At 42.3% G+C, this 144,179-nt stretch overlaps 10 protein-coding genes and 1 pseudogene across 11 annotated transcripts; 7 read left to right on the top strand and 4 right to left on the bottom strand.

Moving 5' to 3' along the window:
• The first annotated feature begins 26,688 nt into the window (after positions 1–26,688).
• On the top strand, positions 26,689–27,688 carry LOC127782628 (germin-like protein 8-14). The gene has a single exon (XM_052309896.1). It carries the CDS (start codon positions 26,784–26,786, stop codon positions 27,423–27,425), a length of 642 nt encoding a protein of 213 aa, XP_052165856.1. The 5' UTR covers positions 26,689–26,783; the 3' UTR covers positions 27,426–27,688.
• A 4,048-nt stretch (positions 27,689–31,736) lies between these two features.
• Positions 31,737–32,567, top strand: LOC127782635 (germin-like protein 8-13). The gene has a single exon (XM_052309905.1). It carries the CDS (start codon positions 31,763–31,765, stop codon positions 32,420–32,422), a length of 660 nt encoding a protein of 219 aa, XP_052165865.1. The 5' UTR covers positions 31,737–31,762; the 3' UTR covers positions 32,423–32,567.
• Positions 32,568–35,064: 2,497 nt separating this feature from the next.
• LOC127782975 (12-oxophytodienoate reductase 7) lies at positions 35,065–38,549 on the bottom strand. Of its 2 annotated transcripts, XM_052310268.1 has the most exons (5): positions 38,327–38,548; positions 38,072–38,212; positions 37,239–37,369; positions 36,058–36,240; positions 35,065–35,963 (listed from the first exon to the last, which is right to left on the bottom strand). In XM_052310268.1, the coding sequence occupies exons 1-5, from the start codon at positions 38,413–38,415 to the stop codon at positions 35,323–35,325; spliced, it is 1,185 nt and encodes a 394-aa protein (XP_052166228.1). In that variant the 5' UTR covers positions 38,416–38,548; the 3' UTR covers positions 35,065–35,322. The 2 variants fall into 2 exon arrangements, with proteins under 2 accessions (XP_052166228.1, XP_052166229.1); XM_052310269.1 differs by lacking the exon at positions 38,072–38,212 and having other exon boundaries at positions 38,327–38,549.
• Positions 38,550–49,598: 11,049 nt separating this feature from the next.
• On the top strand, positions 49,599–51,957 carry LOC127781261 (uncharacterized). Its single transcript, XM_052308196.1, has 2 exons — positions 49,599–49,846; positions 51,097–51,957. Exons 1-2 carry the CDS (start codon positions 49,753–49,755, stop codon positions 51,681–51,683), a joined length of 681 nt encoding a protein of 226 aa, XP_052164156.1. The 5' UTR covers positions 49,599–49,752; the 3' UTR covers positions 51,684–51,957.
• Positions 51,958–53,239: 1,282 nt separating this feature from the next.
• On the top strand, positions 53,240–59,770 carry LOC127783340 (uncharacterized). The gene is made up of 6 exons (XM_052310594.1): positions 53,240–55,083; positions 55,546–55,979; positions 56,664–56,825; positions 58,188–58,263; positions 58,696–58,854; positions 59,429–59,770. The coding sequence occupies exons 1-6, from the start codon at positions 53,293–53,295 to the stop codon at positions 59,519–59,521; spliced, it is 2,715 nt and encodes a 904-aa protein (XP_052166554.1). The 5' UTR covers positions 53,240–53,292; the 3' UTR covers positions 59,522–59,770.
• A 3,182-nt stretch (positions 59,771–62,952) lies between these two features.
• On the top strand, positions 62,953–65,536 carry LOC127783109 (two-component response regulator ORR33-like; annotated as a pseudogene).
• Positions 65,537–74,407: 8,871 nt separating this feature from the next.
• Positions 74,408–79,260, top strand: LOC127781123 (two-component response regulator ORR33). The gene is made up of 5 exons (XM_052308029.1): positions 74,408–74,522; positions 75,346–75,507; positions 76,016–76,390; positions 76,965–77,011; positions 77,985–79,260. Exons 1-5 carry the CDS (start codon positions 74,408–74,410, stop codon positions 79,128–79,130), a joined length of 1,845 nt encoding a protein of 614 aa, XP_052163989.1. The 3' UTR covers positions 79,131–79,260.
• An 896-nt stretch (positions 79,261–80,156) lies between these two features.
• Positions 80,157–80,760, bottom strand: LOC127781124 (uncharacterized). The gene is made up of 2 exons (XM_052308030.1): positions 80,688–80,760; positions 80,157–80,644 (listed from the first exon to the last, which is right to left on the bottom strand). The coding sequence occupies exons 1-2, from the start codon at positions 80,758–80,760 to the stop codon at positions 80,157–80,159; spliced, it is 561 nt and encodes a 186-aa protein (XP_052163990.1).
• Positions 80,761–86,801: 6,041 nt separating this feature from the next.
• Positions 86,802–97,165, top strand: LOC127783108 (two-component response regulator ORR31-like). The gene is given in 8 exon segments (XM_052310367.1): positions 86,802–86,904; positions 94,094–94,255; positions 94,352–94,699; positions 95,178–95,257; positions 96,076–96,213; positions 96,215–96,562; positions 96,564–96,699; positions 96,702–97,165. Coding segments are annotated over 8 exon segments (1,779 nt in total).
• A 13,166-nt stretch (positions 97,166–110,331) lies between these two features.
• LOC127781463 (protein OXIDATIVE STRESS 3 LIKE 1-like) lies at positions 110,332–112,826 on the bottom strand. The gene is made up of 2 exons (XM_052308417.1): positions 112,514–112,826; positions 110,332–111,074 (listed from the first exon to the last, which is right to left on the bottom strand). The coding sequence occupies exons 1-2, from the start codon at positions 112,714–112,716 to the stop codon at positions 110,579–110,581; spliced, it is 699 nt and encodes a 232-aa protein (XP_052164377.1). The 5' UTR covers positions 112,717–112,826; the 3' UTR covers positions 110,332–110,578.
• An 11,298-nt stretch (positions 112,827–124,124) lies between these two features.
• Positions 124,125–128,156, bottom strand: LOC127782446 (probable GTP diphosphokinase RSH2, chloroplastic). The gene is made up of 6 exons (XM_052309635.1): positions 127,074–128,156; positions 126,761–126,946; positions 125,670–126,130; positions 125,413–125,571; positions 124,991–125,342; positions 124,125–124,877 (listed from the first exon to the last, which is right to left on the bottom strand). The coding sequence occupies exons 1-6, from the start codon at positions 127,776–127,778 to the stop codon at positions 124,584–124,586; spliced, it is 2,157 nt and encodes a 718-aa protein (XP_052165595.1). The 5' UTR covers positions 127,779–128,156; the 3' UTR covers positions 124,125–124,583.
• Between the last annotated feature and the right edge of the window lie 16,023 nt (positions 128,157–144,179).

Here is a 144,179-nt window from a genome sequence, read left to right as displayed (position 1 = left end):
GCTAGGAATTAGGTACGTGAAGGTGACTGCTGGATAAATTTAGCTCCATATCAGCTCGAGTTAAGCTAGTATATATATAGCTCTCATCTACACTCGCTGTCTGCGTGCGTTGCAACTGAGAGAGAAAGTTCAGAAGAACCATCAGCCAGTCCAAATGCTTTGTTTATGGAGAAGTTGCAACACGAATTGAGCTTTTTAGGTGACAAAGAAATTAAAGGAGCCGTCGAGATCGATAGCTGGTTGAGATCGGCAAAGAGGATCAAGGATCTGCCGGGAAGATGACACCGGCCGTTTTATATTAGTCCAAGTGGTGACTTTCTGACAACGCAATCTATCCATCCATCCATCCATGAGTAGTGTCGAAGCTAGCTACCATATCCATCCATCTTTTCGAGCAATTTTATTTTTTGTCTTTTGGCAAGCTAAGATAATGAAAAGAAGAGGCTGCCGGCGGCGAGATCTGATCGATCCTAGCTACCGGTGGTCCGGCCACTTGGCCCGGCTCGTACAAAGCTAGCGATGGAGAGCGATCAACGTTGAGCTCGATTGATCGATCGATTGCTCAATTGTTTAATCACTCTCTAAGAAGGAAAAAAACGGCGGCTAGCTAGGAGAAAGAAGGAAGCACGGAATTGTCAAAGAGATTTAACAAGGGGAATGCGTTACTGTCGTAGATATAATTTTTAGTAGAGATAGTGGCTTGACTCGAGAAAACATGTGTCAAGTTTGTTTTTTTGCTCTTTATTCGATTGACTTGAACAACTTTAATTTGTCTTTTCTCAGTGCTATGAAAATCAGCATAGTTAATATTTAGTATGAACCACATCGGGAGTATGGATATATGAATCTGAAAAATCTTAGGTGTACATCGGTATGTATAATTTAGGAGAGAGCCTGACGATGATGGTGAGTCCACGTGCCATCCTAACTCTTTTGAGTTGGCGGGTTCTGTATGAGTTCACAGCTCTGGAAGGTTATTGAAATGGTGTCCTTATCCATGTTTTCTAACTTTATAATTTTGCTCTTATTTTTTAAAACCAAAGCTTGTGTTTATCCCTAGAGAAACGTCCAGGAGTTTTTTTTAGCTAGCTTCATAAAAGAGAACTGAACTTTTATGGTACAATGTACTAGACAACCTGGGTTCGAAGTCTCACTTCTTTTAATTATCTGATATTATGTACTTCCCTAATATTCGTCTTTTTTTTATTTATCCCTATTCCACCAAGAGAGCTTAATGGCGTAAAAGATCATGTCAAAATATGAGCAAAATCAATGTCAAGCTTGTTTTGCCCACATTCTTCTTATTGATGTGCGAAAATTCAAGTAAAAATAGAGCGAAATTCATGGCAAAAATATTTTATGTCAAAAGATGCCCAATATCACAAAAGTATTCATATATGTATGAAAATTTAATCCTCAAGTGCATAAGTGTTTTTGACACCATCAAGTCATCTTGACGGAATATGGGGAACACACGCTTTATTTAAAAGAAGAGAGAAAAATCATGAAGTTGAAAAAGATAGGAATAGGATCGCAATTGGAGTTGCAAAGGTAATAATACAATTGCTCCATAGGTTATTGATGTTCGGTTATAAATTGTAAGCTTGTCTTGAAATTTTTATAATATTTATTTGAAATCCACTACAACGCAGATGTGTATTGATTTGTCTTGCCATATATTTGACATGGGGCGTTTAAGTTGTTGTATCTATCTCAACCATTCAATCATGACTAAACATTCAATTTAGTAAGAAAATATTTTCTTGTTCCGCTAACAAAAGTCATGTACGGTGTTATCTGTGTCACTAATTTTTGTGGACTCACTTATTAAACTACTGCATTCATGTCATTGTGTACTCAAAAAATGTCATTTTCCACTAGTCAACGAGATTGATTGACGTGGCATAAACAATAACATGACATTTATATGTTGAAGGCCAATATAAAAATTTTCCACATATATGTGTGTACCTCGAACTAAATCATGATTTCTCACTTTTCATAGTAATACATTCCAAAACAAACATATCGTGGATTATCAAAGCAATAGTCCATACTATACTGATATTCCCTCCATTCACTTATACAATGTTTGTTACCCCTCCCAGTGTCATTTTGTTTTTCTATGCGAAGTAAATGGATATGTGCTTGTATGCGCATGGGACCGTTTGCATGCAGAGGGCATCACTACATCCCTTCATGCAGGGGCGGAGCTAGAACGAAATTGAGGGGGTTCAACTCACATATTTTAGTCTATTTTGGATTGAGTTTAGCTTTATACGGGTGCCTAAGTTTGAATCGAGGAAGTGTATATATGGTGAAAATTGATAAACTATAGCTGAAAAAATTTTTGAACCGGGTTCCTGAGCACCCCCCTTGATACACCTAGCTCCACCCCTGCCTTCATGCAAGGGATGTAATAATAATACGAAGTGTGTAACATCATACATATACATATAATCATGCAACTTTCACTCATTGAAAAGAGTAAGTCATTCAATAACAGAGAGTATCTTGTTACTACGATTTGTTTGAACATGCTTTCACGATTTCCCCACAAAACCTGAGTCATCAGAAACACATCTGAAAACATACTCGATCACATTGAACACACATGCCTGCAAAAAATCCATCTTGGGAAGTTGCCATCCCAAGCAGGGACGGATCTACGTACCATGGGGGCATCTCGAGCCCCCACTACCGACGTTGCAACCATAAGAGCCCCCCATGAAACCCCACAAAAATTTTATAGCATGCATTCATTAGGAAAGGGGCTATAGTTTTATATGGTTTATTCAGCCCCCCTATTATTTTTTTTCTGGATCCACCCATGATCCCATGCGAAACTCTGCTAAATAAGGATCGAGTTGTTCTTCTTGTTAGAGTACGCAGCCCGGCCCACCTACCATAGACCACCCAGATCACATTGGGCCTGCTCCACCACAGGCCCAATCGGAGCCACAACTTTAGGTCTTGGGTCTTTTGGATTGTGTAGGTCCAGGACCTAAATTTGTGGCTCCGGTTAGGCCTGTGGTGGAGCAAACCCAATGTAATGATCTCGGTGGCCCATGATTGATGGGTCGGGCTACGCACTCTAACACTTCTTCTTGAATCCCCTTTTCGAAACCACCCCCTCCCACCCCCACCCCCACCCCCACCCCCACCCAAAAAAAAAAAAAAACTAAAAGCTCGCCGCGCCAAATGGCGAGCAGCTATTCACTCACACGTTGCAATTCTGAAGGGACCATTAACCCATTTTCGACGATCGATCATCAGCCCGTTCAGTCCCAGCAAGCGCCCACAACTTTGCGAAATTGATGAGAGAGATATCATCCCGGGGCCGGCGGGTAAACGTGTCACGCAGCCATTCATCGGAGAGTGGAGGCAACTGCGTGTCTGAACTCTGAATGAGCGAGCTAGATAGATAGCCTTCGACAGTGGCAGCGTAACGCTCCTAATAATGCATCCTGTCGCATGATGATGATGCTATGATTGTAGTCAATGCAGCCATCGATCGATCGCTGCATGCATCCGGCCTGATCGATCTACTGTCGTATACCTGTCGATGAAACCGATCGCTGGATCGCTGGGAGAAGGCCAGCTCGCGGAACAAACAGGAGGGGAGAGCGAAAGATCTTTTCTTGCTTTTAATTCCGTCCTCACATCCAGCGACTTCTCTTTCCCATATGTTTGCTGGATGGGGAAACTATTCTAATCCCTCGAGGGGATGTTCCTTCATTTACCTAAAAACCATCTAAACGGTTATGAAAAATTCTAGAAAAATTTAACAACATTCATACAACACATATATATAACTCCACAAAATCTTAAGTCCAAACTCAACTCATACGTCGAGATATAAAAAAGACAAATTCAGCATATGAATAGTAGCGTACTGTTTATATCTAAATTTGTCTTTTTTGTTTCTCGATGTGTAGATCGAATTTGAACTTGAATTTTGGTGGATCAGTAGGTATCATTATACTCTACATTGTCAATTTTTTTCAGATTTTTTCATAACTATTTATATCGAATTTGGAAGAAAAAGATATACGAGGGGATATCCCCTTGAGGGATTAGAATCTATTCCCTGGTGGATGACCTAATTGAAGCAACGAGTCCCAAGTCTTGCTTCTACTATTGCTCAGCTTCCTTCATTCGATCATGTCTTTGTTATGACCAGAATTGCGTACTTGCGTATCGTCAATTCCTGCAGTCATTGGATTGGCAATTTGGCATGACACTATTTCAGCGATTACTCTTACATGTCACATGACTTTTTTTTTCAAAAATTTCAATAATAAAGTTGCTTTTAAAAAAACATTAATCTGTTTTAAAATCTTTTAGCTAATGCTTATTAATTAATAATACGCCAACTCGTTGCTCCGTTTTGCGTACCATGATAAAGGGTTCCCAAATCCTAACTCTCAACACCGAACACAATCTACTTTATAACAATATATATTTTTAAGGAGATATGAGGACAAGCATATAATAGAAATGGTTTACATCCTCGACATCTGACGTGAGGCACACAGACAAACTAAACTAGTACTCCTAGCTAGCTAGTAAGAAAATTTTGTTTCTTAAATTTATCTGACATGCAACATATATATTATGTTGGCGATTTCTAAGATTTTTATTCCCTCTTGTAGCTAGCACAAAGATATGTCGACGAATTTCAACCTGGCAAAAAAAATGCAAGTAGTGGGAATATTAGGACCACATAGAGCGCAGGTACGCTTTCACTAGCAGCAGTTCTACCTGCATCAATCAATTATAGTGAACAGTAGTTTGATAATCATGGAAGCATTCAAGCATTGCTTTGGCCCCTACACATGCAGGTTGTCCTTCGACCTTGAGAGCTGGTGTTCAGGGACCTGAATACCTGATCATGCCTTACCCATTCAGTTATGTGCTTTTCTCACTCAATTGAAACATTCACTTCATTATGTGGATATTTAATTTGTTTCCTGAGTTTTTTAAACAGATAAAACTGCAAAATAAAATCCAACAATTTACATTTAAAAATAAATCTTTAGCTGGTAACATGCAACCTTGCATAGGGTGCAAGCCGCAAATATAGGGCCATATTAATATTGAAACTACATTAGCGCCCGCCTACAGGAGAACCACCTAGCATTCCAAAACATTACAACACCGCAGTTTCTTCTATGAGCAATAATATTGTCCTATAATGATAGTATGCACTGCATAGACAAAAATACATATTATGCATGACGTAGACAAAATTACTCATAGTTCAACTATCATATTTTTTAAAAGCATTTAATACTTAATGCCTGTGGATTGTTGCAGTATTTAGCAGAATAAAGTCCAATTGGCTCTTCATGATTTATCATTATCAAAGTGCTAGAGTTCAACACAATGTTTAACATAAAAAAACAAAATAAAGCATTATGCCATGTGCTTATGATTAATTAAGTGTACATAAAAAGTATCAAGATTTGTCATGTGAAAGTGACATTAGTAGATTTTTCATGCACAATGCATGTCATCGTACTCACAAAGGATCTCTTTCTTATGAATATAAATGAGACTAGAAAAATTAATGGTCCAAGGTGTGCATTAGAGACTTTTATTGATGTTCTAAACAGTAAATAAAAGAACCAGCACTACTTCACAAATACCACTAGCTTTTAGCAATGACAATGCAATCATGAATCGTATAGTATGATGACACAAACACACATACTCATCTGGTATATGCTGATCTGGGACTTGTGACAAGACTAAAGCTACCATCACTCACTTCTCATCTGGTAAATTGGCACCAAGTCCTACACTATGGGGCCAACTGCCTTTTGTGGAGTTGACCTCTGCTCTTGGCATCCAATTCTATCACTTGCTATGTGCTTATTACTAGTTACTACTAGTAAGCAGAAAGTGGGAGTTGTCAAGTAAAGAATAATTCCGACAGGAGCAATGTTCTTTGGGGAAATAATGTCATGATTTTTCACGAAAATAAAAACAGCTGATTCTTGCTCTGTGTGTGACAAGACATGGGCTGCTATGGGACTGGAGGCACATTGTCGTGTTTTTCATGTCTCACAAAAAGGGACGTTGAAAGCAAAGATGTGTGGATTTTCCAGACTTATTCTTGTGCCGTCATTCACATTTTATCTTCATCGTTTGGTCTTCAACTTATTCGCTGCAACCAAAATTTAAATTTTAAAAAATAATTTAGATTTGATTTTAACTTTCTTGTCGTAGTTTATATTTTTCAATGTTGCCTTTTAAGACACTCAAAACACATATATAATCGGATATCTACTTTACACAAAGTAAAAAAATACTACTTCAAATTGGATTTTGGTTGAGTAGTATTAGAATGGCTTATGACTATTTTTTTTTAAAAAAAATCCAATGAAAAAGTTATATGTTTGTTTGGACTTAGTTTTATTTTCTGATAACCCGGCACATAAACTCAAACAAGATGGGCCTAGGAGGTACACATGCTGCACGTGTGTAAGTGTGGTGTGTATGCACATTTCCCATGTAACAAGTACTGAAATTATATCATTTCAAATACTTTTTTAAAAGCAAAAATTTTAAAAACCACCCTAGTAGTCACGTGAAATTTGACATTTCACCACATAAATCATTTTGTTGTAAATGCCCACCCTCTACTTATTTTTATTTTTTGTAAAAACCACCCCAGTGCATACGTGCTTAACATAATCAGCCTGTTAACACTAATGTAGAGCCACAACAGGCTAAGCTAGCCGAGTCAATTTTGTTCAAGTGCTTACATTAGACTTATTCTTCATGTTTCATTGAATCTTTTATGCATATATAGTGAAATTGAGTGCAACAATGTTGATCAACTCTTATTAGCAATTCTATTTGTGGAATCTCTAAAAGAGTGCCAAGACTACACTACTATAAGTATTTAATTTGGTAATTAAAGACCACGTTGACGGCTTACAATTTATGAAGGGGCAATTGTACATCTGACCCTCTTGAAAGCTAACTACCAATTTGACCACCTTCTAATCAACTTTGCTCATTTGACGCTTCTTTTCAAAAATTGAAAATTCGGTCTGACCCTATTCTGTTAAGGGCATGTAACGATGTTAACTGGAGCACAAAATATCCCTTCTGCCCTTGCTCATTTGACCCTATTGCATGTGGGACCCATCCATCAGTTCTATCTTCTCCTCTCCTCCACTTGCGGAGAAAAGGCGAGGTGATGGCGGCGGGCCGAGGAAGTGCATGGGCGGGGACAAGGAGAGGTGACGGCGGCGAGCCGAGGCTGTGAGCGGGCGGAGAGAGGGCAAGGTGGCGCCAGCGAGCGGCAAGAGGGTACGCCGGCGCCAGCGAGAGGGCGAGAGGACGCTGGCAGCTAGCACGCTCATCCCCTGCCGGATCCACCTGCCACAGCCCGAGCACCGCCGCCACTCCTTGTCGTCTCCCCTCCCCAGTCGGATCCAGCCGTCCTAGCTCGAGCTCCACCACCACCGCTCCTCCTCGTCATCGCTGAGCCGTTGTCGCCCCTCCCCTGCTGGATCCAACCGTCCCAGCTCGATCTCCATTGCCGGGCCCATTGTAACCGCTCCTCCGCGTCATCGTCGAGCCGTCGTTGCCCCTCCCCCGTCGGATCCAGCCGTCCCAGCTCAATCTCCACCGCCGAGCCCACCGCCACTGATCCTCCTCGTCGTCGTTGAGATGTCGTCGCCCCTCATCCGCCGGATCCACCGGTCGGAGCTTGAGCTCTACCACCTAGGCCCGCTATCGCTACTCCTCCTCGTCGTCATTGAGCAGCCATCGACCCTTCCTTCCTTGCAGGATCCACCCGCCACAGCTCGCGCTCTGCCGCGTAGGCCCTGCCACTGCTCCCTTTCTCAGAGCGTCGTCGCCGCTCACTTCCCTCTGGCCTCTGCGCGCCGCTGCCTCACGACCCAGCACAAATTGAATGGATAGGGTTGTACTGCAACAAAGGGTATTTTGGTTACTTTGGTTAGTGTGTGTGTGTCTATATATATATATATATATATATATATATATATATATATATATATATATTATATATATATATATATATATATATATATATATATATATATATATATATATATATATATATATACACACACACACACATACATACATACATACATACATGGCAACATATCCTATGCACACATGCTCTCACGTGTACACACGTGCACACCAACTAAAAAATGTCACCAAAAAATCTAGAAAAAATCATACACATACTTTCAATTGTATTACACCTAGGGTTAAAATCTTAACGTCAAATTCATTATATTTTAGCCGTAACAAAAAAAACAAAAAATCTGACAGTTTTAAGGTTGCAATTTTGTCAGAATTTTATCTTTTTTGTTATTCTCTATGTAGAATGAATTTGAAGATGCGACTTTGCACGTAGATGTAATACTATTGAAAGTACATGTATGAATTTTCTTAGAATTTTTTGTGATAATTTTTAGTTGGTGTACATGGTGTGTACACGCGAGGGCCTGTGTGTATAGGATACGCTCCCTACATACATATATATATATATATATACATACATACATACATATACATACATATATATATATATATATATATATATATATATATATATATATATATATATATATATATATATATATATATATATATATATATATATATATATATATATCCCAAATGAAACTTAACGGTGTAGAACTAGAAAAATGGGGTCATATGAGCAAACTAGAAAAAGCATGGTCAGAGTAGTAGTTAGAATTCAAAACATGGTAAAATAAGCAATTGTCTTTTTATGGAAAACATATCGATTCGGTTAAGAACATACATGATAGTGTGTTTTTTGCAACAAAATTGAGTAGGGGGTGGGGCATTTGCAACAAAATAACTTATGGGGTCGAATGTCAAATTTCAAGTGACTTCTTGGGATGTTTTTTTAGATGTTTCCTTTTTTGAAAAAGAAAATTGCATCTCAAACGGTAGTTTACCTGCATCAAGAAAATCAGGGTGAGTCTTTAAATTTCAGCCCAACATCGTCATATCAAGCGGGCCAATCGCACGCGTCACTGTTTGCCTGCAAAAAGCCCAAAAAGGTGCAGTTTTCCTAACTTATATCAGGAAATTTATCGCGTCTGAAAAAAAAAATCTGAATATCTGATACGCGTCTTCCAGCATGCCTCCTTGTCTGAGGGCACAATTTTTCCTGGCTTGCCATCTCGCGCGCTGCAATACTGCAAGCTGCAAAACTGGGATCAGTCTGAGACATAATTTCACAGATTATTCACAGGTTTGACAGCTCGCAAAGAACAAGCAGACTTGCAGAGCAGAGCAGTGGCAGCTGATTGTGAATGTGTGCATGAGCAATCGATCGAGCAAGCATGAGCACCCAACTGAGCTCAAAGCCAAAGCTTTCTGCAGCTCTCCGCCGGAAAAAGGTTCAAGATCGAAGCAGCCAAGCTTTCCACCGTATCTCTCGTCCCAGCAAACGTTAGGTTACTCCTTCCAAGGAGATTCGCCATGCGCTCAACTTTGCCACAAACATGCAGCCATGCATGCACGGTGCCAGCCAGCAAAATCTCGCTTTATTCACGACGCCCTTTAAGATGACCAGTGTTCGTCGTCGTAGCAGTAGATTCTGTTCTACATTCAAATTCCTTTTTGTAAAAAAAAAAAAAGAGAACACAAACACACACAAGAGAGAGATTCTGCTGGGTCGCCGTGCAGACGACGCACATGCACGCAGGTTAAAATTTTTAGGTACACTCCTGCAGCATGGACGACAGGTCCTAGATATCAGCAGCAGTAAGCTGTTGGATTGATTTGATGCAGTGTTGGTCATAGTTAAATCGGCATGCAGATGCAGGCAATAAAATACGCGCCGAATCCATGTGCCACCGTACGTAGTACAGGGCGAGCCATTGCCAGTTTGCTACTGTCGTCGTCGCCATTGTTCATGCCAGCTTCGACAAGATTTCTCCATTTGCTTTGCATGTGATCGGGGAGATCAGAGCCAAGAAATGCATAGTATGCAAGGAAAAGCTAGCAAAGCAAAAGCTCGTCTGGTTCCTGCATGCCACGCCTGATGGATGCCACGGCCGCTTTGCTTGCTTTTGGGACTACTACTCTTCAGAACAAAACGCTTTTGGGTTTTGAGAGTGCAGAACAAAACCGAGCAGCGATGTCAATAAAGCAAAGATTCCGCGGCAGATCGAGTCCGATATGCAGCCCTGGCCCGGGCCATGCATTGCATTGATCCTACTGCAGTGACTGCTGCATCCTGCTGCTGCTGCTGCTGCTGCTGCAATGGAGTAATAGTAGTACAACTGTACAAGTGTATTGTGGTATGCTCTAGGAGAGGGCCTTTCCCTGGATAACATTGTTATTCCCTGCCACTTCTTCAAAGGCCCTCTGGTGATGGCAATATGGCATGGCATGGAATGCAGCGAATATGGTGCTGACAGTGCCTGCTTTGTGCTACTAGCTGCGAAGCCTAGACAGATTTCCTTTTGGGCGTTCAAAGTTGATGTGCTGCTGCATGCTGCATGCTGTGTCGTTGTGGGTGTAGATAGATAGATAGATAGATATATATGTGTGATTCTCAGAAAGATCAAAGCTTTTCCATATCAAAGATGTGCGCTTTTCCCGTCTCCCTATAGCACTCTCCCTCTATCTCTCTCCCCTTCTCGTGATACTGCAAGAGAAATTTAATTTGTCACAGTACACATTGAACTTTCTCTGTTCATTCAGATTCCAGAGTTCAGAATTTACTTTTATGGATTGTTTCTTGGCATGGTTGTGAAGTGATAGTATCAATGCATCGTTGTGAAGTATAGTACTTCACAAGTAGAACCTGATAAATTATCTTTTTCACATTAATAATACTAATGTTTAAGCCATATTTACCTGAACTTGTTTGTAACAACATGCAAGTTGAAGGTGAGGGCCGGGGTTGCTCAGTTGCTGTTTATATGCCACCTTAGTGCAATTTGACACAAAAGACGAGTTTAGTAGTAAAACACTACTACTAGTCCATTGTGTTTGTCTTCATGTGTACGTAGTACCTCAGAGCATCTATCCCTATTATACTTGTGCAAATCTAAGATAAACAAATATGCCTTTTTCTGGGCCAATAGCACATTCTTTTTTCTTTTTCTTCAGAACATCTGCTATGAACCTGGGTCAAATGGGTCAAAGTCAATTGTCAACTCAACACCCTATGCCTTCTTTCATCCACATGGAATATGCAAAAGAAAGGAAAAGATAGATTTGGCTAGAGTCTTTTCATGGCCAGAGCATCTGATTCTTCATGCATGCAACTCAATGCCACATAGTACTTGAATCTATGCGCGCCCACAGCTGCAAGCCCGGAAATGTGACTGGTTTCTCCAACCTAACCAAAAAAAATCTAATAAACAAAAGAATATTTTTTAGCAAGCAAAGGATCTCTTGGTGTGCATCAAAACCAGCATAATTAAGTTGCACATAATACTTTGACTGCTTAATTATGCTCTGAGGACAGATAAAGATTTTAGTTTCCATAAGGATATGGAGTATATATGAGATGCTGCAGGGGAGGCTCAGCTCCAGCCTTGCGCAGGAGTGGTTGAGATGCTGCACATAGACGCAGAAAGAGATACCCCTGCACTGCAAAAGTTGCAGGCAGGTTGCAAAAGAAGGGGAATGTAAACAAGTCCAAACAGAGGAGATCCTCTCCTTAAAAGGAGGGTAACCAGGATTGCTGCAAAAGGAAGAAACCCCTATTGGATTCTCTCCCTCCCTCTGTGTGTGAGTTTGTCTGACGAGGTTCCCCATGCAATTATAGCCCCATGATTTCACTTCCCAACAACACAGCAACAGTATCCTACTAGTGCTTATTCTTCGCTTTTGTTTGTTTAGAGTGTGTGTGTGTGGTTTGTTTCATTGTTTGTGTCCAAAAGGTTAGGCTGTTGTTGCTCAAATAACACTTGTCCTGCTCTTGCCACGAGGCGGATCTCAGTCTGGTTTCTTTTCTTTCCTTCTGAACTGTGTACTGCTCGGCTGCGTACATGCACCCCATGCAACGCACACAAGCTTTAGTTCCCTATCAATAGAAAATGATATCCTACTCCATCTACCATTTGTGTGATTCTTCTTTTCCTATTTTAAATAAAATTTAAATGCTGAGGGTCAGTTTGCTAAGGGCAAGTGTTATGGTAGATGTGACTACCACGTCTAAATTTATCCACATCATTCACTCATAGATTAAGAGGCAACCTATACAATATGTCACCTCTAGTACACAAATACCAATGTCTCTTATACTCTCACACCCCTCTTGAAATTCGTGTGGAGGTTGCCTTTTCATTTAGGGGTGGTTCATCATCTCTCTCCTCACTTCTCTCTTCCACCTCATCACTCAATCCAATGTGGCACATTTAGGGGCAGCATATGGAGTATTATAGTACTTGCCCTAAAGTACTAGCTCCTAAATTTATTTTCAGGAGTTGGGTCTAGAGTGGAGTAGTAGAGCAGCCTAAATCAGCTAATCAGCTCCAACTCTCTAGTTCATTTTATGAGAGAGCTTCACCCAGCTCTGCTCTAGCTAGGGGTGAAAACGGTACGTAAACGGACGGAAACCATCTTTATCATTTTCGTTTTCATTTTTTTTTTCGAAATCGGAATCGGAAACCCCGAATACGAAAACGGAATCGAATATTATCGAAACCGAAAACGGAGTGAAAACGAACCGGCGCGAATACAGTAACGAAAATTTATCGGAATAAAAAACCCCTCAAACTGATAAATCCAATTGAATAAATTATTTATGTTTAAAAGAGTAATGTTGTTAATAAATCCTAATGTAGGACAAAAAATATTCTTATGCAATTTTAGATTTGTATAACAAATATTTTTTAAAAAAAATAATAGCAAAACACCATGGTATTCACTATTTAGTGCTTAAAAAAGAATTCAGGGTATTTTAGTCACAAAATTTTTGGTAATTCCGAGTTAATTTCCGGAAAGTTTCCGACCGATTCTAAGTTCCGACGGAAACTGCCCTTATCATTTCCGATTCCGTTTCCGAGAAAATATTTTCGAATTCGTTTCTATTTCCGAAAAATTCCGACCGACAGATTCCGTTTTAGAAAATAGGTCCGGAATCCGGAAAGTTTCCATACCGTTTTCAACCCTAGCTACAGCTCCAAGAGAGACGGAGCTAGAGCTAGAGCTGTGCCAAACAGGCTAAATATAGCTATATATTATGAGACAGAGAGAGACAAGGAGTGCCTATCTCTTTTCCTCAAAAACATTTTTGATGCAAATATTTTAAATAACTTTTATCAAGAAAATATGTTCTAAAAACGTTTAACTCTTAAGATATTTGAGAACATTGCCACCAAGAACCGATCTCCATCATTGTGCGATTTTTCATTTTCTAGATTATCCTTCAGTTTTCAACCTCTCATCTGAATCGGGTGACCTATCACTAATTCTCTTTTGGCCCATGGCATAAACTATTTTCATTTTTCTAAAAAAATATAATTTTCTTATATATGTACATGACTCAAACAATTCTTATCTCCACTATGCATATTTTTTAATGGAATTCAAAGCAAAATTGACTCTAGGGCCCCCCTAGATTCCTTAAAACAAAATGGAAAAAAAGGGATTGAGAGATAGTGCATGTCATAGTGCCGTTGGGCAACGTAGATTAATAAGATAACCCCCTCTCCCCCATGCATCCTTTGCTAAGATAACCAGGAAAACCCTCCATTGGCTTAGGCAGAATCTTGCAAAGAAGCCTTTGCACAGTCCCCGGGGCACCCTCGCCGGAAGATAGCGGGTCGACTTTATCCGGGGGCAAAGGCGAGATCGTATCGTCGCTATAGCTTTTTCTCATCTGCCCGGATTGCATTTCTGCATCAGATTAGCAGGAACGAGATGCCCCTCCGCCGCGCGAGTCCCCGAGTTGATCGGTTTTTTTAGGCGGAAAACGAAAGGGTGGGCGCTGTGTTGATCTGCTCAATTCGCCCGGTTTGGCTTTAGGATTTCATTCTTTCCACAGTGGCACGACAACCCATGGAAATCCTGCGCTTTTTTTCTGTAGAATATTTGGCAGTTGTTTATACTAATTGCAGGCTTTCCGTTTCCTAAGCTTATGTTTCAAACCAGACGTGTAGCTACTAGTAGTAGTAATGTATTTTTGGTAGGAGGAACTGGCCGCCGGCCCATGGACTTATCATACATGGGCTGTCAGTAGCCAGTTAGTTAGTTGGCCCAGTATGTGTACTGTAGCACATGAGTGTAAATTGGGAGGAATAAGTATATTTTGCCTCCGTCGTCCTCTTGCTCCATATTCACTGGTGGAGAAACCATCTTTACTCCCGGTTGGGAACCCCTTTAATCCCGGTTTTCTAACCGGGAGTAAGGATCCGGGACTAAAGATGGACATCTTTAGTCCCGGTTAAAATAATCGGGACTAAAGATGTATCTTTAGTGGGGATCTTTAACCGGGACTAAAGAGACAATAGTAGGCAGTACAGTTGGTCCCTTTTTCTTTTTCCTTTTTCCTTTTTATTTTCTCCCGAATCAAGTAGGCAAATCCCCAAATCCCCAAATCAAACTAACATCCAAATTCACATCACCAAATCCACATCACAAATCATAAAGTTACTTATACACACAAATCAAAAACATCACAATATCCTAAGAAATTACTCAAATACATCACAGATCCAAACACGAATCACAAAATTACTCAAATACATCACAGATCCAATCAATGAATCACAAATTTGTAACTTCTCAGTCAAATACATCTTAGTGAATCATCACAAATTAAAAAAAAATGTTGCTGCCGCCCCCGCCCGCCACGACCATCGGGCGCCGCCCCGCCGCCCACCACGGCCGCCGCCGCTCGCCGCCGCGAGCGGCCCTGCCGCCGGCTGGCCCGCCGGATGGGAAGGGGAGGAGGAAGGGGATAAGGGGGAGGAGAGGAGGAAGGGGAGGAGTTGGAGAAGAGGGGATGAGGAAGAGAGTTAGAGAGGATAGATCTGAGGAGAGGGGGTGAGATTCGATCTGTAACTGTGGATGAGAGGATAAGTGATAGGGATTATATACTACGTGTTTAATTTTAGTCCCGGTTCGTATTACCAACTGGGACTAAAGATCATCTTGATCTTTAGTCCCGGTTGGTAATACCAACCGGGACTAAAGTGGTCATTTTTAGTCCCGGTTATTAACACCAACCGGGACTAAAGATCCTCAGCCCCCTGACATACATCTGACAAGGGATGAACCGGGACTAAAAATCATCTTTAGTCCCGGTTGGTGTTACCAACCGGGACTAAAGATCAAAATTTTTATAACCAGGACTAAAAACAATCTTTAGTCCCGGTTCTTTTTCAATCCGGGACTATTGTGGATTTTGCCTGACCGACCAAAGATGGTTTCTCCACCAGTGATTGGACCACCTTCACAAAACCGGGTATAATGCCATCCCCTCATTAAGACGGAGGCAAAATCGACTCCTTTAATGGTTTGGAGAGTGGTTTCTACTGTCTTGGCAGGTTGATTGCAGTGGACTCACTGAGTTCGAAGATAGGATCCACATGTCAGCAACTTTCCATTATTACCCTATTATTCCTCACCTCTCACTTATGACCTCCCCTCTCTCTCTCTCTTCCCTCACACACGCTGGTAGCCTTGCCGGGTGTCGTGCTCTCGCACCCGGCTAGCCTCGTGCAGTCGCTTCAACACTTCGGTGTTGCCCATGAACTCACCATCCACAAAAGGCTCAGCAAGATTGGCGGCGAGGACAGCCTGGCCAAGGCCAAGCAGGCTATTGAGTAAATCCCCAATGACGATGGAAGGAGGCCAAGAAGGCACGAGGGCACTCATGACCAGCCTCAAGGAGCACTTGTCGGCTGCCGACGCATGCAAGGGAAGAGGGAAGCATGATGAGCAATCGAGCATGGCGAGTCCGTGCTGGCCGTGCATGCCTACGCGCCCAAGCTCGGCCTTAACCGTCACCACACCATCCGCACTCGTTGAGCTCTACCTTGTGCCCAACATGTCCATGGTGGATGACTGCAGTGTGTCCATCAACATTCTTAGTGTGTGCACAGATCGGGGACCATGCGATGGGTCGGTTGTCCTCAAATCTAGGCAGAGAGCGACCTCGCTGACGGCGAGGAATTGGTGCCGCCGACCATGGCTGAGGGAGAAAGGAGGATATTTTTGGCGTGGTGAAGGGAAACGATTGAAAGGCGAGCGCATGAAAGGGAAGAGGTGGTCTACAGGGCATGGATGGTTGGTGGTGGTACAGATGACAGGGCGACAACGGAGGTTATGGACTTGTGGTTGTGCTGTCGGCTTTAGGGGAGATATGTTCGATGGCTACCACACCATCCGTGATGGGCTCGTTGAGCTCTACTTTGCAAGCGATGTGTCCATTGGTGTTCTCGGCATGCACGCAGATCAGCAACCCCATGGTAGGCATGAGGTTGTGGACTTGCGGTTGTGCCGTTGGCCTTAGGGTACAATGTTTGACCGCCTCCACACCATCCGTGACAGGCTCGTTGAGCACTACCTCGCGCGCAACGTGTCCATGGTGGATGACCGTGTGTGCCCATTAACATTCTCGACATGCACGCAGATCTGGGACCTCGCGGTGGGTTGGTTGTCCTCGGATCTAGGCGGAAAGCAACCTCACTGGCAACGAGGAACTGGCGCCGCCTGTGGCAGTTGAGAGGGGAGAAAGCAGGAGATTTCGGGCGCAACGAGAAGGGTGTCTGGGGTGAAGGGAAATGGTAGAAGGATCACGAGCATGTAAGGGAGGAGGTGGTCTACAAGGCGTGGACAGCCGACAGTGGTGCGTGGCACGGAGGACTAGTGGTGGTGCAGCGAGGGAGGTTGTGGACTTGTGGAGTTGTGGTTGTACCGCCTGCCTCTGGGGAAAGATGGAAAAGAGAGGAGAGAGGAGGGAAAGATAGTAGAGTCGCTGACATGGGAGTTGTAATTGCTAACTATACAAGTCAATCGCGGTCAAAACTGTCATGTCAGCAAAAACCGCTTACCAAACCATAGAAGGAATCTAATTGCACCGGTTTCAAAGATGATGGAGACGTTATACCCGGTTTTGCGGTTGAGGGAGACGATTCAATCAAAAGCAAGACATGAAGAAGGTAGAATAGACTTATTCCAAATTTGGAAGCCCATCGGAGGTTTCCAGCTGATTGGGCCATGAGCAGCAATAAAGCATCTCTTCTTGGACTTCTGGTCTTCCAGATTTGTTATATGGTTGCCAAGGCCCTGGGAGGTTCGTCAGAAGTTTGCTTGTACAGTTTTATTCAGTGTGTACAGCTGAGGACACACGGGACCACTCACGTGTACACCCTGCAAAATACTAGAATTTTGAACACAAAATCTAAATCAAGAGCGCTCTCGATTTAGTTATAACGAGCGACGCTAGCCATTGTCTAGATACGATCAGTCATTGTCCAGATATGTGTCTTAAAGAATCTTACTTTACTATATTACTAATTGATCAAACAAGTAGAAAAAAATATTCCTATGCTTCAAATACAATTTTCTCTTAAACTACTCATCCGATCTACGATCCGATTACATCGTTGTGTTCATAACAATTAAATCTTTACAACAAGATCTCACATGATTATATTTTAATAAAAAATCATAAATTACTTTTATAATGTATCCAAATTACATTTAGATTTTACTAAGTTACTTCTTAAACATACAAAAGTAAATTCAATAAAGTTTTAAAGTAATTAACATATATTATAGAACTTACTTTCTTTTTGTTATAAATTACTTCTATAGTATATGTAAATTACTTTTAGACTTTATTGAATTACATTTATATGTCTAAGAAGTAACTCAGTGAAATCTAAAAGTAATTTAGATATATTAAAAAGCAGTTTATATTTTTTCATCAAAATATAATCATGTGAGATCTTGTTATAAAGATTTAATTGTTACGAACACAACGGTGTAATCGGATCGTAGATCGGATGTGCAGTTTTAGAGAAAATTGTATTTGAAGTATATGTAGATAGTGTCTGTCATATATGAAGTGGTAGTTGGTTTAGATAAACCAGCTACTACTAGCTGTGTAGTCACGTCCAATTTTGAAGGTTCATTAGAAGCTTGCTTGTACAGCTAAGAGTTACAGGAAGGAAATTAATGGAATTATGTTCTTTCCGACAGTTTCACCACTAGAGAAGGACTGGAAATGACTTCGGCAATCCAACCAAGTCTGGCACCTCTCTTCACGCAATGTCAACTATGCATCGTGTACTGACTACTGAGATTTTCCTTTTGTCTTAGGACAAAAACAAGTCTACTCCGAATCATCATCAACTCAGCAAATGCAACGCCACTATCATCAAGCACCGATTATCCGGACGATTAAACAGAGAAACGGCCAATTAATACCCAATACCGTGTTAATTAACATGGTGGTTTGCTCGCCGAATCTGCATAAACGGCCGATTAAGCGCAACTTTATCAACCGTTCTCCACAACAAAAGAGTTCTGGTGAAGCTGGCGCCATCATCAAACTAAATACTCCTGCGCGCGGCTGGCGTACGTGCCGCGTCCGGTGGCATTGGCCATCGGATACCCGGCCGCCAGGGCCGCCACCCTGATGCGCGCGTATCCAATCTCGTTGCCGTGGGCGATCGGCAACTACGCCTGGACGCTAGCGCCCCGCGCTACGGAAACCGCGGAGAGACCTGAAGCGCGCGTGGGGCTCAGTGCGCGCGCGCGCACGGGACGCCAACGTACGCCACGGGCGCGTCGCGTCTGGTTTTTAGCTGTCACGGCTAGCGATCGTGTGTCGCGCTGCGGTTCGGTTTCTCGCGCGCCTGCACGCATATGCGTCCGAGGGGGTTTCTCACTCCGGCCCATGCAATGCAACGCGTGCATGTGATGGGGGCGCCGCGCGCGACCGCTGGGCTGGACCAGACGCCGATGCGTGCCCTTGTCACTACGCCGGATGGAGAGGGAGAGGCTAGCTTGGCTCCAAGCTGCGTATGTGGATTAGTGGATATTCTGCATATGTGGATTAATTAGTGGATATTCCTTCCACGACTTGATGATCGATTCCGGCGGCCGATGCATATTGATTGGTATGGCATTGGCGGCAAGACAGTAATATTACTTTTTGTATAATAGACACGTTGTTAACTTTTAAAATAATGTTTTATTATTTCTCTTGCTTAAAAAGTTAGTATATAAATACTATATAAGTATACTTAGTTTCTTTAATAGTACAACATGTCTCAATAAAATAAATTATATTTGTATATTATTTTTAATAGCACGAATGGTAAACGGTGCTACATAAAAGTTAACGGCATCATTTATTAAAAACAAAAAGAACATATATACTCCTTTTAAAAATCTCTAGTGGTTGTGGCAGTGAATCTATCACCCCACTTTTGTTTTTGCAGTTTTTACAAATTGCCCCGATATATTGCAATAATGTAGAATACTGTTAACGCTGAAATTTGGTAAGCCTCTAGGAGAATTATCACATCGCTAATAGTCGGATTCCTGCTATATTCCGTTAAGGAAATTGATCTATTAAAGGAAGCATATCCAGAAGTGACCAAGGAAAATGCGGCATGACAAGTTATCTATGAATTAGGAATAGTTTGTTAGTTTCCTTTTATCTTTAGGAAAGTGTGTTTAGTGTCTTATAAGGACTTTATGTTTTCCTTTATCTTTAGGAAAGTTTCTTTCTTGTCCTACAAGGACTAGTATCTCCCCATGGGTATAAATATGTACACCCGGGGTCATTGTAATGAATCTCTCAATCAATACAACTACTCTCGGCACATCGCCACCTCTTTACCGAGGTTTTTACTTATCATCCGGCAAAATTTAGCACCTGGCGCGGGGCTGCATCGGTTCAGTTCGATCTCCGGCGAAGGGGTAAATCCTACGTTCCGCCGGCCTTAGTGAATCTATCGGCTACGTTAGTGTTGTTCAAGGCTGCATCGCTTCGATCTCTTGGATCACTCTGGTTTGATTGATATATTTGCCTACCTGATATCTCAATTCTATCTCTAATTGCATTGTGTTTAGAGACGCATCGATTTAGTTTCGACTGTCTCGGTTAGGTCCGATCTTCTGTCTTAGCCGATATATCTCTACAATCATAATGTTGTTCTAAATAGATTTGTTATATCCATCACATTAGACAGATCTATCGACTCATCGAGTATTAGATTACCATATATAATCTCGTGCTGCATCGGTTAGGTTCGACCTGCTAAATTGTTGTTGCTAATATAAACCTTGTTTAGCCGATAGGTTCATGCTAATGTTTTATCGGGTGCTAGCCGATAAGTTATCTGGACGTTGCATCGGCTTATTAGGATTACATATACATATAAGTTGGATTTAGCCGATGACAACAAAGGTTTCATCGATCTATCTAATCTTGTGGATTTTATGACATTGGACCTTCAGCCGATGTATACTTTAACCTTCGGATGAATACTTGTTCTATTATATCAAATTGTTAGCCGATTGGTTTCTACTGGACTATATTGTTGCTTTCTTGCATTATCATCAGCCGATTGCCTTTATATCATTATCTACATTGGACATATAGCCGATTGCTCAACAACCTATCACTATCGGCTAGAATTAGTCTATCGGCTCGTCAGCCGATCGGCTCATTGATCTGCTATTTGTATATCTTGTTAGTTGCAGGGTCAAACTGATTGGCATGCCCCTATCTCATCAACCTTTGGTCCTGCACTGGAGCTAAGAAGATCTCCTAGGCCAGTGTGTGTTTTTCGCGTCAACAAATGCTCGAACATATACTCCCTCTGTCCCATAATATAAGGGATTTGAGTTTTTGCTTGCACTGGTTGACCACTCGTCTTATTCAAAAAAAATGTGCAAATATAAAAAACGACAAGTTGTGCTTAAAATACTTTGGATAATAAAGTAAGACAAGTTGTGCTTAAAATACTTTGGATAATAAAGTAAGTCACAAAAAAATAAATAATAATTCCATACTTTTTTGAATAAGACGAGTGGTTAAACAGTGCAAACAAAAACTCAAACTCTCTTATATTATGGGACGGAGGGAGTATTAGATAAGCAAACAAGTGATTCTCACTACTATAGAAAATGCTATGGGTGCCGGTTGGGAAACCCCCATAGGTGCCGGTTTTCCCAACCGGCACCTATTGGTCGGCACCTATGAAGATAAGTTTTAGCTGCCAGTTTAGAAACCAGCACCTATAATATCCAACGAATCAAAAAAAAATCCGGCTCGACATCAAAGCCGCTCCCCATCATCCCTCGTAGCATCAACAACATCCCTCATCTCAAGAACACATTGATCATCCAAACAACATAGAGACCTGAGATTCAAGAACATCAAAGAACAAATCTTGAATTATCCAAGATGGAGGAAGGGAAAGAAGCACAAACGGACGCGTCAGAGGCCACCCGCCGACCGGCCGCTCGCCTCCCTCCATGCCACCGTGGGGAGTTCGCCGTCGCACGCCGCTGTGGGGAGTCTGTGCCCCTCGATGTGGCCACCCATCGACCGACCTCCACGCGCCGCCGTAGGGAGGCCGCCCGCTATCCTCCGCGCGCCGTCGTAGGGAGACAGCCCGCCGACCTCCGCACGCCACCGTGGGGAGGCCGCCCGCCGACCGGCCGCCCCTGAGCCCCTCGACGTGGCCACTTGCCGTCCTCTGCGCGCCACCGAAGGGAGGCCGTCCGCCGACCTCCGCGCTCCACCGTGGGGAGGCCGCCCGCCGACTGGCCGCCCCTGAGGCTCTCAATGCGGCTGCTCACCATCCTCCGCGCGCCGCCGTAGGGAGGCCGCCCACCGACCTCTGCGCGCCACCGTGGGGAGGCCGCCCGACGACCGGCCACCCCCTGAGCCCCTCGACACGGACGCTCGCCGTCCTCCGCGCTCCGCCATGGGGAGGCTGCCAGCCGTCCTCCGCGCGCCACCTGCCGACTGGCCGCCCGCTGTGAGCAACCGTTGGGAGGGATCCAAATATAGAAAAGAAGATAATGGGGGAGAGAAAAGGATGGGAGAGAAAAGGACGGGAGAGAGATGAAAAGAGGATGGGAGAGAAAAGGAAGCGATGCGCACTTAAAATCGGTGGGTAGATATTTTCGTCGGTGGAGCCACATCTGATCGGCTCGGCTCGTTGTATAGGTGTTGGTTCTGTTAAAAAACCGACACCTATACTATAGATATAGGTGTCGTTTTTTTTCTATAGAACCGACACATATATTATAGGTGTCGGTTCTATTAAAAAACCGGCACCTATAGTAGTGGTACCGGTTTTTCTTTAGAACCAACACCTATTAGCTTAAAGGTGTCGGTTTTATATCTTTTTCATCGTCCGGAGATGGGAAAAGGTACATAGGTGCCGATTTTAAATGAACTGGCACCTATGAGGCCGGTCTATAGGAGGGTTTTTTTTAGTAGTGACTAACATATATTTGATAAAAGATATATTTTTCTATGACATATTATAATATTATTTTTTTTCTGTCCATAGCAAAGCATAGGTATTTTGCCAGTATTGGATAAAGTATGCGGCAGCAGTGGTGTGTAGTATAGGGATGCATATACGTGGAAGTGGATCTTATATGTGTTATTAGATTACCCTGTGGTTTACTACACATGAAGAAACAAAATAATAAATTGAATGTATTTTCATAGTTTGATTCATTTTTTATTATGGTACATGGATCAAATTTAACTTCCATTACTTAAAAAGATCAATTTAACTTATATTACTTAAAAAAATCGATTTTAACTTGAGTTGTAATAAACACTTAGAGAGACGAAGACCAGCAGCATCCTGGTCCCGCTAAATTGTTATTGAAGCATAGTACTTACATATACACATAATATTTTTTACCCACGACTCCACCACAACACCACTCGTACTTTCTCAATGTATGAATTGTTTTTATAGTACATCTATTTGAAGAATATGCGTGAAAGAAAACATAACCCTCGCGGGGGCAAATTAAATTTTCACATATGTGTACAATGTACTAGATGCTGGAGGCAGCTGGTAGATTGAGACAGCAGTGGAATGCCCTATCTCTGGTACATATCAAGCCTTGGCTGCTTGGCATGCATATATGTATGCTCCTTTCGAGTGAGGATGCTATGAGATCTGCCCATGCATATATCCTTTCCTTTTTGGTTCGGAAGAAAAGGATAGGAGGATGAATTCCAGCCATGTTGCAAGGTGCACAGATATGCCACTTGTGACTTGATTGCATATATATCTCCTCTTCCTTCTCCTCCACATCCTTTCACTAACGCAGAAAGCATTGGCTTCATTAATTTTCCTCTCACATTCCCATCCCCATATCTCCCGGAGAGCTGCTAGCTAGTGCATTTGCATGGATCGGTTACTTTTTATATAATAGAAATGGCTTATATCTTTGGCCTCTCTACCGTTATTAGGTACAAAACCATGCATGGACCTGAAGAGATAACCACTAATTTTGCTTTCGTTTTGCTCAATTAGAGAAAGGGTAGCTGCCAACACCTGCATTTCGGGAAACAACAAACCATTGTCTTCAACAACCAACTAGGTAATTTGGTGCCAACACACATCATGCCCTGGTAGCCACACGCAGAATGCAGGACGAACAGACAAATATACAGCTCTATGCTTCCCAAACCTGATTGGTCATGACAGAGAATATATAAGATAAAAACAAAATCAGGACATTGTTGTGTAGTTGTTATCAGACCTGATCAGGGCCAAACAGTTACTCTCGTCGATGATCATTCTGTTAATATTTTAGCAGAGTGGCTCTCAATGCAAATCTTCAAAAAGATGATTAAAAGGTAATGGTCAAAGTATGTGCACTCGAATAAAACTGCTAAAATATTTATGATCAGCGGAAATATGTGCTGCATACATATATATAAAGTGTGTGACGCTATATATACATGAAAACTATCACTTTTTAAGTATATGTGAGCCTATTGTTTTCAGGACTCAACTGTTCCATCAGCATAAGATCTTTCTAAGATTAGGAAGAAAGAGACCCACCAACCACCATACAACAGCTTCTAATTTCGAATCAATTATATGCAAATTCTCGCTATCCCTGTCATCAGTTAATTCTCATTTTTAATCAACAAGGTAGTCCGCACATTCGCGTGGACATGTATAATGAGCTACGTTTGAGAAACTTATATAGGAGAAATATCAAATGGATGACACATGCCATGCTTGATAAGTGTGTTTTCTTCACAAATATCTTTGCCGGTATATATTGCTCAAATAATTTATCTAAGCTATTTGTTAGCTTTATACTATATACTGTAATACTTAATTCATATGTACAGGTAATTATTTACGATCTTCTTCGTTATTTAAAATGGGGTTAGACTTAGTTGTTTGTTTACCAAACATGTCTAATAAATTAAGTTTAGATAAAAAACAAGATGTTTTTCCCTTTTTCTAATTGAATGTTTAGCGGCTCTTTTTTTACAAATCTTGAAAATAGTTATTATTGGTAATAAATATGTTTTATTTGAACCATCAAGCTAGCCCTCTCTCAAATTGGTTTTGGGCTGCAGTTGGTCTATGTCGATTTATCCCAGAACCCATTATTCTGTGACAAAACCCCCAAACTATGGTTTAACTTTCTTGCACTCATGCCACGAAACCTAGCCTTTTGTGAAATTTATACTTAAACAGTTGTTAAGTTAGCCTCTTATTTGATCATGTAGCACTAACACAAAACACAACCTACGTAACAAAATGGTGTTCCTCGTATATAGAAGTGGTTTTTCACCCATTAAGGTTGAGGTGTCCCCTCATATTCCTTTACCTCTTAAATATAATAAGAGTAGTTCTGATTTTTTTTTTTAAAAAAAAGGAAACACTGGCAATATATATTGACATCTACCATGCACCGAATTGAAAAAAAGGGTATAAAATTGAGCTATAAAGTTAAAAAAAAAAGAAGACAAATACAGTTGTGTTTTAAGGTTGAATTTCAACTGGTATTAGATACATATTAATTGTACCAAGTCCATCGATATTTTTATCTCTTCATAAATCATAACTGTTTTGTTTTTCGGAAGTGTGGGGAGGGGAGTAATGCCTAAGTTAACCTTATTAATTTAATTATCTCCAACATTAGCACAAATATTATGGAAATGTAATTTGGTATTCAAAGTTTCAAACAATTACTCACTTTCTAGAGCTCGTGTATGTCTTATCGGAAAACTCATTGTGATCTGATACGATTAATCACCCTTTATTTTTCAAAATTTAATAAAGGTTTTATTTTTAGACTTTTATAATTATTTGAAACTAATAGAAAGTGGCATCAATCAAGTTTTTTTTCTCGTTCTATCTCAGAGTATCCATTCATTCGATACTCGTTCTCTTTCAGTTGGACTTTCTGAAATTGAGGAATTCGAGCTTTTTCTAGCTGCTCAATGGTCCATTAATTTGTGCAATTCTTTTGAATTTCAAGCTAATGGTAAGATCCTTTTGTCTTCAATTATCTAAGAAAAAAAGTCCATATACCCCTTAAATTTTGACTGAAAATTTATATAGCACCCTAAACTTTCAAACCGGATATTTAACCCCATAAACTTTTCAATACCGTTTATATAATCCCTAATTAACGTGGTTTTGCATAGTTTTCTTTTATCTAGTTTGTACATAATTTGGAAGAGTTTGATCACGTGACATACACATTTCACATATATTTAAATCTTCACTTAAATATTTATTTTTTACTATTTCTTAGCTCCTACTTGCAAACAACTATCAACATAATAATAGTATGATATCACTGTACAGTAAACTGTTGATATGTAAATATATTATATTAGTTATTCAAAGTGACATGTTTTAGCTTTCAAATATGCAAAACCATCATCCAAAATCATCTTAGGAGATAATATGAATGGTAATCTAAGTTTACGACTTTTACAGGGACGTCCCCTGCATGGAAATTTTGTTGCTGGTACGAAGAAATTGATCGAACGCCGGGCCATTTTCACCGGATAGGTTTGGTCTGTTGTAAAGTACAGCTAGCCGCGGGTCCCTGTCCATGCCATCGTAAAAAAGCCCATCTTGTCTGGGCTTTCCCAAATAATGCAGAAATCCCAGACCTTTTCTTCATCATAGCCCGTCCTCTTCATGGACCACGGTGTACAGCTTGCTTAAAGCTTGTCCATTGCCGGCCTCCTCCCGCTAAACCCTAGCCATCCGCATGCATGCACGTGAACTACTCGATCCACCGCCGCATGCACCACCAGATTCAACCCCATGTTGCCACAAACAAGACTAAATTCAACTTCTACATGTTAGCAAAAAAAACAAATTAAACTGAAAATAGCACATTCACATATATATTTGTTATTTTTGTTACAATTGGTATAAATTGAATTTAAATTTTTATATTTGTGGAGTGATATATTTCATATTAATCTATATTACCATTTTTTAATTTTTTTTATGATTATTTAGGTGACATGCACGAAACGAGAGAATATTACCTCGAAGGATGAAATCACTTTCCCCGTTACACTGTCCAATCCGTTTATTTACACGAGAACGTACGTACGCGCGCTCGATCTCGCGTCTCCTCCCGGCCTATATAAACCCCAGTGGCGTTGCACTGAGCCCTAGCTCAAACACTGTGTACTACGCAACACACACATAGGCACAGTTAGTGCACGTACATCTTGCTGAATTTGCTTGAGCTCGTACGTGCGTAGTGTGGTAGCCATGGCCAAGGCAGTGATGATGCTCCCCGTCCTCCTCTCCTTCCTCCTGCTGCCATTCTCGTCCATGGCGCTGACGCAGGATTTCTGCGTCGCCGACCTGACCTGCAGCGACACGCCGGCGGGGTACCCGTGCAAGGCCAGCGTCGGCGCCGGCGACTTCGCCTACCACGGCCTCGCGGCGGCGGGCAACACCAGCAACCTCATCAAGGCCGCCGTGACGCCGGCCTTCGTCGGCCAGTTCCCCGGCGTGAACGGGCTCGGTATCTCCGCGGCGAGGCTGGACATCGCCGTCGGCGGCGTCGTGCCGCTCCACACCCACCCGGCCGCCTCCGAGCTCCTGTTCGTCACCCAGGGCACCGTCGCCGCCGGGTTCATCACCTCCTCCTCCAACACCGTCTACACCAGGACGCTGTACGCCGGCGATATCATGGTGTTCCCCCAGGGCCTCCTGCACTACCAGTACAACGCCGGCCAGTCAGCGGCGGTGGCGCTCGTCGCCTTCAGCGGCCCCAACCCCGGCCTCCAGATCACCGACTACGCCCTCTTCGCCAACAACCTGCCGTCCGCCATCGTCGAGAAGGTCACCTTCTTGGACGACGCGCAGGTGAAGAAGCTCAAGTCCGTCCTCGGCGGTAGCGGTTAAGTTCGTCGTACGTCTCTCTCCGGTCGAGTTGGTCGCCGCCGCCGCCGTCGTCGTCGTCGTCGTGGTCACTCCGTGTGATTGATTAATTTGCATGCATGCACTTCTGTCATGGGAATGTGTCTGATTTCTTTTTTCATGTTATGCTTAATTTGTTCATGTCAATTTCTTTCAGATTAATTAAGTGGTGGTTCAAATAATCTCTAGGTGTGTCACTGTAATTTGTTGGAACGAAAGACTAAACTGTGCATCGATCCAATTGGTCATTTTTTTTGTCAGTTCAAAGCTTCGTTTGGCATGCAGTTGTGTCTTGTGTGTACTGCAGTGGATTCTCTGTTTTTGGCCTTCTTTGCAAACGGGACTGTTGCATTCCAAGTATGGAATGTATAGAGGAATGTTTTCCACCCCAGGAAACATAAGACTAATGCATCAAATTAACTAACTTAATTCGGTCTGAATTGAAATATAGGTATTTCATCTGTTCTTGTTCCTGGTGTGTTCTAATTGGACGATTGATAGATTACGGACATAAGAAAATTGCTAATGGATGAATTAAATATTATAAAGCTGATAAATAACTTAGAAAAATATTAGGTAATGTTAATGTACAAAGTTTTTTTTTAAGAAATTATACTTTTGGAGAAGTGGCACGATCGAATAATATAAACCTTCGTTACCTATTTCAATGCCGCAACATAATTCAAACCATCTTGAGTTTGACAAATATTTTTAAAAAATGGAAAGAACACTAGGCAATATTTTAGCCCCAAAATATTTTTCCCGAATTAAGTGCAAAGATAACACAACACAGCCTCAGCTAATAAGTGTGGTGCAATTTGGATTTTCGTAGTCTAAGAACTGAATGTACAGGCAAGATTAGTAGTTCAGTGCACATCCTGCAATTAATATGGGATGGGAGAACAGTGGTAGTACTCCAGTAGTCCAGTGGGCACGGAACCTTGGCTCAAGTGCAAGTGCTCAACAAGGCAGAAGCAAGCAACAGGGGAGGGCAAATTGCAGATAGGAACGGCGCCACTGCAAAAGCTAACTGCAACTTATGGCCAGGAAGGCCATATCCGTTTTGTTCCTTATCCCTGCTCGGCTGCTCCAGCTAAACGAGTCCATCAGACAACACAACCACGTACCGATAGAAGATATTTGACGAGGAAATGCTATATCTTGCATTCTTGCTAGCTGCTAGCTTTGCTCATGCATGCATGCTCCATCTGAAGTGTGATTCAGAATTTTCGATTGATTTCATTACAGGTCATAGTGCTTGCATGAGCTCCAACAGTTCATTTTTCATTGATAAATGATAACGAAAAACCACGTAGAGTGTCTTGGTAGTTTCGGCTGGTTAACCTATCCTAAGATTTTTAACACAGTTAAAGCATCCGCAGCAGCTCCTCTATCCGGACATCCATCATGTGTTTGGCGTATGGAGGTGAAAAATTGTGCTCCAACAGAATCTCCATTACACACGCCATTTTTAGAGGTCCTCCAAACCGAGCCCTTCACAAGCCAAAAATGACAGTTCTCTCTCCTCACGCCATCCACAACTACCAACCTCGCGCCACCATATGGACTGCATACCGTGGGAGAGAGGAGGTGCATACCGGATTTGGAGGTGGAGATCGCCGGAGTATAGGCGGAGAGGCAGCGGATCTAGCAGTGAGGTCGCGGCCGTCCCCGCCGCTCGGGGTCTCCACCCGCGCCGCCCCTTCGCCCAGCCGCTCGGGTCTCCGCCTACGCCGCCACTCTCTCCGTCCGCGGCGCCCCTTCGCCCAGACGCCGCTCCTCCATCCACGCCTCCCCTTCGCCTGGCCGCCGCTCCTCCGCCTGCGCCGCGCCGCTGCTCTCGCCGCTCGGCCCTCATCCTCCCCATCCTCTCGACTATAGAACGGATATACTAGTGAGGAAGATTTTTTTTTTAATGTGGCGAGAGGTGAGGCATGTGAGCAGTGGTAGTTGAAAAATATAGTAAAACAGGGGCGGGTCCAAGATTTTGAGGTTGGGTATTCGAAATGGAAAGGGGGTAAAAAACAAATTTTACAACACGAGCACAATATTTGGTATCTATGATCAACAATGTGGTATTTTAGGACCGCTTATTGAATTAAAACTTGTGACAAGGTTTTTAGCAATTTCCTTGATTTATTGTGATATACTTTGTAAAAAAAACATATGCAGTACAATCATACAAACCAAGTATATATCGATTATCATCATGCCATCACAACACGGTTAATGTACAAATTAGGCAACCATGCAAATTGGGTTTGGATTTGAGGGAGCCAACCTGCTAGGCTTTTTGTTGGGCTTCTTTTGATCAATAACATTTATTTTCTTTATTTCTCTGCATACATATGAAATATGAATTTTTTCTTCTAAAAATCTTGGGTATTCATTTGAATACCCTTGAATTGAGATGGGCCCGCCCATGTAGTAAAATATAGGATGTTAGTATATGGAGGATGTAATATGAATGATCTGCTGAAGTGAAAAATAATATGGAGTAGGATGTTTTTTATGACCATCTAAATGGGAGTATGGAGGATGAAATTTAGATGAGCTGCTGCCTACTGGGGATGCTCTTACACGGATGACCTTGAGGTTTAATGGTCTCTTTGATATATACGCTCTATATGGCTCTTTCTTTAATGAGTAAATTACACTAGCGGTCCTTAAACTTGTAATGAGGTTTCACTTAGGTCCACGAACTTATAAAAGGAGTCTCGAGATCCCTAAACTTGGTTTAATGTATCATTCCGATCCAAAGCCTCGTTCCACCGTGGTCTTGCCTACGTGGCATGCCACGTGGACGATGACATGGACTTTTTTTTATTTTTTCTACTTTCTTCCTTCTTTTTTTTCTCCTTCTGCCACTGGCCCACCTGTCAGTGGGCCTCTGTGACCTCACCTTCCCTTCTTTCCTCTATCCTCTCTCTCTCCGGCCAGTTGAGCGGGACATGCGGTCGGCGACCGAAGCGGTGACGGCCAGGGTGGCCGGCGAGAAAGGAGCAGCGCGTGGGCGCCAGCCGACAGCAGGAGAGGAGCGGCACATGTGCACGGGCGGCGGCTGGAGAGGAGAGGAGCGGCGCGTGTGCGCGGCCGGTGGCCGGCGAGAAAGGAGCGGCGCGCGGGCGCCGGCCGACGGGGGGACACGCGTGCATGGGCAGCGACCAGAGAAGAGAGGAGCGGTGCGCGCGCGGGGGAGGCGTCACCGACCACGCCCGAGAGGAGAGGTCGCCGACCGTGGCCATGTGTGCGGGGGGAGGCGTTGGCCATAGAGCGCGCGAGCTCGACGGCGGAGATGAAGCCGTTGCCGCCGGCGGCCTCCCCGCCCCCTCGCCTGGCGCTGTTTTTGCCACCGACCTGCTTTGCCGGCCGGCCGGCCGCCCCCACTCCGACCCGCCCGTCGCCTGCTTCGGTCGTCGGCCGCCTGTCCCGCTCAACCGGCCGAAGAGAGAGAGGAGGGGAAAGTGAGGTCAGAGAGAAGAGGATAGTAGTGATGCCCTGACCCATAGGTCCCACACAATTTTTTTTTCATTTCTTTTGTTATTGTAATGCCATATCAGATAATGAAGACTAAGTTAATTCGACACGGTGATGTCTAGCGAAAACCAACTTCAAAACCACCAAAAGAAGTTGTTTTGCACCCGTTTTAGTAATTGGTAATTAAGATATAGGGTATTGTGGTTAAGTGATACGAAATAGATTGGACCAATATTATTCCTAATACGAAGGAGTTGGCATTGTGCAACCCAGTGACAATCCGCCCCCATTATGTTCAGGCCCAACACAGACAATTCAGGCGAGCCCAATGGGGTCACCACCCTAATGATGGCCCAACTTGTGAGCCCCCTTGCCTTTCTCAGCCTTCCACCCTCCAACCCAATCACCAATGGCTCCGCTCCGAAAATCCCCTCAGATTACAGCCGGCCGGTGCCGCTACCGCCGCGGCGACTCGCCGGCTGGAGCGGGCCCCGTGCATCCGCCGTAAAAATGACGAACGCATCAACCACCAAGGGGGAAGATAGCACCTGGAGAAAAAAATCTCTTCATCTTCATTGGCCGGCGTGTGATCGTCGTCGTACACTCGTACCCGTCTTGCAAAGTTGCCAATCGTCAAGGCCTCGCACGGACGCGCGCTTCCCTGCACACGCAACCAGCAAAGCGTCGTCAACTTCCCGCACGTTGCTCTGCTCGTACACCACACCTCCACACCTACACGCGCGCGCGCGCATGCATGCGCAAGCCCCGTCCTTCCCGTGTATAAATAGCCCAACAATACACCACTGTTCAGTCATCTCATCACCTAGCTACAGTAGTAATCCACCATGTCGTCGACGCCGCTGCTCCCGGTTCTCCTCTCCACCATGATCCTCCTCTCCGCCGTCTCCACCACCACCACCGCGCTGACGCAGGACTTCTGCGTCGCCAACCTGCCCCTCGGCGCCGACACGCCGTCGGGCTACCAGTGCAGGCCGGCGGCGACGGTCACCGCCGCGGACTTCTACAGCGGCGCCCTGGCCAGGCCGGGGATCCTCATCAGGCCCTTCAACACCAGCCTCGCCTCGGCGTTCGTGCAGCAGTACCCCGCCGTGAACGGCCTCGGCATCTCCGCCTCCCGCGTCGACATCCTCCCCGGCGGCGTCGTGCCGCTGCACACCCATCCGGCCGGCTCCGAGCTCCTCTACGTCCTGGACGGCGCCTTGGTCGCCGGCTTCATCTCCTCCAGCGACAACAAGGTGTACTACAAGGAGGTGAGCAAGGGCGGGATGTTCGTGTTCCCGCAGGGCCTGCTCCACTTCCAGTACAACACCGGCGACACGACGGCGGTGGCGTTCGCGGCGTACAGCAGCTCGAACCCCGGCCTGCAGATCCTCGACTACGCGCTCTTCGCCAACAACCTGCCGACTTCCTACGTGGTGAAGGGGACATTCTTGGCCGAGGCCGAGGTGAGGAGGCTCAAGTCCAAGTTCGGTGGCAGCGGCTAGCTAACTCGATCGTCTAGCAAATTAATAGCCATATTATATACTCGATCGGCAGCCGGCAGGGTTTGGTCGATCGTGGTGTCTGGTGTGAGAATAATTTCCAGTAGTTTGGAGTCAAATCATGAATGGTGTCCTCCATTTTAATCTCCTTTGGAATGTCCCAACGACAATGCTCCCTCCGTTTTTAAGTACTCATAACTGGACACCATCTTATATTATATTAATTTAAACTTCAATCAGTTGTTTTTTCTTTTTAAAAAATGATATAAGTACTTGCAAAGATAACAAGTTATCAATGATGTTTTATACCTAAACAAGCGAGTGGTATCTAATAAACTATCATCTCGTTATTTACATATCATCCAAATGGTTATAGAAATGTAAAAAAATCAATAAGATAGATTAATATGTGATAAATCACTCTATAAATATACAAGTTAAAACACACGGAAGTAGATATTTACTATCGGAAATGTGAAGTGAATATTTACTATCGGAAAGTGGATATTTATCCGTGAACACCTCCTCTATTTTTTTAATGTTTCCGATCAATTTAGGAGAGAAAACACATGAAATGACTAGGATACCTCGGTGTCTACCTAGTTCATATGGACCTGGTTAGGTTCAACCCTGTACAACACAAGTACACAACTGATCCCCATCGCGCACATCTAAGGATACTAGAAGACAGTCACTTCCCGCATGGTGGCGACAACTAGCTTTGCCTACATGAGATAGATCCATGAAGATGACACGCTTCGAGATGGAGGCAAAGCCGCGTGGGCGTAGTGGCAAGCCGTGCCTCTTCGTGCGCATTCAATACTTTGTATGCGTATCCAGAGAGCAGCACTTCGTTAGAGGCTGCTAGGGCGTAACTTACATATGACTAAGTAGAAAGGTGATAGTGTAATTGGTAGCGCTACTAGGGCGTGAAGGTGAGGTCCTAGGTTCAGTTCCCATGCTTTGAGTGTGCTTGTCTTTTATTTTCTCTCTGGTCCACGAATCTCAAAGCGCATATGATGGCCCAAAATTCGAAAGTTCTCCCACTTGTTCTCTGGTGCACAAATCTCAAAGTGCATCTAAGAGCAAGTATAATAGTAGGCTATAAGTCGGCTAAATGCTGAGGTGGAGGAGAGAAGAGAGGAGAGAGAGGAGAAGCGGGCTGTAAACTTACAACCGGCTTAGACACAAGAACCAAGAAACTCTGTAAGAGAGACAAGTGGGCCATGTATTAATTGTAAAGAGCTAACTATTACTCCCTCCATCTACTTTTGATAGTCATATTTCATCTTGGCACACAGACCAAGGATAAGTAATTCTACTTATCATCCATTTAAACATACTACTAGCCATTTCTCTTAAACAAGCGATTCATTAATATTTACATTTCTCGATACCCATGTAGTCAATCTTGTGTGGAAGAATGGAGAGTCATGCATTAAATCCGAGAAAGTCATTAAGAGGATAAGTTGTTGAATTGAAATATGCCTTAAAAAATAAACTTTTTAGATTTAGAAATATGACCATTAAAAGTAGATGGAGGGAGTATATGGGTAGGCTGAGAGAATTTGAAAGTTCTCCCACTCTTTTTATTTTTCGACAGTGTTTCCCCAAAAGTTCACTTTTACAGTGTCCCTATAGCTAAAATCACAAGCCGTTGTCCACTTCCAAATATTGACTTTTCGACAATGTATGTCTTCTTTAAAAAAGCTAAAATCACCAAGTTAGAGTGTCCTGTGTAATAAATTTTAACTTTCAGTTAAAGTACTTCGTCAATTCGCACTCTCTCTCCGGGTGCTAAACTATTCCATAGCGTACATACGTAGGTATCACGGCCTCTAATAAACGATGAGGAATTTTGACGGCTACATTATTGTACGCATATAAAAAATCATCAGGCGTGACAGTTACATGATCTATAACGAAGCATTTTTTTTCCATCTACTCCTTCGTGGGTACTGCACGAAGAGCACGGATAGACCCATGCTATAGCTAGCCGCTTAGAGCAAGTTTAATAGTATAGCCCATTACTAGCTCCAAATCATCTATAACCAATGTAACAGCTAATTTATACAATAGTGCTTAGTATACTATTAATACCTGGTCCCACCTATCATACACACATTATGTCTTATAGTCCGTGCTGCAGCTGGCTACAGATCTGTAGCCCGCTGCTTTTCTCTCTTTTTCTTTATCTCTTTAAAATATGTTTATTGCTGGCTTATAGCCTACTATTGTAGCGTGCTTCGTTTCTTCACGCTACAAGTACAATTCAGAAATAAATACTGGGAAACAGCAAGGTTAGCTTTAATAATTAGAGCACGTTTTCCACCAGCTCCTATCTGATCACCCTCCTGAAGTGTCATGATGCAGACTAGGCGAGGGTGTCTGAATTTTCCTTTAATCTTCAGAAGTTCAGACATCAGAGTAATTCCTTGTGCATCGTAGTTTAAATTTGTCACATAAAAGAATAGATAATGCAAATATGGGAGAGGTGAATTTGAGATTGGGTTTTGTGAGCTTGTGATTCGAAATTAGATTTGAGAACGGTGTGACAAATACGATTACAACCATATTCACGTTGCAATCTTGACCATATGAAGCCTGCTTGGTTGATTTTTCCCATCAAAATAACAGTTACTAACTGGTACGATGCATAAATCTGCTAGATAACTGATATGAAACATTATGCAATACACATATAGATACAATCTGTGCTGATGACCCAAGGTTTACATAGGCTAGAGTAGCTACTGAATCAGCAATGGATCATATCAGATTTGGTGAAAGAATAAATTACCGTCAAATTAGGTCCCAAAAATAAGCTAAATCACCTCACCGTTGCCCTTTATTTTCCTTACAATACACAATCGTATCCTTGATTTACTTATCCCGCAGTACATTTACATCCGCGACTTAGGCTGTCCGAGGAACGGATAGTCCGTGTAACCCACGACAGGATCGGGCGTGTAGAATGTCTTACGCACGTACTTGTTCAGCCCGGCGTTCAGCCTGAACCGCTCGACCAGGTCCGGGTTTGATATGAAGAGCCGCCCGTACGACACCAGGTCGGCATCGCCGCTCTCCACTGCTTCCAACCCAAGCTCCCGCGTGTAGCCGCCACTGCACATGAATGTGCCCTGGTACGTGCCCCGGAGGGTGCGCATCAGGCGGCTCTCCTCCTCGGCACTGCCATGCTGCCCAGACTCGGTCTGCCCGTAGGCGGTGTACCGTGGCTGCGTGACGTGGAGGTAGGCGAGCCGCCCTGACTGCTGCTGGAGAGCATTCAGCCGCTCAACAACGGCCATGCCGAGCTTAATGGGGTCTGAATCATAGGCGTCAAGGTGATCAATGGCTGGTGATATCCTCACCGCGACTCGGTCTGCTCCAATGGCAGAAACCACAGCCCTAGTTACCTCAAGTAGGAACCGGCAGCGGTTGGAAAGTGAGCCACCATACTCGTCAGTGCGGTCATTGATTCCATCCTTTAGGAATTGATCAATGATATAGCCATGAGCACCATGGATCTCAATGCCATCAAAACCTGTACATGTGATTCATCTCCATATCAGAAAATCGGTGAGATTTCCGATGGCCCATGGTTGGACTGATTGCAAATTTGTGTGTTGCATCTTTACCTGCTTCAATGGCATTAATGGCGGCTTGACGATATTGTTCGACAATTTCAGGTATTTCCGATGCTGCCAGGCGCCTAGGTTTAGGATACTTGCCATAGGAGCCATCAGGCATCAGTATTCTCCATCTTGCTGATATTGGCTTATCAGTTGAGGATATTGGTGCAGCACCGTTTGGCTGGTATACTGAAAGGTGAAAAGGCATTGGTCAACATTTGAAGTGAATTTGTTATAAAAAAAAAAGCTTGAAGTGAAGACTAACACATTTGAATCAGTGCATATTATTAATCATATGAACTCTGATAAAGAAAAATAAGTACCACTACTGGATGTCCCTAGTAACAAGTAACAACATGAACAGAGCATAGGTACAGACATAGAGTTGCAATTAGGCCATAATTTGTTGAAGAAGGAAATGAAAAGGGAAATAACATATTTCATCTATCTCATTACACAATACAGTGTGACTGTTTTTGGTAGTGCTTTTTTTTTTTTTGATCAAGGACTACATGGCCCCCATTTCCATTACCAGAAATGAAATTCAAATTACATAAAAGGAAGAAGAGGTTAAAAGAGCAAAATACAGCAAGAGAGAGGGATAGGCATAGAGGGTCTGGGACAAACAAGGTGAACACAGGCAATTACTGAAACAGACCACCCCTCATTCCTATCCATGATCACTGAGCCCAGCCAAAAAAAACTACCTAGGTTTTTGGTATTGCATTGACTAAGCATAATTTAATTCAACCTTTCTTCCTTTACCCCTTGAGAAGAAATGAATCTCGAGAAAAACAGGGAACAGAGTTACTCCAGATTCAGACAAAAATACACCCTTTTTCCACATGACAAAGCATCCCTCCATTGATTTATATAAGGCAGGATTTTCAGAAATAGTCAAATTACAAGTGCATTATTGTGTATAGTTATACCAAGAGAATCGTATTTCAAATGCTTTCACAGTACGCGTTTTATAGCTGTAAAGGATACAGTCTATCAGAAATCAATGGTCAAAGATCTATCTTGAAGACTTTTTGAAATTAAAATACACCTTAATAAAAATCAAAGGAGACAGTACTAAAATTACCAAGGCACAGGACAATGATATATAGCTAATACAACTTTTGGTAATTTAATTTAGTGGAACTGCTTTATCATTCTAACATACTATGAAGCTATGAACATACCTTGGTGAGAAGCTCTGCCTACATGCCATAACTGGCAGAAAAAGATGCCTCCCTTGGCATGAACAGCATCCACCACCTTCTTCCATGCATCAGTCTGCTCTTGATTGTATATCCCAGGGACATGAGGAAACCTTCAATAACAACATTCGCTACTTAATATGCATATTCTGAGTTATGACATGACAGTACAGAAGTGACATAAACTTGCAACAAGTTCATCAGTACCGGGTATCAGAAGACTGTCTACATAACTCCAAACATATAGAGCGTGACAATATATCATAGACAGTGAGGGATATCTTATTTTACTTTTCAGGAATGTGTCTAGGATATGTCTTAAGTTTGCAGCGGCGGACACTAACATTACTTGTGAACTCAGTGCATCTCTCCCAAATTTACTTACAATTTTGATCTTACTATCTAAGACTATAAGGCCATTCATCATAGCATCCTATGTAGCATGCTCCAACAACTCCTATTGAGACAGGGTTAAGAGGAGGAATCTAATTTGGCATTTTGTACTGCCCATCCAAAATATTGTGTGAAAGATAAACCCATGTCAAAAATACAAACAGCTTAATACTCTTTTGTGTTGGCCATAACCGCCACCCACTAATAAAAAAAATAAGAATATTCCAACCCCACTTGATGAAAACTTAACACTACCCTGCCAAATATCCAGTACCAAATCATCCTAAAAAGACAATTTTGTTCTGATGCTACTCCTGCCAGATTTAGCAGCAATAAAACTAGTCGAGCGCAGGAGCATCAAAGCATGTGCCAACAGATCGTGAAAGCGCGGAAAGGGGAGGAGGGCGAAGCGACGAGATTACCCCGGGCCAGCGGGCGAGACGACGGTGCCCTCGGAGATGAGCAGGCCACCCTGGGTGGTCCGCTGCGCGTAGTACTCCGCCAGCGCCGGGCCGGGCACCCCGCCGATCGCCCTGCACCGCGTCATCGGCGCCAGCACCACCCTGCCACCACGTCCACGCACACCACACCCCGTAAACGTAAGCAAAAGAAGACCTCGAAAATCCCGAGCGCAGCGAGACCAGACCACGGGGGCGGGGGGGCGGCGAGCGGCTCACCGGTGGTTGAGGCGGAAGCGGGGCATCTGGTACGGCGAGAAGAGCGGCGCCTGCTTCTGCCGCTGCTGATCCGGCGGCGGCCGATCCATCTCTCCCGCTGCTGGATCGCGAGGAGGAAGGGGAAAGCGTGGGGTGGTGGTTGTCACTGTGGAAGACGGGGAAAATGGCGAGTTGGGGAGAGGGCGGAGGAGGGGAACAGGTGCGCGAAATGGGAAAAAATAATTAGGCGAGGAAAGGGAATAGGGGGGAGGAAAGATGCGCGCAACTGCGGAGAGGTGGGAGGTGTGGGGCCCGCGCACGCACTAGGTTGGCACGGTCGTCTTCGCGCGAGGTTTGATTTCGGCATGTGGGACTCGTGCATTCGTGTGCTGGTGAGTCCGGCGGTGGACGGAGGCAGTCTCCAAGATGAGGATACCACACTAACCACGGTCGTGGGGACAAGCTTGTGCAGGAGGCGAGCGGGGGTTGAGCCTAGCTTGATTACTATAGTTATCATCATCAGCGCTCGGTGACCGTCGTCACATATTTATCACCGTACACCCATTATTATTGTCTCTTCACTGTCTGGCTAGATCTGACTTGGATTCAGTCACCACGTTTACATATCCATCACATCACCGTACGTCCGTTATCGTTGTCTCTCCACTGTTCGGCTATATTTGGCTTGGATTCGGTTGCTACGGGTTCTTTGTCACTAGATCTAATCGACTGCCACCGCCATCGGTTCCCCCCTTTGCTATACTTTTTCCTCTCAACCTCACCAACGGCCACCGCCTCCATCTCCACCTCTTCCTCGACCCCTACCCCCAATCGAATTCGCCATCCTCGCTATTCTTCGTGTGGCCGCCTTGGATGGATCCACCATCCTCGCCGCTACCCCTTTAGCCCCGGTAACACGGAACTCCTTGCCACCAAATCCAACCACCATTCTTACCGTTGCACTTGCAGACGGACAACAGCGAGCAGCGGGGCATTGAATGGTTCATATGTACCATAATCTCTCGCGCAACATATTAGGCTAGCTTGCAAACAGATAAAATATTTTTTAAAAAGATAATCGATGAAATCTTTACAATAAATGTTGTACACGTGGGTAGGCTTGCATGTGTGAATGCATCCTAGAGGTAACATTTACTCACTGCCAATAATGGACATGTTATCTATCCTCGCACCATCAACTCTCGTGTATATATTCCCCACTTCACATCACCAACCCTACACTCCATTGCCATTGTCGCCGCAACAGCGCCCATCTTTTCATCATGTATTCACCACCTCATTGACACTTGTCTCGCTCGTGATTCACCTTCCCCACATCATCTTCCTCCACGAGCCACTACTCTGCTTACAACGTCATCTCCTACCGCCACAACAAAGCAACAATTAGTCCAATCATCTAGTTAGGGAAGAGCAATTCTATCTCACCTTCTTCATCATCATCAAGCACTAGAGCCAATCGGAAAATGAATCTCAGAGTGCCCAAGAATATGGAGCCTCAGATATCCCCAAGGTAAGAAATTTTACCAACCACTCCTTATAAATAAGCCTTATTTGTGTATGGACTATTTGGGATTTGGGAGTGCCATTGGTTCATAGTGGCCACAAGAGGTCGTTACCGTATGTACGCCTAGTCACCACTAGTCTCCTTGACTCAAAGCTAGGTTCTTTTCAAAGGTTCCCCTAGTAAGTAAAACGAAATGATGGATCAGCACGTGAACGATTAAATACTCACTATGTTTCATATTATAAGTCGTCTTGTCTTTTTTTCTAGTTTTTTTAAATAAATAATTAAGTTTATAGAAAAATATAGTAATATTTTCAATACAAAACAAAAATATAATATATTAAATGATAGTTTTAATTATACTAATTTGGTGCCATATATGTTGCTATATTTATTTTATAAATTTGGTTAAATTTAAGAAAGTTTGACTAAAAATAGTCAAAATGACTTATAGTATAAAACAGACGGAGTATTAGCTTAAAAAACTTAAAAAAATGGATGAATATGATTTTTGAAGCAACTTTTATATTGATTTTTTTTTGAAAAAGTTGAGAGTGAAGGATGTCTGGTTTTTGTGGTTTATGGGGTAATTTGTACTATCGCTATAGTTTAGAGGTGTAATTCGGAGTTTTTCCTTTCTTTAATCTACTTTCCCAACTCCACCTACCTCGTTTTCCTCGTGTGGCTGCCGAAACTACTAAACAGTGTTTTCTTTAAAACGTGCGTGTGGAAAAGGATAGAGTAGAAGTTAGGAAAAGGTATAAGGCTGTGTTCTTTAATGGAAAAGGTCTAAATTACCCCATGCATACAGTTGCAGTACAAATTATCCCCTTAATCACGAAACCAGACATCTTTCACCCTCAATTTTTTATACTGGATGAATTACCCCCCTTGACTCGCTCTTGAGTGGTTTTAGTTCTACGTGATGCATAAAAACACTTTAAAAGCGAGAGGCCCTCATGCCATATACGTTTTTTTATTCTTTTTTAAAAGGTTTAAACCCATAAATCAAAATGGGCCTCACTGCTTTTTAATTTTTTTATGTTGACTGGACTGACACGTGTACACCACATAGGACCAAAACCTTACAGAGCGAGTCAGGGGATAATTCGTTCGATATGAAAAACTGGGGGGAAGGATGTCTGGTTTTGTGAATTAAGTGTAATTCTTATGGTTTATAGGGTAATTTGTATTTTCACTATAGTTTAGGCGTAGAATTCTTATGGTTTAGGCCCTCTTTGTTTAGACTTATAAGCCAACTTATAAGTCGAAAAGTCTAAGCCAAAACAAACAAATAGCTTTTTCATTTGGCTTTTTTTGAAGCCATAAGCCACTCTAACACTATTAAGCCAAAAGTTAGATTGGAGAAGCTTTTTTGGCTTATATGAGATAGATGTATGACTCCACCACTAAACTTAGGACATTAAATCCACTGGCTTATAAATCATATAAGCCAATAAGCTGATTTAAAAGTCTAAGCCAATAAGCCTAAGCCTAAACAAAGAGGGCCTTAATCTACTTTCCCAACTCTATCTTTCTCGTTTGTTTTTCCTTCCTTTCTTTAATCTACTTTCCCAACTCTATCTTTCTCGTTTGTTTTTCTCTGATGGCTTTTTAAGCTGTTAAATGTTGTTTTTCAAAAAATATCTATAAAAATATTGTTTTAAAAAAATCATATTAACTATTTTTAAGCACTCTACTTTTTACTCCTACCTAGTGTGTACGTGCTTCGTGATCCGTCGCCGTGTCGGATTATCACAGCGGCGGAAACCGCGTTTACCGAATCCGACTCTAACTTCACTTCCACTTGTCCGCGTCGATATACTTCGTCCAGGGCGCCACCTCCCGACACCGACTGCCTCGTCGCGGGCGAACCTACGCGCCGGCGCGACTCATCAGCCGCCGGCGGGTCGCGGGACAGCACAGCGATGGCCGTGGGCGTCCTCAACGCGCCGCTTCCGCCGCCGATCTGCCGGCCGGCGTCCTGCCACGCCGCTTCATCCCCTCCGTCGCTTCCGTCCGGTGCCACCGCCGCCACGTCGCCGCCGGCGCTCTCCATGGACGAGTTCAACGAGAAGTTCTTCGAAGAGTACGGCTGCGACCTCACCGAGCTGCTCTTCACCGAGGAGGAAGTCCGGGTTCTGATGCTCGAGTACGAAGCCGAGAAGGCGCACCTGCTCTCCCACGGCGAGGTGAAGGAGACGGCGCCCGCCGAGCAGGTGCCCGATGCACCGCGCCCCAGCAAAAAGGCGCGCGGCGAGAATGGCAAGGCGGCAGCGGCCGAGAATGTGGAGGTCCAGACGCCGCCGCCACCACTTGTCGCCGATGCACCGCGCCACAGCAAGAAGAGGAAGGCGCCACCGCCGCCGTCACCTCCCCGAGAAGAGGAGGCCGAGGACGCGGTGTTCCAGACGACGCCGCCGCCGTCGCACAAGAAGGTGGCGGAGCGCATCCTGAACCGGCGGTTCTTCCCGCCGGACCCGTCGCACGGGGGCACGATCCTGTGGTGCCTGTGCCGGGAGCTCCTCCCGCGTGGCGGCCCCCGCTGCGCGCTGCACCAGAAGGCGCCGTTCCGGTCGTGGATGTCGGAGCAGGGCTACGTCGAGGAAGCCGGCGGCGCGGGCGGCTGGGCTCTGGTGCCCAAGCTGTCCGCGGAATGCGGGCGCAGCCTGTTCCAGCGGTACGCGCGGTGGCGCCGCCGCGCGTGGATGCCGACCCGCTTCTTCCTGGAGACCACCCAGCCGCCGACCAGGACGTGATTGCGCTGCGGGAGGACGACAGCTTTGATGCTCGCAGGGCGCCGACATGGCCGACATTGGCACTGCTCCTCCGAGATCGATGCCAGGTTGCCTACAACCATGGGCTGTGTTAGTCTGAACTCTGAAGTGTGGAGATGGAAAGGAACATGCAAATATGCATTTATATATGCTCGAGAGACAAAATGAATTGTACTTGTGGTGACATTCCATTTTGCTTAGTATCACTAGTCACAAAATCAAAGCAAAATTTGATATGCTGAGAGATATATTTAGTCTGTAACATCACAATTTGATGATGTATACTCCTCTGGAAATTAATCATGTTTGGCATGAATTAGTCACTAGACTTGTAAAAATGTCACACATGGTTACTGAGAAATGTTACTGCATTAGATTCCTGCGTTGCTTTTTTTAGACCAAGTGATTAATTAGCTGCTGCTACGTGTAGTTCTCAACAAATACTATAGTTGATTTGCCATAAAGCAGGCAATGCAAAAGTAAAAGTGCAGTGATCGAAGGTCCTCTAAGTCTCTAACAGTCTAACTAGCAAGAGGCAACCTGATGATTGTTGAACATAATAGCACAGCAACTTACATAGGACAGCCATATCAAATGACGAAGAGGGTTTTGAAGCTTTATTGCTCCAGTGTTAGCCTGAACCTGTGCAATTGTGCAGGGCCACCTCGTGAACACGGGCGGCATAACACTACTGTTTCATCCCCTCGAAATTCTCTGTTCAACCGCGTTTCAGATATAGTTTAGCACAATGCTCAGTTTATATTAGGAGTGGTAACAGAGATGACAAGAACGGGTGATCTGTACGGTGAAGGTTGAAGAAAAAGATTGAGTTGTACGTGGCGTGCCACTAAGACGTTGTTGAATGTTGATTGGTGACAAACTTTGGTCATGACTGCAACTCCTGTAAGATAAAATAAAAGAGATATTATCCTTTTCTTTTGTTGTTTTTTTTTTACGGAGGGAGTATTATCTTGAGTTCACATGGCATGATGTATAGCATTTTATTTCTAGTTGTGACTTGAGTTCACATATGATCTTCTATTTCTAGTTGTGTAATATACGGCTTGGCTCATAACAACTACGACTTTGCGGAAATTCAGACAATTCTTCTGCAAACTATACACTGGCGGAACTGAGTATCTACCAGTGCAGTTTCGCCAGACCACTGCAGATTGTGATTTGGGAGAAAACAAAAGGAATTACATGCATTTTTCTGTTTAGGATCTCCGGCTTTTAACAATTCAAAACAACAACAAACACAATCCGACGCGGCGACGCCCATCTCGCCAAAATTAACTAACACAGATCACAAGGCCCATCGATGGACCAAAAATTCACACCGATCACTCACATTCTGAAGGAGTGAAGGAAGGAGATCTACTCAATGCCTTTAGGAAACTCACCGGGAAGAAGTTGGTGGCCGAGGGTCACCAAGTAGCGGAGGAATTGGTGCATTTAGTCGCCGCGCCCGAAGGAGATGGTTAGTACTCGAAGAATTGAACCGCCGGAGATGGCCATGGCCCTGGTCGCCTGCGGCCATGGTTGGGATGGCGCGTCAGATGCTGCATGCTCTGTGCAGCGAAGGATGTGGGTCGGGGGTGTTTCCTCTCGAGGAGGCGGGTACGGCCGCCGGCGGCCGGAGCCACGATTTGTTGAGGTTTTGGGGAGGTGGGAGAGGAGGATAGGCTCACCGTTCGATTAGGTATAAGCGGCTAAGATCACATCTGGCACGAACAGCGCGGTAGGTAAATTTCCTGATGCGCCCTTTATAATTGTCAACTCTTCAAAATATACTTGGCTGTGATTGGAACACCTCTCCATCGTATTCCGTACGCACATTTTTTAAACGGCTAAACGGTACGTTATTTTGCAAAAAAAATTTATACAAAAGTTGTTTAAAAAATCATATTGATCCATTTTTTTTAAAAAAAATTAGCTAATACTTTATTAATCATACACTGATGGACCGCTTCGTTTTTCGTGTTTACAGTGCATGTTGGGAACATGCTATTCTGAATACACCTTGGACCTCTACCGAACCTCTGTGCCTTTTGGGCAGGCGGTTCAGATTAATCATCAACAGTTCAGATCCGGGAGATATTTAACTATTTATCACTTTTAGATGTGACATTTAACGATTTAATTTTTAGTGCTGGTGTGGAGATATTTAACTATTTACCATTTTTAAATGTGGCTATTAACTATTTGATATTGGACTCATATGTCGTAGGTACATAAGCACACACGTGTTATGACAATATATTTTTTGTGTGTGTCATCCTTGGGTGGTAAATATAGGTCGTAAATAGTTAAACGCCTAATAAGTGGCAAAATAGATTGTTTTTCCATGGTTCTTTTTTAATGTAAGAACTTTACAGAAATTTCACATAATTTAATTAAATCCTGACAAAATCTCTATAAATTCTTCCATTTTGAAGAAGATTAAGAGAGGTGACATGACAGCGTCCGTTCGTTGGTCATTTAATTGTCTCACTAGCGCTGCCCCCTCATACTGTACTGACAAACTGATAATACTCCATTAGCATGCACGGTTCAGGTAGTACTCCTAGTTTATTACCACTGTCGTCGGTGACATTGGTTAGGTTATCAATTTGTCAATCATCACGGACAAATTAAATCCTCGTCGGAGGCCCGCGTTTGTTCGGATATCGCAGTCCGTAAAACCGTAAACATGACAAAAAGAACACATTATTGCTGCCATGTGATGTGCAGATGTGCTAAGCTTGTTATTGCAAAATCACGGCAGATATAGGCGTCGTTTGATTTTGCAGTGTTTGCGTTCTTAATTTAAGAACCTGCACATGGCATGCACCTACCATTTGGTCCTTTTTTAAATTTCAGTGTGTTTAATTTCACAGCCTCATAGGTAACGGCAAATAGATTGCAAAAGGTATCAAATTGCTACTACAGGAGTAGGATAACAGATTTGACTAGCTGATGCAAACTTACCCCAGAAAAGAATACTTCCTTTCGCTTATTTAATTTTAATCTGCACAGGTACTTACGGGTTACGGCTCCATGCAGATAACATGGGTAATAAAGTCTGTAAATTCTAACCCCTCTTGAATGTGTAAACGAAGAATAAAAATGCCTCATGAAAATCTCACTTACCATATTATGCGACTAGCTGTGTGATACCATCATCTCTCTTTTTTTTTTAATAAGAACGTACATATATAAAGCTAGTAGCGTCATTGAACGTTCGGTGAAGACACGTCGGTACGTCACATCATAAAGTGCCCTTAATTAATCAAATTAAATACAAACCGCAGATCATTACAAGTGAGATCGCACCGACGATTGAGGGAACCAGGGCAAGGTAATTTAAGTTATTCAATTCAATGAAATATCTTAAAAGACTAATGATACACTTAGTTTTATTGACTTTCTGGTAGCGGTGAAAATGGCTTGAAGTTTTCTAATGGTATCTGCTACATTGCAGTTTTGTATCGACTGCTTTATTTAGATTCTGAATTATTTGAAAATGGAATGGAAATGCTATTTTTTTAACTTCTTGGAAAATTCTGGATAAACACGATACAAAACAATATATCACAGACAACCCATTAAAAGACACCGTATATTTATGATAACCCATCAAAATAAAAAAAAACAGTATACACCACAACCCATCAAGGAAAAAAGTTGTAACCATAATATTTCCAGTTGATGCTAAAATATTATTACAAGGTATTTAAATTAGTTGCTTATTATTTTGAATTTTCACTAATAAATGCATATGACGTTAATTTATAATGTGAACATGACCTTGACTAATAATCTTGTGTACCTAGTGATAGGTTGATTTCGAGGTTTTATTCTAATAATTCTGTTTGCAATATTTCCTAATGTTTTAATAGTATCAATATCATTTTTGTTTCCAACTCTACCATTCCAGTTCATTTCTAAGAAAAAATGGTAACGTGATAGTTTGAGCATTTCTCCAACAATTTTCATCCTAGTAGTAGAAGGTGTAGTTTTTGCGGGATTAAGTCTTCCATCGTTTGGTTATTGACTTGTACTCGAGTTTTGAGACCTTATTCTAGGGTAATTTTTTAGTCGAAATATATTTTTCAGTCTTTAGTTTTACACATAAATAGCTGGGTGGCCCGCGCAATTGCGCGGCTAGCACCTAAACAAAATCATATATTTTTCAGTATGATTTTACTTAAATTTTATTAAATAGCTATCTCGTTGTTTTAAGACTTTGAAAGACCACATCTTATCATCCCCGTATTTCTAATTATATAGTTTTTAAAAGTCAAACCAGCTACTACCCCTTACTTCTGTCATATCCTTCTTTATTTGCTTGCTTGATCTATCACTATTTCTATTCATTCTCCTTTAAACCTTTAAAAATCAGATATTATAGTTTTTATAATTTCTAGAAGTCCCGTCAAACACTGTTATTATACTCCTCTATGGGCCGTCAACTGTCTTTTCTCTATATTGTTATTGGGACTTTAAAAATCAAACATAATTATCGTTCGGGTTCATTTTTTACTTTCTAAACTCCCACTAAACTGTCAGCGGCTTTGCCATTGTTTTCCTTTATGGCATACCCACTGCCTCCCTTCTTTATCGTCATTGAGATTTTAAAATTGAACATGATTATCACTGTGTTTTTTTACTTTTTAGAAGTTCCAAACCTTTAAAAATTGGACCTCGTAGTTTTTAGAGTTTATAGTCTTGTTGGTTTCATTTTTATAATTTTTAGAATTCCTGTTAAACGATGTCACTATACTCCTCTACGGCCCATCCGCCGCCTACTCTTTATTGTCATTGGGATTCTAAAAATCGAACATAACTATTGTTGGAATTCATTTTTTATTTTCTAGAAGTCCCGCCAAAACTGTCAGCGGCTTTGCCATTGTTTTCCTTTATGGCACGCCCGCTGCCTCTCTTCTTTATCGTCATTGAGATTTTAAAATCGAACATGACTATCATTGTGTTTTTTTTACTTTTTAGAAGTTCCAAACCTTTAAAAATTGGACCTCGTAGTTTTTAGAGTTTATAGTCTTGTTGGTTTCATTTTTTATAATTTTTAGAAGTCCCGTTAAACGATGTCACTATACTCCTCTACGGCCCATCTGCCGCCTACTTTTTATTGTCATTGGAATTCTAAAAATCGAACATAACTATCGTTGGAATTCATTTTTTATTTTCTAGAAGTCCCGCCAACCGTCGGCGGCTCTCCTATACATCCCGCCCGCTGCTTCTCCTTTTTATTATCATTGAGATTTTAAAAATCGAATATGATTAGCATTGGTTTTTTTTTTTTTACTTTCTAGAAGTCCCGGCAACCGCCTTGATCGATTGCTTCACGGGCTAGCTGTCGTCCTTCATTTCAATCATTATTAGGATTCTATTTGGTGTTTTATTAACAGTTTTTATATGTCGTATCAACCGCCACCACTCTACTTCTTTATAGGCATGTTACTTAATTAATCTCGCCATGTGTTTTCGATGGTATTTTCTTTCAATAGTTTTGATTTTTTATCACCAATTTTAGTTATTTATAAATGGTATTCCAAGTATTTTTCTTTTTCTAATTTTAGAATTTATTTTATTTTTCGTATTGTGTTCTTTTGATATTTTTATTTTTTATTTTCAATTTCAGTTGTTTCAAAATTGTATTTCTACTTTAACTCTCTTTTTAATTTGCCTAATTTCGGATTTTATTTTGTTTTTTCTTTTGAATTTTAATTAATCTACTATTAGGTTGTTATATGCACTATTATTTTCAACACTGCTTATATTTAATTTCGAATTTAAGTTAATTTTAAATTGTATTCCTTCTTGAACTCTTTTTTCCTTTTTTTTTTTCTAATTTTTGATTTTTTAGATTTTTCATTCCGAATTTTAATTAATCTTGTATTGGATTTTTATATGGACTCTTATTTCAATATTTCTTATTTTTAATTCCGAATTTCAGTTATTTTTAAATTGTATTCCTACTCGAACTCCTCGTTTTCCTTTTTCTAATTTCGAAATTTATTTTATTTTTATTCCGAACTTTAATTAATCATGTATTGGGTTCCTATATGGACTCCTCTTTCAATATTGCATATTTTTAATTCCGAATTTCAGCTATTTTTGAGTGTATTTCTATTTGGACTCTTCTTTTCTTTTTCTCCGATTAATGTGGGAATTTCTAGCCTCCACAGCGAACGTGATTATGTATTTTTGGCTTGCTAATTTTTGACTTGGTTATGTATTTATTGGCATGACAATACTGATACAATTCGGAAACGGCAGAGTTTGATCAGGATTGTTTTGTCTTTCAATGTTTCTAAAAGTGGTGTGAATACGCGTATTCCCAAAATATCGTCCATTTCCAATATGATTATGTTTTTCTTTTCTTTCTTTTTTTTTTTTGACCGATTGTACATTCCGTTTCCAGATTAGGTTTTCCTTTTTTTGTTTGTTTGTTTCTTTTTCTTTTGTTTTAGATAGATTGTCCGATTCCGTTTCCAGTAGTATGATTAGGTTTTCCTCTTTTTTTTTTACCGATTGTCCGATTCGAGTTTCTTAATTTGCTTTTTTTTCTCTTCAGTTTTTAACTAATCCTAATTTAGTTCTATTTTTCTTTTTTCTTATTTTTTGGATTAATTTGAGAATTTCTAGGACATGAGAGCGAACGTGAAGGCTCCTTTTTCTATTACTTTAAAGGTATAATAATAGATTATTGTTTTTTGCTTCCTTTATTTTTATTATCCTTGTCAGCTGTAGCCCATCGAATTTCAACGGTTTCACTTACCTGCATGTCCCACGTGATTGTTCTTTCTGTTCCTTTTTTTATGGGATTGTTCTTTCTGCTTGAGGAAATTGAAGGCTGCCTTCTAACTGAAAATAGTCGGCGGGGGTATTATTGGAAATACACTCATCCACGCCAACGGCAACGACGCCTCACACCGTCACACGGAACGGAAGCCGCACACACTCACTAGCGAGCACGAGAGAGAGAGAAAAAGGCTTTAAAGAAAGCGAGCTCGCAGCAGATCGACCGGGAGAGATCACAAGCTGAGAGCTCTGAGCTCACCTCACCCAAGCTCCAAATCGTTCCTCTCCTCTCGCCGACACGCACGCCCACCCAGCTTCATCGGATCCGGCACGCGGCGACAATGGCGGCGACGACGACGATCCCCGCGCGGCCGCTGCTGGCCGCCGTGCTGGCGGCGCTCCTCCTCTCCGCCGCCTCGGCCGCCGACAGCAAAAGTACCGTCTCTCTGACTCTCTCTCTCTAGAGTAATCTCTGTAAATTTACTGAATTCTGCTGCTCTTGTCGCTGCATTTCCGAGCGCTCTGCCCGCGCATGCTCCGATTCGGGAATGGGGCTTTGCCGTTTTAGCGCGCTGTGGCGGTTGGATCTGGGTCTGGGGCCTGCTGGTAGCTTAGCTTAAGCCCGAATTGGGATCTTGGGGGGAATTGGGGGTGAGGGTCAAGGGTGGACTCTGCGCCATTTGGGGCAATTGGCCAGTTGGGGTTATGGAGAAGTGGAGATCGCTGTGGAAGAAGCAGCATCCAGTGATGCGTGTCTCTGTTTGGCATGTAGGGAAAAGCTGCATAGTGTGCATAGTTGGTTGATCTCTTCATCGAGTGAGCAAATGGTCCACTAAACTGAAGTCTGCATTTGCAAACTGTTCATCAAGGTTTTGAGAGGAAGACGTTATGAGAGCAGTAGTTGAGGCAGTGTAAGTTGTAAGGCTCTTTTTTTTTTTTTTCTGAAATAAGTCGTAATGCTTGCTAAAAAAAGGGCTGGTTCTTTTTGTTTTTTTTTGGGGGGTGGGGGGGTGTCATGAGATGTCTTCGAGTAGTAGATCTTTTCTGGAAAAATGGATGCAAAGATCTTCTCAAAATTTTTTGACAGCATGATAGAATCTGATAACGTAAAGTGGTGCATGTGCCTTTCATCTATGCACCACAAAACATTTTAAATTGAAATAATGAAACATTAATCGATTGGTGTGGCAGCAAAAAACAAAATGGTTTTCACATTGTACCTTATATTTTATCATATGTTACTAGTTATGCTTAAAATTTTGATATGAATTAGCATACATCTTACTAATTACAGATGTTATTGCAAGTAACACCAGTTAATTGTAAAACACTATTACTCAATACACACACTGTTGCTAATAATGAATGCTGGTATTATAACATCTTTAATAAACAAAATTCCCAAAAGTAAGCACATTAAGTTTGATACTAGCATGCTCAACTTTCACATTGGTTGCTGCTTTCTCCATTGAAAAATGTCTGGACTACTGATCATTGCTGATGGAAATTTGCTGTACTTCCCTCCACATTTACTGTAGGCTTATTAATAAGAGTTTAAAATTTTAAGTTAGCATGCATTTGTTGGTTCCAGTGTTGTGATTTTTTGCTTGTAATCAAATGGCCACCCAATCACAGCCTAATGCATTTGTGTACCAATTCCACCTCTTAACTGATCTCCTTTCCAGATAACCCTGCCGACCAGCTCGTGGCATTGATCAACAGCAACCGCACTGCCAGCAAGGCATCTACTCTTGATGATAACCAAGGCCTAGGATGCATTGCTCTGCAGTACATTAAAGCATACGAGGGTCAGTGCAACCAAGTTGGTGAAAGCAAGAAGCCTCCGGAGACCAGCTTCGCTGAAACATTTGCCCCAAATTGTGGCGTCCAAGCTGCAACACTCACCAAGATCACCGGGAGGCTTCTGGCTTGCCAGTCTAACTATGCAACCCCAGACCAGGCGTTCAACTTCCTGGTTAATGATGCGAAGAGCATTCAGGTACTGCACAGCAAGAACCACACGGAGGTGGGAGCAGCTGTCAGTGGCACTTCTGGCGGCGGGCCGTACTTCTGGTGTGTCTTGTTCAGCAGCGGGAAGCCAACCACCAGCTTCAAGGTAGATGGTGGAGTGCCCAAGTCTGTCCGTCCAGGATGCTTCAGTGGCAACAACGACGATTGCATGGGTGCCAATGCTGCAGTTTCGATCGGTGCAGGTACATGGAGACTGGTGGCTGCACTACTTTTCTCCGCGGCTTGTGTTTTCGCTTTGTGAGTTTGAGTAGAAATGTGCTGTTGCACCATTCTTTTGCTCGTCTTGGACCTGGTTTGGAATTTTGCTTCTGAAAACCAGTAGAACACTCTTGTTGCTGCCGCACTGTTCTTTTCCTTTCTTAGCAGCTGAACTCTGTCAGGATTAAAGAGCATTGTTTTCTGCACTTATAGATGATGAATTACCTGTGCAGGCTGTTCATCTGTTGTATTTATAGTATTTATCTATTCAAATGTACTCTTTGGAAAATAATTGTGATTGTAAGATCCTTTTGATCACTCTTGTCTATTCCCATCGGATGCGCTTTCTGCAGCAAGTGCCCTGTTGTATCTTTTTTTTTTATAATGGAAATGAATTACATCTCCGGTTTCTATCATAAGACACACATTTATAAGTTTGTTAAAAAAAAGGTAAAGATAAAAATAAATCAAAATGAGAAATGGTGTGCCTGTTGTATCGGTACGGAACTTGCCATTGATTGAAAGAGAATTAACTGAGAATGTTATTCCGAATGAGATCCCTTGGACATTTCATAGGGAAAATATGGGAATGGTAAAGTAAACATTTGCTCCATGAATATTTTAAGCCTAATTGCTCCATAATTTGACAATGTGGTGCTATATTAAACATTTGCTAATGACAAAATAATTAGGCTTAATAAATTCGTCTCGTGGTTTACTGACGGATTTTGTAATTAGTTTTTTTAGTGCCCAAACACCCATGCGGCACCCTATATAATATCCGATGCGACAAGCCAAAACTTTACACCCCTGAATCTACCTGTTTAGTTCCCACGCAAAAACTTTTCATCCTGTCACATCGAATGTTTGGACATATACATGGAGTATTAGATATAGACAAAATAAAAAACAATTACACATATTGTGTGTAAATTGCGAGACGGATCTTTTAAGCCTAATTGCTTCATGATTTAACAATGTAGTGCTACAGTAAACATCTGCTAATGATGAATTAATCAGGCTTAATAATTCGTCTCGCAATTTACATGCGGAATCTGTAATTTATTTTATTATTAATATATGTTTAATACTTGAAATGTGTGTCCGTATATCCAATGTGACACGCATAAACTTTTCACCCTAGATCTAAACACAGCCTAAACACCCCCTGAATGCACAAATGCACGATGCACAACCCTCCCGGTCTCTCCCTGTCACAGCAAAAGCACTGTAGCAACAAGCCAACAAACGAAGCACGAACCCAGCCTAGGCACAACCATTCCGATCCCCGATAACGGACACGAACAAAGTCCCAGTTACTCTAGACCCACCCTATACACCGGAACCAAGACACCGCACGAATCTCAAAGCGAAACGACGGCGCGGGCGCACGGTGCACCGGGCTCACCCCACCTTGGGCCCGCCCCCACGTCCGCCGCCTCGGGCCTCGAACCCGCCTCAGCCCGCAGCCATCCACGACCCAAACCCAACCCACCACCATCGCCTGCCTCGCGCGCTCTCCCCCTCGGCCGCGCGGGAAAACCATAAAAAACTGCGCCGCCGCCCAAACCGCCTCCTCCTCCTTCCCCCGCAAGCCTCTCCCCCTTCCCCCCCCCCCTCTCTCCCGCCGCCCTCGCGCTCCTCCATCGCCGATGCCTCGCCTCCGCTCGGGCGCGGACACCGCGAGTGCATCCGCGGGGGTCACACTCCCACCGTCGCCGTTGCCGCCGCCGCCGACGGAGATGGCGGGCGGGTCGTCGGCGGGGACTCCGTGGCCGTCCCCGTCCACCGCCCTCACCCTCGGCCTCGGCCTCGGCCCCCCCGCCGCCGACGGATCCCTCAAGTCCCCCGGCCTGGCGCCGCCGCCTCGCCGCAGCCTGCGCCTCGCCTCCGGGGCGGCGGCATCCGGCGTCGCGAGCCCGACCACTACCCCGGCGTCGTCCGCTCCTGCTGCGGGGGCCGATGGCGCTTCCTCCGGCTCTGGTTCCGCGTCGTCCGGGAGGAGGAAGGGGAGGGCACAAGCGATTCCTGCCCCCGTTGCTTCTCCGACCAGCGCTGGTGAGTTTGGGGGCGGCGGCGGCGGCGGCGGCGAAGTTAGGGTTTGGGGCGGCGGTAATCGTAGTGGTGAAGCGGCGTTCATAAGCTTGCGATCGGGGTCTAGGGTTGCGAAACGGTCGATGGAGCTTGGTGTTCAAATGGGTGGGGAGATGGGTCTCGGATCGAATGGAGGTGGCGGGGCTGGAGGCCAGGTGCATGATGAAATGCCGCACCGGAATGTGGATAGTTCGGGGAAGCGTCGTAAGATAGGGATGGAGATCCCATACGTCTCTGATTCAGAGAGTGACAATGATGATGACTGCATACTTCCAGGGGAGGATGGCAGTAGGATGCCGGTACAGTTATGCGCTGCTTCTGATTTGATTGAACTGAATCTGTTCACCATGAGCATGGGCAGGACAGATGAAGGGAGAATGGGTGATTCTGTGAAGACAGGTAAAAAGAAAGCTAGTGGAGTTACTATTCGAGAAAATGACATCCCCATTGACGAGCATGTGCACGGACAGAGTTCGGCAATTGGTGAGAGTATTGAGCTATTAGCATCTCCTATGCGAAGTGCATTAGGCGAAAACCATGCAGGTATGTATTCCACAGAAGAGGAGAGAAGGCAGAAGGCTAGGTATGATGTTAAAGGCAAAGGGAAGCTGGATTTGGGGAACGATGATTCTGGTGCTGGTACCGGGATTGGTAAGTTTAGTCCCGATAGTAAAGGAAAGGCTAAGATGGTTGTGGAAGAGAGTTCATTGTCTGTTAGCTCAGGTGCGGATCAAATGGATTTGAACTCAGTGATTTCTGAAGAGGTGCAGAGTTTCCCAGCAGATCATTGGGAACCACGTCGGAGAGAAAGGGCAAGACAGAGAGCTATTGAAATGGCTCCTAGGTTTGCATTCTTCAAAGCAGATGAAGATGGACATAGTGATGATGGTGATGATGATGACAATGCAGAAGAGTTGGAACCGGTTCCTGATCCTCAGGACTGGCCAGGTCCATTTTCAACTGCAATGAGGATCATTACTGACAGAGAAGCTAAACTGAGAGCTCGGGAGTTGAATTCTTCCAACTTGAACAAGTCTGCTAATAAGGTCATTTCGTGGATACCTTCCAAAGATAGGAAATCTCCACTACGATCTGCTCCATCGCTTACTAGCTTGTGCTTGCAAACTCTTTCAAATAATGCTGAAGCTATCGAATCACTTGCTGGCATTCCAGATGAGCTAAAAAATAGACTCTTATCTAGTCTATGCCATTCTAGAAAGATGAATGTCCATCTTCTTGGTGAACTCATGTGTGATAATCCTGTGACAGTGCAACTCAGTGAGTGTTCATGGTTGAGTGAGGATGACTTTGAGACCATTTTTGGGAAATGCAGGACAGAAATCTTGCAGGTAATATTTTTTTACTCTTTATAGCTAAATGCCGTGCGCTGATATGAATTAAAAACGAATTACATGTTGTAATTTTTGTAAAAAAATTGTGAGCTATTTCATTGAACACACCCTTCATATTTTTGTTACAGGGAGCACATGACAATTTTACATTCTAATAGTAAAATTATCATTTATCCTACATATATATGTGAAAATTTTGTTACCATAGATTATTCCGTGATTAACTAGAATTTTAGAGGTTGAATAAGATATTAAAACATGTAGAAGCACCATTTCGTCCATGTGCCATGTCTCGATTTGTCGTTGAAAAACAAGTTGTTAAATTTGTCGGTTTTAGATTATGACCATAACAGTGTTTGGGTCTTAGGGTTGATCACTGATATTTTGTTAACTTTGCGGCCTTCTTATTTAAGTCACCTATTGAGGACTCATTTTCCCTCCCTTTTGCTCTTACTGAAGGTTTTGCAGCTTGACTTATCTGGGCGATGCATGCCTGACTACATGTTGCCTGCTACCTTAGCAAAGGTTCCTAACAGCATGCCATTATTGAAAAAAATATCTCTGAAGGGAAATTACCGTCTTTCTGATAGTGGGTTAGACACAATAATCTCTGCAGCCCCTTCTCTGAGTTCGCTAAATTTGTGCGAGTGTTCTCTTCTCACTTCAACTGGAATCGAGAATCTTGCTAACAAGTTGAGTTTAGTCCTTACGGAACTATATATTGATGACTGCTTAAACGTGGATGCCATGATGATTCTTCCTTCCTTACAAAAGATTAAGCATTTAGAGGTTCTATCAATGTCTGGTATACAATCTGTCTGCAATAAGTTTGTCAATGAGCTTATTCCTGTACACGGTTCAAATCTGAAGGAGTTGGCATTTGCTGGTTGCTTGTAAGTCTTCATGGCATTCTACTTAATTATGAGGAATATCTTCTTTATTGTATTATTACTTTATCAGCACTAGTTTTAGGTTACAACTTTCATCTCCCAAACTACACCATAAATCAGGTGCATACAAAACAAATTTTCCATATAAAGCATAAATCCAGAGCTGATTCTAATGTAACTAGAAGGTCTACAATAGAGAAACAACAGTAATAAGACAATTATTTACCTCAATATCAGTACATGACAGCTGTCCTATGTGTTAATACAACACCAATTTCCATCAGTAAAGGGGCTAGGGAAATGCTTATCCATCAATATAGGGCCAGCATTTTAAATGTGGATCTGTAACTTTTTATCTGATGAGAGTCCTGACCAAAATGAAACTGTAACATGATATTGCAGGCTGCCAATAGCTTTGGTACCTTCTTGAAAGCCTTTTGACATCAATCCCTTAAATATTTATTTGATAATTGTATTCACTGGGGCACTGGCCTTATTGTTGTTATTTAAGTGTCACATTTGAGAGCATATTGTTAATAAGTTATTTTCTATATACTATAGGCCCTGTTTGTCACAATCATCTGATACCATAAATGTTTATACTCATAATATGACATATTATGCAGGTATAGATACATGATTTAGGGTGTAATTCTGACTACCTACGTTTGTGTCATCTATATGTAGGCAACTGACATCATCTTCCATTAAGACTATTGCGGGGAACTGCTCACAATTATCTTCATTGGACCTTCGCAACCTGAATAGATTGCGGGATTCAGCAATGAGACATCTTCGCAATGGTTGCCGGCTTATAAAAAAAATAAAGCTCCAAAGGAATACATTCAGGTATTTCTCTTCTGATGCTGTTTGGAGTGTTTTTATTCTTTAGCAGGATAATTTTGTTAGTATGTACATCCATGACTTTATTTTTTTTTTTAGATAATGATTATTGAATGAGTTTTATCTTTTCGACTAGTGTTCTACTTATCATCTTTTCAATAAGAATTTATTTCTTGGTATAGGGTGTCTTTTCAGTTTCTCTATGTAAAAAAATGTTTTTAACCTTGTGAAAAGAAGCTGAATTTATCTCCCTTATTTTGCACACAATTACATATCCTGATTATACTGCTTGTGAAAGGAACCCACACTTTCCTTTGTTGGCTGGGACTGGGAGTCTAGCTGTCTAGGACAACCTGCTTGTTGGGTTGCTTCTGACCATACTCCCCAATTATGATGTTCATGTATCTGTTTGTTTTTACCTTGTAATTCCTTTTCTTTCTGTTACCAATTTTCAAATGAATTTCTCCTCTGTACTGTAAAGTCCTATAGCCTTATACGCTTTTCTGCCTGATTTTACTTACAGTTTGAGACAATTAATAACATAGTTGATGTGATGCGGATTACTTCATTCTTAATTATAATGCTGTCAAGATTCTATGTCCTACTGTAAACTCATTATTTATTGGAAATTCTGGTAGGATGTGATATTTGTAATCATGGTATTGGGGTCATTGTGTTTTGTTTGTTAGAATTGAGCTGCTACTTTTTTTTTCTTTTGTAGATTAAGGAAACATTGAAATTACTATCTTGTCACAAAAAGTTGTTTTGTACTTTTCAAAGTCAACAATAGATAACTTTGACGGTTTGACCACCTATTTCTTTTGCATAAACAAAAAAAGTTTTACAGGTATAATATTATGAAAACTTTTGTTAACACAAACTTAGCCACTTCATTTCCATATGCCCATAACCTGCATTGTAAACAATAATTATGGCAAAAGTTAACTTGTTGACTGCACAGATGCTAAAACAACATTCTTTTCTGATTGGAGGGAGTATAGAATACAAAGAGAAAATATAATACCCCACATGAGTCAGCTGGAACTCAGACTGGTTTCAGGCTCAAAGAATCTCCTTGGTTTTTAGACCAGCAGGAATGGATCCCTCCTTAGCAATCTATAGTTCTATACAAGAGATGGTCAAAATCATATGGTAATATCCACATGTTTTTACAATTCCATAGTATTTGCTGTGTCAGCCTAACATATCAACACTGATGGATATTTTGGACCCTTATTTCATTTTAGCGTGACTCTTCATTAATACTTGGTACTCTTTTGTATTGATGAAGATGACACACATGATTTTTGTGTAATGAGGTCGTGCAAAGTTGTTTCTGAGCTGTAATCATGTTGATTGTAATTGCAGTGATGAAGCTGTGTATCGGTTCTTGGAACAGTCTGGAGGATACCTAACTGAGTTATGCCTGAACAATGTTGAGAAGGTACTCTGCCCATTGTTCCATTTCTCTGCTTGGATGTGTGTGTGCCTGTCTCTGCGTTGTGTTGATTGGAATTAGGACATTGTATGGGTTCTTTTCATGCATTTCTTGGGATATGATGGTATACTTGAATTGACTCATTGAATTGCTGTACTGCAAAACTAATTGCCGAGTCACTGATGTTTAACTGCTGATGTATAATCATTTATTCCCTGGCTGTTAGCACATAATTGTTGACTTCTAATTTCTTATTTATTCATTTTAAATACTGTTGCGGCGTTGCCCTTGCCTCCATTTCCTATGCATTTGTTTGCTTCATGTAAACCTGTACCATTGGGTAGTTTTTCCTGCTTTCTTGGACTGTTGTATGATGCCTTATAAGTCTTGCACATATATATCTTATGCTTATAATAATATCTACTGCTTTAACTTTAGGCTGGAAATCTTACTGCTTATGCAATTGCTCGCAACTGTTCAACGCACTTGGAGGTTCTGGATCTTTCCTTTTGCCGTGAACTGACCAATGAAGCGTTGGGGCTGATTGTCGACAGCTGCTCATCATTGAGAATTCTCAAGCTATTTGGGTGTACCCAGGTATGATAACTTATTCACATATTAAGTACTAGGGCGTTAGTATATTCTTGAAACAAAATGTCAGGCGCTCTGCCTATTCAATGAAGTAGAGAGCAGAAAAACAGTAGTTTTTTTAGAAGAAAAAGAGCAAGCAGAAACTACTGCTGTACTTGTACTAGTACCACACGCTATAGTGGCTGCTCATTGAGCCCATCTAGTGGATAGCCAAATACGCTACCTCTCTTAGATTCAAACCTTGCTGGATGAAATAACCTACTTGGGGTCCACTTTTGTGGTTCGTTTGGAGAAGTCCTATTGCACTCCTTTGCGTCATAATGTTTTTCTGCTATCCTTTAGTCTTGTGCATACCTACCAGGATTTTTCTTTCCTGGGCCACTACTAGGATGTTAGTATAAAGGCTCAGTTTTTTTTTTGGTTCATGTTCTATGCTCGATCTTCTACTGCCAGCAGTTATGCAGAAAGAAACAAACCTCACTTAGGAGCTCGTATGGTTCATAGTTGACTAGGTAGTGTCATGAGCCATCAATTTCACATTTATTTTTATCTAACTTGATCTGTTCATGTTGCTTTCCAGATCACAGATGTTTTCCTGAAAGGCCACTCAAATTCGCTGGTTACAATTGTTGGGATAGAAGGGAATATACTGAAGCAAACGGGGAGTCTTTAGTTCCCATGATAACCTACATTAAACTAGCCATTCAGCTTAGTCATGATGTCGAAGCCCCTGAAGGTGGCTGTAGCTTCTGGCAGGGAATATTTTTGCAAGCCTACCCTGCTCTCTGCTGATATCAATTAGATGATCCTATAGAGGATTAGCATTCGAGTGTTTAACATTCGTTCATGTTATGAAAAATCCAACGTTACATTACCAAAGTACCAAACTATTGAAAGAAAGTGAACTGTATCATTTTGGTCACATTACTTTTCAAATTCTACATGCTCTTGCAAGAGGTTGATGACCGATCAGCCCGTTAGCAAAACGAATCACCGAGTGTCAGGTGCAGCATGAAGCCGTTTTCTGGAGATGTTTTGCGTGGTAGAGGCCAGTATTCTGTTCCTGTAACGCATCGTAATTCGCGGATGCACCTGAGTAAAAGCTGTTGCCTTGTGTGCTACTGTTTCCACAAGCCTACCAACTCTTTGCCTGTTGCTTTTTATTATAAAGCGGCTTTTCTCCGTTGCTCTGCAACGTAAGCCAAAAAATGGAGCTCTTACGTTTTGAGCCAGCGCTTAATATTGTCCTCACATGCAGCACACACGTTTGGCACGATGTTATTCTCCTCTCCCCAACTTTTGACCATCGTCCTGTTTTCCTTCATTCTCCCTAGACGGAAAAATGTTCTCTAAGCAACAAATTCCAATGTCGCAGATAGTACGATGTTGTGATGGTATGAAAAAAACACGACCATTTTGTTGGCATTCCTCCGCTACGCCGTGCGCCATCATCGACAGTGCACTGCACACGCCGTGACGTGTGGGCGCTTCTGCACCCGCAGCGAGCCTTGCTCGCCATCCGTGCGATGCGCGCGTGAGCCCAACGTTCAAGGATACATTGGCTGGGGTGAGAGTTGGCTCGCGACAAACCGTGACTAGCTTTCTATCTCTGGCTGGCTACCTCACTTCTGCTTTTGTCCATTTGCACTTAGCTGCAGCGTGCAATGCGAGAGGCGTAGTACGTCGTCGGTTTCCTCTGCATGGTCGCACGCACCGGATGGATGCTCGATCGAAGTGGAGACCACTTCTTTTTTTGATATTTTTCAGATGCTATATGTTCTTATCCTCCCTGCTGTTGCAATTAGGGACGTCAGTTTCTTTGGAGTTTGGCGACTTGGAGGTTCATGTGGGTGCAAAGGTAGAGGGAGGTGAAAAATTTGAAGCGAAATAAGCCAAATCTATTTTTTTCAACCTTTTGTTTTTTTTTTTTTGGTATGGCTGGTAGGTGTGCAGTGCCATGAGAGATATGGATGGAGATATTTGGATATGGAACTGTAAAACTTGAAAATGACTAAACTATTTTTTTACTCGTGTTCAGCAAAACTTGGGAAGGACTGAACTACTAGTGGTGCATTTCCTATCCTCTTGTAGAGGAAATTTTAATTTTATTAGTATTAACACGAAAATCAAGTAACTGTTCCTGAGGGAGGCATGCACAATGTGACTAATGGAATTAGTGTGTCCTAATTTTACACTGTTAATCCCAATATTTGTGTTCATAAAGTTGGCTTTGTGGCTCCACATATTAGAGTGCACCATATTGCGTGGACACGAATAAGTAATTTGCAGCCCTTAAATTTACTTGGATAACATCAAATTTGACTAGTAATAAACATGCACGGAGGATGACGGTATTAATAATTGAAGTGTCCGTGTTATTGTAACTGTCGCATGATGACCGTTAGATGGAAGTAATGCCAATATAGCCGTTCTTTGTCGGCTTCCGACAAACATTCTATTACCAATATCACTTGAATATTTCTTCATTGTCTATATTATCCATGTACTATGATGGAGTTAACGACCATATATATGTACGATAGGAGGTTAAAAATACAATCATATATAACAAAGGAACTCAAAAACACAAATATTACATTTCCACACACAAACCATAATTTTATATGTCTAACAAAATAACAAATATGTTTTTTTTAAAAAAATAGGAATCCTAGCATATCCTTCCATATATATCTGCTACCTACTTCCACACCCCTATCCATTAACGAGAACTCTTCTATACATACATGACAACGAAGTACTCCACCCTGTTGCTATTACCCCGGGGCATGACGACCATCGATGGATCGACGATATAACCCACGTCTCCACCGACGCCGAGCCGATCCGATCAACTGAAGAAGGCGTCGACATACCACATCACTTCATCGATGACTGGGCTTGCGAGACGACATCATCAGGATGAGAGACGCTCACTACTGGAGAATCAATCTTTTGCTGGGTCAGCTTAAAACCACAATACTTCCGGTTTGTATTGAAACTGGGATTAAAAATCATCTTTTATCTTGGTTGAAAAAGCCCACCGCACTTTTACGATCTTTAGTCGCGGTTGGTGTTATCAACCGGGACTAAAGATGATTTTTAGTCCCGTATAAATCGTCCCGCCCCTACCAACCGGAATTAAATTTCAACGCGAGTATATAATCCCTAGCCCTTATCCTTTCTTCCTCGCGCGCAAACAATTTCTCCTACCTTTCCTTCTTTCTCTCCCCTCTCTCTTTCCTCCTTATCCTTTTCTCTCTTATCTTGAGCGAGCGGCGCGCATGCATTTGCCGAGAGGAGCGGCAGCGGTGGCCTGCGCGGGAGCGAGCGGCGGTGGCCCCACGCGGCGGTGGCCTACGCGCAGGAGCAGGCGGTGGCCCCGCGCGACGACGGCGCGGCGGTGGAGGCGGCGGGCGCTGGGAGGAGGCGGCGCGGATGGGAGGCGGCCGGCGGCGGCGGGCAATCTGGAGGCGACGACTTTGTGATGATTCTGAGATGATATTGGGGATAATTTTGTGATGTAAATTTGTGGGTGATTTTTAGATGTTTTTTTTGAATTTGTGGATGATTTTTAAATGCTTCTATGAAGTTGCAAATGAATCTGTGACGTCAATTTGTCAAGGATTTTGTTTGTGTGGATGATTTCGTTGTTGAGTTCGGTGCGAAATCAATATGAAAGTAGCAAAAAACAATAAAAGAAAAAAAGAAAGAGAAAGAGAAAACTTCACATGGCGCTTTTATTTTTACTCCCGGTTGGTGACTCTAATCGGGACTAAAGATGACGATCTTTAGTCCCGGATTCTTCCTTCCCGTTTGCAACCGGGACTAAAAAGGGTTGCGAACCGGGAGAGATGTGGGGTTCTCTATTACATCCATGAATATATATATGGGCTGCACATGTGGGGTTCTCTATCACATCATGAATATATATATGGGCTGCACACATATACAAACATGCATGGAGCAGTCCAAGTCAGTCAAATAATATGAACAAAAAGCAACCACTTCTCTTCGCACAAAGAGAGTTCAAACGTCTCCATGGAAGAGATAGAGATCAGAGAAAATATATGGATGCCTATTTTATTATCAATGTATTGTACAATGAGTGCGTGGTAACATTTTGTTTAGAGGAGTGTAGTATACATGATTGTGTATTATCATTATACAGAGTTTTAAATCATACTGTTAGGGAAACTATATGACTTTCTATCAGATAACTAATTAAGTTTTACTCTGGCTTATTTTTGATTTATTTCTTTTGATATCACAAGATGCCAACCCAACCAGGACACTGCAGCACATTACTAGCCACTTACAGGTGCCAACTCTATTCCATAGTCGTTTGACTGCTAGCTTTGTTGTTTTTATGGTGGGGAGTCCTTTTTCTCTAGAGGTATTTTACCATCCTTGAGGTGGGGAGCCTCCCCGCCCCCTTATCATTAAAAATAATTAAATTAAAAACATCAATTTTATTTTGTAGTTACTGTTAATATTTTGATGTTTCCTCTTTATTTTTGTTTTCTTGCATACATACCGGAGAGTACATTGCTAGCAATCTTGGATGCTTATCTGTTCCTCCGATGCAATGCTATCTTTAGGCTATAGCATGCAGTGCTACATCTATCTTCGATTGGATTCGACTTTAGCCAGCCTGTATATACTCCTTTAGGCTGGTGCTACATACCGAAATGCATATACTCCCTTCATTTTGAATAGTTGTGACTTGTGAGTGTTAGTGATATTTTAATTTTGATCATAAATCACTTTTAAAGTATAATATTTTGATGAGTAAAATTTACATGTGACATAAATAATTTGATTACATGGTATAATCTTTTTTTTTTGAGAAATTACATGGTATAATCTTAACTAGTTTTAAATCTAGTATAAAAAAACTAGTTGTAAATCTGTCGTTAGAATAGTACTCCATCCGTTTCACAATGTAAGTCATTCTAGCATTTCCCACATTCATATTTATGTTAATGAATCTAGATAGATATAATGTAAGTCATTCTAGCATTTCCCACATTCATATTTATGTTAATGAATCTAGATAGATATATCTAGATTCATTAACATAAATATGAATGTGGGAAATGCTAGAATGACTTACATTGTGAAACGGAGGAAGTAGTCAATTAAGTTTGGATGTGATCGAATAATGTCTAGTGACAATTATTTTATACTAATGTAGTGACTATAAGTTATATTTTGGACTGGGAATGAATTATTGCCAAAAATTTATGCTATTGCTCCATGAATCATGATAATTAATTATGCCCTCTCATAGCAATAGCATAACTAATGTCTTAGACACATTTTATGGTCTTACACACGTTGAACATTTTTACCGTAAAATTTGATATCTCACTAGAGAATACCAAAAAAATCATTCTTTCAATACTACATATGTATCAAAATATAACAACTTTTAACAATGAAATTGAAAAGTACTTGTACCTCAAGCTTATAGACAAATGATATATTTTTAGATGGAGGTAGTATGCATTTTTACTTGCATAATCATCTTAATTATTAGATTCGTGCATACATATACTTATCTACCATAACATGCCTAATTTTTTTTGCTGCTGATGACGTAGGAATTCCGCGCGAAGCACAAGAAGGACATGGCCGACGAGCACCCTATCATCTCGTCAGACTCCATGTTCCTCAAAGCCATCCTTCCGACGCTCAATGTCTCACCGTGCAACCCCCTAACCATCACCGGCGGCGCTGGTTCAAGCACTGTCGCCGCGGCGGCCTTCGCTGGCGGAAGCTCTTCACCTACACCACTTCAAGTTCTGGTTTTCCAGCAGCAATCCACTGGCAACGGCAACATGGTAATTAGCTTCAACAGCAATGCTTTGCCTGTGGCCATGTAGGCGCCAGCCGATAATTCTATGATATCCTTCAACAACATCACTGTTGCACCGGTGGCCAATGCGGTGATCTCCTTCAACAACTTTGCTCGGTCGACAGCCGGGCAAGCGTCGGCGACGATGGGACATCATTTGTCAGGTGGTGTCCAGCAGCTGGATGCTCCCCAGCAGAAGGGGCCTTCTCCTACCAAGGCCCTTTGCCACCTTCCATGCGCAACCACATCAACCTGCTTCCAACGGCCTTGCCACTGCAGATTGGGATAGCCATGGACAAAGGCAAGGCTCCTTTGATCGAGCTTCCATACGGTATACCCATGGATGACTTCCTCGTCGGACAAACTGCATATGGCAGTGCCGGACCATCCATCGAAGCCCCTCACGCCACCGCCGCTGCGTACCCCTACACAGATGCACTGAACAATAACGTTGCAGCTGGCTCTCTCATGGCGTCACCAATGGAGCCAACGTTCAGCATCACCGAGCCAACTGTGTTGACCCAGGGTGAGGGATCAGAGATGAATGCGGTAGCAACAACACGTAACAACGCCGCACCATTAATGGTACCTGATCAAGTTACTGCTAATGCTACAATGGATGCTGAAGAAGACATCATGTTTTCTCTAGAGTCTCTCCTTGGGCTGGACTACGACATGTTGCCTATGGAAGACACCAGCGCCGCCGAAGCCGCTGCCGCTGATGATTCAGCTGGCATGGACATTGGCTGGGACCTCGACCTGCATGATATCTTGGTGGAGAATGCCAATGACTTCGTGTTCCTGGACAGCATTGCCGGGAGCGAGTAGTCGGTAGTCATTTCATAGCAAATAAATTAGCTCTAGTTAAGTTAGAGATTAGAGAGAGGGGATGTGAACTCTCTATGATAAAACAACTTTAGTCTTGTTGCAAGTACTCTGAACATCGATGATTTTTCCTCCAACTGAGCAATCACTAATTTTGTGTTATGGTCACACATATATTGATGGAGGTAAAAAATACTACAATTGTTTCAGCAGACACAAATGATCTTTTTATATTAAATGTGTCCTTCACATATCCTACCCTCCCCCACACAACACACACAACCCTAATACAGGGAAACAACTAAATGTGTTCCTCACGTATCCTACCATCCCCACACAACAGACACAACCCCAATACAAGGAAACAACTATGAATGACTATGAGCTTAGTCCTAGTACTGCTTACTATAGCTACTATTACATATACGTGATTATGAACTCCTACACAAAATATGTTAATTACTATCACAATATTTTTCATAATCAATACTAATTTAAAGCAAAATATACTAACTATTTATCCCTAACTAGCACTAATCTTGAAATGATAATCACTATCTAACATAAATATGGTAATTATCACTATTTGATTACCACGATCAATGTAAGCGAAGGTGGGTGAGCTTGTTCGAACAAAATCCAACAGCTATCTTGGCAAGGGGATCCCTTCCCATTCTCATCCACTTTTCTTTACACACCACTGACATTTGAACTCTCATTCTCTCTTTCTATCCTCTGTTTTTGAGCAAAGGCTCCATTTCTCTAAAGGGAAGATGACCTTGCCAAGATAGCTGTTGGATTTTGTTTCAACAGAGCTCATCCGATCAATTTTGTTGGAACCACCTATCCAATATTTCTTGAGAAAATTCCTAGGGTAGCTGCATGTCCCTATCCATCTCTTGCCCATGAATCAAACATTGAAAATCCTAATGGCAGGCGACGGATCCACTCGTCCCGATACAGAATTGATGAAGGGGTTTTCAAATTTGAGCAGGAAGTGACATTGGTAATTTCAGGCTAAAATATACAACGAAGGACATGCGTCCCCTCTCCCACCGTAGATTTGACCCTCAAATGTGTGGCAGTGCATAACATTAGTTTTCTCTCCAAATAATAAAAAAAAATTGTTACTAACATCACTCATTGCAGTAGTAACCGTCACCCTGGCTTGCCGGTATTCAAATAGAGCGCTTACTCCCCTTAATTCTAATCACTTCATGTCAGTGAAAAATTGAGCTGTAAGCGGTGTGTGTCGTGCACATATGTGTGGCAATGGAGGATGAGACAATCTTCTCCTTCTTCCCTGATGGCCTCTGTTTCATGATTCTAGATGACGACATGAAGGTCATCAAAACCGCAACATCGGCAACGTTGTTCGAACTCCACTATCCATGTAGATTTTGGACGATTTTTGGTGTCCTGCGTGCAATATACATCAGTAGATTGTGTGTACAACACGCAGATATGTGGACGGGTATGGGTCCTTGATGAAATATTTTTGTTTGTGTAATCTTTCAGTTTTTGTGGGATTTCTTGTGAATGAAAGTTTTATTGTTTGTATATAGGTGTTTTTTTTGTAGGATTTGTTTGGAATAAGGAACTTTTGTGGTTCTTTCAACTTCTTTGATACCATCTTGTTTCTAAATGTTTTGGTCGCTTGATTTGAGATGCAAAATGTGTGTAGTACATTTTCTGATTTTCAGCAAGGTGTTTTGCTCTACTTTTGTATGTGGGTCGGCTATAGTCTACGGGTAAAGGGGCAGTCAGTGACTCATTGCATGTTATAAAAACTTTCTTTTTTAATGAAACTGAAGATAATGTGTCCCTTGCATATCATCTACTCAACCCCCTCCCCCTACGAACACACAATGCGATGTTTTTCAGCAGAATCAAATGGTTCAAAAAGAACCAAACCGTGAGTTTTCAACATAGTGGAGTGGATTGGTTGCATTTGTTTCAAAAAATCCCTCTATGACTCACGTGGTGAACATCTGTGCATTAAATGTCAATATTGGTTTATGTGGGTGTGATATTTTTTATCGGAACAAAATATTTTAAGAAGCACAAAAACATGTGTTTTGGAAAAGTTTCTCCATGACTCGCGTGGCTAACATTTGTGCATTGGATGCCGATATTAGCCCATGTGGGTACGATTTTTTTCATTGGAACAAAATATTTCAAATAGCACCAAAACATGAATTTTGAATATATTGGAGTGGATTGGGTTCGTTCGTTTGAAAAATCTTTCCATGACTTGCGTGGAGCAAAGTTCGGAAATTAATGCTCGGGCTTAGATTGATGTGATATTTTTCACCGAAATGAAATATTTCAGAAAACAATGTAATAGATTCTTATCGGTCTGCTCTTCTTGTTTCATGTAAATGCTATTGTACTTTAACTATATCTGTAGCGATGGACCCGTTATGATCGTGTCTCACCAAGATCGTTATATATATTTCTTATTTTCCTGATATTGGAGAATAACCCCATACTTAGGGTGTTGTATAAACTAATGTATAAAAGGACTAAAATACCCCCAAGATAATGTTGTACATATATAGCAAATCAAGAGAAAGATGTGATTTCCGTTTACATATGAATACAATGAGCCCTCCTAGGACAAGAGGGGAGGGTCTCCCCATTCCATCCACCTCTCTGAGCCTTCACCCTCTTCCTCTCATCTCCTCATAGGACCAAGCTTGGGCTCCCTCCTATTGGAGGGATGCCCTTGCCATGCATGTTGGATTTTGTTCCAACACCTGATTAATATGAGAATTTCTAGAGTCCATAGCAACATTTTATTATTTTAAAATTTAATGATTTTTCAGTTTATCATTTGGGGATTTATTTTATATTTATTCGGATTGTAATTAATCTTATGTTGGGTTCTATGATAAAATTGCATTTAAATATTTTTTATTTTTAATTAATTTTCTATGCATGCATGTCGCCGTTAAGGACATCACCCCCGATCTAGTGATCTTCCACCCCCGTGCGTGCTTTGAGTCATAGCTCGGTCTGCCGCTCGATCCTATTGCGGAGCTCGATCTGGCACCATCGAAGTTTGATTTGCTGCCGTCGGCACCCCTTCCTTGCCACTGGAGCTCCATGGTCCGTCCTCGCCACTACAGCTCTCCTGTCATTGTCAAGCTCAGTCTACGCTGTCGGAGCTCAATCTACCATCAGTCGGGAGGGGATGGGAGGGTGCATAAGGAGGAGGTGGCACCGGCGAAGATGGGAGGGGGAAGAGGACCAAAAGCAGTTGAATGCGCGATGGGGGAGAGAGAGAATAGGACGAGGGGGTTCCGTCGATAAGCAAGGGTACTCTATATGTAATTTTTTTATCTTGGTAAAGAGTCTAAATATAAAAGTTGAGTTGATTTGTTAATATACAATATGAAAATGACTAACGTACAAGGAATCGAGGTATGAGACGAAATAGAGGCACAAGTTCCGCTCCGCCGTTCGCCATCGTTGATGGTCGGGTTAATTTCTGTCGGGCTCGGCACACCGTACGTGACGCGCGGTCGCGCGCGCGCTTCACCCGCACCTGCGGGGGCGCCCGGCGCAACGCTCGAGGAGGATACACGGTTGGATGATGACTTGGTGAGTTGGCATGCGACAGTAACCGTGACGCTAGCTATCTCTTTCTACCTGATCACTTCTTGTCCATTTGCACTTAGGTGCAGCGTGCAACGTTGGTTTCCTCTGCATAGTAGCACGCACGATCGACGTGGGGAGTGGGGACTACTTTTTATTATTTTTTAAGTTGCTTTTGTTCTTTCCTCCCTATTGCTGCAATGGACGTCAGTTTCGAATGGGTGCAAAGTTTTTAAAATATACTGGCGTATATTTGAAGTATTAAATGTAGACTAATAACGAAACAAATTATAGATTATGTCTGTAAACTGCGAGACGAATTTATTAAGTCTAATTAATCTATCATTAGCAAATATTTACTGTAGCATCATATTATCAAATCATAGTGTAACTAGACTCGAAAGATTCGTCTCGCAATTTACATGCAAACCGTGCAATTGATTTTTTTCCATATTTAATGCACCACACATGTGTCCAAACATTTGATATGATGTTTTTGGCTAAAATTTTTTAGAATCTAAACAAGGCCTAAGGCAAAAAATATTTTTCCGGGAACCATCGTTATAGTAGCTGGTAGTTGCCTACACGAAAGAGGGGTGGAGATATTTTGATATATATATGGACCTGCATGCAAAACATAGAAATGATTAAGCTACTCTTGTTCAACAAGACTTAGGAATGATTAATAAACCACTATTGTTTTTTATTTAGTACTCCCTCCACACTGATAAAAAATGACGTTTAGGATAACATTTAGCATACCAAGGGGTGATTAATTAAGAGGTATTTTTTCATGTCTGTCCCTATTAAATACAGTTGTGCATAGCATTCCATTTGAGAAGCAAACTTAACTCAAGCGGCTAGTGCGGTGAGGCTGGAGTCCTTGGGATGATTTTGCATGGGAAACGAGGCGAGCAGGCGTGCCGCGGATTAATTGTGGAAGCTTGGCTATTGAATAGACAAGAGCAATCCCGTCCACAAGGCCTAGCTACGGTCAGAACGTCGTTTAAATCGCAAATGAGGTTAGGGGCTAGAACGACGTTTTTTTCTATACGGAGAGAGTACGTGCTGTATTTCCTATCATCGTTTTAGATGATATTTTTAAAGTTTTATATTAGTATGAAAGTTAAGTAAATGTTGTTGAGTATGCATATGTGGCTAATGGAGCTAGCGTGCCATAATTTTGTACGGTTCATCTCAATATTTGTGTTCATAAAGATGGCTTCATGTATAATACTAATTCTAGGAATAAGCACACACTCGAGAGTAATTTGTGTGGACATGAATAAGTAATTTGCGGGCCCATACAAATTTACTTTAGATGACAAGATAAATTAATGGTAGTAATAATTGATATCAGGCTGACGTTGTAGAAATGACCGCAACGAAGAAAAAGGGAGATGGTATGGTTGATGACATAAAATTTTAGTAATAGAAAATAAATGGAGTATGATGACAATAGTGATAGAAACGCCTGTAGCGATAGTAACGGTCAAAAGGATGACGATAGGATGACGATTGGATATGAGTGCTGATTGGCCGATCTTTGTCAGCGAGGAATATTCTGGTACCGACATCCTTTCAAGATTCTTTTCCAATGTGTATTATCTATATGTCATGATAGAGTTAACGACCATATATATGGCGGCGGGAAGGTTAAAAGTACCATTATTACTTTAAGAGAGCTGAAAAACACATATATTCCCACGAAACAAACTATAATTTCCATATTCTAACACAAGGAAAGGAAATATTTTTTAATTAATTGGAAGCCGAGAGTCTATCCTCTCATATCTGCTAGTACCAATTTTCACACCCCTATCCATTAACACACTTCAATACATGACTACAGTAAGCTTTCTCCGGTGCACTGCAAACGTAAGCGAGAAATGGAGCTTTTACGCCTGACCCAGCTCTTAGCCTCTTAATTATTGTCCTCACATGGACACGTTTGGCAGATGATGTTCCCATCTCCCCAAATTTTCACCAGGCCTGTTTTCCTCCGTTCTCCTAGACCGATGATTAATGTCCTAAGCAAAATTCCAATTTGGCAGATATACGATGTTGTGATGCAAGATAGTATTAAAAAGCACGACCATTTTGTTGGCGTTCCTCCGCTACGCCGTGCGTGCGCCATCGTCGATGGCCCGACGAATGCACGCCGTGATGTGTGGGCGCGGCACCCACGCAGCCGGTACTCGCTCGCCTTGCGCGCGCGCGGCCGCCCAAAGTTCGAGGCCTTCGAGGATATACACTGGCAGGTGCGTTGGCGCTCGACAGTGTGACTATAGCTTTCTATCTCTGCCTGGCGACCTCATTTCTCCTTTGTCCATTTGCACTTAGCTGCAGCGTGCGATGCGAGAAGAGGCGTACGTCGGTTTCCTCTACATGGTCTCAGGCACCGGATGGATGATCGACATGGGGGCCACTTTCTTTCTTTTTTTTAAAAAAAAATATTTTTCAGATGCTATGTTCTTATCCTTCATGTTGTTGTATTTGGGATGTTAGCAGTTTCATTGGACACTGGCGACATGGACTAGGTGGGTGAAAAATTTGAAGCGAAACAAGCGTTAAACTATTTCTATAGTTAGTAGGTGTGCAACGAGAGAGGGATGGAGATATTTCGATATGGAAATGCAAAACTTGGGAAAGGACTAAACTACTTTTGCGCTCTTGTTGAACAAAGGACTAAACAAATCTTGTTTTCCATTGCAAGTGTATCTCCTATCTTCTTTTAGAGGAAATTTTAATTATTTTAATATTAACACGAAAATCAAGTAGGTGTTCTTGAGTGAGCGTGCACAATGTAATTAACGGAATTAGTACTACTACCGAATTGATTTTTCTGAATGAGATCCCTTTAGGTTGCAGGCAGACCATAACTACTACCACATGCAAAAGCCACTTCCCCAAATCGGTTCAAGGGCTGCATGCAAAAATATATTCACTCTGCTACTTCTCCCCTCTTCTCCCACTTCCTCTTGATCCAGGCCGGCCACCTGCTCGGGCTGGCGGCGATGACGGCGGGCTCGGGCAACGACAGGAGTGGTAGTGCCAGCGTCGACGCGGGCTGCGATGAGCTCGGGTACGGCCACGGACTCTGCCTCGGACCACACGGATCCTGCCTTATCTCCTCACTATCTTTCTCGGCTTCCTCTCTCCTTACGGCCAGTGGGCATGGGATCCGCTGATGCTAGCGAAAGAGTGGGAGCCGTAGAGCACGAAACCCGAGCCAGATCCATCGGCTGCGGGGCTTGCTCGGGGCAGATGCAGTAGCAGCGGGAAGCAGTGGATTCGGCCGAGGTGGATCCAGCGGCGACAGGCTCAGGAGCCGAGGGTGTCGATGAGGGCTGTGATGACTGACGAGCTCGGCTGCGGATCCCGCCTTCTCTCCTATATCTCTCTCTCTCCCCTGGCCTTGGCTTATCCTCTCTTGACGGCTGGTGGGCATGGGATCCGCTGGCGGCGGAGGCTTAGGGGACGGCGAGGTGGAGTGCGACGACGACCGAGTGGTGGCAAATCTGGCTTGGGTTTCGATTTTGACAATTTTTTCGACCAAAATTATTTTCGCATGCAGTCGGTATAGGTGACCGCATGAAGAAATTCCGTCTTCACATACGGTTGCACTGGTCGCATGCGAAAATATTGATTTTCACAGATACCTGGATGCAGGTGGCTACTTTGCCCACATGCAAAAATAGGTTTTGGCCGTCTGCAGAAACAATTGTTTACTGGTGTAGTATGCCATTAATTTGCATTGTTAATTCATCCCAATATTTGTGTTCATAAAGTTGGGCTTGTGGATTCACATATTCGAATGCACCACATTGCATGGACACGAATTAGTAATTTGTGGGCTCTAATAAATTTACTTGGATTACAAGATAATTAAGTGAAAAGGAGAAAGGGTATGTCGTTGTGACTTTAATTTTCTTTATAGGATCTATGACTTTAAATTTAATTAGTAGTAAAACATGCACAGAGGATGGCGACAAGTGAAGCGTCCGTGCTATCATAACGGTCACAGGACAACGGTTAGATGGAAGTAATACATATTTGGCTGTCCTTCGTCGGCTTCCAAGAAACATTCTAATAGCACTATCACTTGAAGATTCTTTCAATGTCTATATATATTATCCATGCGCTATGATGAGTCAATGACCGTATACATATATGGCGGTGAAAGGTTAAAATACAATTATATATAAATAGTGGAACTGAAAAACACAAATATTTCAACAGTAAACTATATTTTTATATATCTAATAAAATAAAAAATAAATAGCAAGTCTGAGTATATATCCATATCTGCTACCTACTTCCACACCCTTATCCATTAATAACACTCTTCTATACATGACTATGAAGTACTCCACCCCGTTGTTATTACCCGGGGCATGACGACCATCGATGGATCAATATAACCCTTGTCTCCACCGACTGATCCGAGCCGATCCGATCGACATTGAAGAAAGTGTCGACATACCCCGCATCACTTCATCGCTGACTGCGCTTGCGACGACATCATCAAGATGACTAGATGATCAACGCTCGACAGTTTAGCTACATTTGTTCATGTATATATCCATGCATCTATGGCTGCACATATATAAAAGCATGCATATAGAACAGTCCAAGTCAGTCAAAGATCATATATATTTATATACGAACAAAAAGCAACCACTTCTCGTCACACAAGAGAGTTCAAACGTCTTCACGGAAGAGATAGAGATCAGAGAAAATGGATGCCTATTTGTTTTCTCAAAGTATTATTGTACAATGAGTAATGTGCGGTAACATTTTGTTTAGAGGAGTGTAGTACAATTTACCATTGGCGTAGATTTTTAACCGGGATGTTCATGCGTATATGATGCACATATACACTTTTTTGAATAAAAAGGCCACAAGAACGTATAATTACGTGTATAAGTGCAAAATTGAGGGGCTTTCAACTTTGTGCAGGAAGTGACAGTCGTAATTTCCGGCTAAAAATGCATATAGAAGGACACGTTTCACCTTTCACACCGGCTCAAATGTGGCAGTGAAACTTCAGTTTTCTCCACAAAAATAATAAATTAAGGAAAAAAATCGTCACTACACGTCACTCATCCCCATCTCCCAGGCTTGTCCGGCCTATAAATGCAGCCTCCCTCCCCTCTATTCTCTAATCACTCAAAACACTCATCAATGAAATCTGATCAGCGGTAGATTTTTTTTTTCTTTCTGAAGGAACAAGAGTGAGCAATAGCTAGCAGTACATCTCTCTCTGTGGCAATGGATCAAGCGAGGATTTCGTTCTTCCCGGATGGTCTCCGTGTGATGATCATCGACGACGACGCAAAGGCCGTCAGAAGGGCAACGGCGACGTTGTCCCAACTGCAGTACGCAGGTAGATTAATTTGGATGATTTTCTGTATGAGATTTTTTTTTAATCTTGTTTGTGTAATGTTTCTTCTTGCCGGGATTCTTGTTTGTTCAATCTGTGTATTTTTACGGGGATTTCTTGAGGATGAAACTCTTTTGCTGTTTTCTGTAGGATTATTTTCAAGATCGACGAAATTTTTGGTTCTCTCGGTGTCTACGATATTGTATCTCTTGCTTCTAAATGCTTTTATTCCCTGATTTGAGATGAACAAAACATGTACTAGTATATTGTCTGATTTTTATGTACGTGGGTCAAGTATAGCCTGGGAATAAATTAAGTGGCACAGTAACTCATCTTTATCGATTCCTAAATAAAACTGACCATGTTGTTTGATGTTTTGCCATGGTGATTCTTTGTATATTTTTTGTTTGAACCACTGGTTTTAGCCTTCTCTTTTATACAAACCATGGATGTATGTTCTTGCTTGTTTCAACTAAATTCAAATTAGTCGGTTGCGCACTTTTGCTTCGCGCCATAATAGTTTTTTTTTAATAAAAGCTTGCTGTTTATGTATGAAGAATTTTGTTGTAGTATTGCACCTGATACTTCACTATTGTTTGAGTTTGCTCAATTAGTACACACCTATTGAGATTTCTCCCCCTCACTTTTCATAAAAAAAGAGGAAAAAAAGAACAGTTTTTGGAAGAATGTCTCCCACTAGCTTTTGAGTTGTAGTCATAACATGCATGAAACTGCTTACACAGTCAATTATTTAAAGCTGTAAAATGTCTTTTCCCACATAAAACAAAACAAAACTCTTACTGCATTTACTCCTTGTCTTTTCCAGTGGTGGCGACGCACTCCACCGCAAGCGCTGGTCTGCGTGCCCTCTCCGGCGACAACGTGGTAGAAATCCAAGCCATCCTCTGCGATGTCCACAAGGTGGTCTCCTCCGGCTTCGACTTCCGCCGCGTCGTCGAGTCCGAGCTTCGCATCCCCGTCATCTACCGTAAGCACTTACCATTCTCTTCCTCGAATGATCGACTATAAACTATACATGAGGTTTTCTCTCTTCCGTGAAGCAATATATATCTCTTGATATTTGAGATGTACTTTTTCATGAACGAATTTAAAAAAGTAATGCTAAAAGTTAGAATGGAGTTGAAAACTTATCTTTGTAAATAGTCTTGAATTTTTATTTCATTTTTAAGGTATAAGTGTATGAGTTAGTTGGGAGGTAGATACCTCCACCCTGAAGGAGGTATATACCTCATAACTAATACTATGTGGTATTTATCTATATACTTCCAAGACTCAGAAATGCCTAGACATTATCAATTATAAATTTATCTTCTAGTCAGTTTAATCAATTCAATTTTTTTATCACTAAAACACAATAGGGAAGTATGTACCTTTTAAAGGATGGAATTAAGAAAAACCTCGTATATACATATATACACATATGTAATCTTTCGTTTGATCGTTGATGCTTGCGTACGTGCACGTGTGTCATGCAGTTCTGTCGAAGATGGAGGAGGAGGACATGGTCGCCGGCGAGGACGCGGAGTTCCTGAACCACCTCCTGCTGACGGCGACCTACATCGTCAGGAAGCCGCTCAACCCCACCGTGATGGCCCGGCTGTGGAGGGTGGTGGCATGGCGCATGTACTGCCTGGAAGAAAGGATTCAGGCCAATGTCGCTGCCAATGCTGGCGCCGGTGGCGAAGACGACGACGACGACGACGACGTAGTTATCGTCGAGGAGCCCCAAGTGCACTTCAAGGCGGTGAGAAGAACGTCCGGTGGCAGCAGGAAGAGGCAGCTGACAATCAACGTCGTCGACGACGGCAACCGCGGCAGCGGCAGCGGCGGCGGCGGCGGCGGCGGCGCAGGTTCTTACCCCTAGAAACACCACTTACACTTGCATGCATGCAATATATACTGATCTGAAATTGACACAGTAGCTTCCTGCATACATGGTCCGTGTGACGTGTAGTGTAGGAGAAAAGAATCCGATGCAATTAATTCTTTTTGTTTTTTCTTTACTTTCAACTTTGAAACAGTATTTTATAGACGTGAAATTGCAAAAAAATATGAAAAAAAAGTAGTATAAACAGATTGTGCATTATCATTTTTAAATCATACTGTTAGGGAAAGTTTCTATCACATAACTAACTAATACTCCGTTTGTTTTTTAATAGATGACGCCGTTGACTTTTTCTTACATGTTTGACCATTTGTCTTATTCAAAAATTTTATGCAAATGTATAAGATATAAATCACATTTAAAGTAGTATGAGTGATAAAACAACTCATAACAAAATAAATTATAATTACGTAAATTTTTTGAATAAGACGAATGGTCAAACATGTGAGAAAAAAATCAACGGTGTCATCTATTAAAAAACGGAGGTAGTATAGTTTTTCTCCGGCTTATTTTTGATTTATTTCCTTTGGTAACAACAGATGCCAACCCAACCAGGATACTACAGCACATCACTAGCAACTTACAGGTGCCAACTCTCTTCCATAGTCGTTTAATTTGACTGCTAGCTTTGCTGTTTTCACTACCTTAATTTCAAAAGCATCAATTTTATTTTGTAGTTTACTGTTAATATTTGGATGTTTCCTCTTTATTTTTGTTTTCTTGCATACGTACTAGTATACAGTATGTTGCTAGCAATCTTGGATGCTTATCTGGCCCTCCGATGCGATGCTATCTTTAGGCTATAGTATGTAGCGCTGCATCTTCGATAGGATTCTTGTTGTAGAGTCCTTCAGGCTGCTTCTACATTCCAAAATGCATATAATCCTTTCATTTTAAATAGTTGTGACTTGAGTGTTAGTGCTATTTTAATTTTGATCCTTAATCACTTTCAAAGTATAATATTTTGATGAATGAAATTTATACGCGGCATATATAATTTGATTACATGGTACAATTTTTTTTTATAAATTACATGGTATAATCTTAACTAGTTGTAGTTAAATCTAGTATAAAAAACTAGTTGCAAATCTGTCGTTAAAATAGTAGTCAAATTAAGTGTGGATATGAATAACATGTAGTGACAATTATTTTATACTAATGTAGTGACTATAAGTTATATTTTGGACTGGGAATGAATTGTTACCAAAAAAATTATGCTACTGAATATATCATGATAATTAATTAAGCCCTCTTATTGCAATAGCATAATTAATGTTTTAGGCAAATTTTATGGTCTTAGAGATGCTGAACATTTTTATCATAAAATTTGATACCTCACTAGCGAGTACCACAAAACCGCTCTTTAAAATATTACATCTGTTCCAAAATATAATAAATTTTAACAGTGAAACTGCAAAGTTCTCTGTACCTTAAACTTATAGCCAAATGATATATTTTATGGAGGTAGTATGTATTTTCTCTGTACAATCATAGATGCGTGCATACATATACTACTTATGTACATGACATGCCTGAATTTCTTGCTGCTGGTGCCGTAGGAATTCCGCACGAAGCACCAGAAGAAGGACATGGCCATCGAGCGTCCCCTCATCTCGTCGGACTCCATATTCCTCAAAGCCATCCTCCCGACGCTCAAAATCTCACCATGCAACCCCCTGACCCTCACTGGCGGCATCGGTTCAAGCAGTGTCGCCGCGGAGGCCTTCGCTGGCGGCAGCTCTTCAGCTGCACCACTTCAAATTCCAGTTTTCCAGCAGCAATCCACCGGCAATGGCAACACGGTGATTAGCTTCAGCAACAATGCTTCGCCGATGGCCATGCGTGTGCCAACCGACAATACTATGATATCGTTCAACAATGTCTCTACTGCGCCGGTCGCCAATGCGGTGATCTCCTTCAGCAACATTTCTAGGTCTGCTGCCATGCAGGCACCAGCGGCAAGGGGGCAACATCTGTCCGGTGATGTCCAGCAGCTGGATTTTCCCCAGCAGAAGCTGTACTTTGGGCCCTTCTCCTACCAAGGGCCTCCGCCACCTTCCATGCACAACCACATCAACCTACTCCCGCCGACGTCCTTCCCTGTGACCTGCTCCATGGACAAAGGCAAGGCTCCTATTATCGAGCTCCCATATGGGATGCCCGTGGATGACTTCCTCATCGGTCAAACCGCATATGGCGGTGCCGGACCATCCATCGGAGCCACTGACGCTGCTGCCGCTGCGTACCCTTACACAGATGCACTGAGCAATAACGTTGCAACTGGCTGTCTCATGGCGCCACCAATGGGGCCAGCATTCAGTATCACTGAGCCAACTGTGGTGGCCCAAGGTGAGGGCACCGACACCGGTGTCGACGCCGGCACATCAGAGAAGAACGCGATAGTAGAAGCACCAAACAACCCCGCGCTATTAATGGTACTGGATCAGGTTGCTGCTGATGCTGCAATGGATGTTGAAGAAGACATCATGTTCTCTCTGGAATCTCTTCTGGGGCCGGACTATGACCTGCTACCTATGGAAGACGTCAGTGCTCCCGACACCGCTGCAGCCGGTGATGCAGCTGGTGGCTCACTGGACGGAGAGGAAGGCGACATGAACATTGGTTGGGATCTCGACCTGGATGACATCCTGGTGGAGAACGTTAATGACTTCGCGTTCCTGGACAACCTTGCCGGGAGCGAGTAGTCAGTAGTCATCTCATCGCAAATATATTATCTCAAGTTAATTAAGCTAGAGATTAGAGAGAGGGGATGTGTGCTCAGTATGATAAAACAACTTTTAGTCTTTGTTGCAAGTACTCTAAACATTGATGATTTTTCCTCCGTTATCATGCCAGGAATGTGAACTTCTTTTAAAACGCCAAATTCCTATATTGCAGATATGATATTATGATGCAAGATACTGGAGTATTATTTTGAGACATAGTAAGTATTTTGCTGCATTCCTGCGCTCCGGCGTCGTCGCGGACTAGGTGCCTCGCGTGGCTGCATGCCATGCACGCCGCTGGCCGATCGAAGTGGTTGTTTCTGTCGCATCTTCCTCTCGTACTCCGCGCCTCCTCACCTCACACTCTGCCTATTTTCCAACAAATGAAGGCTCACACTAGTGCTCTGAGTGCAAGGATTTCTGGTCACAAATAAGTATTTTGCGATCTTGAATAAGTTCACAGGGGTAACAGAGTGAGAAATAAGATATATTCTTCATCTATGAATACAAGGGTTCCTGGTCTTTTCTATTCATCCACAAATAAAATGGATTTTAGAGTACTTTTCCGCTCCAACTAACTACTTTATTATTTATTGCTCACTGATAGTTGAATTGTTATGCGTGATTATTTCCAACCGAGTAAACTTAAATGGGATGAAAGTACGTCTAGGCCCCATAAGTTGGTTTTGGCTAATTAGGTATGAAGGACCAACGAAAGGGCATGTAGCATAGTGGTTACAGTGACCTGAGTAGTACCCCAAGGTCCTAAGTTCAAATCTCGAGAAAATTGTGATTTTGCTATCGCAAAAGGATGGATTCGTTGGAATACTATCCCTTCAAAGTGATTCATTAAAATGCTATCCTAAACTAAGGGGTGTTCACTGAAATGCTATTTTGGGTCTTTTTGGTTGCTAGAAATGATTTAGCTCTATTTTTATTTTTGTTCTGACCAAAATACCCTTGCCTCATATAGGTTTTTACCAGATGGAATCGATCGAATCGATCTCATCCCGTCGGCATCGGCGCTGACTGAGGAGGAGCGACATCGGCAGCGGTGACATCGTCGCGCCTCCGCATCGGGTCCGGCTCCGGCGCCGGCGCCGGTGCCGGCCCCCACCACTCCCTGACCTGCTCCTCTCCTCCCTCCTGCCCCAGTCCACTCGCGTCGCCGCCTCGGTAATGACCTCGGCAGGTGTCGGCGAAGAGCGTGGTGGCCTCGACGATGGCGGCCGCGGAGGCGTTGGCGTTGGCGGCGGCGCAGGTGGGGAGGAGCGCGCCGAGCCTCGCGGTGTTGACGGGGAAGACAAGGAGGAGCGGGTCGCGGAGCAGGTGGCAGAAGCACCCCTCCCCGCCGCCGCCGCTGGGGGAGACGCCGCGGAGGAAGGCCGCGCAGCAGGCCCGCGGCGCCACCACCGCGACTTGCGCCAGGCACGGCGCCACCGACACGATGGCCGCCGCGCACGGCATCGCTGGCGGCACCTCCGAGAACGCCCCTGCCGCCGACGCCGACGCTGACGCCGCCGCCGCGGCCACGACACCACCCGGAGCTGTGCCGACACCACCCTGGCGCCGGGAAGACGGGGACGTGCGCCACCACCATTGCCGCCATGTTCGTCCGCTCGCGCCGCTGGGTCGCCGCGGCTGTCGCCGAAACGTCGGGGTGCTCGCTAGGTCGACGCCGGCCTCCCCGCCACGCCTGCTGCGCCCTCCCCACGCCCGCCAGTGGCGGCTGGCCACCGCCGCTCCCGAGAGAGAGAGGAAAAGAGAGATGAGTATGATAGGTGGGGCCCGCATAAGGGGTATTTTGGTCAGAACAAAATTGAAAATAGAGCTAAATCATTTCTAGCAACCAAAAAGACCCAAAATAGCATTTCAGTGAACACCTCTTAGTTGAGGATAGCATTTTAATGAATCACTTTGAAGGGATAGTATTCTAGCAAATCCATCCTTTTGCGATAGCAAAATCACAATTTTCTCTCAAATCTCCTATGGAGCGAATTTCAGATTGGGTTGTTTGCAGGGCTAAGTTCCCTATTTTAATGGACGTATATATATCCGGTTGGATGTAGAGGCCGGGTAAAAAATACCCTTCTCTAAAAAAAAAGGTATGAAGGACCAGGCTGTCTTGTTCATGACCCCGGTTAAGTGTTTCATTGGTAGCGGTTATAAACAGCTAGTTGGAGGATGTTGGTGGTCATTAAATACCATTTTGACCCCATCCTCCCCCCTAGCCCCAAAAAAAATACTTTTGGTAATAAAGTGGGTATAGTAGAAGATCAAAAGCATCAATTTCTTTTAGACTAATCCAGTTGCACAAGTTTTGGTGTCTCTTTTGATGGTCATTAAGTACCAATTTCGAACACCAACTAGCACAATGAATAAAGGGAAAACTAGCATTTCTTACACGTTTATCAATAATAAATAATGTAGTTGTATTAGGATTGGATAACTAATGTGGATGTAGGAATTATACACCAAAGTGAAGGAGAAATGAAGCCGGCATGTAAAGAAACATACCTTTGGCGAATCATGTGCAAGCACATGGATTGAAGGACCCACATGCTAAGCCAAACCGACCTAAAGTGGAATCAAACTGTCGTGCATCGCCTTAGGAACCCACAAGTCCGCCGCTGGTGAAAGGCGGTGGAGAAAGGTGGTGCTAGGGGCCGAACTGCCATAGCCGCCTCTCATCTCCACCCTCCACGTGGCGATCCCTGGTTGGCTCCTGATGGCGGTTGTGGGAGTTATCGACTTCAATAACCATCATAAGCCACCTATAAATAGAGCTTACTCCCTCATTTGTAACACATACCTCAAGGAGCAATTCCCTATCCTACTTTGTATTCTCTATAGTTTCTAGTACGAATAAAACTTAGGAGTTTTGGTCCTATAGTCTTCTCGGAGTTCTGGGTATGTCTCTAGTACTTTACTCTTCTTGTAAGACTATAGTTGAATTAATAGAATTACCTTTTTTATTTATTTATGTTCATGGTCTATATATTTCTTTATTGAGTATATGTTCTATGAGTAGTATATACTTTGTATATCTACTTCATCCTAGGCTAGTTGATCCATGCTATGGTAACAATCCAATAACCTTTATAGGTTGCTCTAGCTCCAACTTGTTCATCCTTAGGGTGAGTCCCGAGGGAGTTAGTGATATTATTTACTAGTATAAGCATGGTGCTTAGGCTAGATAAATGTCGTTAGATATGGTTGTGCACCACGGAAAGTGAGGTAGGTGGCAAGTGTTAACAGCCTTGTTTGTCCTTTGTATTCCTCCACGTTCGGGTATGACGTAAGAGTGCGTAAATGCCATAACCACGCTGGCAGACCAGCAGGGAGTGGTCTCTCGGTAGTACCTGGGTGCCTGGAACTAAGTCCTATGTTGTAAACATGTGTACGTTAAGTGTATACTAGATATGATTAGTATAGAAGTACATATGAATTATAGGTTCCTAATGCTAATTTCCTATTAGATATTCTTTTAGAGGTGAATCTCCTGTGTGTCCACTACTTATCAATTATTATCCTCACCCATGTTTAGACTATGGTGAATTAATTATAAGTTGATTAAGGAGACATAAAAGGAATCATATCTTTATACCATCACCTTCCTTGTGAAAATATAAATACAATACCCTTGGGAATACTCATGGGTAAAATGCTATAACGGTATCCGTGTGCTTGCAGATTTATCTGTGAATGTAAGAAATATTAGCAGTCTCCTTAGTATTTTGCAAGTGTCAGTCAAAATAAGTTAGAAATGCACGAGTTCTTGAGGAACCACAACCGACTAGGCCAGAGCTCCGTGTGCTTGCAGATTTATCTGTGAATATAAGAAATACTAGCAGTCTCCTCAATATTTTGCAAGTGTCAGTCAAAATAAGTTAGAAATGCACGAGTTCGTATTTTGCAAGTGTTAGTCAAAATAAGTTAGAAATGCACGAGTTCTCGAGGAACCACAATCGACTAGGCCAGAGCTCCATGTGCTTGCAGATTTATCTGTGAATGTAAGAAATACTAGCAGTCTCCTCAATATTTTGCAAGTGTCAGTCAAAATAAGTTAGAAATGCACGAGTTCTCGAGGAACCACAACCGACTAGGCCAGAGTGCCTAGGCCGACCAAGCAATTGGTGTTACATTAGGACAGCTCGCCCCGAACTGTTGGGCTGGAGACCAGGAAGCTAGGAGGGCTAGGCCAGGCCGGCCACCCTAGCCTGACCGATGCAAGAAGCAAGGCCGGTAGGCTGGCCTCACCCACTCAGCCTGAAGGCCAATCGACATACTACCCTACTTACACTTTTGTCATCGCTTCGTGTATGAGAGTTAATCTGGGAGTGATATGGTTGGAGGGACAAACCCTTATAAGTTGGTTTCACTCTTGCTAAACTAGCAATGTGGTACTAAATATGTACATACAACTCTCATGGGCCACATAGGTCTCCTAATTGGGCCAAGATGTCACAGTTTTATCTCACAAGGACGTTTTCATTCTCTCTGTGTTGGTCGTATTGTCCAGACCATGATAGGACTCTCCAACTAGTTCTAATTAAGATGCAAAGTTTTTATAATTTAGGAAATGTCTATTCATCCCCTAGGCAACATCAAAATCCTCAAGGTCCCTTTAGGGGCATCATAGTAATTTAACCTTAACATTAAACTTTGCTAAACAACCTAGAATCCCTTATATTTGTGGACTAAGGGAGTAATCGAAGTCAGACTGATAGGTTTAGGGCATTATGGTTGATTTCATAAATATTTAGTAATAGGAAACATGATGAAGGATATCGACCTTAATTAATGATTGGATGTTGGTTCGATTGTAACGAGTGTAATTAATGGTCAAAGATGATGGTTGGGATAGGAATAACACCAATGTATAGTCTTAGCCAGTATGCATGAGACACATTCTAACATCGAATGTCTTTCAAGATTCTTTATTTTGCTAGGTTATCTACCGGTCACGATTGGATCAATGGCCACACATATGGCGGCAAAGGTAAAAAAATAATACAATTGTTTCAGCAAACACAAATGATCTTTACATATTAAAAATAAAATGTTCATTTTTTTACATGAAACCGAAGATGTTGTGTCCTTCACATATCATCTAGTAGACCGCCTACCCTACCCACACAACACATACACAATCCCTATACATTTAAACAACTATAAATTAAATGACTACGAACTCAATCCTAGTGTCTACTGGTATTACATACACATGGATATAAACCCCAATACAAAATATGTTAGTTACCACTATTAGTTATCACTATACTTTAATAATAAATACTAATTTACAACAAAACATACTAACTATCTCTAATTAGCACTAGTCTTGAAATGATAATCACTAATTAACAATAAAACATGTTAATTATCACTGTTTAGTTACCAACGATCTATGTTAGACAAGATGGATGAACACAACAACCAATTTTACCGGATTCACTCCTCCAACATCTTTTGAGAATATTCCTATGGTGGCTGCCTCCATCCATGTCTCGTCCACCAGCCAAACAATGAAAACCACTACCTTTGAAAATCGATTTTCATAGGAAGGTCTTGGCCGAACAACCCTCATTCATTTGTCATAGGCGGGTCCCTTTTAGCCTACCTATAAAAATAAAAGGGTATCTATTTTTTAAGTATTGATATCACTCCATGAATTAACATGCAAATTGATATTTGAAAAAAGAAAGGAAAAAGTACGAATTTCCCCCTGGACAATCGCAGTTGACTGAATTACCCCCCTGAACCCAAAAACCAGGCATTGCTCACTTTAAACTCTTAATACCAGACGAATTACCCCCCTCTCCTCAACACTGTTTTGAGCGGTTTTGACTTGAGTTTGCACACGTGACGCTAACGTGGCAATCCAGTAAAAGAACTCCATGGACCCACCAGTCACACCTCTCCCTCCCCGGTCACTCTCTCTCTCTGCCCCCGGTAGCACTCTCTCTTGTGCGACTCGGGCAGGCAGCTGCGGAAGCGGAGGCAAACCATGCTGTCGGTGGCGGAGGCGGAGCTTGCTTGGGTGGCGAGCGGTGAGGCAGAGCTCGCCCGGGTGGCCGGTGGTGAAGGCGGAGGCAGACTGGGCGACTGGCGATGGAGTTGGAGGCCGACCAGGCGCCAACAAAGTTCTCCCTTTGTGCTGTTGGCGATTGAGGTGAGCGGCTGCGGGCGCGACTAGGTGGATGTGGCTGACGGCAAGCGCGAGCGGGAGGGGGACCTGGTCGACGCCGAGCGACGAGGAGGGGGCGCGGCTGGGAGTGCACTCTAGGCAGCGACGGGAGCGGTGGGGAGGAAACTTTGGTCGGCGGCGAGCAGCCTGCCTCACTGGAGCTATGTCGTGAGCCATATCCCGCCTCGCCGAAGCCAGAAAAGGGGCGGCAGGAGGTGGAGACGTGCGCCGTTGGGTTCCACCTCCTTTTTCTCCTCTTCCCCTCTTCCCCCCCCCTCTCTCTCTCTCTCTCTCTGGCATCGTCTGTGGCACGTGGGGGTGGGCGGCGTCGCGGGACGCGGAGGCGAGAGCAGTGAACTCCGGGAGGGAGCCAGAGTGGTGGGTGGCGCCGTGTTGCCGCCCAGTCGGCCTCTAGCTGCGTCACCGGCCGCCCGGTCTACCTCCGTCTCCCCGGCCGCTTGCCTGAGCGCGTGCATGGGAGAGAGAGTGCGACCGTGGAGAGAGAGAGAGACTGGGGAGGGAGAGGTATGACAGGTGAGCCCAGGGAGTTTTTTGGATTACCACGTTGGCACCTCGTGTGCAAGCTTAAGACAAAACCACTCAAAACAATATCAATGGTGTAATTCGTCCGGTATTAAAAGTTTAGAGTGAGCAATGTCTAGTTTCGGGTTCAAGGGGTGATTCGTACTTTTTCTAAAAAAAATATAACTTGTAGAAGTTGGATACGAACTTACAAGTTTGTTGAGCGATATATCTATATTAATCTTCTTGTTATTTTTTAAAATTATTTTTATGATTATTTAGATGAAAACATCTTCATGAGAAAATGGATGTCTATTTTATTTGTTTCCCTCGAAGTATAGTACAATCAGTTTGAGATATTTTTTTAAGGAGAGTGTAGTACAATTTACCGTTGGCATACGGTGCCATTTATCTGGGATGTTCATGTGAATATCATTCACATAAACACTTTAGAGAAGGCCGCACAAGAACCTTTAACGTATAAGTGCAGAATTGAGGAAGGGGCTTTCAACTTTGAGCAGGAAGTGATACTGATAATTTCCGGCTAAAATGTGCAGTAGGACTCGCTTTACCTCTCCCACGGTAGATCTGATACTCATTTTTATTCACAAAATAATAATAAAAATATTTGTTACTAATGTCACTCATTGTGGCAATATTACGGGTGTAAGTGGCTAACGCGCACGGTTAGCCACTTACACCATTAGGCAGTAAAACCCATCCCCCTGGCTTAGCCGGCCTACAAACAGAGGGTTCACTCACCTCAAATCTAATCACTCTCGTCAGTGAAAACTGAGCAGTAAACCGTTTGTGTTGTCTAAAACTCTGAGCTTGTGTTAGGTGTGAGTGTGATGTTGCATATTTACTAGTGTGTACGCGTGTTCACCATGTTATACAAAAAAGAAAGAAAATCTCTTTAGTAATTAATGAAGGATGAGATGATCTTGTTCTTCCCCGATGGCCTTCATGTGATGATTATCGACGACGACGCAAAGGCCGTCAGAAGGGCAACGGCGATGTTGTCCGAACTCCACTACGCTGGTAGATTAATTTTGGATGATATTTGGTGGCCTCCATGCACTATAGATCGGTAGATTGTGTCTACAACGTGTAGAGATGTGTTCAGGTACTTGTGTCCTGGATAAAATATTTTTGTTTGTGTGATCTGTCGGTTTTCATGGGCATTTCTTGAGAATGAAAAATGTACTGTTCTTATATGTGTGCTTTCTATAGGATTTGTTTACAAGAAAGAACTTTTTGGTTGTCTTGACTTCTTTGATATATATTATATTTCTTCTAAATGTTTTGATCCCTAATTTGAGATGTAAAATTTGTGTAGGACATTTTCTGATTTTCAGCAAGGTGTTTTGCTCCCCTTTTATATGTGGGTTGGCTATAGTCTAGGAGTAAAGTAGCAATCAGTAACACATTGCATAAATATATATATATATATGTATGAAAATGATAGGAGTACGTACTCCCTCTCCCATCCACCGTTCATCGCCCCACCAGGACAATCGTCCTCCCACTCCCGCTACCGGGTCTAACTATGGGAGTATCGGACCCGTTTTAAACAAAAAAAAAAAAACAATCCCATGAAATCCGTAGGGACCCTATTATCTTTGAGTAATCAAATTCCCCCGGTCATTTCGTGATAGATTAACGGCCAGAGATCCCAGCTTGTGCGGCGCGGTGCCCGTCGTCCACCAGAAACCCACTCGACGGCCGGTGAGATACTCCGAGGTTGCATCATCCTTCCTTCCTTCGATCGCTCTTGAATCGGCAACACTCGGCTGCGGCATCCTATACGAGTGGCATCGCGGCCTACGACGGCGACCATAGTTGAGGCCCGACTGGGCTAACATGGTGGCACCGCGCGCGCGAGTTCATTGACATATATCCTAGCAGGTTAATCGATTCTTGTTCCGCATCTGTCTTCTGCATGAATATCTTGATCTCATTGCCAGGTATTATAGTGCTAATTATCAGGTCACCAAGGGAGGGTGCGATCTACGTACTCTACCGGCGATTGGGAGAGGCTAGGTGCCCTAGGTGGCCGGGCACGATCCAGCAACGACTCGGAGGCGGCAGCGCGATTTATCGGCAACCCGATCGATGGTGCGATCCATCGGCGTACATGGCACCACCATCAGAGAAACAAGGCGGCGACAGAAGTGCCCAAGGTAACGCCGGCGACGAAAACCGGCGCCTGATCCTCTCGACAGTTCAGCCGGCCGTTCAGGTGACCCGATCCACAAGAAACGATTTGGGGTTTCTTTTTTCTCGAGCTGAGGTCTGCACTCGATCTATGCGATTTCATCTGTCATAGTTCATCCTCTATTGTCTACTTATCATGAGTTCCTGAGTGCTATGTTAACGAATTTCATTTGTCATCATTGTTCATCCTCCTCTAATAGTCCAGGTATCGTGAGTTCCTGACTGCTATGTAACAAGAAGATTACAGTATATATATTACTTGAAAGAAATTAGCCATTGATTGACTGATCTACACTGGCCTGGGTATATTCATTTCTATGGTCTCAGTTTTTCATGTCCAATATTTTCTTTTCTGGCATTATGATAAGTACATAACCACATACTACTCGATGAAAGTAAAGCAGCATATATATCAGTATATACACCTCCTGGATGTATATACTGCTTCTCTGGAATGAGTATGTAATAATTCTTTTTTAAATCTATGGCTATATACTGCTTATCATCTCGCGGAGTTGCATCGAGTAGTATATACTTGTTCCTGGAGGAAATCAGTATATATATATACTCATTCTGGCAGGGAAGACATCAGTATATACTGATTCTAAGAAGAAATCAGTATATACCGATTCATACTGATTCTAAGAAGAAATCAGTATATACCGATTCTAAGAAGAAATCTGCAGTATATACCGATCCTAAGAAGAAATCAGTATATCCTAACACTTCAACAGGTTTCGAATGGATAGAGGTATATACTACTTCAAAGAGCAATACAGTATGTGTGCTTCGCTGCCTGCGCATTGTAAATTTTCGATCTTATGCTCGTCCAAGCAGAGAGCAGTATATATTGGATTCGTAAACCAAAGAAAAAAAAAAGAAAGTATAAACTCCAACCTAGGATCTAGTACGTAGTACCAGATTTTTTTTTTAAAAAAAAACAACAATACATACCATTACTATTTAAAAAGAAGTATGTACGTACTTAATTACACACAAAAACTAGTAATAAACTACAACTATACGCAAAGAAAAATGTATGTACCACTGCTATAAAAAAACTAGTAATAAACTACAACTATACACAAAGAAAAATGTATGTACCACTGCTATAAAAAAATATATATACACTGCTACCACACAGAACTAGTATATAAACTGCTGCTGAACCCTAAAAAAAGAGTATATATATACTGCTACCTATATATACTGTTGCTTACTAAAAACAGTACATACTTCCACGTAGAAATGACAGTATATACTTACCTATGAAAAAGTAGCATATGCATCACACTAAGGCTAAAATATATTGCACGTACGTTGGTTGGATTGTCGCTCACAATTCAAATTTACTTACAAGTTATCAGTATATACTTACTCAAAAAAGATATCAGTACATACTTCCTCCAAGGAAAGATCAGTACATACTTATTCCAAGAGGAGATCAGTATATACTTCTACTTACTCAAAAAATATATCAGTATGTACTTCCTCCAAGGAAAGAGCAGTACATACTCATTCCAATAGATCGGTATACTGACATTAATAAATAAGGTTATATACTGGTATTAAATAATAAAAAGTATGCACTCCTACTAAATAAAAAGTAGTATATATATACCGTACTACCTCCAAACAAAGTTGTTTATGTACTGTTACAACTATATAAAAGGTACTCCAGTATATATACAGCAACTACTACTACGTAAACTAGTATATATACAGCTACGCATTGCTTTTTTTTTTACGGGGAAAAAGTTCTGATACTGTTCATTCTGAATTCTCAGTATATACTGTTAATTTGTGAATCTAATCAGTGACATATACTACTTTTTAAACAGTACGTACACCGAGGAAAAAAAAGTATATACTCAACCATATCAAAATTTGAACCTGATGTATGTGGTGATGTACCGGGCTGACTGCATGCATGCAGAATTCAAAAAACAAAAACAGAAGCGAATGGTAATTTATATTTCTCTTTTAATCTAATTATTTATTATCAACTAATGGATATCCACTAAGAAGAGGGAGTACATACACCTGGGAGTACATCATATATATATATATATATATATATATATATATATATATATATATGTTCTTTTTTAATCACATTGAAGATAATGTGTTTGTCGCATATCCTACCTGCCCACCCCACCGCACACACAACTTCTATGCATGGGAACGACTATAAATGACTATGAACTCAATTATACTATCTACTAATATTACATACACGAGAGGGTGATTTCAATAAGTGTTCAGTGAGGCCAAGATATATTTTCCGCTAGCTTTCATCTCATTAAACATTGCGCATTAGGAAGTACGCACTTGCTATTACATGTGTAGTAGCATAGTCATGTGCATCTTTTATGTAATAAAAAAATATCTATGAACTTCACACCATCCCTTGGAACATACAATATATAATTTCTTTATTACTGTGAGCTCAGTTAATTTTGAAAGCTCACCGTATTAAAATATCTTTTCTTTCACGAAAGCGTAAAAAAATTACACGTTAATATATTAGACCGTATTAAAATATCGGTTACCTACAGTCCGTAAAAATAGTTTTTCAAAAGCTCGGTTAGTTTTCTTGTTGATATTGAATGTTCTCAACCGGGAAGCAGTCGTGCACAATAAGGACCACTAGGGATTAGGGAAGTTCACTTTGAGCTCGATCGTATCATGGCTGGAACTAAGAGCAAGTATAATAGTGAGTTATAAGCCTACTATAAACTTAGTTGGAGAAGAGAGGTAGTGAAAAATTAAGGATGTTGACTCTCATGCAAGAGCTAGCTTATCACAGGCTCCAAGGCAAATGTATTAAATGTATAAGTGAGAGATAGAGAGAGGAGAAGAAAATTGTAGCCAACCTTATAGCTAATCTATTATATATGTTGACTTTAAGATGGGCTAATAGTAGGAAGTGGGCTCTATTATTATCCTTACTCTAAGGAAAAGAATTAAGGCATCGTGTGATTCGCGGATGCACCTGAGTAAAAAGCTGTTGGCTTTTGTGTTAACTCAGCCCATAAGAGCAAGTTTAATAGTATAGCCAACTGCCGGCTTCAAATCATCTATAACCAATTTAATAGCTAATTCATACAATAGTTAGCTATAAACATATACTACATAATTAATATTTGGTCACACCTATCATACACACATGTATCTTGGAATTCGTGCTGCAGCTAGCAACAAATCTATAGCTCGCTGCTCCTCCCTCTCCTCTTTTATCTCATCGAAATGTATCTATAGCTGGTTTATAGCCTGCTATTGTACCTGCTCTAAGGTCAGCCCAATAACTAGGATGGTGTCTATAGCATTATAAGCTGCCACCTAGAATGAAAGATGATGTGCCAAGTGAATAAATGAGGAAAAAGAAGGAAACCAAGTCTTTTATGAGATATGGTTTCTACACAACATCCAAAACATCATGTGATATAAATAGCATTAAATTTAAGAATGAAAACAATATGCTATTTGCATTGAAATAGTAGTCTCTGGTACTAGTTTCATGATGTGGAGTTTATGTAAACTATATCTAGTGTCTTGGGTTGGAACTGGCCTAAGGACACAACTATATCAAACCAATGTGAAAAAAGATAATATAATATTTTCCCTTGCTATAGTCAATCCTTGAACTCAAAATCTCTTTAGCAAATCATTTTTATCTTCAATGCACTAACCAACTTAACTTCCTATCATTACTAGTATGTTTATATCTTTGTTACTTATATTTAATCATTTAGTATACATTATCATTTTAAAAAATGTCTCTACAGAGTTTAAAATTAAATACCTTTACATATTAGGCATATTTTAAAGTGCCAAAATAATACCTTTACAAGATAAAATTTAACAAAATATACTGAAAATGTCTCTAAAGTGTATAGAGTAAAAATTTTCTACGAAATTTTTAAAGTGTCTCTAAAAAGTATATCTACACTATAAAATTTATGATTTTAGGGCAATTTAATTATAAAATATCTCTACATGATGCTTTTGGTGTAGTGTGCATGACTGAATCGACATCCGTACATATGATGGTTGGGAGGTTAAAAATACTATGATGTATTAATTATGGAGTAAAAAAATTCAGACAAACTATTTTTTATATTCTAACATAAGGAAATGGAATGTTCTTTTAATACTAACCGGAGTATATCCTTCCATATCTGCTACCTACTTCCACAGCCCTATCAGTTAATTAACACGCTTTATACACGGCTAACTATGATCGATGGCCGCGCTTGCGCGACGACATCATCAAGAGTTCAAGACCGTAGAGACGCTCGAGTGTCCCTATATTTGTACATGTATATCCATGCATATATGGGCTGCACACAAGCGAGCATGCATAGAACAGTCCAAGTCAGTCAAAGATATGAGGACTTTCCAAGCATGCATGCATATAGATCAGTCTCTCAGAGGCAACACAAAAAAAGTTCAAGAAATCGAGGGCAAACGTCTCTATGGAAGTATAGTACAATGAGTGTGCAGTACCATTTTGTTAAGGTACAGCGTAGTACAATTTACCATTGGCACAGGGAATGATTTTAACCTTATATTAACACTTCAGAAAAGGAGCAAGCATGCATAATTAACTATAAGTGCACGCAGAACTGATCAGAAAGGTTTCTTTTTTCCAACTTTGAGCAGGAAATTAAGGGCTAAAATGCACAGCTCTAATGACATATTCCCTTACTCACACACCGAAACAACAGGTTAATTTCACCCAACTTTTAATCGTCAAAGGGCAACGTCAGTTTCTTCCCCAAAAATAATGAAGGAAAAAACAAATGATGACACTACACGTCATTCCTTGTGCCTATCTCTCCAACCCGCCCCGCCCCCCCCCCCCCCCCCCCACCCCAGGCCCCATCTTTGCCGGCCTACAAATGCAGACGTTCTTCCCTTCAGTTTCACTTCAATTCATCTGTGAACAAGCTAAGTGAGTGCACGTAGTTGTTGTACATCGATCTCTTTGTCCATGGAGGATCAGCTCTCCTTCTTCCCTGGTGGCCTCCGTGTCATGCCCGTGGATGGTGACACGAAGAACACGAGAACTGCAACCAAAACGCTTTCTACCTTGCACTACCCAGGTACATTTGATTTTCTAGCTTGTTTGGATGATTTCTGTTGGTCTCTGTGCACTACAGAACCGATATTTCGCTTGTGTGATTCACTTTTTCTTATCGGATTCTTGTGTTGTGTAATCCGTGGATTCTTGTGGGGATTCTTGTGGGGATTCTTGAGAAAATATTGGTGTTTGTTATATGTGTTTTCTATAGGATTTGTTTACAAGATGAACTTTTTTGTTCACTCGGCATCTCTTTGATATATCTTGCTTCTAGCAAATGTTTTGATCCTGGGTGGGTATAAAGAGGCAGTGAGTAAACTCATCATTGGTCACTTCCATAAAATTGACCAACCTGTTTGATGTTCTTGCTGTGTTGATTCTGCATATGGTTTTGTTCAAAATAACTACTTGAAACACTGATCTTATAGCCTTTCTCCATGGATGCATGTTCTTCCTTGTTTCAACTGAAATTCAAATTAGTCGGTTGCGCGCTCTTGCTTTGTGCCAAATTAAATATTCTTTTAAGAAAACATGTTATTTCTATGAAGGATTTTTTATACTGTAGTGCAATTGCACTATACTTCACTCATTTCTCATTTTACTCAGTTATATATAGACACTCCTATTGTCTATTGAGATCTCTCCCTCTCCCCTTCTTAAAAAAAAATTCTTCTTTTGGGATGCATGTCTCCCTAACTTTTGTGTTACAAACTTATAGTCATAAAATTTTCTAAAAATATTTAACAGTGTATATAATATATGGTTATATATAATAATATATGATTTTACTTAAAGTCATTTATATCATATATAATAAGTAGTAACATAGTAATTTAAATCTGTAAAACTGACTTCTCCCACATAAGACAAAACAAAACAAAACTCTTAACACTCTTAACTGCATTTACTCCTTGTCTTTTCTAGTGGTGGCAACACACACCACCGCAAGCGCTGGCCTGTGCACCCTCTCCAGCGACAACATGACAGACGTCCAAACTGTCCTCTGCGATATCAAAAAGGTGGTCTCCTCCGGCTTCGACTTTCGCCGTGTCGTCGAGACCGAACACCACATCCCCGTCATCTACCGTAAGCTAGCTAGCTAAGCTTGTCCTCAGATGTTACTCCTCGCCGTCGTCGCGTCTATCAATCAATCCACATCATCCACATATACGTGTCATACAGTATTGTCGACGACGGAACCAGAGCAGATGGTTGCCGGTGAGGACACGGAGTTCCTGAACCACCTCTTGCTGAAGGCGACCTACATCGTCAAGAAGCCACTCGACCAGGCCGCAATGGCCCAATTGTGGAGAGTGGTTGCATGGCGTAGGTGCTGCCTAGAAGAAAGGATTCCTGGTGACTCCATGGACGACATAGCTGCCCATGCCGGTGCTGTTGGCAAAGACGGCAATGACAACGATGTCATCATCATTGAGGAGCCGCAAGTGCACTTCAAGGTGGTGAGGTCCCGTGGCAGCCGGAAGAGGCAGCTGACCATCAATGTTGACAGTGGCAGCAGCGACGGCGCAGGTTCTTCTGAACACCAAAAACATTGCGTTATATTGACACCGCGCGCACCCGAAGCAAAACTCGTTGCAATATGTTGATATTATTACTTGCATGCATGCCATATAAAACCCTATCTTATTTTGCCTAGTATGAAAACAGTCGTTACCAAAATTTAACTTTAATTTTTTTTAGCGAAATTTATTTTTAGTATTGGCTTTTAAATATGCTGTATGGCTTATTATCAGCATATGGTCCACCGATATGGACCATAGCAGTAGGAGCTAGCGAAGGATGCAATATTTTTTTTAATTACTTTCAACTTTCAATCACTACTTTACTACGTGAAATACTTGCATAAAAATATGAGAATAAAATAGTAAATAGATTATGCACTATCATTGTACAGAGTTTCAAATCATTGTGTCATGCTAAACTTTGTTTCAGATTCCTACTAGTTCTTCTCCTACTTTTTTTTGATTATTTCCTTTGGTATCAACAGATGCCAACCCAAGACAGAAGCTAGAGCACAAGAAAGACGCGAAAGGGCCGCTGGGGCAGCATGTTGCTAGCCACTTGCAGGTCGTTTGACTGTGCTAGCTGTTTTCACTACATTAATTTGATTTGAAAAGCAATAATTTTAATTTGTAGTAACTGCACTTATTTCATATTTGGATGTTTTCGCTTTATTGTTCTTCCATGCATACATAATGGAGTAATATTTCTACCAACCTTGGATGCTTATCTCTCTGTGACACGATGCTATCTTTAAGCTATAACATGCATGGAATTCAATACTCGTGCAGTGTCATGCTACATTCCAAAATACAAATACTCCCTTGGCTTTGAATAGTTCTGAGTGTTGGTTAGTCCTATTTTAATTTAGATCACTAACAACGTTTAAAGTATCGAATTTTGATGAACCAAACATATATTTTGATAACACATGGTATAATTGTAGCTAGTAATAAATCTGTTGGTAAAACACTAGTGAAATTAAGTTTAGAATGAATAGTATCGAGTGACAAAACTTTTAAAGAAGCTATACGTTCTTTTTTTTTTTGGATTGGGAATGCTGTATTTCCAAAAGTTTATGCTCTTTATTAATTATTATGATACACCCATATTTCTTCCCTCACATAGTAACTAGATAAAAACATAAAAAAATTGGGAAAAATTTAATTTTACGATCCTTTGGGAGATATATAATTCTCTAATGTAAGTTACGTATGTGCTGATATGTATCAAATAGAAAGTATATAAGTACCTCTCGATAGATTGTAAAGTTACTCAGAATTTGACATGTTTATTTTCCTCTGAATAATTTTATTACATACGTGAATATGTATATATTTGAGCCAAAATTAACATGCCTTAATTTCCTGCTGCCACAGCCGCAGGAATACTGCACGAAGCAACAGAAGGACCTTGATGAGCGCCGCCTCCTCTCATCGGACTCCCTGTTCCTCAAAGACATCCTTCCGACGCTCAATGTCTCGCTGTGCAACCCTCTGATCCTCACCGGTGGCGCCGGGCCAAGCTAGCTGCATCCCCACGACCACCATCGCTGGCGGCAGTACTGCAGCACCATTTCCAGTTTCGGTTTTCCAGCAGCAACAGCAACAACCTGCTGGCACTGCTGTGATCTCCTTCAGCAACACGACCGTGCAGGCACCCACCGGCAATGTGGTTATCTCCTTCAGCAACGCTGCTTCGCCGGCGGCCACCGGCAACGCTGTTATATCCTTCGACAACGTTGCTGCGTCGGCAGCCATGCAGGCTCCAGTGATGGGACAGCGGCTGTCCGGTGGTGTCCAGCCGGATGCTCCCCAGCAGAGGCTGTATATGGGGCCCTTCTCCTACCAAGGCCCTCCACCACCACCTAGCTACTATGCATAACCACATCAACATAGTCCCGGCGGCCTTCACGCCTCAGGACGGGATGACAATGAATAAAGACAAGGCTCCTATGATCGAGCTTCCATTTGGGCTACCCGTGGATGACTTCCTCATTGGACAAACGATGACGCCGCCATGTACGCCTACACAAGCGCACTGAACAACAATGCAGCTGTTGGTTCTCTCATGGTGCCACCAATTGAGTCAACATTCACCATCATCGATCCAATCGTTGGGACCAAGGGTGAGGGATCTGTCCCTGTTGTCGTCGTGTCAGAGGATCAGAATAATGCGGTGGCAGCAATTGAAGCAACAGCACCTAACAACGCAGAACTATTCATGATACCTGAACAGGTTGCTGTTGATGCTCCGGTTGATGTTGAAAAAGGCATCATGTTCTCTCTGGAATCGCTCTTGGGGTTGGACGAGGACATGATACCTATGGAAGACGTTGGCGGTGAGGCAACTGACGGCTCACTGAACATAAAGGAAGGTGGCATGGAGATCGGCTGGGACCTGGACCTGGACGACATCCTTATGAACAACACCAATGAATTTGCCTTCCTGGATGACCTGGCCTGGATCGAGTAGTCCGTGGTCATCATATGGCAAATAAATTAGCTCTAGTTAAGCTAATTAGAGAGAGGGGATGTGAACTCCCCATGACAAACCAGCTTTTAATCTTGTTGCAAGTACTCTTTACATAGATGATTCTCCCTTCATTCTCGTGGAAGAAATGTTTACCTTAATACAGTATTTCCTTTGCCAATTAAATTCCTATCTTGCAGACATGATTCCTTTACCAAATGTTACTAGAATACTATAAACTATTCTATGTCATTCATCCGCTCCGCCGCCATGGCCTGCTAAGTGCCTCACGTGGCGGCACGCCCCACGATGTTCGAGGATGGTTGTTCACTTGTTTGGTGGCTTGCACACCCGAGAACCTATAAACTCTCTCTCTCTCTCTCTCTCTCTCTCGCTTCCTGATATTTGTTGACACCTTTTTTTGTCATGCCAATGCCACCGAATGTGATTTGCGGTATACCTAAAGCTTTGCGTTGATATGGAGTTGTCAACCACCTTGACCTTGAGAAAAACTCTGGTCAAGATGGTTTTAGTGTTGCCAATTTAGATACATAGGAATAAACATATGTCTCATGACAAAAACGTTAGGTTTTGGGATAAACCTACAAAGAGAACTCACACTCTCACAGCGAAGACGGATGGCTTATAGTGCAAACCGATGAAGATGGACGAAACTAGGCAAAATGTAGATGCGATATTGAAAAATGATTCAATTGGCTAATTGCGTTGAAACTAGATTGGTGCCTTAATTGAATCAGCCATGGTCCTTACAAAGGGGTTGGTCTTGCCTCCTATAGGATCCCCTCCATGTCCTACTCAGGGTAAAACCAATTAGAACTCGAAAACCTCAGCCCAAGCAAGGAAACCCGAGATTCGATAAAATTGGACTTGGAGTCGGACTCAGCCAGTCTGACCAGCCACATGCCAACGGTCAGACAAGCCCACACCACCGGTCTGATCAGCTCTATGGCAGTGGTCAGACTGGCCCTATGAAGGAATTCGAGTTCTTTCCAAATTCGACCATATTTTCCTATTTTCGCTTTAGGTCCTAAATTTAGGTGTTAGCACATGTCCCCTCCCCCTACCTTTTTGGCTGTCTTGAGAGCCTAAAAGCTTGAAACATGGGTCTAAGGGTGATAATTCAATTATTGGCCATATCACCTCCTAAGCATCTCCCCAAATACTTGTAAGTATTTTTTTCAAATATTTCCCATTAATTATTGTCTGAAATCATTCCCCTTGCAAAGTTTCAAGAAAGTATGTATTCCCTCAAACAATTCCATATAACCGGTAAGGATCCTCCCAACAAGGTGACCACCTACCGAATTCTCTAGATACCGAGTCTAAAGGTAAAATCGTCTTCCAAAATAAGTCTCCAACTTCAAATGATTTTGCTTTCACTCTCTTATTATTGGCTTTGGCTATCTTCTGCTTATTCTTCTCTATCTTCCAAAGCCTTTAATCGTTTATCGGTCACATCATCAAGATTTTATCCCATTAATATATTATACTCTTTGACCAATAAATCATCATGCTTGATGTATCTAGGAGAGCCAAGATTCACCTCAACCAGTAAAAACGGCTTCGTATCCATAGACTAACTCAAAAGTAGTAACCTTGATCGCATCATGTTTAGATATCCTATGACATCATATTGCTTCGGAGAGCACCTCATGCCATATTTTTTTGATGTTCCTTAATCTTTTTTTCTTAACTAATTTTATTAAAACCTTATTACTAGACTCGGCATGTCCATTAGCATGAGCGTAGTAAGGAGAACTCAACAATTTCATACCATAAGATTCGACAAAGCCTTTCACCTCTTTAGACATGAAAGAAGAGCATGATCCGTAGTTAAAGTTTGATGAATACTAACTCTATGAATAATGTGCTTCAAGATAAAATATATACAAATAGTCTTCTACAACTTTGACCTTAAAACATAGGATTTTCTGAAATTTACTCAATTTATATTCATAGTTTATGGGTTCACATATTGCTCTCACACTTAATACTCCGAATGCACATAATTTTTTTTGTCGTAAATAAGTAATTGCAGGCTTGAATAAGTTTACATAGGTATAATAAGGTGAGAAACAATCCATCCACAGATATTAGGGATTTTAGGATGCTCCATTTATCCACAAATAAAATGAATGTTGGAATACTATTTTCCAAATCCATTCAATGCAATGAATGTTAGGCTTCTTTCTTAATTCTGGTTAATTTGGTAATTTTCATTTCAGTTAACCGATGGTGACAACCAAATTAATTTCGGTTAGTGAAAAAGGCTGACCAGATTTCTAACGAAAAAAAATTGGTTTCAGTCTTGTTTAATTTTGTTCGGTTTTTCAGACTCGGTCACGTTTCCTTCTTCAGACCATGGTATATATATATATGTAGACATTTTTTCTCCGTATCGGTTTACTATGAGTGGGAACATGGGATGTTTCAGTTGATTGAGATTGCTTGTCAAGACATCAGCACATCCTCAGGCTAGTTTTAAATTCCTAGCCATTTTCTATTACATCAAAGAAGCACATGCATACATACCACTACGCACGTATACTACACGCACACAAGAGTGAGTGCAACTCCTAAGTCCTAATCCAAGCTTAACGAGATGGAGGCCAGTGGCAAATATATTCTTACCTCACAGAACTCATATTGAAAGCACACTCACATGTACACAATATTCGCAGGCATTAGGATTTAGTTCATAGTCATTTATAGCCATTTCCATGTATAGGGGTACGGTTCTATCTGCGCATGCGGTGAGGGGTAGGGTGTGTGCGGGGGTAGTGGGGTGGGCGAGCGGGCTAGTATATTGGAGGATATGTGAAAGACCCATTATCTTGGTTTTATGTAAAAAAGAACATTTTCTTTCTAAAATGTAAAGATCATTTGTATCCGATGAAATAATCGTATATTTGTTTTTACCTCCACCACTATATATATGGCCATTGATCCTATTATGACAAGTGGATAATGCAGTCAAAGAAAGAATCTCGAAAGACATATGTTGTTAGAATGTGTCCCTTGTATACCGATAAAGATTATCCATTGGTGTTACTCCTATCCCAACAATCATCTTTGACTCTTACACTAGTTATGATTGAGCGGACATCCAATCAGGTAGTAATGTTGCAATCCTTCACCCTATTTCCTATTACTAAATACGATACGTCATCAACCACAATGCCTTCTACCCATCAATCTAACACCGATTACTCCCTATGTCCATAATTATAATGGATCATTCTATGTTCTTTAGCAGAGTTTAAGGTCCACACTTGCTTCCACACCACGGCATAGGTCCTTTGGTGCCAAGCCCCATGCTTGCCAAGATGAGTCTTGTCAATCCTTTGCCGCATCTTGCCATATTTAATCACTCATTGACTTGGATCACAATATGTATGTGGTTTCTCCAACGATGAAGTCATCCACAGGCTACTCCAAAGGGAGCTTGATCATAGAAGCATTGTCTTTCTCTCCATGGCTAGCCTAACATGCGGAGGAAAGACTACCGGGAACATGTTTATGTCGTTGTGCATGGCATGTGGCAGAAGGCCTTGGTAGGATAAGGGCCCGAGATAGAGCTTTTGCTGGGGAGCATCCAGCTAGACACCACCGGAGAGTTGTTGCCCCATCACCAAGGCCAACACCGTTGCCGGCAGCAATGTTGTTGAATGACATCACCATTTTGTCGGCGAGCGCCTGCACAGCCATCAACGTTGTATGCAATTTCTCTGACAAGGAATTCATCCACGGGCTTCCCAAATGGGAGCTCGATCATAAGAGCATAGCATTGCCTTTCTCCATGGCTATCCTAACCTACAGCAACCGTCAGGAGCATATTGATGTGGTTACGCATTGTAGACCCCCGTTTTTATAACAGGAGTCAATCGTGTAAACAGTACCATTTCCCTGGATCAAGTAGTCTGGTACACACGAACTCATAGCTGAAATATCAAGTGCACATACACGAGAGTCTAGTACGAATTATTACATCATAAGCCCGCAGGCACAGTCTTAAATCATCGGACCGAGCGGTCCGGAATACATTCCAAAAACAGAAGTAGGTAAGGCAGCGGAGTTAAGGCAGCGGCACGCCATTGCCACAGGCAATGACTGTAACTAAGACCTACTGAGCGCCATCGTCCTCATCACCCTCCTGGTAATAGGCATAAGGATCCTCCGAAGCTTCATCTCCGGCCTCTGATTAAGTTTGAATATTGCAAGGGTGAGTACCAACCGTACTCAGCAAGCCACCACAGCAATAATGCACATGACAAAAGAATTCAAAGGATGGCTATGGTTCTTTTGCGCAAAGCAAGTTTTGTAATTCTTTTCACAAGCCTAAGACCTAGCATAGACTGATCAAGTTTTAATACCAGTGTTCACATTAAACAACGACGGTTCTGTCCACCATCCATTGTGATCCCAAGGATAGCTTCCCTCCATTGAGTCGTCATGGTTTTCTGAGGACGTCCACATTCCCGCCTCTCAGGAAGTGGCTCCATCAGCATAAAAATCATCATGTAATATCCCATCCCACACAAGTTAAAGAATTTAGAGTCTAGCCAAGTGTAATACATGTCCCGGTGCTCAATAACCGCGAGCACGGCTATTCGAATAGATTTGGTTTACTCACACTGTAGTGGATGTACACTTTACCCGCACTCTACGACTGCCCAACACATGAGCCTCATCCCAACACATGAGACGCGTCACGGCAAAGCTTTTCGATAACCTCGCGTTGGCAGTACCCGCTCTATGAACTTAAATCCTCATGCACTCTAGGCGTCCATGTTTCTAGCAGTGAGAGGAGTTCTGGCGCTCCCGGGAAAGAGAAGTCTCACACACATATTAAATTATGGTTCAAGTTAAGTTCTCTCTCTCACACACTCATGGCAGTCCTACCAATGGCGACACCGATGTAGGGCACGCCTCTCGGCCCTACCTCAACGGCGGTCCCATCGTAGCGCACCTGCCTCACTCAGGGGTGAACCATCTATGCAGGGATACTGCCTCCGCTCGGCTATCTAATCCGCTAGGTCTATACCCATACGAGAAGTACGGTTGTACGGGGGTCGTTTCATGCTTAACTTCATGGCTTGGTCCTTAATTGACCGGGGACGGTACTAGCCTTTTCCAGATACCACCCAAATCCTCCGTCCGCCCCAGTCGAAAACAGTTATTTAATTTTATTTCTCCTTTCACAAATCATATCATCAACATCATGGCAATGTGGCGCTCATGTCTCCACATGCCGCATCTCAATTACCTTCCCAAAGGTAATTGCCCGAGCATATAGCATTTGATAAATATGAGTATGCATGATTCTAGAATAGCATTTCTAAGCATTTGTCATAGTTGACTAGAGACTCTTACGTAATCATGGTTACAAAGATTTAAGGGTAAACAATAATCAAGGCATGGAATAATCACAAGTAGGATGCTCATCATTGCATGCAATTTTAATTGTAAATAAAAATAATTTCGTAATTGGGATCAACATGTTCAAAGAATAGTGATGACTTGCCTTGCTCTAGGTCTTGTGGATCTTGGTCTTCACCCAGATCCGCGGCTCCCTCGGTCTCTATAGTTACGTGCGTAACAACAATTTGAATTCGATTAGAATTCAAACAAAATCCAAATAATGACCGAATTGAAAAACGAGCGCGGGAGGTGAATTCTATATAGGCTACTTTATTCGCGAAGTGGAATTATTCTTCTACCTAGAATATTTGTGTTTCTTAAGAAATTTTGTGATTTAAAGTCATGTCCTAAGACTTTATCTAATTATCTAGTCCTTAATTACATCTAGATCACTACCGCGAATTAATCTCTTATAGAGTTTTCTAAAAATAATCTATAAGAATTCATATAATTGTTTTAGTTCTTAAATAATTGATCCTATAATTAAATGCTAGTATTTTAGGTATTTAAATAGCAAGAATTTATCTAGCTATATTTTCATTAAGCCCATGATTAAATTCTAATATTTTTAAATATTTTAAATTTCCCCCTAAATTTTTCCTTTCCTTTCTCTCCCTCTTTCTTTTCTTTTCTTTTCTCTTTTCCCTTTTCCTTTCTTTTTCTCTCTCTCCCTTTTTCCTCTCCTCTCTTTCTTTTTCCCTCTCTTCTCTCCCTTCCGGCTCCTTTTTCCCTCTCTCTCTCTCGGCTTCTTACCCTCCCGGGCGGCGACGACGATGGACGCAGGGGGGGCGGCGGCTTACCAACGGCGGCGACGGCGACGGTGGCGACGTCGGCGCAAGGCGCGGCGCGGCGCGGCGGCTTCGTGGCGGCGGCGCGGCGGCTCTATGCGACGGCGCGGCGGCGTGGAGGCGGCGGCGTGGTGGAGTGGGTAGAGGAGAGGAGGTGAGGATGGAGGGAAAGAGTGGGAATAGTGGGGCTTATATAGGGGAGGGGATGAGATAAGGGGAAGAGGGGAGAGGGGAGACGCGACGGCGGTGCAGGGTGCGAGGTGGGGGCGCGCGGCGCGAGGCGACGCGACGGCTGCGGCGACGCGTGATGTGACAGCGGTGGCGACGGCGCGCGGCGACGGGACGGTGCGCAGCGCGGCGCGGGGCGCGGAGCAGCGACGGCGACGGCTCGGCAGCGGCGACGCGACAGCGGGCAGCAGCAGCGGCGATGGGACGGCGCGACGGGATGGCGGCGAGCGACGCGCGACGGCACGGGCGTGGGGCGCGAGGCGGCGGCACGGGGCTCGGGATGACGCGACGGGCGGCAGCGGCGACGCGACGGCGGGCGGCACGAGGCGCGGGACGACGGCGACCCGCGGCGATGGCGACGGCGCGCGGCGCGACAGCGGTGACGCGATGGACGGGCGGCGATGGCGATGGCACGGCGACGTCGGTGCGGCGCGGCAGGGGCGGCACGGGGCTCGGGGCGGCGCCGGCGCGGCAGCGAGGCAGGGTTAGGGCTAGGGGACCTCGTCGAACACTTTAGGTGCAATGAACAGTGCCGTTTTCTAATTAACCCGATTTGGCCCATTTATTATTTAAATTTGATTCTTTAATTCCCAAATTTTGCATAAATGAAGTATACTCAATATTTGTGCCATTCCAATCCATGGATTCATTCTAGATTACTTGAATTTACTTGAATTTAATTAGAGTTAATTCTCATCCCCTTGCTTTTTAAATTTGATGGATATAAATATGGTTGTAATAATACTTTACTCATTTCTATCCTCACCAAATCTTATTTTAAATTGCACTTTAATTATTCACTTTGTCAATTTACTTTTTAGGGTTTATTCCTAACTAATTATCCATTATTCGCGATTTATAAACTCGGAAATCAAAATCCAATAAATAATCGAATAAAATCGGCATGATGCAATTTATTTAAAAAGTTTTTTTTTCTTTTTTTGGAAGGCCCATATTATTTTTTTGGAATTTTGATTTTTGTTGGTCGAATTTTCAGGGTGTTACACGCATAGCAGGTGGCAGAGAGCCTTGGTAGGAGAAGGGCCAAAGATACCACCTGGAAGCATCCAACTAGACACCACAAGAGAGTTGTTGCCCCATCACCAGAGCTTGCACAGTCACTAGCAGCAACATCGTTGAAGGACATCATCGTATTGCTGATGGGCACTTGCAAGGCACAATGTTTCTTTAACCACATTAATATTCCATTAATCGTTTGATCAGAATTAGCCAAAACTGACACAAGGGACTAGATGCACTTTTAGTCACGGTGAGTCTACTTGATTGGGAATGATCAGACATATTTCGAGCAAATATGAACGAAAGGGTAGCCACTAGTCATCACAAGAGATAGTTGAAAATATCTATATTGAAGAGAGAAAGAGGGAGAAAGTTTCTAGTACCATGAGTGTACTACTTTTTTTGAATTGTGTACAGTACATTTTTCCATGGGCACATAATGGCTTTTTTACATGGTTCCAAGTGTGCATCATGCATATGTAATATACACATTTAAAAGCAGCATGCATGCATAAAGTATAGCTATAGAACTAAGCAAGTTTATCAACTTTGTGCAGAAATGCCACTCGTAATTTCTTGGCTAAAATGAACAATTGGAAGAACACATATCACGTGCTCACACCGTAACATAGGTTAGCCAACCTTTGATCCTCAAATGTGGCAACGCCAGTTTACTCCAAAAAAAAGAAAAAAAAATATTGGCACAACACATCACCCATACTGGACCTTCCTCACTACCTTCTCCTTGGTCAGTGACTTCGGTCCCCTCTTCTAATCACTTCATCAGTGAACAAGTGAGTAGTAACACTGTGTGTAGACTTGTGTGAGAATGGAGGAACAGATGTTCTCCTTCTATTCATTGATGCCTCCATGTCATGCTTGTTGACAATGACACAAAGGCCGTGAGAAGAGAACGGTTCGAACCACTCATCAATGAAAAGAGAGTAGTGCATAGCTAGCAATGTGTGATTGTGTACATCTCTATTGGTTGTGGCGGTGGAAGAAGAGATGCTCTCCTATTCCCTGGTGGCCTCCATGTCATGCTTGTTGATGAGACATAAATGCCATGAGAAGAGAGTGGTTCTAATCACTCATCAGTGAAAGAGAGTAGTACATAGCTAGCAGTGTGTGATTGTGTACATCTCTATTGGTTGAGGCAATGGAGGAAGAGATGATGTCATTCTTCCCTAGTGGCCTCCGTGTAATGCTTGTTGATGATGACACGAATGCCATGAGAACACATCGGTTATAATCATTCATTAGTGAAAAGAGAGTAGTATATAGCTAGCAGTGTGTGATTGTGTACATCTCTATTGGCTATGGCAATGAAGGAAGAGATGATGATGTTCTTCCCTAGTGGCGTCCGTGTCATGCTTGTCGATGATGACATGAAGACCGTGAGAAGAGAGCGGTCTAATCACTCATCGGTGAAAAGAGAGTAGTACATAGCTAGCAGTGTGTGATTGTGTAAATCTCTATTGGTTGTGGCAATGGAAAAGGAGATGTTGTCATTCTTCCCTGATGGCCTCCATGTAATTCTTGTTGATGATGGCAAGAAGGCCATGAGAACCGCAACCGCGATGTTGTCCACCCTGCACTACCTAGGTATATTTGCTTTTGCTAGCTTTTTTTCTATGTGTCTTTTGATTCAGCAAGTTTAGTTTTTGTGCACTATATGTCTGTAGATTATGTGTGTACAATATGCAGACATGTTGTGAGGTTATATGTGTTATGTGTAGGATTGGTTTTTCTCATTTTTCTTCTTGATTTGACAATGTTTTGGGAAACAAAGTTTTGCCGTTTGTGCATATATTTGTGCTCTTGATTATTATGTTTGCAGCTCTCGGCTTCTGATATGATTTTTCTTCTAAATGTGTTGAGCCCTTATTTGAGATGCAAAAATGTCAAGTACACTTTCTGATTTTTCAACAATTGTCATTGTCTATGTGGGTCGAACACTGCATACCTATTCTTTTAACATGATGTTTGATGTCCTTTCTATGATGATTCCACATGTTTTTGTTTGGAATAACTAAATCATATGTCCTTTATTTGGTCGCAACATAAAACGGACCATTTTTCTTCAAATCCTTGTACAATGCAATCGTGAACTTCAATGTAAGAATCTGTAAGAAGATTTTATAGGAGTTAAAGGTACCAATAAAAATCAAAGTCTTTACGTGGTTCCTTAAAGAGAAAATTCTAACTAAAGATAACCTGACAAGGAGAAAATTGAGGGTAACAAACAATCTTGTTTTCTAATGCACAAGAGCATCCTTTCTTTGACTGGACTATCATGTTGCACGCTTTGCTTGGATATGTGTCATTTTTTCTTTAATATTTTCCCTCCATGTAATGTAAAATTTATTTTTGGTAACTTGCGAAGAGAAGTGCCTAGATTTTAAAAAAATATATATTTGGAACTAGTGCTTTATGTTGATCAATTTAGTGTTGCCATAATGATGTAGTTTTTTGACAATAAAAAATGTCTAACAGTTTATGGTCATGTGTTCCAACTAATTCAACTCTTGATCTATGATGCTATCACAGGAATAACATGATACTGCACACAATGGTGTTACACACATGGAACTGGTAACCATGAATCTTTTATTCTATTTTGGATTGCGTGGTACCTACAGAATTTTGTGCTAGAATTTGCGTGATTTTACAAATGTTATTTTAGTTTATTTTTTATTAACAGAAGTTGGGGTTTTGCTCCATCACCTTATTCAGTTCTTCTTATTTTTTACTCCTAAAACCTTTTAGCTATGTGCTCATTGGCAAAGGACGGAGATGTAAACCATTTCGACCTATTATCTAAATAAAATCTGATCAATTATTTAAACAACCGGTCTCACTTTTTCTTTCTTAGAAACCATCCTCTTCCTTGGTTCAACCGTTTGACTGAGATTCAAACAGTTAAATATCTCTTCGCTTTGTGCCAAAATGCTTTTTAAATCCCCTCAAAAAGAATGTTTTTCAAAAAAAAACTTGATATTTATCAACAAATAATTTATTGCAATATTTTACTTTGTAATTATGCACCGGTTGTCCTAAGCTAAGTATATATGCACGGCTATTTAAATCTCGCCCCTCCCTTAAGAACTCATCTATGAATGCATGCTATCCAAATATATAATTATAAAATTAAAATCTTTAGCCCTTAAACTTTGCTCAAAGTCTACCTTTTACCTTGAACTACAAAGCAGGTTTTTCTTACGCCTTTGACTTTCAAAACTGGACAAAATATATGTGTACATATATTTTTAATGGTTTTGTTTGAAACGGATGGGTTTCTCTTGACAGCTTGAAATATAATTTATAAGGAAAAGTTTTTTTTATTCTTACACATTTAAAAGTTAACGTTGAAAAATAAACTACGATGAAAAAGAATTCAAAATCAGCTTTAAAACTAAATTTTAGCAACGGCTGGCTGGTAAGTAAGTCGATGACCTAGCATGGCTAATAAAATAGGTTAGACTAGAGATATAGATGAGAGGTGAACTCTCTCATATAAATTAGTTCCTGTTGACATGAATTATCTGTTTTATTACATATGTAAATATTTTAAAAATAAAACAAATACCATAGAACAAGTTGTCCAGAAATCATAATTCTTTTTAGAAATGGACCGGAATAAAGTTTTATTTTTAAGAAATTGTATTTTAGAAGCACGGAGATAAATAATCTACGGCAGTAATCCCACAAATCTATACTAGTTTAAAAGGATCTAGTAGTGGTGACAGTGAATCTGCCAACCCCAACTACTTTTATTGTAAATTTTACAAATCACCCCCTGAACTTATGTACTATACTACTTTAAAAGGCTCTAGTGAGGCTTTAGTGGTTGTTTTAGTGAATACGTCATCACAACTACTTTCATCGTAAATTTTGAGTAACTCCTAAACTTCGTTATATTAAAAACCAATCTATCTAAATGTATAGCGGCATATAGAATTAAACAACGGGTAAAACATTTCACGAAAAATACATTTCATTCTGGCAAAGCATAGGTATTTAGCTAGTAAGAAAAAAAGAACGTGGTGTTGCATGCTACTCTAGACGAGGATGTATTCCCTTCATCCCAAATTAATATTAATTTAACCTATTACGTACGGGGTGACACATATTCTAATACTACGAATCTGTACAACACTAGGATATGTCATCTCATACTAGGTTAATTTATATTGGGAGGAGTATACGTTATGTGGAATAATTGAACTAATGTTTATGTTGCCTTGATCTATGTTGTGGACTAAACCCTAAACCTTAAACTCATGTCTAAAGCATGCCATCTCCAGGGTTATCCTTGGTCTAGTTTCTCTTATCAGTTAAAATTTGAGACAACCCGAGCATATGCTTAGCACTTCCTATTTTAGGATGAATGTATTTATCTTTTTTGGATCACGGTATAACCTTTGTATTTTAACAATAAATAGTACATATCATTCAAATCACTTTAGCTATTTTGTGAAGAGAATAATATACCAATTATTATTTTTGAAGTAAGATAATATATCAATTTTATAGTCTCTTACTCTCTTTTGCCTCATTTATCATCTAAATGTATAATAACGCAAAATTTATGTTAAACATGCATGTACCAACCGTAGACTAAATATGATATACATAGCAGATGAAGCAATTCGATTCGGCAGCATGCAACCTTGTAAAATTATAATATGAAATATAATCATGTTTAGTGGATATATATTAAGATTTGAGATGAAAGACTGTAGTATCCCTTGTGAGTGGGAGGGTGGTTGATGCGATAAGTAGTACTATTTTAGTAATGCTTATAATGTGTATAAATTCTGAATCCTAAAAATGCTTATATTTGAGCTAGCTGTGCGATTGTGCAGCATGCAAACATGTACTGTTGTTTAATTTTTGTTCCGTGCGCATGCACTACATCGGTCCTAGCTACCTCAAAGTATGAAAACTGAATAGGACATAAATTCAAGCGTCTGATCTCAGACATACCAAATGAAGCCATCCAACCGTATGTTGCTTACATACTCCTCGTTTCAAAATAACTGACATAGATTAAAGGGTGGTTGGGAAGAAATTTAAATGAGGTGATTGAAGGGAAAAATAGTATTCTAGGATTGCTTTTTTGAGACAAGATTTAAATGTTACAATAATTGTTTTGGGACAGAGAGGTAGTCCATGAATAGATGGCCAAGATTTTTTTTTCTTTTTCCTGATTTAATCTGAGTATTTCTTTCTTTTTCGATCAATATGGGAATTTCTAATTTTTTTTTTCCTTCACTAGATTAATGTGAGGATTTTTAGGAGAGCCTTAGTATATATAATGCTATTGAAGAGTCCAATAGTTCCTACATTTTCAAATTAGAGTTAGTTTGGTCCGATAAAAACAAACGTTGCATCTATTTTCTTATTACTAAGCACTGAAAAGTGCAAATTCTTCCTTCAATTCATATCAATGAGTTCATTGAAAACCATTCAAGACTCAAGCATCAAATTAGATATTAAGTTAGTCTAGTATAAATCAATGTGATCATCTGCACTGTGAGTTTGTTAACCGCAAAAATCAATGTACATTATCCAAATTACTCATGTTGTGTAGATTCTACAGGCTGCACTGAACTTACTGGTTTCGTAGCAGCCCAGAGGGTCCATGTTCCTAACCAAAAGAGCAACACCATAAAGATACAGTCAGCGGGTCCAGAAGAATGTATAATATAAGTACTAGAGGATTTAGTTAATTTACAAATGTTAATTTGCATGATACAGACATACACCTTAGGGCTTAGGCCATCGATATCAGTATGTAGTATGCTAATTTACATACAACACAGTAGCCCCAATCATCTTGCAGGCACATAGACAACACCATCAAACTCCCCCCTTATTTATTCACAATACAGAAAGACACTAGCAGCCCCAGTAAAACATCAAGAATACTACGCTAGTCTGTCGTTCTCTGATCTTTGAGACGACATGAGGATCTTGGCCTATGCAGACGGCGCAAATCCATCATTGAAAATGACCTCACAGGCACAGATGATGTTTTAGGATCACAGGATCCTAATTGTAGTGCTGGAGCATTATAAACCGCAGAATTTTCATCATTAGCAGGCGACGGAGGAGAATGAAGCTGCTCAGTGAGCTCGGTTTCTTCGATGCTGATACTACTGCTGCTCCTGGAACTGCTACTAGCCAAGGTCACCAAAGAGTTTCTGCTCAGACTGGCAAGCCTCTTAGGGGGTCCAGTTTCATAAACTTCTGCTGCTGTCTCCTGTGAAGTTTCATACATGATGCTGTATGCAAGGAGATTCTTCCGTTTTCTCGAATATGCGCTCTCTGCCTTCGCGATGTCCTTTGCAGAGCCACAAGATGAAACAGCTTCCTTGAGACACGCGAAAGATTTTGATTTTCCATTGTAGAATTTGGAGATGCTACGTCTGTTCATGAAAACATGTGGATCTTAGAGAGGTGAAATATAGAAAAATGTCATATCATGTCTGCAGTGTGAACATCCACACTGCAAAAGCTAATAAAATGATGATTGAACCAATAAGTGCCATCACTATAGCCCACATAAAGCTAATATTAGTTATAACCAAACAATTAAAAATGGATAGAATGAAACAACCAAAAGATGCTTAAGGACATTCTACTTGTATGATTGTATCAGGAAAACAGCATGATAACAAAACATCACTGCATATAAAGAATTAAAACACTACGATAAACATCACAACTTCTGTACCCAGGGGAGCAAAGGAGTTGCTTGTACAACCTTTGTCCATGCTTGTTAAAAAATTGCACTTATATACTTCACTGTAGTGATGATACTGGCACCAATGGGTCCTCAATTAGACAATAATTGATGTTTTGTACCTGTTAATCCACTGCAGTCCTTCTCATTTGAAAGTTGCTTCATAACACTGGTCACTACCACATGAAGCAGGTCCTTTTCAGTTAATGAATAATTCAACCAAATATGCCATGATTGTTTGACAGCATGCATTTCTCCATGCTAGAAATTCCTCTAGCTTTACATATCTTAAAGAAGATATACTAGCTTAATTAATTTCGATGGTATGCATTTTAAATTGAAAATTTTGGTGGATAAAGTGATCTTAATTAACGGTAAACTTTGAGACTTTTGACAAGGTTTAAGTAAAAAGTTTAAGTTTCACTAGAACTTTCAACAGCTACCAACTCCTACAAAAAAAATATATATCACAATCACAATCGTCTCTTCTTGAATCATGCATGAAAAGGAAGAGCACTCAACAACCACATGAATTTAACACAAAACGAACTGATTTTCCATTCGACATCGACTTGTCTTTACTTATCCAGCAAAAACATTTCTGTTCACCCTATACTGTAGAGTCAAGCTAATGCTCTGTTAGGTCCGGAGATGAAGCATATAACACAAACACCTCACCAGCACTCCAGCACCAGCAAAAGTTGGCATTTTGACCAACACACAACCTATAACAGCATAATCTGTATGATATCGTGGACAGACTAATTAAAAGCTACTCAATTCTAAATCTAATGGCATAATATATCCAGTAAACTAACATCACCTCAAATTCGATTTCGTCTCTGTGAATTAACAACACAATCAGTGCCCGAAAATAGTCCTCAAACAACACAGGCAGTCCACGGTACATATCATCTCAACAAAATGAAACTCACGATTCAAACTGTTATCCCCTTAAATTGCAACAAATTAACCTGCCCAGATCGTAACTTCCTTGCAATTTCAACACAAATGAGCACCCAATAGATATCAAGAACACCCCCAAAATAACCTATTTCAATTTTTCCTTCAATCCCAAATCACAACAGCAGAAAAAAAAAACCCGGCAAGAACTCAACTCACCGGATGGGAAGCGCCTCCTCCAATGCCTCCAACCCCGCGAGGCCCCCTCCTCCCCCGACAAACGCGCTCTGCACCTCCTCCCCCTCCTCCTCCTCCTTCCCCGGCGGCGAGCACTCGTCGCTGTCCTTCCCAATCGAGGACGAGCTGCACGCCGCCGGCATCGCCGCCTCGCGGGCCGCGGCGCGGCCGACGTCCACCGGCATCCGTCCGTCCGACCCGAAGCCGACGGCCCTGATCGCGGTCGGGACACCCCGGATCACCTCACACAACCGCGCACAGATTTGGAGAGAGCGAGAGGCGAGAGAGAGGAGAGATTGTGTAATGGCTTTCTGATTTATATTAGTTTTGATTTTTAAGTTTATTGTTAGTGATGGTGACATGTAACTGATATGGATTATCGTTTATTGCTTTTTTTTTCTGTGCCTAGTCACACAATCTTACGATAAGTTTACTACGTGATATATACTCTGTGCTAAGTAAATGGCGAGGTTGAGAATTTACAATCTAAGGTGTTTGTTTGGGGGATTGGAAACCCTTTCATGGCACAAATAATGGAGCGACGAATTATTGTATGATTGTATTAGTTAAAAAACTTAAAATATATAAATTGATATAATTTTTGAATGTAACTCGTATTGCAAAATATGCCGTAGAAGTTGATTAAATGTAAGTAAAGAATGCAGTGTAAGATGTTTTAGTGACCGATTTAGAATTAACACTCTTTTGCCATGTGTAATTGGAGTTTGTTTTGACAAACAGAAAAAAGAATCATACAATAAACAACCCAGGGGCGGAACCCATGGAGCTCTGGGTATTTTCAGGAATAAAAAAAAATTCCAGTTGTTTCTCAACATTAGGCTTCTTTAATTAGTAGCTAAATGTCCGTGATTTGCTACTAATAAAAAAATATATTAATGCATTACCCATCCTTTTACATATCATTTTTTAAGAAGTTTAGGAATAACTTATAAAATTTACAATGAGAGTAGGCGGGGTAACAGATTAACTGTCACCACCACTACATTTTTTAAGAGGGATATAGATTTTGTAGTGTACTCAAATTCTTTAGATTTCTATAATATGAATTATTTCTACTGAATTTATGTCAGTATTGCAACTAGATGTGTATTATCCTTAACAATTTTATTTTGTATGAAACGGTTATTTATAAGTGTGAATACCAAACCGTGAATTTCTGCATCAGCCTACTGAAACAACCCTATTAATCTCTATTCACTTGTTTGCTTAAACATTTCTATGACATTTTAAAATAAGGGACAAATGAAATCATGCACATTGTTTCTACTCTAAATTGATTGCCAAACAATGTTCATTCTTCACATGCTTTGGTCAATTTTTCAACTGAATTCTCAGGCCATTCAGATCTTGGTTGAGGTTAAATTCCAGGGTATCTTTACCCACCACACAAACAAATCAGACATATCTTGTTTTCCTATGAGGAACCAGACAGCATGGAACAGATGAAGAATCCTCTGAACTTTGATCAGTTTTGGTGCCTATTTTCCAGTGATGGTTATCTTATCCTGCGACGTGTGCAATAGCACTTTCTTGTAAGCTTCCACAGTCATTCCGGCCTTTTTCTTGCTAAAAATTGGTTGATTTGGACGTGACGCCATTGGTCTTGAGCTCTTGGCAGTGCTTGCTTGTTGAGATGAAACTGCAGGGAAAATGTTGTGTCCAACTGTCTCCTCCTCAAGTAAGACACGTCACGTTAGTGTTAACCTGATCCCCTAGTGTATCTTTTAATCTTTTCCTGTTCTTCTTTTCCACAGTTAACTCCTACCCCAGTCTTGGTTCAGCACAGCCTAACTCTCTGAAGTCTGATCTGCCAGTTTGGTGCCTGCCTCCTAGTTACTGTCAAGATTCACAATTTCACATCCTTTTTTTTCTATGAAACAGATTCACATCCAGTTATAACTGGATTTTTGACATTTTAGACTTTTTAAAACATATTTTACAAACAGACCACTAAAAAACTTATTTCAGATATGGATCTATCTCTCGGCACCAAACAACTAGCGCCGACACCATACCTCAACACCAGTCATTTTGACGCTCACGCAAGAACAACTCTTTTTGCTTCAAACTCTACTGATTTGCTATCAAATTTTGAAAAGAAAACTAACCAATAAAATCAATGTATCCTAATTCATTTTAGCCCGTATTGTATTGTGTCAAATTTTGAAGAAAAAATATAGGGAAATTGAATTGTGGCACATGATTGTAATTTGTTTTTGTCCAAGATTTCACAGCAAATCAATAGGATTTAGTTATAAGGAGGAAAGGATGCACATTCTCCTCCATATCAAGATTTTATAGGCAAAAATATATTAGAGATAATGAATTAAGATATATTATTATCAATTCTTCCAAAAATTTGACAGCAAATTAATTGGACTTGCAGGTCTAGATGGGAGAGGTTGGCACCGAATTCATCGACGCTGAATTCACTGGCGCCATCAGACCCTCAGCGCCGGAGTATTTAGCCCTGAGATATCCCATCTCGGCACCAACATCTCACTGCTGAGGTAGGGTCCATATGTAAGATGTGTTTTATGGGTCTATTTGTATATTATTTTTTAAAATGACTACATTATTAAAAATCTAGCTAGTTATAACATGTGTTTGTTGTGCTTTTCAGCTAGAAAATGAGTCTTTCTATATATTTTATTGAAAAAAATTTAATTACAAAAATTTGACAAAAGCAAATATAATACAATTATAGTGTAATTATATTATAACTTGCATGTAACTACGATACAACTTATATGTAACGTTCCTAAATCTCGCAGTAACATGCTATTTCCACGAAACAGACCTCTCGAAGCGGACCTCTCGGAATAGAATCTCCTCACATGTAAGCATGTTGTGATTTTTTCTTCCTTGCTAATATGAATTTTAAAACAAATTTAACAGTTCAAAATTATATTAAATTACACTATAATAATATTATATTTATATTTAATAAATTTTTAAGAGAAAATTTGTTGAGATGTATATAACAAAATCGTTAGAAAGTTTTGGTAGTGTGACTTCTTTATTGCCTTTTATTTAAGGACTAGCTAAAGGCTCGTGTGTTGCAACAGAAATTATTAGAGATAAAAGCAAAAGCAAAAGAGAATTATAAGTTTATAACATAGTTAGTTGATTAGGCATATAATGCTATGTTCAAAGCAAAAAGCACGTGTAGGGACCTTATTGACAATGAAGTGCATCGATCTGTCCGGTGCGAACTCGGCGAGTTCTGGCACCACCCGGTCGCAACCTCCGAGTCATGGCATCGTGGTCGCGCCTGTATTTTCTATTATCTGGTTTTGATGCTTCTTAATCCAAAAATACATATTTTATTTATTAGTATTTTATAATAAACTACGCATATTTTAAATGTTATGTAAAGGGATTATCGTTGTATGATGCTAAATTAAATTATTGATCAAAACCTGAGCCAACATGTTAATACTCATTGGTTAGATGCATTCGTATAGTTCCCTAGTGTTTGCTACATGCGGATGAATTAATTTCTTCCTTCGTGACAAAAGGAAGTACGAAGTATGTCTTAGACGCAGAGATTTCGCTTGTCATGGCTCCTGTGGTCCGGACCATTGTGGACCATACACCTCGCATGGCCCATTGTCCATCTGTAGAGGCCCGAAACCGAAACGGGACACTAGGACATAGATGGGCCGAATTCGTAGACGAAATAGCTGGGCTATAAATTCTTGGAAAAAGTACACGCAAGGTCCCTCAATTTGTTAGCCACATACAAAATCGTCCCCCAACCACAAAACCGGATATCCGGCGTCCCCCAACTTACAAAACCGATAACAATAGGTCCTTCAGCGGTTTTGACCACGGTTTTATCCCACGTGGCGGCTGACTCAGCGTGGGACCCACGTAGGCCCCACATGTCATGGAGACCATGTCAGCACCCTCTCTCTTTATCTGTTTCTCTCCTTCCTTTCGCTCTCTGCTCTCGCACAGGCGGCGGCGCGCGCGGCCAGAGGGTGGTGTGGCTGGCGACGGCAGCTCCCGGGTGGCGGCGCGCGGGCTTAGGGCAGCGCGAGCTCGCCGGCCTCCCCGTCCCCATCGTGCGGTCGGCATTGGCGGCGCGCGGCTACAGCCATCATCACCGATGCAGAGAGGAGGGCCGATGCGGTGGCGACGGCGTCACTGACGCGGTGGGGAAGAGGGTCGGCGTTCTTAGGTGCTTACTCGAGAGTCGAGATAGCTCGTGACTTGGTGAAGCTTGGACGACGACGGCGACCTCGGGATCGGCTTGGCGACGGCGGATGGCGTCGGCTTCACGGCGGCGGCCCACTCCGATCGATGCGCTGCTAAAAGATGTCCAGGGGCTTAGCAATGTCCCCAGGAAGGTGTATTCGCGAGGAATCGAGTTCTAGCTCACCAAGGAAAGAGAAATCAACGGCGAGGACTAGCGGCCGGAGAGGAGGAAGATGGCGTCGATCTCGCGGCTGGAGACTCCTCAGCTTCGCGTGCTAAGGCTTCTGAACCGTGGTGATGTGGCGACGACGCTGGTCAAGTGGCTCGGCAGGATTCGCACTGCGCGTCGAGAACGTGGCACGTGTGGCGACAACGCCGGCGGAGGCCGGGAGCGTGACCCGAGGCCGCCTTCGCTCCACTCTGCTTCGCCGGCCGCCGCGCGCTCGCCCGCTTGCCGCCACCGCTCCACTCCGCTTTGCCGGCCGCCGCGCTCGCACGCCGCCTCCGCTTCGCCGGCCGCTGCGCTCGCACGACGGCATCGCCAACGCTGCATGCATGATTAATTAGTTAGTTAGCTAAGGCTTTGTGCTATGCTAGTACGTGCATGTGTTGCATGAGCTAGTGGAGCAAGTCTATCGGTTGGTTAGCTTTGTGCATGCAGCTGGTAGTGGATCGAGTGGAGCATGGATGTGTGGCCCGACCTCCGCCGCCAGCTCCAAGCCAAGGAGAAGCTCGCGCCGTCGCAAGCAAGTGCCGAAACTCACGCCACCACCCCTCCAAGCACAGACGAAACTCACTGCCGAAACTCGCCGGGCACCTCTTCCAGCTCATGCACGTGGCGGGGCGGCGGCCGGAGATCGAACTCATCGCCATCGTCATCGCGAGGCGGCGGTGAAGGCGTGGCTCTACTTGTTCGCGGCTGCGCAAGTTGACCAGGGAGCCGTCGCACGTGTGGCTCCAGCTCCGCCGCCGCGGTCTCCCGCCGCTCCGCCCCACCAAACAGCAGCCACATCGGCGGCGCCGTCGTCTTCAATCTCCCCTTCCTCTGCCGCCTCACCCCGACGACGACCGCCGCGCTCCTCCTCGCGCGACGGCAGCCATTGGCGGCGCCGCCCGTCCCATCAGCCCTCCTGTCCGCGCCGCTCCTTCCCCGTCAGCCGCCGGCCACGCCGGCCCTCCTCCACGCTGCGTCGAAGACGCTGCCGCCATCCACGCCCAGAGGAAAAAGGAGAGAGGAAGGGAGAGAAGAGGGGGAAAAGAGAAAGGGATATTATTTAAAATAACATGGTTTGAAAATAATGTAAATAAATATGCTCAAATTTATATAAAAATCAGTTAAATATATCAAACCAACGTGGTTTCTTTTGATAAATGTCTTTATTTCTATGACATATATCATTACTATATTTTTTAGTATACTAGCAAAATACCTGTGCGTTGCAACGGATAAAAATTGGAACATCTTTAATGTAATGGTCCAACATAAACGATCACAACCTTACCGATGCTTGCTTTACCTAAAATAATTGGATTATTCACGCGACAATATACATATAATCTAAAATAATTTTTCGATCTCATTCTTGCAACCAATAATAGTATCAATCAAATCCTACATCTCTAAATAACAATTAAAAATATGTTTGTTTTTTAATATAATTTCTATAGATGACGAAAAAAAAGCCGTGTAAGAGATGAAAAAAATGATTGATACTATCCGACTCAAGCGTCTATCAATTTAACGTTTTTTCTCTAATAGTTTTTTCAGAGCAGCTTGTTTTTTTTTTTGTAAATGGTGTTTTTTATGTGAGGTTTTTTCAAATCATTTTTTTAGAAATGGCGTGCTTTTTCTAACAGTTTTTTCCTCGCATGTTTTTTTATTTTTTACAGACGGCAGAAACCTTTTTTAGCTTTTCTGTTCTGACTTTTTTTCTCATGCGTTTTTTTGCTTTTTTCCTCACGCTTTTTTTAACCATTTTTATTTTCTCGCGCATTTTTTCTTTTTAGTTGTTCTATGAAAACTTCTTTTTTTAAATAGTTAGATTAGAGATAGAGAAGAGATATATAGAAACTAAAAACGAATAGAAATCGGACTTTTTTTTTGCCGTGCTTTTTTTCGCCCTTTGTACTTTTTTTCTCCTTTGTTTTTTTTATTTTTTACGAACCTTTTTTTTCCACTTTCTTAGAAATCGGACAGACCTTTTTTAATATGAATTTTTTAAGTAGGGACAGACGAAGGAAATATTTTGAATTTTTTAATAGTGGAGATAGAGAAGTATACAGAGCTTATATACATACGTATAAAAAAGAAAAAATATACAATATATAAAGTTTGTATACGTGTATATAAATTTTATATACATACATAGTATTAAGAAATAAAAAAAGAAAAAAAAAAGAAAGAAAAAACGGAAAAGAAACGGAAAAAAAGAAGAAAAACAAACAACCGTACGGGAAATAGGATAATATAGGAAAATGATTTTTTTTTCCAACTTTTAAGGGAATCGGATCTACTGTGTTTTTTCGCCACTTTTTTTTCATATGAATCGGACATTTTTTTTTTCCGCCTTGCCATAGGAATCGGATTTTTTTTTGGTTTTTCTTTTTTTCGCACTTTTTTTCGTCCGGTTTGTTTTTGTTCGCCCGGTTCTTTTTGGATCGGACAACTTTGGTTTTTTTCGCCCGGTTTTTTTTCACCCTTTTTTTCTGGATCAGACAGTTTTGGTTTTTCTTTTCTTTTTTTCGCACTTTTTTTTGCCCAGTTTTTTTGATCAGAAAAACCTGGTTTTTTTCGTTCGGTTTTTTTGACAGACGATGGAAGCACCTCTTATTTTTTTGGTAGTAGTAGATAATGGCTATATATAATTAATATAAATATTAATTAAACTTAAAAAAGAAAATCTCATAGTATCCCGATACTAAGATACGATCCTACGATACGATATTACTTTGAGCAAAATGATACTGCCTAGTATCCCGATCCTGACAACCTTGGTGGTGACGTGGTCTATCTGACATGTGGGGCCCACATAGATCCACGCTGAGTCAGCCGCCACGTGGGACAAAACCGGGGTCAAAAACCGCCAAGAGATCTATTGTGACCGGTTTTGTAAGTTGGGGGACGTCGGATGTCCGGTTTTGTGGTTGGGGACGATTTTGTATCTTGCTAACAAGTTGAGGGACCTTTGGTGTACTTTTTCCTAAATTCTTTCGTGGCCGTAGTTGCCCAATTTCGTTGATTGGACAGTAGGTAGGCCAAATTCATTAGAGACCCAAATAGTTGACGGGAATTAACAAGGTCAATTTCAGTTGTGGATCAAATATACTAAAGGGAAATGGACTAAAATCTATAATGCCTCCCTCTTGCCACTGTTCGAATCGCATCCTTTAACAGCAAAACAAACCGTGTAAATCATATCCTCCAACTTTGAAAGCCAGTGCATTTTAACTTTTTTGGTGGTTTAGAAAGCGGTTTTTACTAACATGACAGGTTGACCATAGTTGACTCGCTAACGTGTTTACACAAGACCACATGTAAGTGAAAAAAAAAAACTATACGACCTACCAATCAACTCATTCTTGTTCTCCCATCTTTTTTTTTCACAAACGTGCCCGCATACTTGAGCTCTCCTTTGCCGCTCTCTTGTCCTCACCGTTGTTCTCCCTCTCCCGACTGCCTCATCGGTCGCCACCACCAACAAACAGAAACGCCACAACATGCTCTCCTTGCTCCCTGAAGCTGCTCTGCTCTCAGCAGCGCCAATCACCGTCATTGGAGCTAGGAAGCCGAATCCTAACTCGACTCGTCAGTGTCCAAACCTCAAAATTCACCCCCCACCAAACCGTCCTTGTTCAAAATTAATGGTAAGAATAAAATCCATGTCCCAAGTACACCAAAACCCCTCAGTTTCCATCCCCATACCACCGTCGCTGCTCTACTTAGCCACTGCGGACCGCACGACACGTCGTTGCCCCGTGCATCTTTGTGCCCAACCACCATTACATTGAGCTCCTCCGTGATCTCCTCGAACTCCCAAGCCATCATGCCCCTGCCTAAACTCGCTGGAGCGCTGCCACCACGAGCACCATCGCCGCCTACTTCTGCCCACCGCCACCAACCTTGCCATCGATGCCTCTACCGTCGCGAGACATGGGAAAGGGGTCGTTTTGACCCCTAGACCTAGGAATAGGTCTTCCTTAGTCAGTCCCGAGCCTCCATCCCTGAACCGTGCCACGCCGGGAGCGGGGACGGAGGCCGGCGAGGCAAGGGCAGAAGCCGGCCACAGCAGCAACGTGGTAGGGACAGCGGCCGGATGCAGTAGTAAAGCGACGAGCACAGCGGGGGCGGAGACCGGCTGCAGCAGCAGAGCGACGAGCGCTGTAGGGACGGAAGCAGCAAGCGGGCCTAATTCATAGGTGGGCTGAAATTGTTGATGGGAAGTGGGCCAAGTTTGCTGGCGGTCCAAATTACTCCCTCCATTTTAGGTTATAAGACGTTTTGGCTTTAGACAAAGTCAATCTGATTCAAGTTTGACTAAGTTTATTGATAAATGTAATAATATTTATAATAATAAATTAGTTTCATCAAATCAATAATCGAATACATTTTCATAATAAATTTTTCTTGGGTTGAAAATGTTACTACTTGTTTCTACAAACTTGATAAAACTTAAAGCAGTTTAACTTTGAATAAAGTCAAAACATCTTATAACCTAAAACGGATGAAGTATTAATGAGTAAACTGTGTCAAATTATATAGTGGGCTGAATTCCTTGATGGGCCATATTTATTCTTGGGACGAATTCGAGGACATGAATTAGGTGGAAAAAGTACACTTAAGGTCCCTCAACTTGTCAGCGAGATACGAAAACGTCCTCGAACCGTAAAACCAGATATACGAGGTCCCTTAATTATATAAAACCGGTCACCCGAGATCCCTCAGCGGTTTTCGTCCCGGTTTTGTCCTACGTAGCGCTTTGACCACGGTTGTCGGTGGCTGAGTCAGCGTGGGACCCCGTGAGCCCCACGTGTCAGCCTCTTCTTCTCCTCTCCTCTTCACCTCTCCCTCTCTCTTCTCCATGGGCGGCGGACGGCGGAGCGGCGTGCGGGTGGGCGCAGGTGGAGGGGCAGCAGCTGCACGAGCGGCGGCCGGCGGGGGAGCAGCGGGGCGCGGCCGTCACCGCGTCGTCGGCCGGATCTCCTCTCCCGCCTCGCGCCCGTTGGCCTCGTCTGGCTCTCCATCGAAGAGGATGCGGCGAGGAGGGAGTTGGCAGAGGGGCGGACGGGAGGATGCGGCGGCACTCGATCTCTCCGCGGCGGAGAGCGCGGACGGGAGGATGCGGCCGGCGGAGGCGGCGTGCGAGCGGAGCGGAGCGGAGCGGAGCGGAAGCGGAGGCGCGGCGGTGGCGGCAGGCGACGCCCCACGCGGCCACCGCCACCGAACAAAAAAACAAGAAGGACGCTTCCGCCGCCGACCGCCGCTCGCCGCACTCCGGTTGCCGCGCCGCCGCTCGTCGCCGGCCACCCTCCGCCGTTCGTCGCTAGCTGCAGGCCGCCGAGCCTGAGAGCCGATGCACGTCGCTGGCCCCCAAGCCGCCGGTCGACGCCGGCAACTGTCCGCCGACCACCGTGCAAGCTAGCCAGGTGCCCAGGTCCAACCTGCATGGCACTGTTACACGAAGAAAAACGGGAAAAGCGCTTACGACGCCGACCGCCGGCCACCGCACGCCGGACGCCGCTCACCGCTGCCCACCGCTCACCGCTCTTCCGATCAGGACTTCCTGAACTCTATGGCAGTTTTTGCCGATTATATATTCTGGAAATTACATCCTGATTTTTGAAACAATTAGGCAGCAGCACATGGATATATACACATCTACTACTTAACCAAAGTAAGCAGGCAAAAACACAAGATTGGTGGAGGAACTCTGATTGAAATATTGAATTAACCAAAGTAAACGCCATAGAAGCTTCAGTATTGATGGTCCAGGTGAGATGCATTGGCATATGGTTCAACAAGATCCCAGTTTTTACTGTCGTGTGGGTCGCTAATAGGGAGAGGTCAAGCGCTGAGCCCGACGTTAACACAGCTCAAAAAATCACAAGAGGAGGCCTAGGAGGTTGCACTCCTCGTCGGCGACGAAGAGCAGCGACGACACCGACTCGATGGCGCCGGAGCGCGTCCCGCTTCTTGCTGGCAAGCTTGGACACGACGAGCGCGGCAGACGCCATGGCGGCGGCCTCGGCGGCGCCGTTCCAAGTGAGCATCTCCACCAGCTGGTCCACCACCGCCGCCTACGTGCCGACCCGTCGGAGCGCGGCCTCGCCGAGCCGCGGGTTTGTCGCGACCGTTCCAGGTGAGCATCTCCACCAGCCGGTCCACCATCGTCGCCGATGTGCCGACCCGCCGGAGCGCGGCCTCGCCGAGCCACGGGTTCGCCGCGACGTTGACGAGGATCCCGACGCGGCCGCGGCCGCCCGTCACGCCATCCTCCTCGCCGGCGGCCGCCCATTGCAGAGAAGTCAGAAGTGAGAGAGAGAGACGAGGAAGGGAGAGAAAAGGGAAAAGAGGGAGAGGAGGCTGACGTGGACACCTGACATGTGGGGCCCACATGGGTCTCACGCTGACTCAGCTGCCACGTAGGTTAAAACCGGGGTGAAAACTACCGAGGGATCTCGAGTGATCGGTTTTGTATAGTTGAAGTACCCCGCATATCTGGTTTTACGGTTCGAGGACGTTTTTTATCCCGATGACAAATTGAGGGACCTTCGGTGTACTTTTTCCGAATTAGGTGGGACGAATTCGCTGAGTGGAATTCGAGGGCTGAATGTATGCAGGCCGAATTCATTGACAGGAATTTAGTCGGCGTTCATTCGTGTCCTTTGGTGGGCCTTAAACTCCTTCGGGCTCCCGGCTTCCGCTCCGGCGCTGCGCCGCCGCCGCCACGGTGTCGCTGATGAGTTTGCCATGCCACCCAACATCAAAACCCTAGCACCGCATCCCGAGAAAATCCCAAACGCAGCTTAATCCACGCCTGAACCGAAGACGACGCGAAAAATCGAGCTCCACCGGCCAGCCATGCCTTCGATCTCGCTCCTCCGTGTTGCATCCCTCCAAGGCTCCAGCCCGGCGATCCATCCTGATTGAGATGTGCCCTCAAGGTCTCGATCTCCATTTTGATTGCCTGTCTGATTGCTTTCATGATTTCTGCAGGATAGTTGAGAATTTTCCTCAGCCTTCTCCTCATTCAGTACTGCCTCCTGTCCACAAGCTTTGCCTGGAGAGCTGTCACCTCCAGAGCCAACAATCCTAGGCTCATCAACCAGCTGTGCACACAATTTCTGTCCAACAAAAACTGCACCAAGGAAATCTTGACAAATCTTCAGCCAGAATATATTATACTGAAAGCATCCTAGTCCACAGGAAGGAAGCACACGAAGTTCAGAAGGCGACATCTATCAGCCAGGCTACCGAATACTGATGGTGGCTGCTTTTCATAGCCAAGCAAAAAAAGTTCAGAATTGCCACTGGAATATACAGTAGATGTATTACAACAACACACGGACAAGGCAGTGAATGTCCCCCCCTCCTGAATCTTGGGAGGATCTGAATTTCTAGTACAGATTTGATCAGCTTGTAAACTGTTTACTGTTATAGACAGCTTTGGATCAGAACACTGAACACCTAACTCCACACCTTTGACAATTCAGCTGGGAGTGTTCATTTGGCTCTCTCCTGCAAGAATTAGTATCTGGGATATATACAAGGAAGCAAATGGAGGTTGAGGGCATTGTACAACAGGAGGTTAACATGGTAGTCGTGACACTGTCAGCTTGCCGGCCCGTCCCGGGTGGTGGCGAGGGCAAACCCGCCTCGTTCATACATGCGCTGGATCTCTTCCCGATACTCAGTTAGCGACTTGTGTGGGAGCGCAGGCGTCAGCTCCACCACATCTCCCATGCACAGTTTCCGGTTAGGGTCACTTATGGGCTTGTGGTTAACCCTCGGGCGCAATTCCTCTTTCAGTGGGAAGCTGTAAGGGCTGCATCTTGGACTATTGGCCCCCACTCTCTCCATCAGATCGACTACAGTTGAGTTCGCAGGAAGCTCTTGGACAGACATCTAAAGTCAAAAATATAATTTTGTCAGACAATTGAAATGGCCAGTTATATCATCACAGAATATTACTATTTTCGACATGACAAGTTGGGAGGAAATCAAAAGGAGAGGCATACCTTATCATGTTCAAGCATAATCACAAAGATGGGTCCATCGTGGTTGCACTGGCGAGTGTAAGAATAAGGGCAGTCCTCCGAATGCGAGGGAAATGGACATGGTGGCCTAATGGCATCAGAGCGGCCTAAACCTGAGGACCGCTCTTTGCTCATTGCTTCGCATTGCCATGTGAGCACCCATCTTGCCCATTCCACCATTTGGAGTACAAAAGAGTGCTTGCAACCACCTTCCTTGTATCTCCAGTGTGCAGCAAATCCATACTCTGCTTGTAGATGCATTTCTTTTGTTCGGATCTGAACTTCAAATGGGTGTATGCCCTCACACATGATGACAGTGTGCAATGACCGATACCTGCAACTAGTAAATTAGCAGGGATTCTTGTAGAGATTTTAACAAATTGATCAAACATTATTCTACATACCCATTCAATTTTGGATGCAGGATATAGTCCTTAAATCGTCCAGCAACTCGGGGCCAGAGCTTATGGACAATGTCAAGAGCTTGGTAACAATCCTGCTCTGTATCAACCACAAGACGTAGACCATGAATGTCATGAACATCATCCATCGTTAAGTTCTTCCTGGAGGGCCACATGCATTGCATGGTAAGTTGCTGTGCATACCCATTTGTGACAATAATATTCAGTTTTCAATAATTTAAATTAAGAATTCGACATACTTTATCATCTTGGAGTATATGCTGTACAGGCTCTTGTGCCTCCCAGAAAGACTGTGATACGAAATACCTTCATCTCTTAGACCTTTATCAAGTTTATCCAGAGTAGATGTAAGAAGTGCTTCGTCAAAAGATATGACAAGTTTGGAGGAAAGCTCCTTGTGCTCCTCTGGGTTCAAATGCTTAAAGCAAATATTTTCCAGCTGGTCTTTCCAGCTAGCGATTCCTAACCGATTAGCCAACGGCACAAATATCTCCATAGTCTCCTTAGCGAATCTTTGTTGTTTGACCAAAGGCAAAGCTTCTATTGTCTTCATGTTGTGTAGACGATCTGCTAGCTTTATCAGAACTGCTCTTGCATCAGCCATTGCAAGAAACATTGTATGCAGGCGGTCTGCTTCAACGGTTCTGCTTGCAGTATTGTTGTCCCGAGCAAGTTTGCTCAAGTGGCTTAACTTGGAGACCTGAATAAAGCATAAATTGCAATACAAAGACTTTTACATTTGGACTAGGTGTAATCAAAATTAGTTAGAAGATGGTTCAGGTAATGCATTGCTACCAAAAAAAAATCATTTTTCAACAAGGAAATGTATTTAAAGACATAATCAAATTCCTTCAGATGAGAGCAGGAAATAAGCAGTTCAACCAAACTCCACTGTTGTTTAACATTTCCCAAGAATGGCCATATACAGTATTAAAAAACAAAGAAGAAACAACACCACCACACAGGGGAGTACAAAATATGGTTAAAGTTGTGTCACTAATTGGTTGCTACAAGTAATAGATCAAATCTGCAGCATGCCAAAAAAGAGGTGGGCGACATCCTGAGCAAGCACTTCAGCCAGCTAAACATTTCGTTTACTTAGCAGTAAAGCTATCCATATGATTGAAAGCTTTAGTAGTGAAGTTATCCATATGGTTGAAAGCTTAAGCAAGATGAGCACATGGCCTGTTGACTTTGAATAATCAACAATGATAACATAGATAATTCAATCATAGCCGTGGAACCAGCCCTTCATCTACTAAACTGGGAGAGCTCCTAAACTATTATGAATTTATGGTCCATCTAAAAATCAAGTAAACAAAACTCATACCCCTTCAACTAGATCAGCCACGCCGGCACCAAACATCCGGAAAATCTGATCATAATCCATGAAGCTATCATCAATGGTGTCATGCAGGAGTCCGGCAGAGACGACGGTCGCGTTTGCGCCTATCTTGGCTAGAAGCACGGCGGTCTCCACACAATGCTGCAAGTACGGATCACCACTCGCCCGCGTCTGATCACACAGGCAAAGCACAAAGGGCACTAGATTTAAGGACATAGATAATTACACCTTGCAAAAAAGAAAAAGCAAGAAGTTAACATTGGAGTTTCGTCCAAGTTCTTGGGAATTGGGATTCCACCTGGCCTCGGTGCGCCCTCTCAGCCTCGAAGAAGGCCTTGACGACGAGCTCGTCGTGGAAGATGCGGTGGCGAGCCTGGGCGCCGGCGAGGAGGTCGCGAGCGTACGGCTCGCACGACGGCTCCGCCTCGGAGAGGTGCTCGTCGAGCTCGAACGCGAGCTCGCCGGCACCGACACCGACAGCAGCCGAGACGCCGAGCGGCAGCGCGGCGACCGGCGCGTAATCGACGCAGGAGCCGAGCGCGTTGCGCACGAAGCTGGAGAAGAGCCGCTCGCGCTCGCGGCCGGCGAGCCAGGACGCCGAGGGGCTCCGTGACGCCGGCGAGGAGGCCGGGCTGTGGAACAGCGGCACGGGGCTGTGGTGGAGCATGTCCCGCCACTTGAACGGCGACGACGGCTGCGGGTAGGAGTAGCCCCCGCCCCCGCCCCCGCCGCCGACGACCGTCGCCTCGCCGGATCTATCGTGCCAGAGCGCGCCCAGCTCGTCCTGAGCCGCGGCGGCGCGAGGGGCGGCGGTAGGTGAGGAGAAGAGGCAGGATAGCCCACCAGCGATGGCCTGGTGGCGGTGGGAGCTCGCCGGCGACGGGGGAGCCGCGGTGGCGCACGGCGCCGAGCCCCGGGAGCTCGCCTCAAGCTCCGACGACGACGACGACGTGTAGACCGCCCCCGGCGGGCTGGTGTACACGGCAATCGCCGGCACGGACATCCTCGCCGCGACCTCCCCCAACCTCTAAACCACCAAAAATCAAACTCCACAAAACCGCAATTCCCCTTCCCCCCACCAAACCAACTTCCGAAATTCGGATTTCGCGCTACCACCAATCCAACCAACTTAAATCGACTGACCACCCGCCAATCAATCAATCAATCAAATCCGAGCAGCTAGAAGGCCGCACTAAACTTAAGCTGCAGAGCACGAATCCCGCGCGAAACACTTCGATCTTCGGGCGATCAAACCGAGCGAATTCGCGGCGGGAGGGGAGATTTTGCGCGTGTTTCTTGTGGGTTCGCTCGCGTGGGCGTAAGGGGCGTTGTGAGGTGTGGATTTCGGGGGCGAGAGGTTGGAGAAGAATCTGGGTGACTCCTCGCTAACAATAGGCCGCAGCTGGGAAAGAGGAGGTGAAATGTCGGAACTGCCCCGTTCCGGGAAAGAATCTTCGCGGGAATTTAGCGGGTGTTTTTTTTTTTAGCTCATATCCGTTTCAGGCATTGGGATAGTGTCTGCTTCTTATTACCGGCGGGAATAACCTCTCTTGTTTATTCGTATCCAGCGTGGACCGACCAAGCTGTGCTTTCGTCAGCTGTAAATTATGGTAAATTTGGAAAGTATTTTGTATTTTAACTTTGATTTAAAAATTTTACATGGTCCTTTTTTTACTTGTCTTGCATCATGCTCCCTCCGTTTTCACTATTGTATCAAATTTTACCACTCATAACTCTCAAATGATTAGACTACAATAAATTTATATTTAAGGTTAATTCGATCCATGGTATTGCAAATATATCATTTCAAATAAATATCATTACAATTCGTCTACTCGTGGCCATGACACTGAAATTTTACAAAATTGTAACCGTGCCACTATCGTTACGTTTTCCATCCATTTACTCATCTGCACGTGGGACCAATCATGATTCTCTCTTATCTTATTCCATCTCTGCAATTTTCAACTCTGCCTTCTGTGCCAGCCGCGAGCGTCCTGGCTAACTCCATCGGCGTCCGCCCCTACCTGTTGGGGGCCTCCAGCTTGACGTCCAGTTGCAGCGCGTGTATGGCCATCATGTATCTATATCCGACCTTATCGCTGCTACTAGTGCCACCGGCGAACCTGCGTTGCGCCTAGTTGCCGTCCCAGAGCTCGCCGCAACGGATCTGTTCGCGCCATTACCATCCTCGACCTGGTCTCTGCTAGTACCATCGGCGAACCCACGCCTCGTTGCCTTCCCCGAGCTTGCTCGTGTTGTTCGCATCCCCAAACTTACCGCTACTGCTAGCACCATTGGTAGACCCGCAACTCATTGCCTTCCTCAAGCTCGTCATCATGGATCTACTCGCATTGTTCCCATCCCCAGTCTCATCGCTACTGCTAGTGCTACCGGTGGATCAGCACCTCGTTGCCGTCCCTGAGATGAGCTCACCGCCACGGATCTGTGCCTTAGAGTCGAGCTCGTCGACATCAATGGGCCTCTGCTGATGCCCTCGCACCTATCAACCTACCAAAGATGGATGAACCTCATCTCAGATATATGCATCCGGTTTACACTTGCCTGCATATATTTTATTTTACCCTAACGAACAACCATAATTTAATAGGGCACAAAATTGTATCGCACATATCGCACCTAAAATTGCGATTTCAATTATGTAATCACTATTTTATAATTAATTTTTTATTAAAATAGTGCTATATAAAAAATTCGGGATGCGATCAGGTGGAGAGAGCGGAGAGCAGGTTTAATAGTATAGCCAATTACTAGCTCCAATTTATCTATAGCCAATCTAATAGCTCATTCATATAATAGTTACATACTAAACTATTAATAACTGGTCTCACCTGTCATACACACACTGCGTCTTGGAGTTTATACTATAGCTGGTTATAAATCTGTAGCCCGCTGCTCTTTGCTCTCATAATTTATTTTTTTAAAATATGTTTGTAGCTGGTTTATAGCCTGCTAGAGCAACCTGCTCTAGCAGGTACCCTCGGTCAGCTCGACACGCTGCCTCGACCCGTCGACCGGGCGCACCGTACACCAGCTAAATATATTGCGTCGCCCCTTCGCCAACGTTACGTGGCTGGCTTGCTGGCCGCGCCGCCCGAGCTCGCGCCGGTTTCGCGACGCGCGTGCCGTTAGCTAGCTAGCGATCGAGCCAGAAAGAGGGAGTCTCCGTGGCGCGCGTCTCCGTCGATCTCGTGCCTTCCGGAAGCGGCCGCCCCGGGTGCCACGTCGCGGTGGCAGCTAGAGCCACATCGGTGAGCAGGACGCCTACACTTTGAGCCACGCATCACCTGTGTACAGTACACTACTACTAGTAGTACAGTACGTCTACAGTAAACTAATTGAGGATAGGAGTAGTACTCTCTACTAGTCGTTCAAAAAAACCAATCATAAAGCTAGATACGCATGTGTTAGTATTGAATATGACGTGTTTGTATTGAGTATTTTACAGATGAAAAAAGTATAAATTATCTCTCTAAACTGTAACGAGATTTAATTATACCTTAAACCACAAAACCAGACATTCTTTGCCCTTAACCCCAGTTTAATCCGCGGTGGTTTTGATACTACGTGGTAGTCCCGTCATGAATTATTTTTCCCCTCGTCCTCTCTCTCGGGTGTCATTGGGCATTGGTCAAGCAGCGGCGCGGGCGGTCGACGCGCACGATAGCACACAGAGGCAGGCGGCGGGCGTGGCGCGAGACGCAAAGGTGGGAGTGGCGAACTCCGGGAGGGAGCTAGAGAGACAACAATGAGCTCAACAGCGCCCCGGTACTCAACAGCTGCGGCCTCTCCCCAATCTGATGTTGCCGGCTATCTATCTGACGGGGACGACACCTTGAGGAGAAGGCCAAGGAATAGGAGGACTAGGAGAGGCGCGGCTGACTGCCGGAGGAGGTGGTGGAGCCGGCCTGTGAGGACGGGTCTCTATTGGAGCGACGTTGTTGATCTGGACCCTCGCCACCGGTCGGTGGGTATGGGTCTCCACCCTCGCCAGGTCGCCGTTTGGTTCTAGAACCGCGCGTGAGGTGGAAGGCGAAGCAGATTGAGCACCAACTTCGCAGCGCACCTCTCCTACCACGATGCCCTCCGCCGTGACAAAGATGCGCTTGCTAGGGACGGAGACAGCGTGGGGCGGGGGGGGGGGTCTTTAGACCCTCCTACCCCCTAATATACCATTAGAGCCCCTATAATACCCCCCCTAAAATTTTAATCCATACATTTATAGATGAGGGGTTATTATAGATTTCGTTTGAGGTTGTTAGAAGGCCCAAAAGGCTAAAGAAGGCCAAAAAAATCCTAACCCAACCCTATATCTCTCTTTGTTGCTCTTGTTTATTTTGGTTTAGCCCCGCTATAATTTTATCCTGGCTTCGCCACTTGCGCTCGCTGACGTGACAGGCAGAGTTGGCGGCGGTGCGGCAGCAGGGGGGCACGTGCATTGCCCCTCCTGCTAATGCAATGGCCGGTGGCGGCAAGAGGTAGAGAAAGAGGATAGGGAGAGAGGTAGAAAGTGGGCCCCACTGTTTTTTAAACAAATGCTGACTAGACTGCCAGTAGGAATAAAACCACCGCGGATTGAACCAGAGGGATTATTTATACGGTTTGCATATTTAGGGGTGAAGAATATTTAATTTTATAGTTTAGGGATGTAATTCGGTGGACTTAAGGGGGACTAATTCGTATTTTTTTTCCTCGGCGGAATGGAGAGGTACTCCTTAACCTATCGTCATACAGTATCGTTTAGTCTTCTGGAAACAACCGTACGCTTGACGAAATCTATCAGTGTACTTTCCCAGATCACATGTGAAGTACTCGTACAGTCGTACTACTACTCCCGATATCATATCACCCATAGATCGCTAACCGTTTGCTGCTCCTGGGATCGATCTTGCTTGCATCGGCGAATTCATTATTGACACCGGAGGTTTCGACACACGCAAAGCGCTTGGGTTGGATCGGATCGCACAGCACGTGAGGATTATTAGTGTAAGATACTACCCTATCTGCCCATAAGCTGATTGTTTAGGCTGTGTTTAGTTCACATTAAAATTAAAAGTTCTGAAACGATGTGACAAAAAAATTAAAAGTTTATGTGTAGAAAAATTTTGATGTGATGAAAAAGTTAAAAATTTGAAAAAAAGTTTGGAACTAAACTCGGCCTTTTAACTGACAAGTCCTCTCTGGTAAACACGGCCATGCCTCAAAAGTTTTGCGTTTTGATTGACGAAGATGGATTAGTTACGGGCCTGCTGCTGCGGAGGCTGAAATTTTATTCGGCCCTGGACTAATACCTATCAGTCCAAGTAAATTACCTGGAAATTGGGCCTACATAATACTGGAAGTGGGCCCTTGGTGGTAGTGCTCTAGGAGCTGCAGGCCCATATATAATTTCTCAATCCTTTTAGGCAATTAATTTCCTCCATTTGTAGCACATAACTACATGAGAAGATATGTCACGTGAACTCTATATTTAGCATAAACCTGAAAACTACCACTGAAAAAAAGTAAACGTTTAAGTTTTATTTATCTAGGATTTAAAAGTTTTACTCATGGTGACGTGAATACATTTTAGACGTTCATTTCTTATCTAATACTCCCTCTGTCTTCTAATATAAGGGATTTTGACATTCTGCTTGTACTGTTTGACCACACGTTTTATTTAAAAAAATTGTGAAAATATAAAAAACAAAAAATATGCTTAAAGTACTTTGGATAATAAAGTAAGTCACAAATAAAATAAATAATTATTTCAAAAATTTTTGAATAAGACAAATGGTTAAACAATGTAAGTAAAATGCCAAAATCTCTTATATTAAGGGACGGAGGGAGTAGTAGTTTTCAAGTTTGCGGGACATATGAAGTCTGCACTACATATTTTCCCTTACTACATTGGTGCATATCCTGAACACACATCTTCTTTGTTTATGGCTTATTAGGTTAATCTGAAAAAATTTTGGAAGGGATTATTTCCACGTGTACCATTATTTTTCTCCAAACTCTTTCAATCTCTTCAGCAATCTCTTTAGGAACGGGATTAACCGAGCAAAGCTCAGTAGGATACATTCTGCCTAGCCTAGCTATTGAGATTGACTATGTCCATTTTCACCAATAGGAGTGTTCGATCCTATAATTGCCTACCATAATATCTTTACAAAGCTTGATTAAATTAAACAGAGTGCAGTGATGCAAGGCCATAAAACCCAAAATGTGACCCGGCGAAAAATAAAACCCAAAATGTACATAGGCTGCAAAACCATGGAAAGGGGAGGGCACCCGGATTAAATTTACTCAAAAAGAAATATCTGTCACCATAGGATGACTGTCCCATACCTTTTCATTCCATGATGCTAATTAAGCAACTAGCTAGTTGCTATCTTGATATGTCTTGGTAGTTGGTTATCCATGCATCCAACATCACCTCTGCTAGCAGAGGCAACTTTTGAACATAAGACTGCTTTCATCACTCATCACAATTATACAATGATGGCAAAACAAATTGTTTACGTAGCAAAGGTCGTAGGAGTCTAGAAGACATGGACAGTTCTCTCATGATCAGCCTTGGATAATTTTCACCGCCACCAACTTGTACTTTTAATAAGCCCTAGAGTTGATGCCATATCTGATTATCTGATGCCCCTTGAGAGTGATTTACTCGGAAATTAAGGCCAACCCATAGCAAACCTACTCTATAGACCAATTTGCAATTATTTATAGCCTGTTATCAAGATGAAGGTGTTGACACCTCATAGTTAATTAATTAGCTTGTGCAGAAGATCAACAGCACCTCAATTTTTTTCAGCTAAGTTGCTGTTTCAGAACGTTCCCTGTGCTATCAGCTCTGCTAAAAATAATCATCATTTAGCATTATTGGCTTATTGCCGCAGAACATTTTTCACGATCTCATCCTCTCTGTACGTTCCACATACACTAGCTACTAATCGCTGTCCACAGATCATTTAGACCATAATTAACCATCATTTGATAAAGCATGCAACCCAGCATTTCTCTATCAACGATTATTATGCATTTCTAACAGACGGCACAGGAGACATGCCTGTCTGGATATTGTCTGAAAAATTATCACCCCCTGATTTTGTCTGACAATTATCACCACTGATTATCATTCTCACACTCCATTATTTGGATTGATAGATACGGATCCTAATAACTACAATCTACTGAGCGTATTAGCTGTTCCTGTTGGTCAGGAAACTGCACGTGTAACTGCATAAGCTAAGTACGTGTGTACGTCTGTCTGTTCCAACCTCCAAATCCAGCAGCTTTGCTGAATTATTAACTGCAGGTGTATCTGCATAAACAAAGTGTACATTTATCTGATTCATTAACCGTTTCAGTTGCACGGGACGCTGCAATGTCGGGCAAAACACAGGCAAAGCAGAGGTAGCAGGCTTGCCGGCCATCATGGTCAGAGCTCGGAATTCTGAAGTCTGAAGATAAATAAGCATGTACGTGTCTGCAATTAACTCTTCGAGCGTGTGACCATGACTTTTTTTTTAAGTACTTGTATTTTCCATTCAGAAGATTAACTAACCTGCCTCCTGCTGAAATGTCAAAGGCAGCAGCTAGCTAGATATAGATTAATTACTCGCTGCTTTGCTTGCGTGCTACTCATTTCCAAACCAGATTAACATACAGAATAGTATATACAAGTAAGCAACAGATGCGTACGTGCTCATTATAACCTGTAATTAACCAAGCAAATTGTGAACTTCGAATATCGGTATGAAGCTGTACGTGAGAGTATGATAATCTAAGCGTGTAAGTGGTGGCAGCCAACTAACTCGCCGAGCTCTCAGCTGCGTACGATTTGACATGAAAACCACGGCCACTTATGCTCCAAACAAACCGCAGCACACATGCAAAACGAGCAGCGTGTACAAGACACTACGATGCATATGCTGATCAGCTGATATGTGTAAAATGTGTTCGTATTTAAATTTGGGAATTTGGTCTGAATATTTCTTTTTGGCAAGTTGGAAGTATAACTTGGAGATATGTTACTTCTTCAGTTCTGAAAAAACAAAGAGATGTGTACTTCAGTGTACTGCTTCGTATACATCATTTTTTAGGGTCTGTAGTTGTTGGTGACCAAGTTGCACAGAACTCTGAAACAAAAGCAAACAATTCTTAATGGGTTATCCATGCTATGGAACAACGCTAAAACCAGCCGAGAATAAGAATGAGCCATACTGATTCATATAAAATTCTGCTTAATCTGAAAGGGGAGAAGCCGTACATGCGTGTCCCACACAGAATAAATTGAGGATGGAAGAACTTTAGCCATAAGTTTCACATACATAATGCATTGCCATTCTTAATTTCAAACTGGTTTCAGATTCGTATGGTCGTCCAGTACAGTTCTCTATCGCATGGCCCTGGCGAAAGCATGAGGTAAAGTTTCAAAAAAGAAAGCATGAGGTAAGTATGACCGTCAGAATGAGAGATAAAAAGATAAGTAAAATCATGGACTCCATTGACCACTCCCATCCAGTAGTTCATCTACTCCCTCCGTCCCTTAATATAAAGAATATTCACTAGTATTTTATTGTAATGTTTGACTACTCATCATATTAAAAAAATAGTGCAAATATAAAAAACAAAACGTTGTGCTTAAAATACTTTTGGATAATAAAGTAAGTCACAAATAAAATAAATAATAATTTTAAATTTTTTTAATAAGACGAATTGTCAAACAATCGAGCATTACAAAATCTTTTATATATCTTTATATCATAGGGACGGAGAGAGTATCTCGAACGTGTTGCGTTGCCAGTTTACGTAGCATTACAAAAGGCTGACATGCATTTTTGTTGCAAAATTACTTGAACAAGAAGAATAAAAAATGCTGTCAAATCTTACGTCAGAAATGATGCATAGGTGATCTCCCTTAATACTACTTTTCAGTAGTTTTTGGAAGGTTATGTTCAGGTCATTGATGACATAATTCACGTATCAATGCCATTTTTTTTATGAACCAGCATAAGTCGATGTTAATTTTATTGAATAGAGTAGAATTAAATACAATGGCCTATACAAAACTCAGAAAAACTATACAGGGATTTTAAAGGATATTTTAAAGGATAAGCTCTGAGAGACGCTTAGCGCTTGTAAGACCGTCGATGATATTTTGTTGTGCTCAAAAGACTATGGTTTCTCTTCCGCCAAATCTCCAATGATGTCATGAGGATGATTAAGAGTGCTCTAGCTTGGATAAGCCTTGACAGGTGGCTAGCACTTCCCACCACATTGATGAAATACGCGTAGGCTACGATAGCATAAATAAAAATTTTCTATCGCGTAAACCAGGAACCATGCAAGTATTAGATCATAGATCGTTACCACTCGACGTGCTGCGCAGCGGAAGAAGGCGCTAAGAAGTCGAATGAACTCTCACGAAGTAGCGCGCGTCGATGTAGAGGAAGTAGTCGATCGCACCGGCTCGACCTTCTCCTCCTCGTGCGTTCTCCTCGCCGTATTCCCACGCCGACCAGCACCGCAAAGTAGCGGTGCCTCTACCGGTATCCACACGTACAGGGACGAAACGCCACGCGCAGATGTGCTAGCACCCGCGCGCGGCTAGGGTTTTGCTCGGGGAGGGGAGTGACAGCTAGGGTTTCTCACGTGATGCAATTCCTTAGCCAATCACACCCCTCACGAATATATAGGATCCATGACTCGGGCCTCCAAGGTCCATAGGACTCTTATTCGGATCCCTATCCAAATTAAGCTTATATTGGATCTCCATCCAATCCCCTTATTCCGGCCCATTAAACGTGCGACCCTGTAGGTTCATGTACACTCGGCTGTAACCCGAAAATTACCTTTTGTTCCACGAGTCAACAGCGGCCCCTAGCAGAATGTATTGACCCACCGGGCATACATAAAGATCAAATCGGCTGAACCTCTATAGTATACTTGTATGAACCCCTTTGTCTCACGATATCGATTAAGCTCAAGGCTATATATGTGCCATCCTCTAATAGCTCAATCATTCACTCGAACCTGTGATAGTTATATAACTTGTGATTGACTCCTCAATCACCTTTGGCATGGCCATGCACTTCCATAACCTACAACATCGAAGGGCCAAGAGATATCTCTCCATAGGAGGGGCAAATCATATCTTGATTATTCATATCCCACTACATGTTTCATAGCATACCCGAAAACTACTTTTATAACTACCTAATTACGAAGTAGCGTTTATCTGTCCCTAAGTAAGCTACTACACATATTGGGAACCATGATAATCTCAGATGTAAGGATTCAACACCAACACTAAATGAGATCACTGATGACACAACACATATGGCTCTTGCAGTGTCTCATGTTGGGTCTATCCAACAACATGTGTCCACATTATTAATTTGGTATCTCTATACTATGATCCATGAGACATGATCATCAATTAATACATGCGTTCATCACTTAAATATATTTGTTCCATATATGATATTTGATCAGGGATACTTTAAAAATAGTAACAAACAACATAAAGAGTCTCATGAAAGAGTCATATATTCATTAACCAATGATGAGTTATCTATTTCAAGGAACAAAGTCAGATAAATATGTAAACATAGTATGTGATACAATCATCTTTATGATTGTCTTTAGGGCATATCACTAACACACATATATGTCATCGTGCTTGTTTTCTAGACAACATGATTGAGCAGTTCTCATGAGATCTAGGTCGCTAACATGTATTAGATTCTTTTTGTGTATTTGCACTCGATAAACAGGTAGAATGAGATTTCAAGGACATACCTGCAAAGAGGGTAGTAGATGTTTGGTTATTTGTGGGCTGCTAGCATGTCAGAAATCCTCACTCTGTTTTGTATTACGAGCTATGCAAGTGATTTACATTTTCTTGGGGGTCTAGGGTTTCTAGATGATTGGGTCGTAGGGTTCCAAAGAAATAGGCTTTGTAAGCATAATCAGCCGAATACTTATCGGGGTTTGATTGTTTTCATGTTACTATCTCTGTCCCAAAATATAACAACTTTTGGCTATGAATCTGAATATATAGTTGTCTAGATTTATAGATAAAAATGCTTATATTTTAGAACGGAGGGAGTAATTATTTGGTCCGCTTGGTTTGGAATGAGTTGCACTTGCACTTGCTGGTCCAAATGTCCAATCCATTGTGAGGCCCTCGTCATTTGCAAAGTCAAGGTATTGTAGCTACCGGTTGTCTTTTACAGAGTCCTATTCTTCTTTTTATAGGCCGTGTTTAGATTTATTTTTTTTACCAAAAATATCACATCGAATATTTAGACACATGCATGGAGCATTAAATGTGGATGAAAAAAATCAGTTACACATTTTGCATGTAAATTACGAGACAAATCTTTTAAGCCTAATTACGCCATGATTTGACAATGTGAAACTACAGTAAATATTTGCTAATGATAAATTAATTAGGCTTAATAGATTCATTTCGCAATTTATATTTAGAATATGTAATTTGTTTTGTTATTAGTCTACGTTTAATACTTTAAATGTGTGTCCATATACTTAAAAAAAATGGTCAAGGAACTAAACACAACCATAGTAGTAGAGAAATAATACGATTTGGATTTCCATTTCTTCGGCTCCCAATTATTTTGTTTGATTGCTGGACAAGAAAATAATGGCATACGTATTACGAAAGCATACATACATTGAAAAAAGTATTTAAGCAGCTTATCTATATCGATTTATATGTACAAGTTCACATATCAGGTGACTGTAGAAATACCTGTTACTTGCACAAACATCATAGATTATGGAATTTATTTAATTTCATTCCGAAATGAGAAATTTGGTTAGGTATTAATTAATCTGCACGCTGTATTCTGACATCAGCTCTGACATGGCTGAATTACCATTAGGTCAAGCTTGTGAAAAACTCCGTGTGCCTTCTAAAAGAGGATGATTTCGACAGCTAAAACGTCCTTTCAATTCAAGGTGATGCCTTGATTATATGCAGCCGTAGAATTTGGCTCCACCAACTCGCGAATTTCTGTCCCCCTTATCCATCTTTTTCATCGGCTATTTTAGTATTTTTTTATGCCTTGTGACTTGTGAGCTGTGACTTTAATTTCCTAGTCCAGAATGCTCTAGATTTTTTTTTGCTATTTGATTGTGAAGTGCGAAGACAATGACGCTAGTTAATTAGCCGCTGTCCGATGGAAATACTCTCAAGTTTTGTCCAATTAATGTCCCAACAATGGAAAAAAGTTCATTTAACAGTACGTTTCTCACCTACGTGCAGTAAAAGGTACAGCATGGAGAAACATTGGGTTTTGCTGCAGTAGTGCTAGTATTTTGTTCAGGAAAAAAAAGTCATTAATTTGTCGTCTTTGCACACCATGAAGAATGTTTAATTGGATATTACATGGTGAAATTTACCAAAATGATTTTAAAAAGCTGATATAGTTGTATGCATTAATTAAGGTTGCTAACATCTGTTGCAATTAGGAGAATGCAAAACAGGGAAGAAATCGAAATGGATCAAAATTTAATGAAGTGCCATACTCACTACTTAGGGCATGAATATGGTATGTCGTTCCAAAAGATGCCATGTAGGATTTTTAATGATGTGGAGGAAAAAGAAAGAGGATAAAGAGAATATTGTTGTTTGTTAATTAACATAAAGTCTAATAGACAACTTAATATTTAATGTGAGTACCGTTTATACCACTCTAGAAGTTGTCTGTCTCTAGAATCGAATCATTAGCTATACGAATCTATTTGAGATAACTAATACGGACTATTGTGTGGATTATTTATATGTGTTTTTTATCACATGGAAAAATTATTACATCCGTTCTAAAATGTATGATGCTGTTAAGTTTTTACGTAATGTTTGACCATTTCACCCTATTAAAAAAATCACTTATGTTGTTGTGACTTGTTTATCACCAAAGAAACTAGTGTAATCTTAACTTATACTTTTACATATTTATACTAAACTTTTTAATAAAATAAATTGTCAAAGGTTATATGAAAAATCAACAACGCCATATGTTTTGGAAAGAAAGGAGTATATATATTTACAACAGTCATCTTAAACCACTGTCCATGTTCTAAGATCATGAATATGCTTTTTTCTTTTCTTGCATCTACATAATAACTGTGGTCAATTGCTGATTTCTTCATTCTACAGGGAGTTTTACAGTTTGTGATACTAGCATTACAGTCAATCTGTAAACGAGCACAGGATAAGAAGGCTGCGTCACACGCATATATAGAAGTTTGTTTAACACACAAGTGTGCTTCACAATTAGAATCAGTAAATCAGTATGAACAAAAAATATAGGACCTCTAGTAAATACTCCTGCAAAAGCTCCTCTTAGTCTTCTATGCGTATCATGCTGTAAATTATGGTGATTTTTTTTCTTAATCAAGTGGCTGAAAGAGAACAGGGTGAATTACTACTTGGTGAATTGAGTTTGCTCTCACACCAGTAATTCAGGTTGCACTAATCTGCAAAGTTCAACAAGCATGGCAAATAGCACAGTCCACCGTATGCTGGACTATATAATATAATATTAATGGTATTATCAATGTTCGTGTCAGCATATGCTATGACATCATGGATTAGTTAGTAGCTCTCGGCCTGTAAATTAATGTTTATTCAGTATATAACTCAGAATTGTTCGCCCAACCAACCCTGAAGATCATGCATAAAGAAAATTTGGCATCTGAAGATAGAAGAAACATTCCTAAAGGAACATGGTTGATTGATGATTCTTGTTTGCTTCAAACCTTCAACAGTTCAACAAAATGAAAAACATGGTGAGACATGGTTTCTTCAGTTCTTAGGAAAAAAAAAGAAAGTTTGTCCAACCAACGACTCTGAACCCCCACTAATTCAAACAAAAAAGAAACATGAAGGAAGAAATTTTCATCTGAAGGTAGAAACGTTCCCAAAAGCCAACCTGTTTTCAGATATGCTTTCTACCAATCCTTGACAAATAAAAAAATCAAACATTTTTCTGAATTGGCCTCCAAGAGAGCAGGGTGAATTACTACTTGGCGTGAATTATTTGAGCTTGCTCCCACTACACTCAGGTTGCCATCACTAATCTGCAAAGTTCACCAAGCATGTAAAATTAGAAATTCTACAGTATGGCCGGACCAACGGTGGATCAATGTTTCCGTCAACATTCTATGAGATCATGGATTAGTTAGTAGCTAGCTCTCGGTTTCCAAATTGTTTATTCAGTATAACTTTGAGAATTGTTTACCAACTAACCCTGCGAGTCCAAATAAAAAAAGAACATATGCATGAACAAAATCTATCATCTGAAGATTGCTAGAAATTTTCCTAAAGGGAAATGGTAGATGGATGTTTGCTTCATACCTTCAACAGCTCATGAAAACAAAAAAAAAAAAAAACGGTGAGGCATGTTTTCTTCAGTTCTTTTTTTTTTCAAAAAAAAAAAGAAAGAAAAGAGAAAGTTTGTCCAACCACCCTGAATGTAGTTCAAACAAAAAAGAAATATGAATAAAGAATTTTCATCTGCAGGTAGAAACTTTTCCAAAAGCCAACATGCCTTGGGAAAATGGTAAGAATTCTACCAATCCTTGTCGACATAAAGTTTCAAACTCACAATACCTCCCTTGTGACTTCACATTATTTTTCATGACAAACGAATGAAAGAACAAACAGGGAAAGCAAGCAGACCAGCACCCAGCAGCAATGTTGGTAATTGCCGCACAAATCTCCACGCATGACCGTGAGGAACTCGTAACGCCCTGAGATTTTTTTAGTATTTTTTAAAACTTTTTAAATTTTTAGTTTTAAAATAAACTCTCCAAAAACTTTTTTTAAAAATATGATCCTTTTGATCACGCCAGACCATCTGATGTAGCAAAACAATATTATTATGTCATTCACAGTAGGCGTGATAGTTTTATATGTCATGCCAAACAACAACGTTGCCACGCTAACTAGACCAGCATGGCCAATGTTACCATGCTAGCCAGATTGTCGTGGCAACACTGTTTCGTTACGTAAGTCTGATTGACGTGGTCAAAAGATTAATATTTGAAAATAGGTTTTATTAGAGTTTATTTTTAAATAAAAAATTTAAAAGGTTTAAAAATAAAAATATCCCGTCCTTTTATTTTAGGAAGCCATTTGGCGTGCTTTATTAATCTGCAAATATAATTACATCATTCACTAGAACGTTCAGCAAGAAAATTGGGGCCTCATCAATCCAATTACAAGAATTCTTAAACTTAAAAGCATGATTAGCTAGAACATGTACCACACAATTGGCTTCCCTATTACAATGCTCAACAAAGACTTTAACAAAATCATATATCAAAATATCTCGTCTTTAGGTGTACGGAATTCCTAACTAGGCGTTGACGTTTGCCATTCTGCATGCATCACATACTACAACTAACATATACCGTTGATGGATAAGATATGGACACATCTCCAAAACACACAGATTTCTGAAGAAAACCAGCTCGTAAGGTACCTGCGCCTCCACAACTTTGTCCTGACGAGTTCACGTGATGATTTCTCAACCGACTCAATTATACCTCCACAGTAACAGAAACCAACAGTAATAACAAGATAATACCAAAAACCAAATCGAATTCAAGTATCAAAAAAACACATATACATACCGAGGAGTTGAAAAGAGCATGTGAATCTGTAGCCAATTTTGACTCGAAACAATCGGTGTGGACGGACACACTCACACACACACGCTGGTCAAACTCAGAAGGCATAACGCCGCTCTGCAGATGGTCCAAACGGCTCGGACAAAAACAAGCCGCTAGCCGTCTGCACGTTGACACTGTAACGAGATTACGAGACGGCCGGGAAAAGGTCAGACAGATCCAAATTAAAATGACGTCCAGGTTAATCCAATCCATATAACCATTCCCATCACCTGGATGATATCAGAGATTCAGATAGAGTAGAGAATACAGAGAGTGCTAGTACTGTACACACGCATGCATGGTCGTCAGGTCGGCCATGGTCAGACCAGACGCGTGGTTCTCGTGCGTGTGTGATGTACCTTCGTCTCGGCTGAGGAAGGGCAGCCATGCATACGAGCGTAGGGCCCTGCCGCCCTGCCAACTTAACGATGGATGCATTATATTCATGCGATTTTCGGATTCATGCACGTTGACAACAGTGTGTTCGATGTGTACACACGTTGAGCATGTCTGTCGAACTGAACATGCGTCGAAGCTAAATTAGCAGCCTAGCATTCCTTTTCGATCACCTTGACAGTTTGACACCTTCAGAGGTAGCCATGTACTACTATGTTGGGAGCTTCAGATAGTGCAAAAATCTGTATGTTCATGACGCATAAGCAACGCAAGAAGTCAGCATATCTGAACATCTGACAAGAACACACAAGATCGAAGTAGTCATGCACTCGTATTGTTTGCGCTCCACAATGGATAAGACATGAAAAATAAGGTGGTGTTTAGATGGGAGGGAATAATTTTAGCTCTATCAATTTGGATGTTTGGACGCTAATTAGGAATATTAAACATAGATTAATAATAATAAAGCTAATTGCATAAATGAGAGCTAATTCGCGAGACGATTTTTTAAAGCAAAAGTAATCCATAAGTAGCACATATTTACTGTAGCATCACATAGGTTAATCATGGATTAATTAGGCTCAATAAATTCGTCTCGCAAATTAGTATAGGGTTATGGAATGGATTTTATTATTAGCCTATGTTTAATACTTCTAATTAGTGTTCCAACTTTCGACGTGATAGGGACTAAAATTAGTCCCCTAAATCCAAACACCACATAAATAAATAAAGTAAAAAACAATTTATGTGTAAACAACTCTTGTACTTATATTTTTAACGATTAAAAGCCAATATAAAAATTAAACTTCGATAAAAAAATTCAAAATCAACTCAAATATTATATTTCAAATTGTTGCGGCTAATAATAAGATAACAAAAAAAAGAAAAACAGAGCAATATTATTGTGGTGGCCGGTGGTCGGCGCGTCGTCACTCGCTCGCCAGATCTCAGGTGTGGGTAGGAGATGGAGCGAGCCGCCCCCATGCCCCGAATTCGAAATGGAGAGATGCACGGAATCTCTCCCCGCTTGTCAGCATCGTCACCGTTTGCGCTTGATATCTGAGCCATCCGTTCCTCATCGGACGGCCGTGACCTCCTCCTCTTCGCGAAAGCAGAGACGGATCTCTCCTTTTTCCCCTTTTGCTGCCGCCGACGCCCACGCATCGAGCCATGCACCCCACGTCGTAGGCGTGCTCTGCTTTTCCCCTCCATCTCTCGAACCCATCGACGACGCGGCGGCCATGGCTCTCGTGCCCGGCGATCTTTTCAGACATGCAGCTCAAATTGTACAGTT

Source organism: Oryza glaberrima, chromosome 8, assembly GCF_000147395.1.
Source record: "Oryza glaberrima chromosome 8, OglaRS2, whole genome shotgun sequence".
Lineage (NCBI taxonomy): Eukaryota > Viridiplantae > Streptophyta > Magnoliopsida > Poales > Poaceae > Oryza > Oryza glaberrima.
The sequence above is the reverse complement of the archived record's forward strand: the minus strand, read 5'-3'. Positions and strand labels throughout refer to the sequence as shown.

Bases quoted from the DNA above. Each gene is read 5' to 3' on its own strand.
- LOC127782635 (XM_052309905.1), top strand. From the start codon at position 31,763: ATGTCGTCGACGCCGCTGCTCCCGGTTCTCCTCTCCACCATGATCCTC.
- LOC127782446 (XM_052309635.1), bottom strand. From the start codon at position 127,778: ATGTCCGTGCCGGCGATTGCCGTGTACACCAGCCCGCCGGGGGCGGTC. The intron at 126,947-127,073 runs GTGGAATCCCAA...CTGTGTGATCAG, and splicing joins AGAGGGCGCACCGAGGCCAG to ACGCGGGCGAGTGGTGATCC. The intron at 126,131-126,760 runs GTATGAGTTTTG...TGCTTTATTCAG, and splicing joins TGGCTGATCTAGTTGAAGGG to GTCTCCAAGTTAAGCCACTT.
- LOC127781123 (XM_052308029.1), top strand. From the start codon at position 74,408: ATGGATCAAGCGAGGATTTCGTTCTTCCCGGATGGTCTCCGTGTGATG. The intron at 75,508-76,015 runs GTAAGCACTTAC...TGTGTCATGCAG, and splicing joins TCGCATCCCCGTCATCTACC to TTCTGTCGAAGATGGAGGAG. The intron at 77,012-77,984 runs GTGCCAACTCTC...CTGGTGCCGTAG, and splicing joins ACATCACTAGCAACTTACAG to GAATTCCGCACGAAGCACCA.
- LOC127781261 (XM_052308196.1), top strand. From the start codon at position 49,753: ATGGCGGCGACGACGACGATCCCCGCGCGGCCGCTGCTGGCCGCCGTG. The intron at 49,847-51,096 runs GTACCGTCTCTC...TCTCCTTTCCAG, and splicing joins CTCGGCCGCCGACAGCAAAA to ATAACCCTGCCGACCAGCTC.
- LOC127782975 (XM_052310268.1), bottom strand. From the start codon at position 38,415: ATGGATCGGCCGCCGCCGGATCAGCAGCGGCAGAAGCAGGCGCCGCTC. The intron at 38,213-38,326 runs GTGAGCCGCTCG...ACGTGGTGGCAG, and splicing joins CGCTTCCGCCTCAACCACCG to GGTGGTGCTGGCGCCGATGA. The intron at 37,370-38,071 runs GTAATCTCGTCG...TTGTTATTGAAG, and splicing joins GTCTCGCCCGCTGGCCCGGG to GTTTCCTCATGTCCCTGGGA.
- LOC127781124 (XM_052308030.1), bottom strand. From the start codon at position 80,760: ATGGCGGCAATGGTGGTGGCGCACGTCCCCGTCTTCCCGGCGCCAGGG. The intron at 80,645-80,687 runs GTCGTGGCCGCG...CGTCGGCGGCAG, and splicing joins TCGGCACAGCTCCGGGTGGT to GGGCGTTCTCGGAGGTGCCG.
- LOC127782628 (XM_052309896.1), top strand. From the start codon at position 26,784: ATGGCCAAGGCAGTGATGATGCTCCCCGTCCTCCTCTCCTTCCTCCTG.
- LOC127783340 (XM_052310594.1), top strand. From the start codon at position 53,293: ATGCCTCGCCTCCGCTCGGGCGCGGACACCGCGAGTGCATCCGCGGGG. The intron at 56,826-58,187 runs GTATTTCTCTTC...TTGTAATTGCAG, and splicing joins CTCCAAAGGAATACATTCAG to TGATGAAGCTGTGTATCGGT. The intron at 58,264-58,695 runs GTACTCTGCCCA...CTTTAACTTTAG, and splicing joins GCCTGAACAATGTTGAGAAG to GCTGGAAATCTTACTGCTTA.
- LOC127781463 (XM_052308417.1), bottom strand. From the start codon at position 112,716: ATGCCGGTGGACGTCGGCCGCGCCGCGGCCCGCGAGGCGGCGATGCCG. The intron at 111,075-112,513 runs GTGAGTTGAGTT...TTTCATGAACAG, and splicing joins GAGGAGGCGCTTCCCATCCG to ACGTAGCATCTCCAAATTCT.